We start from the raw sequence: 144,179 nt of genomic DNA, 5'->3' as shown, positions 1-144,179 counted from the left end.
TCACGGGAAAGAAGCTGGAGAAGCCCCCCACACACTTCACAGCACTCTCTGTCCTAGAATACAGGCCAGTCAGGAAAACAATAGTCCTTGCAGGGATCCCTCGGAGTAGCAGAGAATCCCAGAGTGCTTCACAATTCACTGAATAAAACACCTTCTTGAGATCGACAAGCAAGCACCTCCTGTCGAAACTCACGTCGGCGCCCCACCAGTACGCGAAGCGCTAGGATACGGTCAGCTGTTGACTTACCAGGCATGAACCCAGGCTGTTCAGGTCTTTGCAGCTTCAGCAGCTGGCTGCGAATTCGCATCAGCAGTAGATGAACAAGTACTTTGCCTGGCACACTGAGCAGTGTAATACCACAGTAGTTGTTGCAGTCCTGGCGATCCCCTTTTCCTTTCCAGATAGGGACGACCAACCCCCTCTTCCAGTCAGGAGGAATAGTACCGGACCGCATGCAACCCGTGGATCATGGCCTCACCTCCAGCTTTGAGCAGCTCCGCGCTGATGTTACAGGCGTGGGGTAAAATGCCGGTGGCCTTTCCAGAGAGGCAGGGCTTTCGTCAACGAATGGATCAGCATCCATCATTTACAACCCAGCAACTGGAAACTGCTACTGGAGGGTCCATGTACAGCTGCTCAGAGTACTCAGTCCAACGAGCTCTCTGCCCATTCATGTCTGACACGAGAAAACCATCAGTTGTTCGCATAGCGCTCACCTGAACAGGGATGGGTATTCGTATTCGGTATTCGTATCTGAATACATTCGAATACCATATTTAGGTGTATTCGTATTCGTATTCGAATAGATATTGATAGAAATCAAAGTATTGTCATTTCGCATTCGAATACAAGGAAAGAGTATTCGTATTCAGCAAATAATCTGACGAATACTTCAATTATTATCAGAGACAACAGCCGTTGTTCCTTACAACTCAACCTCCTGGGTGGGCGTGTAATGGTTGTGTACAGTACAGGTTCGCTTTTTGAGCTCATACTACTGTTACATAAAATTAGAACAGTGCTAAACACAGTAGCGTCAAGAAGGTATTTTCCAATGAAAAGTATTTATGAATGTATTCATGAATACTTTCAAAAATATTCGTATTGTATTCGAATTAAAACCAATTCAGTGTATTCGAACTCGTATTCGTATTCGCTTTCGTATTCGAATACTCAATTTTCTTATTCACTCCATGCCTGCACCTGAGAGGGAGACTCGGGCAGAGCTTCTTCAGGGCTCGATAAGCAGTCGGAGGTCATTCATTTAGATGCCCTCTCCTCCTCAGTGGAGCTCTAGTCCTGCGACAGAGCCCTGTGGTCCGATTTCCAGTAAGTCTGTCAGCGCGAATTTCCTCAATATTCTCTAGCGTGTCCGCCGAGGCAAATCTACTCCTTGATCTCGGGCGCTCACCAATGCACTTCCTGACAGCTCGAAGAGTCTCACGTTTGAAGGACTCCCACCGTTCTACAGGGTCTTCAAGGGTGATGAGCACATTGAACCGATTAAGACTGCCACTGCGTACGCCTAAGCACATCTATTATTCGACTTACCAAAAGTTCTTTCATCCATTGTAAATATCAAAAACTTTGCTTTTCTAATTTTTCCAGAGACTTCTTTTAAGCCAAAATATCTCCTCCAATTTCACTTTTTCATCTTTCCTCCTCTCCTTAACCCTGGCAGCACCGCCGTCTCAGCTATCTCTAAGGCTGAACTCTTCTCTCAAACTTTCTGTAAAAATTCCACTCTGGATGATTCTGGGCATATTCCTCCTACCATCCCTCCTCTGACTCCTTGTACTGTTATTAAGATTCTTAAGAATGATGTTTTCTATGCCTTCTCTGGCCTCAACTCTCAAACGGCTTATGGACCTAATGGAGTGCATCCTATTGTCTTAAAACTGTGCTTCCGTACTGACACCCTACCTGGTCAAACTCTTTCGCTTCTGCCCATCAACATCTACCTTTCCTTCCTGCTGAAAGTACGCCTTCATACGGCCTGTGCCTAAGAAGGGTGATCGTTCCTATCCTCAAACTACCGCCTATAACAGCTTCCTCTCTTTCTAAAGCTTTTGAATCAATCCTTAACGGAGATTCAAAGCACCTTCCACTTCTGATCTTCTATCTGATCGCCAGTATGGGTTCCGCAAGGCCTTCTGGCGATCTTCTTGTTCTCTTAACTGACTCTTGGTCATCCTCTCTTAGCCGTTTGGTAAAACTTTCTCAGTTGCGCTGAACATATCGAAAGCCTTCGATAGTCTGGCACAACTCTTTGCTTTCTAAACTGCCCTCATACGGATTATATCATTCTCTCTGTTCCTTTATCTCCAGTTTCCTGTCCGGCCGTTCTGTCTCAGCTGTGGTAGACAGTCACTGTTCTTTCCCTAAACATATCAACTGTGGTGTCCCACAGGGTCTTCCTATTATTCATCAATGATCTTCTTTCCATAACAAACTGACATATTCACTCGTAGGCTGACGACTCCACTCTGCGTTATTCAACTTCTTTCAACAGAGGACCCTCTCAACAGGAATTGCATGATTCCAGACTTGAGGCTGCAGAGCAACAACCTCTGACAGCTATCATTTCCGATTGGGTGAAGAACCTTTCATCCTTCAATTCCTCAAAAACTCAATGTCTCCAAATATGAACTCGACACAGTCTTCCAAACACCTATCCCCTATTCTTCGACAAAACTCAGCTGTCACCTTCTTTTACACTAAACATCCTCAGTCTCTCCTTAACTCAAAATATTAACTGGAAACTTCACATCTCTTCTCTTACTAAATCAACTTCCCCGAGGCTGGGCGCTCTGTTTCGTCTCCGCCAATTCTTCTCACCCGCACAGTTGCTATCCATATTCAGGCATCTCACGTGTTGTTGTTGTTGTTGAGAGGGGACTCCACACATGCACAGCTCTCTTGGACAGAGAAGAGTCTAAGGCTCTTCGTCTCATCATCTCCCCTCCTCTTACTGATAGTCTTCTACCTCTTAATCCACCGCCATGTTGCCTCTCTTTCTATCTTCTATCGACATTTTCACGCTGTCTGCTCTTCTGAACTTGCTAACTGCATGCCTCCCCCCTCCGAGGCCACACTGCACGACTTTCTACTCAAGCTCATCCCTTTACTATCCAAATCCTTACACTTTGAGTTAACCAGCACCTTCACTCTTTCATCCTCCACGCAGGTAAACTCTGGAACAATCTTCCTTCATCTGTATTTCCTCCTGCCTGACTTGAACTCTTTCAAGAGGAGGGTATCAGGACACCTCACCTCCTGAAATTGATTTCTCTTTCAGCCAGTCCTCTGAACGCTTTTATAGGAGCAGTGGTAGCTGTAATTTTTCATTACTGTTTCCTTTTTTTTCAAGTTGTCCCTATGCTGTAAAAAAAAAAAAAAAGCCTGGTCCTTCATCCTCTCGAGATGGAACACAGTATTATTGCATCTCGAGATTCTTCTAGACCTGACATGTAACAGCAGGCGTTCCAACAACAGCTATGCTCGTTGCAAGTACTCAGCACTCAGGTTAGCCCTGCAGTTCTGGTATCCTCCAACGAGTACTTACGAGATGTGGTCAATCTTCTTAGCCACCCTCCAGCATAGCTATACAAGTTCAGGGTGCATCTCTGGTCTCTGGTACAAGGAACCCACAATTCTCAACCTGCTGGATCTTGCAAAATTTAAGAGTAGAGAGCTGTTGATGTTCTTAGTACCAGAACCTTGGGGACCAACAAATGTCATGTAGCCAACCCTGTCCAATTGCCAGTAGTAACATTGAAGTTACCCTAATACAATGAGTGTGTCCCAGGGAGGGGACTGGTGTAATAGGAGTCTGGTACAGCGAACATCTCCTTCTCTTCCGTTTCCGCATCTCGGTAGCAGCGTACACTGCAACAAGAGACACAGAAGCCCAGTGTGTGCTTCTGCCTCACTCGCATTATACGCTCGTCAACTGGAGTAACCCCAACCACAAATGGAGGCAGTTGGCTGGAGATGGCCATAGCTACCCCTGGAGATGGAACCATTGCTCATGCCGGACCAGTAAAGGTGTACCACCTTCTACTGATCTCGCTACTGCCAGGCCTCCTCGTCTCAGAGAATGTACTATGTCCTCTCAGCCTTCTGAGCTCATTTGATAGGCTAAAGGCTTACAGGAGGCTAAAGAAAAAGCAAAACACGCCAGAAAACATTTGACTTAATCATGAAGCCAGGTGACGAGTGAAGAATAGTAAGTCTGGCAAAGCGTAGGTTCGAAGAAAATATTGGTTGCAAATTGTAACACTAAGCCAAAGACTTTCTTCGGTTATATAAAAGAACAAAATAGGCGATTAAGTGGATTGAACCCTTAATTGACAACAATAGTAAATTTGTAACTGAAAGCCAACCCATTTGCGAACTTTTGAACAATTATTTTTCCTCGATATTTAATGCAGTCTTACCTCTACTACCACCAAAACCAGCGGTGAATATAAGATTAGCGATAATCCCACTCAGACCTTGCCTGACTTTGTAATAACACAATGAAGTCTTTAATACCCTCAATCTCTTAAAACTTAAAAGGTCCAGGACCGGACAATGTCTATCCTATACTACTTAAGGAAACAAAAACGAAATACTCTCTATGCTCACAACCGTATTCAATATGTACTTGTGACAAGGAATCGTCCCTTCGGATTGGAAAATGGCTAATATAAAACCGATTTTTAAGAAAGAAGACAAAAAAGTACTGCGTAATTACAGGTACATTAGTCTAACTTCAGTAGTAGGTAAGATACTTGAGAGAATAATTAGATACAAAATTGTGAGTTACCTTGAAAGACAGTCATTGATTAAGGATTCACAACATGGCTTATAATAAGAGATCCTGCTTGTCGAACCTATTGACCTTTTATAACATCTTCACAATTTATGACGTAACCAAATCACTGGACATAGTCTATCTCGATTTTCAGAAAGCGTTTGATAAAATTCCACTACATAAATTGCTTTATAGAATCAAGCAACTAGGTACTAACGATAAAGTACACCAATGGATCGCAAAATTGTTGAGAAACACACAGCAAAGAGTGGTGATCGATGGATTTAAGTGGGAGCCTGCCGCTAGTGGTGTCCCTCAGGGCTCGATTCTTGGCCCAGTGCCGGTTATAATTTACATCAATGGTGTTGACGTTAGACTCAATATTTTCATTAGAAAATTTGGTCCTCACTGACGAAGACACAAACTTTCCAATATTGCATAAAATTTCAGCTTGGTCTGATAGATGGGAGATGCCGCTTGTTACATATATAATTGCCAGGTTCTTCAAACTACTACAAAAAAAATGCGGGCGTGAATCGATCCGCCTGTCGTATGGCTCCTTAGTCAGGGAGGGTGCTGGCTTGCGATTGCGAGTCTATCGCGTGATCAGACCACGGATTGCGAACACACACACACACACACACACACACACTTACCGTAAACATACTGGATAGCCACAATCTCCACAATAGCGAGAATAATGACCGATACACTGGATGAGAAGAAGAAGAAGAGCTCGAACATGTAGACGCCTCCCTGCAGGCACATAGTGAGGCCGCTGACGAAGAGGAGCAGGCACACAAGTCCCACCACCAATGGCTTCCGTGTCCTCAAGGATTCGAATTGATCAAATATCGCCGTGGTCACCGTCTCCACCATCGTAAACTGTGGGGTATCAAAATGTGGTCACCGTCGTTTGTATTCTTACCTATTTTTTGTTTGTTTAATCCATTATCATTTCTTTCAATGAAAACAATGGTACATTACAATTATATCCTTAATTTTATGAATCATGAGACATGACTCGACTCAATTAAGAGAAGCACTGATCAGTTGTTCAGATTAGTAGAATCTTCGTGCGGTGGCTGAGTGACCAGTGAGCGTGAGGGTGCGGCGTCCAGGAAGATACGGATGCATATTCCCGAATCTCTTATGGTTCGGCATCATAAGAAATTAGGACCAATTAGCGCGCGCGGTGAGCGCGGGGGTGCTGAGTGGGTCTTGTCAGGCCAGAATTGATGGATAACTACGCCATTATGCGCGTGACTTTTATTTTACTATTATACTTACTATTTTTAAAATTTACTACTATACTGATTATTTTTTAGATGCAGAATTGGAAATGGAGAGAGGATCTCTCTCTCTCTCTCTCTCTCTCTCTCTCTCTCTCTCTCTCTCTCTCTCTCTCTCTCTCTCTCTCTCTCTCTCTCTCTCTCTCTCTCTCTCTCTCTCTCTCTCTCTCTTCTCCTTTTTCCCTTGTCTTCTAAGCAGAAGGACATAATGGTCTCACTGAGCTCAGCGCAGTTATATTATATCATATAATATATATATATATATATATATATATATATATATATATATATATATATATATATATATATATATATATATATATATAACCGGACTCTAGAGGAAGCCGTCCAAGCGAATCAAGAACGAGTTCCGGGGGGCAGCATGGGCCAATGGAAGATGGCGCCACTATAAAACACTCGCCTGCGCCAGAACGGGCTGGACCGATCATCAGGCCCCACCTGGAAGAAGCCGTGGGCCGACCATCAGGCCCCACCAGGAAGATGCCTACCGGCGCAACAGGCAACGATGTAAAAAAAAAAAATAAATATAAATATCTCAATATATAAAAATATATATATATACATATATATATATATATATATATATATATATATATATATATATATATATATATATATATATATATATATATATATATATATATATATATATATATATATATATATATATATATATATATATATATATATATATATATATATATATATATATATATATATATATATATATATATATATATATATATATATATATATATATATATATATATATATATATATATATATATATATATATATATATATTTACGTGTTTCCTATAGCGTCGATAGGCTTTCTCCAGGGGCCTGGCGGTCGGCCGAAGCCCGTCATGGCGCAGTCAATTGTTTATAGTGGCGCCATCAATTTTTGGCTCATGCTGCTCTCCGGAACTCATTCTTGATTCACTTAGACGGTTCTTCTAGAGTCCGGGTTGGTGGGTGGTCTTCTGGACAGCATGTGGGTAGTCTTAGGCCACTCGGCGGTGACTGAAAATCCCAGGTGGTAGCGTGGGATTCAGATCCGCGTCGTCCAGCACGCGGTGAATGCAGAGCCGCACGCTAACCACTCAGCCACCGCCTACCCATGTCATATAATGTCATCCTTCACCGTTGTGGCTGCAGTAAAAATCCCGTCCTCTTCAAAATCGAACACTTCCCTATATCTTGCCATGGTGGAGTGCAGAAGGGTGACCATCCCCTCTAGACTCTACTCTCTCATGTCACGCACCCTCCCTTTCCTCTCCCCATTCGTTTGACATAATGTCCTCCTTTCCTCTCCACATTCCACTTTTAACAATAATAATGTATTATTTATTTATTAGTTCCTAATATGTAGAAGACAAGGTAAAAGGAATGGGAAGAAGGAGGAAGAAGAGGAAATAATATATATTTTATGCTAAAAGCTTTTTATTAAAAATAATGATTATTATTTTATTAAGATGTTCCTAATATATGTAGAATACAAAGGAAAAGGAAGAGAGAGAGAGAGAGAGAGAGAGAGAGAGAGAGAGAGAGAGAGAGAGAGAGAGAGAGAGTGAGAGAGAGAGAGAGAGAGAGAGAGAGAGAGAGAGAGAGAGACTCTCCATTTCCAATTCTGCATCTTAAAAACAGTGAGTATAGTATTAAATCTTAAAAATAGTAGGCATAATAGTAAAATAAATGTCACGCGCACATTGTCATAGTTACCATCAATTCTGGCCTGACAAGAACCCCTCAGCACCCCGCGCTCACTGCCGCTGATTGGTCCTAATTTCTCCCGATGCCGAACAAGAGACTTCGGAATATGCGACGATTTGCGTCCCCGCTACAAGCTGACAAATTTCAGTCATCGCCGAGTGGCCTAAGACTACCCACATGATGCCCTGAAGACTATCTATAAACTCGGACTTTAGATTTTCGCTAATAGAGATCAAAGACTAGCTCGGAGGACAGAATGAACCAAGCAACATAGCGCCACTATAAACATTTGCCTTCGCTATAACAGGCTGGGGCTGCAGGCCCCACCAAGTCTACCAGCCCCATAGGAGAAACGTTATATATATATATATATATATATATATATATATATATATATATATATATATATATATATATATATATATATATATATATATATATATATATATATATATATATATATATATATATATATATATATATATATATATATATATATATATATATATATATATATATATATATTTTTTTTTTTACTACGGAGGTAGTTCAAGGGCGTAATGAAAATATATAAAAAAGGCCTACTTACTGCTCAGAACAGAGGTTAAAGGTGTTCAAAACAAGAGGTCAATTTCGGGAGGAGGTGTCTGATACCCTCCTCTTGAAAGAGTTCAAGTCATAGGCAGGAGGAAATACAGATGAAGGAAGATTGTTCCAGAGTTTACCAGCGTGAGGGATGAAAGAGTGAAGATGCTGGTTAACTCTTACATAGAGTTTGAACAGTATAGGGATGAGAATGAGAAGTCTTGTGCAGCGGTCCATGGGAGGAGGGAGGATGCAGTTAGCAAGTTCAGAAGAACAGTCAGCATGAAAATATCGATAGAAGATAGAAAGAAAGGCAACATGATGGCGGAATTTGAGAGGTGAAGACTATCAGTATAGGAGGAGGCTGATGAGACGAAGAGCCTTTGATTCCCACTCTGTCAAGAGAGCTGTGTGAGTGGACCCCTCCCCCACACACATGAGATGCATACTCTATACGAGGGCGGACAAGGCTCCTGTAAATGGACAGCAACTGTGCGGGGAAGAAGAACTGGCGGAGACGGTACAGAACGCCCAGCCTCGAGGAAGCTGATTTAGTAAGAGATGAGATATGAAGTTTCCAGTTGAGATTTTGAGTTAAGGATAGACCGAGAATGTTTAGTGTTGAGGAAGATGATAGCTGGGTGTTGTCAAAGAATAGGGGATAGTTATTTGGAAGATTGTGTCGAGTGGATAGGTGGAGAAACTGTGTTTTTGAGGCGTTGAAGGACACCAGATTCCTCTTGCTCCAATCGGAAATAATAGTAAGGTCTGAGGCTAAGCGTTCTGCAGCCTCCAGCCTTGAGTCGTTAAGTTCCTGTAGGGTGGGTCTTCTATTAAAAGAAGTTGAGTAATGCAGAGTGGAATCATCGGCGTAGGAATGGATAGGACAGTTCGTTTTGGAAAGAAGATCATCAATGAACAACAGAAAGAGAGTGGGAGATAGGACAGAACCCTGTGGGACACCACTGTTAATAGGTTTAGGGGAAGAACAGTGACCGTCTACCACAGCAGAAATAGAACGGTCAGAAAGGAAACTGGAGATAAAGGTACAGAGAGAAGGATAGAAACCGTAGGAGGGTAGTTTGGAAAGCAAAGATTATATATATATATATATATATATATATATATATATATATATATATATATATATATATATATATATATATATATATATATATATATTTTTTACAACAGAGACAGCTCAAGGGCACAAAAAAACAATAATAAAAAATGAAAAAGCCCTTTGCTCGCTGCTCTAAAAAGAATCAAAAGAGGTGGCCGAAAGAGGTTAATTTCGGAGGAGAGGTGTCCTGATACCCTTCTCTTGAAAGAGTTGAAGTCGTAGGCAGGAGGAAATACAGATGAAGGAAGATTGTTCCAGAGTTACCAGCGTGAGGGATGAAAGAGTGAAGATGCTGGTTAACTCTTACATAAGGGTTTGGACAGTATAGGGATGAGCATGAGTAGAAAGTCGTGCAACGGGACCGCGGGAGGAGGCATGAAGTTAGCAAGTTCAGAAGAGCAGTCAGCGTGGAAATATCGATAGAAGATAGAAAGAGGCAACATCGCGACGGAATTTAAGTAGAAGACTATCAGTAGGAGGAGGAGAGCTGATGAGACGAAAAGCCTTAGACTCCACCTTGTCCAGAAGTGCTGTGTATGTGGAGCCCCCCAACACGTGAGATGCATACTCTATACGAGGGCGGACAAGGCCCCTGTATATGGATAGCATTTGAGAGTGGGAAAAGAACTGGCGGAGATGATACAGAACGCCCAACCTCGAGGAAGCAGATTTAGTAAGAGGGATGTGAAGTTTCCAGTTAAAAGTTTGAGTTAGGGATAGACCGAGGATGGTTAGTGTTGAAGATGGTGATAGCTGAGTGTTGTCGAAGAATAGGGGATAGGTGTTTGGAAAATTGTGTCGAGTTGATAGGTGGAGAAATTGAGTTTTTGAGGCATTGAAGGACACAAGGTTCCTTCTGCCCCAATCGGAAATGATAGCAAGGTCTGAGGTTAAGCGTTCTGCAGCCTCCAGTCTGGAGTCGTGTACTTCCTGTTGTGATGGTCTTCTATTGAAAGAAGTTGAATAATGCAGAGTGGAGTCGTCGGCGTATGAGTGGACAGAACAGTTTGTTATGGAAAGAAGATCATTGATGAATAACAGGAAGAGAGTGGGTGATAGGACAGAGCCCTGTGGAACACCACTGTTGATAGGTTTAGGGGAAGAACAGTGACCGTCTACCACCGCAGAGATAGAACGGCCGGAAAGGAAACTAGAGGTAAAGGAACAGAGAGAGGGATAGAATCCGAATGAGGGCAGTTTAAAAAGCAAAGACTTGTGCCAGACTCAATCGAAGGCTTTCAATCTGTCTAGCGCAACAGAGAAAGTTTCACCGAAACGGCTAAGAGAGGATGACCAAGAGTCAGTTAAGAGAGCAAGAAGATCGCCACACACAAAACCAAAGTTAGTCAAATCCTTCGTCAAAAAGATCGTGATTAATGTGTTAGTCATTTCATTCGACCCCTACATCCTTGTAGCTACTGGTTAAAAGCGTTTATAACACTTGCCTTACAAAGAAAATAACTCCTCGTTGAATGTTTGTAACATATTATGAAATAAATTGACTGAGGATGTGATAATATAGCGCATTAGGTTCGGAATGAGGCAATTTGAATCGACCGCCTCCAGCGGCGGCGCGTCGCCGGTAGGGTACGCCCAGAGTATATACAGTATATACTCTGGGTACGCCACCGTCGCAGCAGCAACGAGTTCAAAAGAAAACATGGCCGGAGGTAAACATAACGCCGCTTCCCCTGCCACTCTACACGGCCAAACGCCTCATCTCCCGTACTTGCCACGCCTCATGGGACGACACCACCTTCATGGGCCAGTACCGCACCAACTCCTTCCCACTGCCGTGGCCCCCGTGGGTGAGGAAAACGTTCCGCGTCCTAGACGTGGCCTTGAGGTTCCTCCGCCTGGGCCCTGGGCCACACACACCTCGGCGCTCACCTCCACCGCCTGTCCCCTGACCCTCACTGCCCCTGCTGGTGCAGGACCGTCGACACCATTGAGCACCTCCTGCTGCACTGCCCACGCCACCACTCCCAGCGAGTGCTGCTCCGACACCGACTCCGCGCCCTGGACGTGCCCACCTTTGACCTGCCCACGGTGCTGGCGGCGGCAGGCGTCCACCCCTCACGCCAGGAAGCTGTCATCCGCCTCACCTGCGCCTTCCTCAGGAAGACGGGGCAGCTGACGTGCATGTGAAGCCCTCACAGGACAACACCAAGGCTCATGTGAACAGTGAGCGACTAGATCGCCGCGGCCCAAAACAACGAGACGTGGGTTCACTGCTGGTAAGTTTTGTTGTTCCTCTAGTGATTTATGTTAGATAGTTATGGGTGAAGTTTGTGGGCAGAAACAGTACATGCAGTAGCAGATTGAGTGAGTTTTAGGTGTGGTGTCTTGCCTCTTTGCCACCCTTGCTAAAACTGGACAATTTTTTTTAACATTTTCAGTGTATGGACAGTGATTTCCAGTGATCAAACACAATATCAGTACCAGAAATGCCCATCGTATTGACCATCACCCAGGTGCTCATCCTTGTTTGCTCAAGGAGTCATTCAAGAATCACATTCCCCGTGGATTCATCACTTTATCCCCAAAGGATGGTTCATTTCGACCTGTGGTGGACTTTGGGAAAGTAAATGAAATCACTATCCCTGATCATTTTCCCCCTCCCATTCTTACTATAGTGACCATCTTCAGTTAATGAGGTATTATTCCAGAGTTGCCAGCCAGCGACTATTGGGTCACAGGGCCCTGAAGCTTGAGCTACTCGGTAATTCTTTAAAGTCCGCCTCCCTCTGCCATTCCAGCCCGCCCTACCCCCACGACAAGCCTAGGAACCTGTGGAGAATTGGGGTTGTGAAGGCAGATCAAATTAACTGAAAATGGGCCTCCAAAACTATCATAAAATATTTCCTAGGATAGGGAAAATTCCCCTGATTAAAAGTTTAAGGAGTTCCATTAATATATTGTCTTGTAATCTATTCTAACCTAACCTAGCAAAGGGAGGTCAAGTTTTGGTTAGGTAAAGACAGGTTGGAGTTGTTTAAATATACTTGACGTACAGTGTAAGCTGTCAGATATACGCAGTTCAGTACACTTTTAGGGTAGAAAATTTACCTATTTTAGGGATTTGGGGTGGTAAATTTGGGGTCCCATATTTCAGTCAATCTCCTTTCCCCCGGGTTGTTTTTGGGGTGGGGGCACTGGAGTAGCGGAGTTCTTGTAAAGAATTACCAAGTATTTTTTCAATCATCATAAATTATCTGTATTTCTTTGGGACTTTCAACAATTACACTTCAATATAATAAGTGATACTAATATTAGTAATAATGTAGCTGATCATTGTCATTGTTTTATTTATTGGTAAATGAGAGAAAATATAAATGCTATTAGGTAACATTTCCTCATCCATAATCGTTCTTGCATGAAAGCCCTGTGAAATCAAGCCAAAGTGGGCTTCTTAAAAAAAATATATTTACATTACATTGTTTGCTGAGTTCCTGCCATGCATATATCAGCCCCACCCCTCCAAGACTAGGAAGGCCAGGTGTTTGTGTCTCGGTGAGGTTACCGGCTTCCGCTCCCAGCATATTATACTTCACCCTCAAATGATTGCAGGTTGTTGTGCGAGATGAACCGAGACCTTGGGTGGTCGACTGCCACTACCAGTAGCATGAACAGGTATAAGGTGATGCCGCTACCAGGAGTGTAGGCAGTTCAAAGGTGATGGCTTTAGAGCCAGGAGTTGTGGGTGGAGGAAAACACTATTGGATGGATGCCAATATCGCACACAGACAATAAACAAAGGAGGCTCGCTTTCTGCCGAGATGCCTGGCCCCCAAATGTTCTGATAAATTTCTTGAAGGCAACAAAGATTCATCAAAGCAGGTACTCAGCATGTAATGTAAACAATATTTTTAAAGCTCATTTCTGCTTGGATTTCACAGGTCTTTCATGCAAGAACGATTTGGGATGCACTGAAATGCTTAATTGTTTCATTCTGCATATTCACATCAAATGATAGCTATGCTATATAAAACTAGTTAGATAAAATTGAATATTTCTTTACAGTAGGGCTGCACTGTTGTAAACCAAGTCGTGACCTCCAACCAGCTCCCTAAGCTAATCTCACTGCTAACCCCTCCCTTACAGGTGTTATATGCACAGGCTTCAGCGAATTATTTCAAATACAGGTTAAGGTCAATCTTTATCATCATTTCATCGACGCATGCTCCAAGGAGCTCCTACCAGGGAATAGCCATGGCAGAAGAGTTTCCATCTTTTTCTATCAGACACTCCCTCCTTGTCTGCACAAAGTTTCTCAGGATCTTTCCCCCTTCTCCCTAACATGCGCCATCCTCTCTCTCTCCATTTCATTGGAGGTCGTCCTCTAACATTCCCTCCCTCATCTCACTCATACACCATCCTGGTCATCTCACTCTCCTCCATTTGCTCCATGTGACCAAACTATTTTAAATGTCACTTCCTTCTTCCACCACTCAACACCTCTTCCTTCACCCCTGTGACACATTCCAAAACGTTCATACACCTTCCATTACTTATTCCATCCATTCTACTCACCACATGCACTCCTCAAATAACTCATTTCCACTGCCTGCACTCTAGACCTCTGACTTTCATTCCAGGCCCATGTTTCACTTGCATATGTGAGGTTGGTACTATTATTTTATTTCTCACATCCTCTTTACCTCCATGCTCACACTTCTGCCATTCATGATACGTCCCAAAGACCCTACCACCTTCTTCCTTGCAATGCCCTTTCTCTTGTCTCTCCTCCGTATCACCATGCTTGCACATAACTGATCAAGATACTTAAACTCATTGACCTGCTCCATTTCTTCACCATTCAAAATTATTTAGCATTTTTTTCATATTCAGTTCCCACTCTATGGGCATACAAAATCTACAACCTCACTCCTACTTTGCTCACAAACCATCACTTTACTTTTGTTGACATTTACTTTCAGCTTTCTCCTTTACATACCCTATCAAAACACTGACCAAATTTTGTAAGTCACTTTCATTTTCTGCTATGAGCACTATGTCATAAGCAAATAAGATTGAATTCAGCACCCACTTCCTTCCCTCAGCGTACATTTTAACTCCAACTCCCCAACTTTGAACTATGCCCTTCATTTCTCTCATAACACCATCCATATAAATATTGAATAACCATGGTGACATGACACCCTTATCTTAAGCCCACTTTTATATCAAAATGTTCACTTGTTTCTCCACTAATTTTGACACATGCATTCTCATAAAAACACTTTGTTGCACTAAGCAGTTTTCCTTCACACCATAAATCTTTAAAACATCCCACAATGCAATCCAATCGACTCGTCGTAGCTTTTCCTAATCCATGAAGGCAGCGTATGGTTTCTTTCTTTTGCTATTATTTTTTTCTACTATCATCCTGAAGGAAAATATGTGATCCACACATCCTTCCTTCCTGAAACCTCCTTGTTCTTCACAGATTTTCTTTTCTGTAGCCTTTTCACCCTCTATACCTTTCCGGGTATACTTAGGAGACTTATACCTCTATAGCTCCCACACTCCCCTCTCCTGCCCTTCCTCTTGTAAACTGGGACAATGATGGATTTTGTTCAGTCTGCTGGCAACCCCCTCCCATGCCACTTCAGAACTTGACCATCCATTCAGTAACTACCTCTCCTTCACACTTCAACATTTCTGCTGTGATTCCATCAATTCCTGCTGCCTGTCCCTATTTAATCTATTTATTGCGTGATTTACTGCTTCATATGTTATACTTCTTTATATACTCCTACCTCTACTCAAAACTGCTGCTGTTACAGCTGCTGGATGTCCATCCTCAAAATTCGTTAAGTTTTTTAAAATATTCTCTCCATCTCTCCTTCACAGCTTCCCCGTCTTTTAACGTCATTCCATTCTCATCCATAACTTCATTTATTTTACTTGGGGAGATATTTTCTGCATTTCTTTCGTTTTTTACTTCTTTCCAATATGATTTTGTGCCTTATATATTTTTCACTTAGTCTTTTTCCAAAGTCTTCAGCTACTCTCTTCTTACTTTCTTTTATTGCTTGTCTTAATTTCATCTTGCATTCTTTATATTTCTTTTTCCTTTCCTTTTACTTGCTCAGCCATAATTCTTTCTTGAGTTTTCTTAAAAGTCCTCTTTCTCTTTTACTTTCCTCCTTATTTCTTCTGTCTACCATGAATTTCCTTTTTTCCATCCTCACCACTTTCATCCCTAACACTTATTTTGTTGTAATTAACACAGCTTCTTTAAATGTTCCAAAACTTTTTGAATATCTACTATCTTTTACACTTCCATTTTCCTTAAGGCTTTTGCCATTTCATTTTTATACTGATCTTTTTTTTTTCCTGTAACTTTTCTATCTTCAATATTTCATTTTTTACTTAACGTTTCTTTTCAATCACCCACTTTTCCTTTACAATTTTAATCAAAACCTAATTCCGTCAAAATAGGTGATAGGTGATACGTTGGTGGAAAAAATAGTTTCATGGTCTTTGAAGAGATTGATAAAGATGACGGAAGCAGGGATTGCTTTATTCTCATGTCTTTCTCATACTTGCAGGCTGAATTTTGGTAGATGAAACAAGGTAATTGATTTTTCAAGACAGGACATTATGAGGAAAACAGAACTGTTAGTGCACCATAAGAAATATGTAAGACTATGTCAATAACTAATAAGAAGCATTTTTTTTTTCCATTTGCAGAAAGGGGTCTGATCACCTGCAAAGCAATGTAACACCACTTGAGGTTCCAGTTTCACATATATTGCTCATGCACTAACCCTAATGCAAGTAAGATTACAGAGTTACATATGCCCATGAGAATGAATCAATTTTCCATTTCTGACTTTATTATGTACCGTACTTTCTATTCTTCACACACACACACACACACACACACCAGTCAGTTACCAGCAAAAAAAAAATATCAGTTGTATCTAAGTATCTTATGTATGTACATATTCACTTTTATTTATATTGTAAATTTCAACTCTGTATATTTGATGGAAGATTAGCATTGTGGGGTTGAAACTAATTACATGTGTGTATAACTTTTTCTTTTCTAGAAAGGAAAGGAAATATCTGTACTTGTTTTCCTAGTATTCATGAAGCCTTACTTAATTGATATTGTATGAATTTGATATGGATATGGATGCACAGTTTACTACTTGAAATCTCTCTCTCTCTCTCTCTCTCTCTCTCTCTCTCTCTCTCTCTCTCTCTCTCTCTCTCTCTCTCTCTCTCTCTCTCTCTCTCTCTCTCTCTCTCTCTCTCTCTCTCTCTCTCTCTCTCTCTTTCTCTCTCTCTCTCTCTCTCTCTCTCTCTCTCTCTCTCTCTCTCTCTCTCTCTCTCTCTCTCTCTCTCTCTCTCTCTCTCTCTCTCTCTCTCTCTCTCTCTCTCTCTCTCTCTCTCTCTCTCTCTCTCTCTCTCTCTCTCTCTCTCTCTCTCTCTCTCTCTCTCTCTCTCTCTCTCTCTCTCTCTCTCTCTCTCTCTCTCTCTCTCTCTCTCTCTCTCTCTCTCTCTCTCTCTCTCTCTCTCTCTCTCTCTCAATAATGTATGAAGTGCCATTCATGTAGCATAATATAATACATAATTTTTACTTTTTATTTAAAATTAAGTTCTTTATTTGTTTATTCCTCCATGGTATTACAACTGATACATGAGGTTTCACTATTAATGTTCTAGGCACATTTTGTTGACCTGTTAAGTTAATATATGCTATAGAAATGCACATTTTCTTCCATGTGTTGCTTTAAAGCAGCGGTTCCCAAAGCGTGGTGCGCGCACCCCTGGGGGTGCGTGAGCTGATCCCTAGGGGTGTGTAAGGAAAAAAAATAATGTAATGGCGGATTTTAAGTCATTGAAATTTCAAACATATCATTAACTGCCATCGTTATAAAACTAAAATATGCTGTACGCTTCAGCGGAGGTGCCTGCTCTTTGTTTGAAACTTACCCAGAATCTGAGCACATTCATCCACCCCCCAGGTACATTTTCGTTCAATTTTGATAGCCATCGCTCAGAGCCACATACTTTGCGAGCACAAAATTTGTATAAAAATTGAGAACCGCTGCTTTAAAGGATCAATAGTGAGATATGAATATGATACCATTTCCAAATGAGGGTAAATGACTATTTATGCACTGATTATTGTCCGCAATTGCTTTAAGTGCTGTGATATAATGAATGTCAGTGGATGGATTAAGTATTCTTTACAGTGTGTTTCATTGATTGTAGCATTTAATATATGTTCCTCACTTTACTCTAAGAATTTTTCAGTTTTTTTGAGCATATGAATGGGAAGAAAGCTTTATTTACATATCTTACAAAGGTGCGTATTTTCTTCCTCACTTTTAGTGATTGATACTCAGAAGTGTATGTTTTAGTTAATGACTTCTAGAAACAGGTTATTTTTTGTACTGTTTTTCTTTTTTCTCAGGCGAGGATGAAGTGCTAGTAAACAGAGTTTTTTTTTACATCTCGGCTTTATCTAGCGTTACAGTTTTGATGGAGGGGGGTTTACAAGTATTATTTCAAGTACACACAAATTAGGTTATTTTTTGTGCTGTTTTTCTTTTTTTCTCAGGCTAGGATGAAGTGCTAGTAAACAGAGTTTTTTTTACATCTCAGCTTTATCTAGCGTTACAGTTTTGATGGAGGGGGGTTTACAAGTATTATTTCAAGTACACACAAATTATTGAATTAACATTTTGAACATATTTTGCTTAGAATTATTTTACACTAAAAAGTAACTTTTCCTCCACCTTTGAAATTAAAGGGATAGTTTTTTGCTTGTTTGTTCCTTTTCATATTACATGTGATGCCACCAGATTTATATTGTTAAATGTTTAAATGAGAAACATTAACTTCATGCTATAGGTAATGAAATGTCAGTGTTATATTTTTTTTCCAATTTTGTAATGCAATGATATGAATATATTATTTAATTTTGTACATTAATATATTGAGTTTCTCACCCCTTTCTTTTCTTGACCTTAGACAACACTAATTAGTTGCTAGTATCAAAGTTACTAATGACTAGTCATCTGCATAAGAATGACTAAGTGATTAGTCATTTATCTGACTAACACCTCTGGTCCAGTTTACTAATGCGGTTAGTAAAAGCAGTGACCAGTACGAAGCGGTTAGTCATTGTACTTTGACTAAGGCCATACTCAGCTTTAGAAGTCAGTTAGTCATAACTTGACTAACCATGTTACTCATCGTGACTAATCTTGCCACTCCGTTTGGACCCCACGGACTTGACTAAGGAAGTTAGTCAGCATGACTAACTTTGGTTTTGTGTGCAGTAGAACGCCCCTTACGGAACCCATACTGGCGATCAGATAGAAGGTTAGAAGTGGAAAGGTGCTTTTGAATCTTCCGGTTAAGGATTGATTCAAAAGCTTTAGATAGACAGGAAAGTAAAGCTATAGGGCGGTAGTTTGAGGAGTTGGAACGGTCACCCTTCTTAGGCACTGGCTGTACAAAGGCATACTTCCAGCAGGAAGGAAAGGTAAATGTTGATAGGCAGAGACGAAAGAGTTTGACCAGGCAGTTAGTCAACACGGAAGCACAGTTTTTAAGGACAATAGGAGGCACTCCATCAGGTCCATAAGCCTTCTGAGAGTTGAGGCCAGAGAGGGCATAGAAAACATCATTTGGAAGAATCTTAATAACACGCATAAAGGAGTCAGAGGGGGGATGAGTAGGAGGAATATGCCCAGAATCGTCCAGGGTGGAGTTCTTACAGAAAGTTTGAACGAAGAGTTCAGCCTTAGAGACAGATGAGACGGCAGTGTTGCCGTCAGGGTTAAGGAGAGGAGGGAAAGAGGAAGAAGTGAAAATGGAGGAGATATTTTTGGCAAGATGCCAGAAGTCACGGGAAGAATTATAAGAAGCAAGGTGTTGACATTTTCTATAGATAAAAGAAGTTTTGGTAAGTCGGAGAATAGATTTGGCACGATTCCGGGCTAAAATGTAAAGTTCAAAGTTAGCGGGAGTTCGAAGGCTCTGGAACCTTTTGTGACCTGCCTCTCAATCTTTAATAGCACGAGAACAAGCATGATTAAACCAAGGCTTTTTAGCATGAGGATTAGAGAAAGAACGTGGAATGTATGCCTCCATTTCAGAGACAATCACTTCTGAGATGCGCTGGGCAGACACAGAGGGGTCTCTCTCCTGGAAGCAGTAATCATTCCACGGGAAATCGGAAAAGTACATCCTCAGGTCGTCCCACCGAACTGAAGCAAAATGCCAGAAGCATCGCCTCTTCGGTGGGTCCAGAGGATGTACAGGAGCGATAGGACAGGAAACAGAAATAAGGTTATGATCGGAGGAGCCCAACGGAAAGAACAGTTTGACAGAGTAAGCAGAAGGATTAGAAGTAAGGAAGAGGTCTAAAATGTTGGGCCTGCCTCCAAGACGGTCGGGAATACGTGTAGGGTGCTAAACCAACTGCTCTAGGTCGTTGAGGAGGGTAAAGTTGTAGGGCTTGTTCACCAGGCTGGTCAGTGAAAGAGGATGAAAGCCAAAGCTGGTGGTGAACATTGAAATCTCCCAAGATGGAGATTTCAGCGAAGGGAGAGTGAGTCAAGATGTGCTCCACTTTAGAATTCAAATAGTCAAAGAATTTTACATAGTTAGTAGAGTTAGGTGAGAGATAAACAGCACAGATGTATTTAGTAATAGAATGACAATGAAGTCTTAACCAGATGGTGGAAAATTCAGAAGAGTCAATGTCGTGGGGACGAGCAAGTGATGTCGTTGCGCACGTAGGCGCAACATCCGTCTTTGAATAGAAATTTAGGATAGAGATAGTAGGAGGGGACAGAGTAGAGGTTGCTGTCAGTAGCCTCAGAAACCTGTGTTTCGGTGAAGAAGAGAAGATGAGGTTTAGAGGAGGAGAGATGGTGTTCCACAGAATGAAAATTAGAACGAAGACCACGAATGTTGCAGAAATTGATAAGGAGGAGGTTCGAGGAGTTATCAGGACACCTCTCAAGTCGGCAGCCAGAAGGGGAGTCCTCCCTGGGGGAATTTATGGTCCACCCCCCAGGCGGGGACTCCGAGGCAGTGTTGTTTTTCGCCATTTTGAATTTTGAGTTTTGGGAAAAGGTGTGTGTGTTGTGTGAATGTAGTGTGGTGTAGAAAGAAAGAGGAATTGTCTTTAGAGAGCATGCTGAACTGCTCTCTGGTGTTGATGAGACAAAAAAAAAATATATATATATATGCATCTCACAAAAGGTACCATAGCCTTCGCACTCCTGCTAACCATGATCTTTATATTGCTGCCCGGAATCGTGCCAAATCTATTCTTCTACTTACCAAAACCTCTTTCATCAATACGAAATGTCAAAACCTTGCTTTTTTAAATTCTTCCAGAGACTTCTGGCACCCAGCCAAAAATATTTCCTCCAATATCACTTCTTCATCTTTCCCTCCTCTCCTTAACCATGACGGCAGCACCGCCGTCTCATCTCTCTCTAAAAATTCCACTCTGGACGATTCTGGGCATATTCCTCCTACTCATCCCCCCTCTGACTCCTTTATGCCTGTTATTAAGATTCTTAAGAATGATGTTTTCTATGCCTTCTCTGGCCTCAACTCTCAGAAGGCTTATGGACCAGATGGAGTGCCTCCTATTGTCCTTAAAAACTGTGCCTCTGTGCTGAGACCTTGCCTGGTTAAACTCTTTCGCCTCTGCCTGTCAACATCTACCTTCCCTTCCTGCTGGAAGTACGCCTTCTTACAGCCTGTGCCTAAGAAAGGTGACCGTTCCATTCCCTCAAACTACCGCCCTATAGCTTTACTTTCCTGTCTATCTAAAGCTTTTGAATCAATCCTTAACCGGAAGATTCAAAAGCACGTTTCCACTTCTGACCTTCTATCTGATCGCCAGTATGGGTTCCGCAAGGGGCGTTCTACTGGCGATCTTCTTGCTCTCTTAACTGACTCTTTGTCATCCTCTCTTAGCCGTTTCTGTAAAACTTTCTCAGTTTCGCTAGACATATTGAAAGCCTTCGATAGAGTCTGGCACAACTCTTTGCTTTCTAAATGCCCTCATACGGATTCTATCCCTCTCTCTGTTCCTTTATCTCTAGTTTCCTTTCCGGCCGTTCTATCTCTGCTGTGGTTGACGGTCACTGTTCTTCCCCTAAACCTATCAACAGTGGTGTTCCACAGGGCTCTGTCCCACTCTCTTCCTGTTATTCATGAATGATCTTTTTTACATAACAAACTGTCCTATCCAGTCATACGCTGAGGACTCCACTCTGCATTATTCAACTTCTTTCAACAGAAAACCCTCGCAAATTACATGACTCCAGACTGGAGGCTGCAGAACGCTTAACCCCAGACCTTGCTATCATTTGATTGGGATAGAAGGAACCTTGTGTCCTTCAATGCCTCAAAAACCTAATTTCTCCCTCTATCAACTCGACACAATCTTCCAAACGCTTATCCCCTATTCTTCAACAGCACTCGGCTGTCACCGTCTTCAACACTAAACATCCTCGGTTTATCCTTAACTCAAAATTTAAACTGGAAACTTCATCTCCTCTCTTACTAAAACAGCTTCCTCGAGGCTGGGCGTTCTTTATCGTCTCCGCCAGTTCTTCTTCGCCGCACAGTTGCTATCCATATACATATATGCCTTGTCCGCCCTCGTATGGAGTATGGATCTCACGTATGGGGGGCTTCACTCACACAGCTCTGTTGGACAGAGTGGAGTTTAACAGCCGTATTATCAGTCAGTCTCTTCCCCCTTCTTGCGAGGAGAGCAGGTTTCGTGGACCAAGCAGTATTATCAGTGATGAGGAGTGTCTTTGATGCAGCGCGCGAAGCGGCGAGCGGGAAGGAAACGCACTAATTCTCTCTCTTCGCGAAGAACAGCTGAATGGCAGCTCTTCGCCAATATTTTTGGATATTTAATGATTTATTACAACATTTTTCCTTGTTGCTCTATTATTAATTGGATATAAGAACAATGTGAATTTTCGGGTCCTTATATAAAGAGTCATACATTGCGAGAAACAATATTTTTCTGTTAATTCAAGTATTCACGGTTCCTATAATATTGTAAGCCAACATTGGAACCCTTCGCCCACATAGGGTAGCCAAGTCTCATGAGTGGGCGCTTACTAAATTCATGAAAATTCATAGCCTAACTGAGCGATTTATTACCAAATTTCCTGTGTGTGTGTGTGTGTGTGTGTGTGTGTGTGTGTGTGTGTGTGTGTGTGTTTACCTATTTGTATTTACTTATTTATAGTCTACCGGGCCCGAGCTAAGTTCTAATGGTCCGGTCTCCATATCTACATTCATCCAGACTTCACTGTTCTTATAATAATATAAGTCAACATTGGAACCTTGGAGGAATAAAAATCAATAATGCTTACTCCAAGATGGGAAACCGCCGCCCGCGTAGAGTTGCAAAGTCTCATGAGTGGGCGCTTACCAAATCCATGAATATTCATAGCCAAACTGAGTGATTTATTACCAAATTTCCTATGTGTATCTGTGTGTGTGTGTGTGTGTGTGTGTGTGTGTGTGTGTGTGTGTGTGTGTAGGCTGTCTGTATCGACCAACACCCTGCAGGTTGTAGTTAATCAAATAAAGCATCCAAGGAGATATCGCCAGTGCTGTCCACCTTACGTATTTGGTCACCCATGTCCACAGGGAAATTATCCAGCATATTATTTTGAGATTTCCAACAAGATTATGTAATGAAAAATGCCAGTTAGCAACTCTGGGCTCGGGCTGCCTTGTAAACAGATGTCGCCATGGGTACCAACTAACGCATCAATATAAAATTTTCTGCTGTATATAGTGTATGTCACTCTATCAAGCACTGTTTACATAAATATTAGCCACACAATATTTTCCAATATAGAAAGGTACCTAAAATCCATTAATGTTTCAGTTTTCAACGTTTGTTTGATTTGCAGTAGTACCAACACTACACAAAAAGATAGCTTACGAGGGAGAAGAGAAGTGAGCGTTTGATAATACCCCTAACGGGAACACACTCTCTAAGCGACGCTTCGACGAAGAGGGAAGAGATTGACTGATAATCCTGCCGTAAGGCTCTTCGACTCATCAGCTCTCCTCCTCTTACTGAGTCTTCTACCTCTTAAATTCCACCGCCATGTTGCCTCTCTTTCTATCTTCTATCGATATTTTCACGCTGACTGCTCTTCTGAACTTGCTAACTGCTTCCCGCGGCCTCGCCGCGCACGACTTTCTACTCAAGCTCATCCCTTTACTGTCCAAATCCCTTACGCACGAGTTAACCAGCATTTTCACTCTTTCATCCCTCACGCTGGTTAACTCTGGAACAATCTTCCTTCATCTGTATTTCCTCCTGCCTACGACTTGAACTCTTTCAAGAGGAGGGTATCAGGACACCTGTCCTCCCGAAATTGACCTCTTTTCCGCTGCCATTCCTCTTGACTCTTTTGTAGGAGTAGTGAGTAGCGGGCTTTTTTTTCATTATTGTTTCCTTTTTTTTTTTTTTTGCCCTTGAACTGCTTCCTTTACTGAAGAAAAACATTATAAATATATATATATATATATATATATATATATATATATATATATATATATATATATATATATATATATATATATATATCTGAAAAGTTAGAATGATTGAATCACTGATTCTGATGACTGAAATTGAGTGACTGAGTCCGATTCACTGTAAAAAAAACAAAAACATTTCTGTGAGGATGCCGCGCTGCAAATGTCTTCGATAGTTTTCAAAGTACCGCAAAAAAGTACCACAAAATTTTCTAGTGCAGTCCGCGGTAGTGCGGTATTTTCAGAAATTTTGCGGTAGTACGGTACTTTTTTTGTGATGCGGTACTACCGCACTTAGCACCGCACTTGCCCACCTCTGTGTGTGTGTGTGTGTGTGTATATATATATATATATATATATATATATATATATATATATATATATATATATATATATACACACACACACACACACACACACACACACACACACACACACACACAGGCTTCAAGGTAACAGGAGTGTCAGGATATATATATATATATATATATATATATATATATATATATATATATATATATATATATATATATATATATATATATATATATATATATATATATATATATATATATATATATATATATATATATATATATATATATATATTTTTTTTTTTTTCGTCAGGAAATCGGTGTCAAGTTCCCTGAAACCGTTCCTGACACTCCTGTTGCCTTGAAGCCTGAACCAGGACCCTTCCAAGAGACTAACTCGGACGAGATCAGCTTTGAAGAAGCTGATTACATCCTTGCCGAGTTCCTGGTTCAATAAGGTGGACAAGAATAATACTGATGAGGTGGACAGGAATAATAGTCACCCAAGCATCGGAGCCCCAACCGCTCTACAGGAGCATTCAGTACAGCATGATATGGTTCCTCTATCGTAATTCTCACCAAAGAAAAAAAACTACCTTAACTTCGTTCTGTAATATTATTGAACCACCTTCCTTCCGTAATTTCATACTTGATATCGTACCTCACGGAGTCCCTTGGATGGGGTGAGCAGAGCCACACCTTCCTAACATAGCTCAGTGACCAAGCCTCTGAAGTCAGTTTACAAGTCAAGACAGGGTGTATTGATTTCTGTTGCTACCCTACTGACCTCCTCTCAGGTCTGGCCAGGGAGCTGAGACATGTCCACACCCAGACACAAGCAGCTATGGCATGGTACGAAAAGGTAAGAAAAAGATACGAAAGAATCTTTCTTATCTTTGAATCATACCGTAATACGAAAAAAATACCGCATCGAAATAGCATAGCCCTGATCCTATCGTAGCTACCTTTGCCGTCTATTTACTTCTTCACTGTAATCCCAAATGGGGTAGGCCGCTCTTATATGTTGTCGCCAGTAGTTTATATTTTCTGCATCCTCTTCCTCCAGGCCCTACTGCCTCAGGTCTCTCAATAACATATATCCACCCGATCCTCTGTCCTCCCCTCGTTCTTCTCCCCTCCACCTGACTCTTCCATGTCATCTTCACAGTCAACCTCCTCCATCCTGATCACTGGACCATACTACCTCAAGCGTACCTCTCTTGCTATCTTTACAATTGACACAACTCCTGCCTCCATTCTCATGTTCCCACTCCTTCTCTCTTTCAGCTATCGCAGAATTCTTATCCTTGTACTCTCCAGGTGTTTCTCCTCCTTCCTGCTCATTGCCCAGGCTTCTGCCCCCTACAGTAGCAATGGTCTTAACATAGCTGCGTGAATCCTTACTCGTAACTTTAGTGGCATCCTTTTGTCGTAAATCACACTGCTGATTTCTCTCCATTTTGCCCATCCTGCTCTTATCCGACTTCTCACTTCCACTTCCTCCCGTACAGTCCACCATCGCTCTAACCTACACCCGTACATCTATATACACACATATACCTGGTTTATCTGTCTTTCGTGTCTATCCTCTATTGCAATTTGCTCTCCTCCTCTCTTACTGCTAACCATCGTTTCTGTCTTCCTCGCATTTAATCTGAGGCCTCCCTTCTCCAAGCACTCCTGCCATATATTCTTCGTGGTAGGTTTTTCTCTGAGTATGCCATTACCTCCAGGTCATCTGCATACGTAGTAACTCCCTGTGTTACCGTATATTGTGTTCACCACTGTTTTTGACCCTCTACATCAATTAGTCTCTTAGGCACTCCTTTCCGTCTTAGACAACAGAACACCACCTCCTTTGGTACTCTGTCCTATACCTTCCCAAGATCAACAAATCCGTCGTACACTTTCTGATTTCCCTCCAAGGCCTTCTCTAGCAGTTGCTTCACAATGAAGATGGCATCTTAGTGGGCCAGCCAAAGTTTTTTATTTATTTTTGTATTTTTGAGGGCATTACTTGTTAATACAAGGCATCCATGCCAGATCAATCAGTCATAGAGTGAAGAAAAAGGTGTGGGTGGATGCCACCCTGAACTTGGACTTGCAAGGTCACTTTGAAGGTCAAACAGCAAAAATCATCAAAAATAGGTAGTTTTTCATTCAATAAAATCAAAGCATGCTTGGTAATTTTAGGCTTTAGGGTTTATGTTGTTTGAAGTGCAATGCACCCAAGCCATGTAATTATTCTACACACAAATTATCACACTTAAATATATACATATAAAAAAGACTTAAAAATTGCGTTTGTCACAAACACGGTACTCTTTTCGTTTCAGTAATTTCAATCAATACAAACATGTTATGCCTTTATGGACTGAATAAACTATATAAGTTCAGATAAACCATTTGCTGTTGCTGAGTTACAACAGGCTGCTGCATCACAGCCACAGGCAGGAGTGCACTTGAGACCTTTCCTGAAGCAGGAGCTTCGAGTCGTCCCACATTTAGATTTGCATGCACAGGTCACAAGCTGAAGACAAATATCAGGGATAGGAGGAAGTGTTGTCCACACAGGAACCAGGAAACTTTTTCCCTTTATCCAAACTGATGTGCCCAGTGGAGATGATATCTGGATGTGTTCCTGATCTGCTTGCAGCCAAATCTTTGCTTGGTAGTTGGCACGTAAAATGTGCAGTTTCAGTGCATCCCTAGTTGGAGGCAACATCTCAAGGTCCTTCTTGGCCTTCTTAAAGAGCTGGAGCCTGGCTTAGTTAACATTTGATAATGTAGAAGAACCACAGAGAAGGCACACAAACTGCTCAATTGGTGCAAGTTTTCCATCACGGCCAATTTCACTAGCCAGGAGTGGTTGACAATGGAAAATTGCCCAACATGTCTTCTTTCCATGGCCACTGAAAGCAGAGTTTGTGTCACATCCTGTTAGAGCATGAAAACCGAGCAGGTTTTCCCTAATAGGTCGTGGGAGTCTCAGATACTGTGTGTATTGGATGCATTTCCTCTTCCTTGCTGTTCTAGAGATCACCCATTCTTCAGCTGCCTTGCCTGGCATAAAGTGTAAGAGAAGCAACATCACATTTGTATCATTGGACTTGATAAGCAGCCTTTCATAGCATTCACTGACTGCCTCACATGAATGGAGAATCAGTCTGTATCAACTTATTCATGATTTCCTTGAAGTCGGACAGTTTGCCTTCTTGTTGATCTGGCTTCAGTAGCATTAGAGAATTCACCTCCAGTCACAAGCTCAAAGTTATACCTGGAAGATTCACACCTTTCTGCATGACTGCCTCAGACAGAAACCTGGCAGGGTCTGCCTTGTTCTCTTCCAAGGCAATGAAACTACTCTAGACCTGAGGAAGTGGAACATCTGGGGCATCAATGGTCTTGCGAATCGGTTTCCTCTTACCCACTCGCTTTGATCAAGTAGCAGTCTTGATTGATTCCTCTCCAATATAACGGTCAAACACTACATCAACTCTCGTTATGTGTTCTTCAAATTGTTGTGTCACATTGCCTATAAAGACCTCAGCATAGTCACCAAATGTTTGGCACCCATGAGGCTTTCCAAGTGTCTTGATAAGTGCGTGTCCATCAATCACCACACAAGTCTTTATGTCAGCAACTGGAACCTCTGTGGGTACACTTATTCCAGACATCAGGATACTGACAAGGTCTGCCTTTGGTGTTGAGTTCATCTGACCTCCAGGCTTGGCCAAGGACAGGGGAACAGGGGACAGCTCATGCTTAAGAATAGATTGCATTTCCAATGATCGACCTGCAGTGACAGCATTCAGTAACCGCTGCAACAGCTTTCTGTCAGCCTTGATAGATTTCTGCACACACTGCTGAGTGGAAATAGCTACTTTGTACATATTTGCAAAAGTTTTTGAGTGGTGCCTTTTGAGAGCAGCATGGAACTGTACAGTCTAGGGTGGATCGATTTTACACTTTTTTCGAGTTCCCTATTCTAGTAGTGACAAAACCTTGCGCATGGGTGAGAAAATAGCCTCTGCAAAATCTTAGCTTAACTGGTAATCATCTAAAGTATGATTTCCATCGCTATGCCGGGGGCAGAAGATGATTACCAATTAAGCTAAGATTTTGCAAAGGCTATTTTCTCACCCATGCGCAAGTTTTTGTCACTATTAGAATAGGGAAATCGAAAAAAGTGTAAAATCGATCCACCCTACCAGTGTACACTTCCATCAGTGAGCCGTTGTTTAAAATTAGCAATGAGATGCTGCTTGCCTCGATCCTCAGCTGTGAGATCAGTGACCACATCAAATGGTGCAATGTCTTTGGTTGCTAATGATACAAGAAGTACACTTCTCTCCTCTGATTTATCTTCTCCACCTTCTTCATTCAGTGTGCTGTGTAGTCTGAAAACATTGAATCTTTCCAGTTGCTTTGCAAGCTTTTTCACATCATCAACATCACGCTTTGTGTGTGATGCAAGATTACCAGAACGGGTCAAAGGGGTCTCTTCCTCGTCATCTTCCAAACTAAAAAGATATCTGGTGTCCTGTGACATGCGTGATCGTTTTGTCCATGTGATACAGAACTTGCCTCTGGCTTGGTTGTACATTATACATTACAGTTATACATTAAAAATACGTACATTTTTGGTTTAATTGTGGATTTTAACACTTTAAATTACTAAATCTTCACTTGTAATAGATAAAACAATGTCATTTTATAAGCTTCTTAAATCAAAGAGGGCCGTATTACAAAAAATCAGGCAATTTTTTTTTTAACCACAGTGACCTTGATGACTTTCAAAATGACCTTTATATTCAAATTTTGAGATGGCATCCACCCACATCATTTTTCTCTCCCCACACTGGAAAGATTCCATAGATGCCTGCTATTAACATGCGATACCCTAAAAAAAAAAATCTAGGGGAGTTTTCCACGTTCGGCTGGTCCACTATCTATCGTTCCTCTGCCTTTAAAAAATCCAAACTGGGTACTTCTCATCTGTGCAATCTGCCTAAATCTCTCATTCACAATCCGTTTCATCACATCCAGTAGGTGTTCCGTCATCTTCAGGCCTCTATAATTTCCTCACGCAAATATATCTCCTTTGTTCTTGGGCACAGTGCAAATCATCCTTCAATCATCCCGTATCTGTATATCTTTCAAAGCTGGAGTCGACATCAGCCCTAAAAAGTGAATCCGCCGAACTGTAATTTTTAGGGCTGCAAGGTTGTGGACACCTGCTAGGTGTCAGGTGTTGTCAGGTCAAGCTCCCTAATGGGCTCGGCCAGGCTGTCAGGTGTTGTCAGGTCAGATATTTATGAAATAGATCTAGCGCATCAATAAATGTACAGTACTAAAAAACACCACCATCATAATGAATGAGACGGGGTCTGGAGTTAACAACTAAGGTACTGTAGTGGACGTGAGCTCTCACCCGGGTATCCCTCATCTTGCGGCCCTAAAAATTACAGTTCGGCGGCTTCACCTCAATGAATGGGATTAGCGGGCCGTGGCGACTCCACAAAGTCCTAGACTTCCATCGCTAGCTCAACAGATGTTGGAGATAATTATTTTAATGAAATGTAAATGCAAATTGAGATGACACTGAAAGTGATAATGTTATGCAACTGCAACATGGAAACTTTTTTTTTTTTTGTTAACTGTCGCAGCATTGAAAGTGCCTTTAAAATAAATCGCCACATTAAAAATGGAACTGCACTCTACTATAACTCTACTATAACAGTAGACATTTTGTGCTTATTGAACTTATTCATCGACTGAGGTGAAAGTCAGGTGCTGTTGGTGACTTGTCCTGCTTGGCCTGCCGATTTAGGGCGCGGTCGCTAATCCTTTGGAGGGGCAAGTGTTGTCATTTCAGTAGTGAAGCTAGTTTATCAGGGCCATAATTTCGGGGGGGCTAGGGAGGCTATAGAGGTAGCCCCCCAATGTATTATATATCGGCCTCAAAATGCCCCTAAAAGTGCTTATTAAAAAAATCTCAAAACAGCGTATACTCGCTTCGCTTGGCTACCCTAACTCCCCCCACCTCATGAACCTATGATGCCCTCTAGCCCCCACCAGATATCTGCCAAAATTACGGGCCTGTTAATTCTATTATTATTCCAGAAATGACATTTGCAACATACGTTTACTGTTAATGTCAAGGAAATGAGTGACCATATGCTGATACTGTGTATGCAGCTTATATAAACATATAAATTGTTTGCTCAAAATACATGATAATTTATTGAACACCAAGAGGTCACATGCCAATTCTCTCTCTCTCTCTCTCTCTCTCTCTCTCTCTCTCTCTCTCTCTCTCTCTCTCTCTCTCTCTCTCTCTCTCTCTCTCTCTCTCTCTCTCTCTCTCTCTCTCTCTCTCTCTCTCTTTAACAAACCGTGACGGTGCACTAGTGACTGACAGCCAAAACATTGCAAACCTCTTACACATTACTTTTCCTCGGTGTTTAATACTAACAGTTTTCCCACCACTACCACCAACACCAGTACTAATGTAAATCCCGAGCATGCATTGCCTAACTTTGAAATAACAACCGATGAAGTCCTTAAAGCCCTACAATCACTTAAAACAAATAAAAGTCCCGGACCTGACAAAGTATATCCTATACTGAAACAAAGAGCGAAATACTCTCCTCCCTCACAACCGTATTCAATATGTCCTTGCGACAAGGAATCGTCCCTTCGGATAGGAAAAAGGCTAACGTGACACCGATTTTCAAGAAAGGAGACAAAAAAATACCAGGTAGTTACAGGCCCATTAGTCTAACTTCAGTTGTAGGTAAGCTACTTGAGAGCATAATTAGAGACAAAATTGTGAGTTACCTTGAACGCCACTCATTAATTGGGGACTCACAACATGGCTTTCGGAACAAAAGATCCTGCCTATCAAACCTATTGACCTTTTATAACGACCTCTTTTCAATTTATGACGTAACCAAATCATTGGACATAGTCTATCTTGATTTCCAGAAAGCATTTGATAAAGTCCCGCATCATAAATTACTTTACAAATTAAAGCAAATAGGTATTGACGGTCAAGTAAACCAATGGATCACGAATTGGTTGAGCAACAGACAACAAAGAGTGGTGATTGACGGATTTAACTCAGAGTGGGCGCCGGTCACTAGTGGCGTCCCTCAGGGCTCGGTTCTTGGCCCAGTGCTCTTCATTATTTACATCAACGATGTGGATGTTAGACTCAATAATCGCATTAGTAAATTTGCAGACGACACAAAGATTAGCAACTCGATTCTCACTGACAAAGACGGGCAAGGCCTCCAAGAGGATTTGCACAAAATTTCAGCTTGGTTGGATAGATGGGAGATGCCCTTTAACGGACGCCAGGTCCTTCAAGTTGGAACAAGAAATAAGAAGTTCGATTACGAAATTCGCGGCGGTAAACTCAAAAGCGTTCAATGCGTTAAGGACTTGGGGGTCAAAATCGCGTCAAACCTCAAATTCTCACAGCAATGCATCGATGCAGCAAATAAAGCGAACAGAATGTTGGGCTTCATTAAAATAAACTTTTTATTCAAGAATAAAGATGTAATACTTCCACTCTACAATAGTTTAGTCAGACCCCACTTGCAATATGCGGTACAGCTTTGGTCTCCCCACCATGCAAAGGACATTGCTAAATTATAAGGTGTTCAGCGTCGGGCAACAAAAATGATCCCTTCCTTGCGCAACAAATCCTACGAAGAAAGGCTATCCACCCTTAACATGTTCTCTCTAGAGAAACGTCGCCTCCGAGGAAAACTGATCGAATGTTTTGAAATACTTAATGGTTTCACGAATGTAGACGGATCAACATAGTTTATGATCGATGACACTTTGCGTACGAGGAACAGTGGCATAAAACTCAAATGTAGGCAAGTAAATTCAGACTGCACCAAATTTTTCTTCACCAACGTTGTAGTGCGAGAATGGAATAAGCTCACACCTTCAGGGGTCCAGTGTAACACGATTGACTCCTTTAAAACAAGCTCGACCGTCACTTCCTTCAACTTAATATTAACTAGAGCTGAAATGCAACGTTTTGAAGCCATCTGATTAATGTAGAATCACTTAGGTTTAAGGACAGACCACCTAGACTGGACCTTGGGGTCTGTGTGGTCTGATTTTCTATGTAAATCTCTCTCTCTATACATATCTACCTATCTATGCATCTATCTATCCATCCATTTCTTTCAAAGTTCTTCATTCCCTGGGAGCCGATGAAATCGTGTATTACGGTTTCCTCTCACATTAAGTGATCGGCATTCGCGAACATTAGAAGAAGTCGGCATATTCACAGAAAACACACTTAAGCGAAGTTTCCCATTGAGTGAGTGAAGAGCTCAGGTCACGAGACCAGTGGACGTGTGACTGTGACTGATCTCTTTTTCCAAGCCCAGACCCTCAGTTCCTCTTACTCGTGGCGTCATGCGCAGATGGAGACACATTTAGGTACCCCACCCACCCTGGTGGAAGTACATTTCATTCTTTTTACCTTGCTACCAACATCCCCCTCCGCTGCATCAAGTGTATTCTCCATATCTGTCTTTTTCCGTCCATGCCATAGTATAACGTAATTTTGTGCCATTCTGTACCGTATCCATGCTCTGACCCATGCGCATTTCAAGGTCACCAGCACGGTAAGAAGTTATATTTGAAATCTATTGTACAGTAATATGCTGTTTTATTATTCAAATGTTAAGCCGTTTGCCGCTATTTCCTCTAAAAGTATGAGAAAGGGGGAATAAATGGAAGAGGTACGCTAAGTTGGGGAGGTCTTAGGTACCAAATAGAATAAATCTCATTAATTATATTGTTTGGCTATAGCGATTTTTATATCATCGGGGTTTTGCGGTTATATATATATATATATATATATATATATATATATATATATATATATATATATATATATATATATATATATATATATATATATATATATATATATATATATATATATATATATATATATATATATATATATATATATATATATATATATATATATATATATATATATATATATATATATATATATATATATATATATATATATATATATATATATATATATATATATATATATATATATATATATATATATATATATATATATATATATATATATATATATATATATATATATATATATATATATATATATATATATATATATATATATATATATATATATATATATATATATATATATATATATATATATATATATATATATATATATATATATATATATATATATATATATATATATATATATATATATATATATATATATATATATATATATATATATATATATATATATATATATATATATATATATATATATATATATATATATATATATATATATATATATATATATATATATATATATATATATATATATATATATATATATATATATATATATATATATATATATATATATATATATATATATATATATATATATATATATATATATATATATATATATATATATATATATATATATATATATATATATATATATATATATATATATATATATATATATATATATATATATATATATATATATATATATATATATATATATATATATATATATATATATATATATATATATATATATATATATATATATATATATATATATATATATATATATATATATATATATATATATATATATATATATATATGTATATATATAGATATATATATATATATATATATATATATATATATAAATATATATATATATATATATATTTATATATATATATATATATATATATAGATATCATCCGATCATTAAATATATATATATATACTATTATTTTTTAAATAATAATTACAAGAAACACCTATTTTAGGCGTTCTTTAAGTAATAATTTCAAATAAGTAATAACTTAATTATTTGCTTATAAATATCTTTATTTTTCCTTTCTTTTGGTATATAGGACATGGTAAAGAGAAAATAACTTCTTATTTTAGGCATTTATTTAAGTCTTCTCTTTTTATTCAATTTCTGAAAGTATGAAAAATGAATTATTTTCGCTATTTTAAATTTTGTTTGAAGTTGATTTAGATTTTTGACAAACATTTTTCAACTTTTTAATACTTTTTGATCGATATCTAGGAAATATTTTTTACTATTCTATAAAAAACGAGCGAAAGTGATCATTAATCTCCTATCCTTCCTAATTAAATAGCGTTCTGAATAAAAGATATTGGTCCATAAATAAATAGCAATAAGGTTTTGATTTTAAGTGAGCCGGTATTGTGTTATCTGCCATCCACGTATCCCATCCTAATCTGCGCATGCGCGGAACCCGATCTTTACAAACACAATGTTGATATCGTAGTTTGTCCAGGCAAGATGGAGATAAGACAGCATGGCAGCTTTTATGGAAAAATGGCCAAATTCAAGAATGACGTGGACCCCATAATTCAGATAGCCTATCATTAAATGGAGAGAATCTGAGAAACATGACCATCAATCAGAAGAGAGTGTAGGTTATCTCATTTATCAAATATACCGACATAAAAGGGGTGTAGGTTATATCATTTATCACATTTACCGACATACAAGGGGTGTAAGTTATCTCATTTATCACATTTACCGACATACAAGGGGTGTAGGTTATCTCATTTATCACATTTACTGACATACAAGGGGTGTAGGTTATCTCATTCATCACATATACCGACATACAAGGGGTGTAGGTTATCTCATTTATAACATATACCGACATACAAGGGGTGTAGGTTATCTCATTTATATTTGACATGCAAGGACTGTAGGTTATCTCATTTATCACATATACCGACATACAAGGGGTGTAGGTTATCTCATTTATCACATATACTGACATACAATGGGTGCAGGTTATGTTATTTATCACATTTACCGACATACAAGGGGTGTAGGTTATCTCATTTATATTTGACATACAAGGACTGTAGGTTATCTCATTTATCACATATACTGACATACAAGGGGTGTAGGTTATCTCATTTATCACATATACTGACATACAAGGGGTGTAGGTTATCTCATTTATCACATATACTGACATACAAGGGGTGTAGGTTATCTCATTTATCACATATACTGACATACAAGGGGTGTAGGTTATCTCATTTATCACATTTACCGACATACAAGGGGCTTAGGTTAAATCATTTTTCACATTTATTGACATACAAGGGTTGGCGGTGGCTGAGTGATTAGCGTGCGGGGCCAGCATTCATCACGCCATGGACAATGTCGATTAGAATCCCCAAGCTACAACCTGGGATTTTTTAGTCACCGCCGAGTGGCTTAAGACTACCCACAGGCTGTCCAGAAGATCACCTATCATCCCGGATTCTAGAAGAAACAGCACAAACGAATAAAACATGAGTTCCAGGGGGCAGCATGAGCCAAGCATAACAAGCGCCACTATAAAAATTGCCTGCGCCATGACGGGCTTGGGCCGACCACCAGGCCCCTGAAGAAAGCCTACCGGCGCTATAGGCTGAGATGTAAACAATAAAAAGTTACCTCATTTATCACATTTACCGACATACAAGGGGTGTAGGGTACCTCATTTATCACATTTACCGATATACAAGGGGTGTAGGGTACCTCATTTATCACATTTACCGACATTCAGTGGGTGTAGGGTATCTCATTAATCACATTTACCAAGATACAAGGGGTGCAGGTTATCTCATTGATCACATTTACCGACTTATAAGGGGTGTAGGTTATCTCATTTATCACATTTACCGACATATAAAGGGTGTAGGTTACCTTCTTGATCACATTTACCGACATACAAGGGGTTCAGGTTGTCTCATTTATCACATTTACCGACGTACAAGGGGTGTAGGTTATCTCATTTCTCAAATTTACCGACATACAAGGGGTGTAGGTTATCTCATTTGTCACATTTACCGACATACAAGGGGCTCAGGTTATCTCATTTATCACATTTACCGACATACAAGGGGTGTAGGTTATCTCATTTATCAGATATACCGACATAGAAGGGGTGCAGGTTATCTCATTTATCACATTTACCAACATACAAGGGGTGTAGGTTATCTCATTTGTCACATTTCCCGGCATACAAGGGGCTCAGGTTATCTCATTTATCATATTTACCGACATACAAGGGGTGCAGGTTATCTCATTTCTCACATTTACTGACATACAAAGGGTGCAGGTTATCTCATTTATCACATTTACCGACATACAAGGGGTGCAGGTTATCTCATTTATCACATTTACCGACATACAAGGGGTGCAGGTTATCTCATTTATCACATTTACCGACGTACAAGGGGTGTAGGTTATCTCATTTCTCACATTTACTGACATACAAGGGGTGCAGGTTATCTCATTTATCACATTTACCGACATACAAGGGGTGCAGGTTATCTCATTTATCACATTTACCGACGTACAAGGGGTGTAGGTTATCTCATTTCTCACATTTACTGACATACAAGGGGTGCAAGTTATCTGATTTATCACATATACCGACATACAAGGGGTGCAAGTTTTCTGATTTATCACATATACCGACATACAAGGGGTGCAGGTTATCTCATTTATCACATTTACCGACGTACAAGGGGAGCAGGTTTTCTCATTTATCACATTTACCGACAGACCTCATTTAGCTCGTTTACTAAAATACAAAGGGTGCAGGAAGAAACTTTCATATTTCAAGCAATTTTCAAATTCAAAACATACGTAAACATTTACTTTTAAAAAGATAAAAAAACAAACTCATGTGTGACATATCGCGATAGGCAGTCGACAAAGACACGGTACCGTGTCACAATTCATCCACCCTTTGTTTGTAAACAAATCCCGCGCATGTGCAGATTAGATGGGAATGTCTTAGGATACGTGGATTTTTTTTTTTTTTTTTTTTTTTTTACATTGCGGCCTATTGCGCCGGTAGGCTTCTTCCCGGTGGATCCTGATGGTCGGTCCAAGGCTTCTTTCCGGTGGGTCCTGATGGTCGGCCCAGCCCGTTCTGGCGCAGGCGAGTGTTTATAGTGGCGCCATCTTGCATTAGCTCATGCTGCCCTCCCAGAGCTCATCTTTGATCCTAGAATCTAGAGTCCGGGTTGATAGGTGGTCTTCTGGACAGCATGTGGGTAGTTTTAAGCCACTCGACGGCGGCTGAAAAATCCCAACTTGGTGGCACCGGGCGGGGATTGAACTCGCGTCCTCCTGAACACGGGGCCGTTACTATGACGACTCAGCCACCGCCTCCCCAAATGATGGCAGATGACACTACACAGCGTAGGACACGTAGCAATTGGTTTAAGTTGGATAAGTTCAGGTTCAACAAAGACATAGGCAAGAAGTCATGTGGTGAGCGCCAACATGATAGATACATTCAAAACGAGGTTAGATAAGTTCTTGGATGGGAGGGGTATGGGGCGTTAGTTTGGTGCCGTGGTCTAGGCGGCATGTTGCGCTGTCTCGCGAGACCTCCTTCCTCCTCCTCCTCCTCTTGTTGCGGGGGGAGCCCGACGGGTGGGTAGGGGGGTCGAGGGAAGGCAAAGCTCTCCCCCCGGTTAAAAAAGTGGGGGGGGTCGAGGCGGGGCGAAGCCTCCCCTTTTAGCTTAGGTCTTGTTGGTTTCCCAAAAATAAACTGACGCTGCCGCCATTAGAGGGTGGTAACACTGCAGCAGAAAATGCATAACTGACAACTGGGGCAGGTCACTCGGTTACTGGAGTGAGCGGAAGCCCACTACTGCAGCCCACACGTCCCGCCAAGCAAATAAAGCAACTTTGCGCATCCTCGTCTCGTTCACGATACTTTACCAGGATTACATAAATTAACGATCAATAATTATCGCTTAATTTTATAAATAAAGACGCTTATTGAAGTAGCTATTTAGAAACATGTATAAAAATAATTGTAACAAGTCCGCAGTCACTTGTTGCCAGGACAACGTTGACCACTTTCTTTTCTGTGATCGGTGATCGGAAGTTAGTTTGTGAAGTTCCGATATCCAGTCCGATTACCTTTTACAAAGATGATCCAATCTTTGCATTCCGATCTCCAATTGCTGTTCCGATCAGATCGGAAGATCGGACGATAGGACTGATGATCGGAAGTGCCCAGCTCTGATATATATATATATATATATATATATATATATATATATATATATATATATATATATATATATATATATATATCTTTACGCGTTTGCCTATAGCGCCGGTAGGCTTTCTTCAGGGGCCTGCTGGTCGGCCCAAGCCCGTAGCGCAGGCAATTTTTATAGTGGCGCCATTAATTCTTGGCTCATGCTGCCCCCCGGAACTCATTCTTGATTCACTTGGACAGTTTCTTCTAGAGTCCGGGTTGATGGGTGGTCTTTAGGACAGCATGTGGGTAGTCTTAGGCCATTTGGCGGTGACTGAAAAATCCCAGGTGGTAGCGGGCGGATTCGAACCGACGTCGTCCATGGCGCGGTGAATGCAGGACCCGCACGCTAACCACTCAGCCACCGCCTACCCTATATATCTATCTATCTATCTATATCTATATCTATCTATCTATCTATCTATCTATCTATCTATCTATCTATCTATCTATCTATCTATCTATCTATCTATCTATCTATATCTATATATATATATATATATATATATATATATATATATATATATATATATATATATATATATATATATATATATATATATATATATATATATATATATATATATATATATATATATATATATATATATATATATATATATATATATATATATATATGTAATGATCGGCATTGAATACATCATAATTTTGGCCTCTCACCTGGGAATCAAGACCAAGGGTGATGAGCATGGTGAAGAAGAGAAGAGACCAGAGAGGCGCCACAGGCATTCGCGTCACGGCGGCAGGGTACACAACGAAGGCCAGTCCTGAGCCCGACGATACCACGTCCGCAACACCAACGCCGAGCTCGTTAGCGAGGAAGCCCAGGATGCTGAAGATGACGAAGCCCGCGAACACCGACGTTGAACAGTTGGCAATAGCGATGATGATGGCGTCTCTGGAAGTAGTGAAGAGAGTACTGGCGATATATGTTGCAGCTGAAGACTTAGTATAAATAAACTGCAACACTAGCAGCAGCAGCAATAACGTCATCATCATCATCATCAGCAGTTGCAACATAACACCAAGTTACCCCCTTAAGACAGGGATCATTTTTCGTAGTAATGAAAATACCCCCATCAACTGATTTCCCAATGCCTCCAAGAGGCGGATGATGTTTCAGGTACCCACACGCAGAGTCCTTCTAAGGTTTACCGCAGACATGGTTCAGTACGGGTGCCCAACATCACACAAGATCAGGATTCAGTACGTTTCTTAGACAGTATGGGATAATGTAATTATTGTGTATCATAAAGAATAATTGCATTCCAAAAAATAACAAAAATTTTCTGTATTATTTTTTGTGTGGAAAACGTTGAATAACAACATAATCGTAACATGCAAATACATTCATATTTTATACGACAACTGTAGCTAGGCGCTAGAAGCCGGCAGCAAAATAACACCACATATGTAGCCTACATGCACCAATGGTTGAAGTCCTGATTTGCACAACATTCTTAATTTTGGGTGTGGGTTTTCTTCCGGAGTCATTCTAAGCAAGGAATACATAGGAATACATAGGAAGAACAGACACCAGAAGACCTATCGGTCTATGGCGAGGGTGTCTGTTTACCGCTACTACTAGTAATCTACGTGTGGTAGAACAAGACAGAAAAGATGAAGGCTCCTCCCCACCCACCTCTCCCTCCGGCAACGTGCCGGCAGGAAATAGTTAGAAGAGAACACCATGTACCTTCAAGGAAGAAAGGGACCTGGAAATTTTACAGTAAAGAGAGAAATAAGAGGAAATTACTACCCTTAACTTACACTACTGGTAACCTAAGCTGTGGGGGATAATGACTTCATTACATAAGAACATAAAAACACAGAAACACAAGGAGACTGGAAGAGGACGAGTGGCCTACACAGGGCAGCCTCAGGATCCCCCCTAATACTCACGATGGGTGAGGTGTAGTTTCAGGGGCACAGGTGGAGGCTTGATCCTCGTTTTACCGGCGGTACTAGGCACGGCACCAGTAACCTGTCACCTTACTGCACCCACACCTCACTCCACCTGTCATGCGGACATTAACTGTTGCTTTACTCTATTGTTAACTTACGCTACTTGCAATCTAGGTTGTGGGGGAGAATAATATGGATTTAGGTTGACGTCTTGCTGCAATCTGTCTGAAAACATTCGAAGAAGGGTCAGTATAATCTTATATCCCTGAAGTACTTATCCAATGAAGACTTGAAGCTATTGATACTCTGTGCGCTAACTACTGACGGTGGGAGTCTATTCCAGTGATCGACGACTCTATTATTGAAAAAACTTTTGCGCACCAATGTGTTACATCGGTTTCCCTTTAACTTCATACCGTTGCTGCGTGTTATTGTGTTGGTGTCTCTCTGAAATAGACTATCTGGTTTAATGTTGTCGAATCCATTAAGGATTTTGAACACTTATATTAAGTCCCCTCTTATCCTTCGCTTTTTTAGGGAAAACATATCTAAACGCTTTAAACGCTCGTCATATGGCAAGTTTCGGAGCGCTGGAATTTGTTTGGTTGCTCGTCGCTGTATCCTTTCTAGCAAAACTTGATCTTTGATATAGTTCGGTGACGAGAACTGAACGGCGTATTCTAGGTGTGGTCTTACAAATGCTAAATATAATCTCTTCATAAGTTCGGGTGATTTATAATCAAAGTTTCTTGATATTAATCCTAACATCATATTGGCTTTTTTACTCGCTGCAGAACATTGATCACTCATTTTAAGAGTGTTACTGATAATGACACCAAGATCTTTTTCTTGTTTTACTTCGCTGAGCTCATGTCCTTGAATATGATATTTAAAGTTAGGATTTTTTTCACCTATGTGCATTATTTTACATTTATCTACGTTAAAACTCATTTGCCATTTTTCGCTCCAGTCGGCAAGTCTTATTAGTCTGATTGAATATTCTCGCAACTTTGACTGTTCATTACCGTACCTCTAATTTGGTGTCGTCGGCGAAGTTGGCTACTTTTGATAGGATATCAGTTTCTAAGTCGTTCACGTAAATTATGAATAATGTTGGCCCCAGGACCGAACCTTGGGGCACGCCACTGGTTACGGGTTGCCAATCCGATGCTTTACCAATAAGAACTACACGTTGTTCTCTGTTGTTGTTTGGGTAAGGCCATTGCTTGAAATGTTTGAAGCAAACACGTGAAAGTTTTGTTCCTTTTCATCCCACCTCTTTTACATTCGTTTCTTATTTTAGTTTCTTTCATGAAGAAGGTTTGCAGTTGAGAAGAGCACATGTATGCAGGCATGTTCTTCGCATCAGCATATCATATATATATATATATATATATATATATATATATATATATATATATATATATATATATATATATATATATATATATATATATATATATATATATATATATATAATTTAGTGATATATCGGATATCCGCCTCTGCCTCCGCCGAGCCTCCGCAGTGAAAATAATATCCGCATTACAATCCGCATCCGCGTTTTCAGACAACAGAAGCTCCGCATCATTACCCGTCTCCGCGTTTTCAAATAATAAAAGCTCCGCATAACCATCCGCCTCCGCGTTAAAGAACCGCGGAGGTTGAGGAGCTCTGCACATCCAATCTCTCTCTCTCTCTCTCTCTCTCTCTCTCTCTCTCTCTCTCTCTCTCTCTCTCTCTCTCTCTCTTGTAACGGTAGCTTCTCAGCTCACTTTTTTACAGGGTGTTCTGCTGTCTGTCGACTGTGTCTCTCCAGGCAGCATCTCGAGACAAGACTGCAGGAGCAGGAAGAGAAGATGGAGGCGCCAGAATAAAATAATAGAGCTTTCTCTCACCAGGCACCATCTCGAGACAAGACTGCAGGAGCAAGAAGAGAAGATTGAAGCAGGTCAGCATAAAATAATAGAGCTTTCTCGCACTTTTGCCTCCTTGCAGGAATTCATCCAGGCTAACGTTGCTGTGGTGCCAAACCCTTCCCCAACCGCCCCCTTGCCCTCAGCGGTACCGTCGACACCAGCGGACAACACCACGCAGCGGGAGGATGCTAGTGGCAACGCCCATGATGGCTTTGTAGCAGTCACCGCTCAAATTCCGTGTTCCTTCCCCTCAGTGACAAGAAAATGGGGTGCTGCAAAGAGAGACTAAGATTCTCAGTGTTTTCATGTAATGTCCATCGTCACTGTGTCTGCCAGTCTGTCTTGTCGCGTCTTCATCGTTAACTTTCCTTGTATTCGTTTACCTTTGACTGTCCGTCCACGTTCTCTTGTTGTCCACCGTTACACATTGTTCCACACATACACCAACACTTAAATGTTAACCTACACAAACAACATTCACACAAACGCATACACAAACAAACACCTATCCTATGTGTTGTCCTTGTCGTGATGAGCTGTGTAAGTTTTGTCTAATAAAGTAACCCTGGCGGATATGATTTTCTCTATCCGTGAACCGATTAGCACTTAGAACACTCGCTCCCACCAACAATTGGTGACCCCGGAGTGTTGCTATGGTTCAAGGTGGCTTATAGCCGGTGCCGTTTAAGGGCACTCTCTCCTAGAGTGGAGGACCTGGGCAGGTAACTTGTCCATTCGTCCGCCCTCTCCTGGGGCAAAATCCTCACCTCCATTCGGGGTTCGTGGGGCTGAGCACTCAGGTCAGGAAACATTACGCCATAGGCGTAGTTGCCACCTTCAGGGTTTTCCCCCGCCCTCCCCTAGGCGCCTTCTGCGCCTTCCCCAGGCACCCTCTGTGCCTTCCCCAGGCACCCTCTGTGCGCCTCTTCCAGGCACCCTCTGTGCGCCTCTTCCAGGCTCCGTCTGTGCGCCTCTTCCAGGCTCCCTCTGTGCGCCTCTTCTAGGCTCCCTGTGTGCGCCTCCTCCAGGCATCTTCAGCGCCCTTCAGGCATCTTTTGTGCCCCATGGTGCTTCTCCCGGCGCTCACCCACCCACCCCACCCCTCCTCCTCCCTGTTTTTCTGCTGGTCCGGCGACTGAGACACGCACACCGTGTGACACACTACACAGACTCAGTGAACACTCAAACACAGTGCGACACATTACTGAGACACACAGTGCCACACAGACTCAGTGTACACGCCACACAGACTCAGTGTACATGCCACACACAGACTCAGTGTACACGCCACACACACTCAGTGTATACGCCGCCACACACCACACAGACTCAGAGACACGCAAACACAGTGTGACACCCCACTGGGATTACTAGCTGCCCCCTGGATTAACCACCGCCTCCTGGATCTACCACCGCCCTCTTGTATTACCTTACTCTCCTGTGGATCCTCATATATAGTGCAGTGTGTCCAGCAACAGTTCAGTGCAGCACGTCCCCAGCAACAGTTAGTGTCACAGTGCTACCCACTAAGCGTACAGTGTTGTGTTACAGTGCCTTTTTGAACAATGGTTCACTCCCCGAGCCACAGAGGCCCCTGGCACGTGCCAGCGCCTACAGTACACGCAGTTCGTTTTACTCTCACGGACTGCCGCGGCTCCTGGCACATGCTAGCGCCCCTAACTTTTCAACTCGCTGTGGCCCCCGGCTCGCTGGCATCTAGCGCCTTCCCACGCAGTCGTTCGACGCACTCACGACTGCCGCGGCTCCTGGCATATGCTTGCGCCCCTCAATTCTCAACCGGCTGTGGTCCCTGGCACGCTGGCATCTAGCGCCTTATCACGACGCCCTCACGGACTCCCGAGGCCCCTGACACGCTGGCAGCTGGCGCCTTTAATACACGCAGTTCCCTCGATGCACTCTATGACTGCCGTGGCCCCCGGCGCGTTTACGCCAGTGCCTATTGCCCATCTCCACGCCGCTCGACTTCACCATACCTGACGACATGCAACTCTTCCTCTACTACGGCGGTGTCCTTCAGAGCACCACTCTTCTGCTCAGGACCCGTCTACGTGGTTTGCGATTCGGGAGTGCGGATTCAAGCCTTCCAGGATCTATTAAACAGCCAACCACTCAACTCACCGCAGCCCACCTTACGCAGCCCACCTTACGCAGCCCACCTCATGCAGCCCACCTCATGCAGCCCACCTCACGCTGCTCAACCCCTCGCTGCTCAACCCCTCGCTTCTCAACTCATCGCTGCTCAACACTTCAGCTCGACTCACCGTAGCTGTTGTCACTGCATTACTCACTCCAGCTCGACTCACCGTAGCTGTTGTCACTGCACTGCTCACTCCAGCTCGACTCACCGTAGCTGTTGTCACTGCATTACTCACTCCAGCTCGACTCACCGTAGCTGTTGTCACCGCATTACTCGCTCCAGCTCGACTCACCGTAGCTGTTGTCACCGCATTACTCACTCCAGCTCGACTCACCGTAGCTGTTGTCACTGCATTACTCACTCCAGCTCGACTCACCGTAGCTGTTGTCACCGCATTACTCGCTCCAGCTCGACTCACCGTAGCTGTTGTCACCGCATTACTCGCTCCAGCTCGACTCACCGTAGCTGTTGTCACCGCATTACTCCAGCTCGACTCACCGTAGCTGTTGTCACTGCATTACTCACTCCAGCTCGACTCACCGTAGCTGTTGTCACTGCATTACTCACTCCAGCTCGACTCACCGTAGCTGTTGTCACTGCATTACTCACTCCAGCTCGACTCACCGTAGCTGTTGTCACTGCATTACTCACTCCAGCTCGACTCACCGTAGCTGTTGTCACCGCATTACTCACTCCAGCTCGACTCACCGTAGCTGTTGTCACCGCACTACTCGCCCCAGCTCGACTCACCGTAGCTGAACTACTCAACGCAACTCTACTCAGCGCAACTTACCGCGCACCTCAACGCAACTACTCAGCGCAACTTACCGCGCATCTCGACACAACTCTACACAACGCTACTCATCGCAACGCATCACCGTCTGCCACAGCGCCCCAGCACCAGGGAAGATTTCGTTCCTCCTTCCTCGTCACTGGGGGGGAGTAATCTGTAGCAGTCACCGCTCAAATTCCGTGTTCCTTCCCCTCAGTGACAAGAAAATGGGGTGCTGCAAAGAGACTAAGATTCTCAGTGTTTTCATGTAATGTCCATCGTCACTGTGTCTGCCAGTCTGTCTTGTCGCGTCTTCATCGTTAACTTTCCTTGTATTCGTTTACCTTTGACTGTCCGTCCACGTTCTCTTGTTGTCCACCGTTACACATTGTTCCACACATACACCAACACTTAAATGTTAACCTACACAAACAACATTCACACAAACGCATACACAAACAAACACCTATCCTATGTGTTGTCCTTGTCGTGATGAGCTGTGTAAGTTTTGTCTAATAAAGTAACCCTGGCGGATATGATTTTCTCTATCCGTGAACCGATTAGCACTTAGAACACTCGCTCCCACCAACAGCTTCACCGTCGTGAATGGAGGAGCCAAACCAGCCAGACAAGCGATTTATCCTGTTCATTGCTTCAACAGGTTTGCCATTCTGGAGGAGGAGGACGAGCAGGAGAGCACCTTCCTGGTGAGTGACTCCATGATTCGCCAGCAGGTCGTTGAGTTCTGCGGCAGAGTTCCTCGCCGAAGACGGAACTATTGCTATCCTGGTGCTGGGATCGACGATATAACTGCTGCTCTTGAAGAGATCTCCCCCCAGGCTACTAATGATTCACTGTTTGTTATTCACACAGGTACGAACGACGTCACCACGACCCGGTCTGAGGAACTCCTGGACAAGTACCGTAGGCTCATCCAGCAGTATAAGTCTAAATCCCCTAACATTTTGATTTCAGGAGTTCTACCACGGACTTGGGCGGAGAGCGACTTTTTCAGTAAGGCCTTCAGCCTAAACAACCGCTTACAGACTCTTTGTAAGGAGCTTGACGTGGAGTTCTTCAACGCCTGGGACAATTTCTATGGACAAAGTGAGCTCTTCCACAGGGACGGATTGCACCTGTCTCCCATCGGGGCAGCCAGATTCGGAAGGCTCCTCAACGACGCAGTACGTGACATCCGATCAAAAAACGAGTCTCAGCCACGTCCCTCCACCCCGCCCCGCATCGCAACAAACCCGTAACCGTGATCCCGCAAGTACCACCACCTCTATTACCAAGCCTCTAGATAACTTTAAAATCCTTAGTTTCAATGCGCGTAGCCTAAGAAACAAATTTGATGAACTGAGATGTCTTGCTCTAACAGAAAATTTTGACATAATTGCTATAACCGAAACATTTATCGACACCACAAATATTGATTTAAGTTCCGAATACAACATAGATGGCTACAGACTCTTCAACAAAGATCGTGTAAACCGTAGAAGCGGTGGCGTCGCCCTTTTTGTCAAAAGCTATTTGCAACCCACTGACAAAACACAAAGAAACAGTAACGTTGAACATTTGTGCGTGCGAGTAAACATTGCAAAAGTCAATTTAAATATATCTGTCACCTACAGACCTCCCGGGCAATCACTCGATGACGACCTTGAAATGTACAGCGTCTTAAGGCAGTCACTTAATAACAACGACTCACTGATATTAGGAGACTTTAACCTCCCCCATATCGACTGGGCGACACTGTCAGGTAAAGAAGGCGAGTCACATAGAATGATCGAATTTCTAGAAGAAAATTATCTAGGCCAAATGGTTTCTGAGCCAACTCGACAAAATAATATACTCGACCTTGTTATAACGACCCAAGATAACCTAGTCAGCAATGTCGCGGTAGGAGAACACCTCGGTTCTTGCGATCATAAATTAGTGCACGTCGACATTAGAGCTCAATCATCAGTGACTGAAAATAAAGTAAAGGCGCCCAATTTCAAAAGAGCTAACTTTGTAGAAATCCGACAAAAACTAACAGAAATACAACTATCAGATGACGGCAACGTAGAGGAGGCCTGGCTAAGCTTTAAAAATCACTTACTCACTCAGCAGAACACATTCGTCCCCTTGTGCGAGAAGCGAATTAACACAAATAAAAGCCCACCGTGGTTAATAGCGAAATTAAACAATCAGTCAATGAGAGAAAATTGTTTTACAGGTTAAAGAAAGAACAAAGCACGCCCGAAAATATTAGACTTTATAATGATGCCAGGCGACGAGTAAAAAGACTAGTATGTCAGGCAAAGCGTAGATATGAAGAAAATATTGCAGCCAACTGTAAAAATAATCCGAAATCTTTCTTCAATTACATAAACAACAGAAAGGCGATCAAAAGTGGTACTGGACCTTTAACAAACAGCGACGGTGCACTAGTGACTGACAGCCAACACATTGCAAACCTCTTAAACAATTACTTTTCCTCGGTGTTTAATACAAACAGTCTTCCTCACACTACCACCAACACCAGTACTATTGTAAATCTCGAGCATGCATTGCCTAATTTTGAAATAACAACCGATGAAGTCCTTAAAGCTCTCCATTCACTTAAAACAAATGAAAGTCCCGGACCCGACAAAGTATATCCTATACTGCTTGAAGAAACAAAGAGCGAAATACTCTTCTCCCTCACTACCGGTTTGCGACAAGGCATCGTCCCTTCGGATTGGAAAAAGGCTAACGTGACACCGATTTTTAAGAAAGGAGAAAAAAATATCAGGTAACTACCGACCCATTAGTCTAACTTCAATTGTAGGTAAGCTACTCGAGAGCAGAATTAGAGACAAAATAGTGAGTTACCTCGAAAGCCACTCATTAATTGGGGATTCACAACATGGCTTTCGTAACAAAAGATTCTGCCTGTCAAACCTACTGACCTTTTATAACGATCTCTTCTCAGTTTATGACGTAACCAAATCATTGGACGTAGTCTATCCTGATTTCCAGAAAGCGTTTGATAAAGTCCCACATCATAAATTACTTTATAAATTAAAGCAAATAGGTATTGACGGTCAAGTAAACCAATGGATCGCGAATTGGTTGAGCAACAGACAACAAAGAGTTGTGATTGACGGATTTAACTCATGGGCGCCGGTCACTAGTGGCGTCCCTCAGGGCTCGGTTCTTGGCCCAGTGCTCTTCAGTATTTACATCAACGATGTGGATGCTGGACTCAATAAACGCATTATTAAATTTGCAGGCGACACAAAGATTGGTAACTCGGTTCTCACTGACGAAGACAGGCAAAGCCTCCAAGAGGATTTGCACAAAATTTCAGCTTGGTCGGATAAATGGGAGATGCCCTTTAACGTGGACAAGTGCCAGGTCCTTCAAGTTGGAACAAAAAATATGAGGTTCGATTACGAAATGCGCGGCGTTAAACTCACAAGCGTTCAATGCGTTAAGGACCTGGGGGTCAAAATCGCGTCAAACCTCAAGTTCTCACATCAATGCATCGATGCAGCAAATAAAGCGAACAGAATGTTGGGCTTCATTAAAATAAACTTTTTTATTCAAGAATAAAGATGTAATACTTTCGCTCTACAATAGTTTAGTCAGACCCCACTTGGAATATGCGGTACAGTTTTGGTCTCTCCACCATGCAAAGGACATTGCTAAACTAGAAGGTGTTCAGCGTCGAGCAACAAAATGATCCTTGCGCAACAAATCCTACGAAAAAAGGCTTTTCACCCTTAACATGTTCTTTCTTGAGAAACGTCGCCTCCGAGGAAAACTGATCGAATGTTTTAAAATACTTAATGGTTTCACGAATGTAGACAGAACAAAATTGTTTATGATCGATGACACTTTGCGAACGAGGAACAATGGCATAAAACTCAAATGTAGACAAGTAAATTCAGACTGCACCAAATTTTTCTTCACCAACGTTGTAGTGCGAGAATGGAATAAGCTCCCACCATCAGTGGCCCAGTTTAACACGATTGACTCCTTTAAAAACAAGCTCCTTGAACTTAATATTAACTAGAGTAGACAAGCAACGTTTTGGAGCCATCTGATTAACGTAAAATCACTTAGGTTTAAGGACAGACCACCTAGTCTGGACCATGGGGTCTGTGTGGTCTGATTTTCTATGTAATTCTATCTATTTAATTCTCTCTCTCTCTCTCTCTCTCTCTCTCTCTCTCTCTCTCTCTCTCTCTCTCTCTCTCTCTCTCTCTCTCTCTCTCTCTTTCTCTCTCTCTTTCTCTCTCCTTTTCCTCTTCCATGCCTCCACTCCCATCCACTTTCCTTCCTCTCTTGGTTCCTCCATGCTTCCTCCCTTAACAGCCCCTTCTTTCTCTTCCTTTTTGTATTCTTCCTTCTCTTCCTCCCTCTTATCTCCTTCCAGTCCACCATTAATACTCAAAGTGGTGGCGGTGGTGGGTGGTGAAGGTTCACTATACGGACTTTTTCCACAAGAGGGATGCTGTGAAAGCGGATTAAAACCGTTCACTCTTCAGGCGCCGCAACCAACACCCCCACCACCATTCTCCCATTCCTCTCACCACCATCACACTTCACCCCACCATTCCCAGAATTACATCCCCACGACCACCATTTTCTTCACCCCCACCATCACCCCGCCTCTCACCACCTTCACCACCGAGATTGATGCATTATGAGTTTTAATGATTCTTTAAACGACTCGCCTCAGACTCGGCGCGCCTTGAAAGAAAATAACAAAAAATCCATGAGCGATTTAAATGTGAAGATAGTGATTTTTTTGTTATCTTATTTTTACTTCAATTCAGTGTGTATATAAAAGCTAAAAATATATAATGACGGACACTATAAATTTTCGGTTTGTTGCTTCAGTTACCTCGGTGCAAACTTCCATTTATACAACTACTGAACCTGTTGTGTACCAAGGAGTAGAGACAAGAAGGACTCATATATATATATATATATATATATATATATATATATATATATATATATATATATATATATATATATATATATATATATATATATATATATATTGGGAGAGAGTGAGAGAGAGAGAGAGAGAGAGAGAGAGAGAGAGAGAGAGAGAGAGAGCAATAGATAGATATTATACAGCTGAGGTAATGAGTCAGCAATTCATCTCTGTGTCTCAGGAGGACGCGAGTTCAATCCTCGCCCGGTGCCACCAAGCTGGGATTTTCAGCCGCCTGCCGAGTGGCTTAAAAACTACCTTGACATGCTGTCCAGAAGACCACCTATCAACCCGGACTCTAGATTCTAGGCTCAAAGATGAGCTCTGGGAGGAGTTGCAGTATGAGCCAATCGCAAGATGGCGCCACTTATAAACACCCGCTCAGCCTGGTAGAACGGGCTGGGCTGACCATCAGACCTCACTGAAAGAAACTCTTGACCGACCATCAGGATCCACTGGTATTACACAAGATACACACACATACACAAAAATATATATATATATATATATATATATATATATATATATATATATATATATATATATATATATATATATATATATATATATATATATATATATATATATATATATATATATATATATATATATATATATATATATATATATATATATATATATATATATATATATATATATATATAAGTATGCTCATACAGCCTGTGGCTAAGAAGGGTGACTGCCCAATCCTCAAACTACTGTCCTATAGCTTTACTTTCTTGTTCATCTAAAGGTTTTGAATCAATCTCAACCGGAATATTCAAAAGCACCTTTCCACTTCTGACCTTCTATCTGATCGCCAGTATTGTTCCGCAAGGCGTTCTACTGGTGATCTCCTAGCCTTCTTAACTGACTCTTTGTCGTCCTCTCTAGCCGTTTCGGTGAAACTTTTGCTATTGCGCTGACATATCAAAAGCTTTTGATAGGTCTGGCACAAATCTTTGCTTTCAAACTACCTCCTACGGTTTCTATCCTCTCTCTGTACCTTTATCTCCAGTTTCCTTTCTGACCGTTCTATTTCTGCCGTGGTAGACGGTCACTGTTCTTCCCTAAATCTATTAACAGTGGTGTCCCACAGGGTTCTGTCCTATCTCCTACTCTTTTTATGTTGTTCATTGATGATCTTTCCAAAACGAACTGTCCTATCCATTTCTACGCCGATGATTCCACTCTGCATTACTCATCTTCTTTTAATAGAAGACCCACCCATCAGAACTTAACGACTCAAGGCTGGAGGCTGCAGAACGCTTAGCCTCAGACCTTACTATTATTTGATTGAGGCAAGAAGAACCTGGTGTCCTTCAACGCCTCAAAACACAGTTTCTCCACCCATCCACTGACACAATCTTCCAAACAACTACCCCTATTCTTTGACAACACCCAGCTATCACCTTCCTCAACACTAAACATCCTCGGTCTATTCTTAACTCAAAATCTCAACTGGAAACTTCATATCTCATCTCTACTAAATCAGCTTCCTCGAGGCTGGGCGTTCTGTACCGTTACACCAGTTCTTCTCCCCTGCACAGTTGCTGTCCATATACAGGGGCCTTGGCCGCCCTCGTATGGAGTATGCATCTCATGTGTGGGGGCTCCACCACACAGCTCTTCTGGACAGAGTGGAGGCTAAGGCTCTTCGTCTCATCAGCTCTCCTCCTCATACTGATAGTCTTCTACCTCTTAAATTCCGCCGCAATGTTGCTCTCTTCTATCTTCTATCGATATTTCCACGCTGACTGCTCTTCTGAACTTGCTAACTGCATGCCTCCCCTCCTCGGCCCTGCTGCACACGACTTTCTAATCATGCTCATCCCTATAGTGTCCAAACCCTTTATGCAAGAGTTAACCAGCATCTTCACTCTTTCATCCCTCACGCTGGTAAACTCTGGAACAATCTTCCTTCATCTGTATTTCCTCCTGCCAACGACTTGAACTCTTTCAAGAGGAGGGTATCAGGACACCTCTCTTCCTGTATTTGATCTTCCTTTCGGCCACCTCTTTGTTTTTTTTTAGAGCAGCGAGAAGCGGGCTTTTTTTTTTATTATTGTTTTATTTTTTGTTGCCCTTGGGCTGCCCTTTGTTGTAAAAAAAAATAAATAAATAAATAAATAAATAAATAAATATATATATATATATATATATATATATATATATATATATATATATATATATATATATATATATATATATATATATATATATATATATATATATATATATATATATATATAAGAGCTGGGCACTTCCGATCATCAGTCCGATCGTCCGATCTTCCGATCTGATCGGGACAGCACTTGGCGATCGGAATGCAAGTATTGGATCATCTTTGTAAAAGGTAATTGGACTATGGAGATCGGAACTTCACAAACTAACTTTCGATCACCGATCACAGAAAAGAAAGTGGTCAACGTTGTCATGGCAACAAGTGACTGCGGACTTCTTACAAATATTTTTATATACGTTGCTAAATAGTTATTTCAATAAGCGTCTTTATTTATAAAAATTAAGCGATAATTATTGATCGTTAATTTATTTAATCCTGGTGAGGTATCTTGAACGAGACGCGCAGGCGCAAAGTCCCTTTATTTGCTTGGCGGGACTTGTTACACGACGCCATAACAGTGTGGTGTGTGCTGCAGTAGCGGGCTTCCGCTCACTCCAGTAACCAAGTGGCCTATCCCATTGTCAGTTATATATTTTCTGCTGCAGTGTTACCACCCTCTAATGGCGGGCGCGTCAGTTCCTTTTCGAAAAACCAACAAGACCTAAGCTAAAAGGGGGAGCTTCGCCCCGCTTCGATCCCCCCCACCTTTTTAACCGGGGGGAGGGCTTTGCCTTCCCTCGACACCCCCCCACCCACCCTTTGGGCTCCCGGCCCCCGCAACAAGAGGAGGAGGAGGATGGAGGTCTCGAGAGACAGCGTAACATGCCGCCCAGACCACGGCACCAAACTAACGCCTCATACCCCTCCCATCCAAGAACTTATCTAACCTCTTCTTGAATGTATCTATCGTGTTGGCGCTCACCACATGACTTCTACGTCTGTTCCACTCTTCCACCACTGTTGGTAAACCAATTCTTGCCTATGTCTTAGTTGAACGTGAACTTATCCAACTTAAACCCATTGCTACGTGTCGTACCCGGTGTGGTGTCATCTGCCATCCACGTATCCTAAGACATCCCATCCAATCTACGCATGCGCGGGATTTGTTTATAAACAAAGGGTGGATGAATTGCGACACGGTACCGTGTCTTTGTCGATGGCCTATCGCGATATGTTCCATTTGAGTTTTTATTTTTTTATCTTTTTAAAAGTAAATGTTGACGTATGTTTTGAATTTGAAAATTGCTTGAAATATGAAAGTTTCTTCCTGCACCCTTTGTATTTCAATAAATGAGGTAAATGAGGTATGTCGGTAAATGTGATAAATGAGATAACCTGCTCCCCTTGTATGTCGGTAAATGTGATAAATGCGATAACCTACACCCCTTGTATGTCGGTAAATGTGATAAATGAGATAACCTGCACCCCTTGTATGTCGGTAAATGTGATAAATGAGATAACCTACACCCCATGTATGTCGGTAAATGTGATAAATGAGATAACCTACACCCCTTGTATCTCGGTAAATGTGATTAATGAGATACCCTACACCCCTTGTATCTCGGTAAATGTGATTAATGAGATACCCTACACCCCTTGTATCTCGGTAAATGTGATTAATGAGATACCCTACGCCCATTGAATGTCGGTAAATGTGATAAATGAGGTACCCTACATCCCTTGTATGTCGGTAAATGTGAAAAATGAGGTAACTCTTTTTTTGTTTACATCTCAGCCTATAACGTCGGTAAGCTTTCTTCAGGGGCCTGGTGGTCGGCCCAAGCACGTCATGGCGCAGGCAATTTTTATAGTAGCGCTAATTATGCTTGGCTCATGCTGCCCCCTGGAACTCATTTTTGAATCGCTTGTATGGTTTCTTCTAGACTCCGGGATGATAGGTGGTCTTCTGGACAGCCTGTGAGTAGTCTTAAGCCACTCGGCGGTGACTAAAAAATACCAGGTGGTAGCGTGGGGATTCGAATCGACATTGTCCATGGCGTGATGAATGCTGGCCCCGCACGCTAATCACTCAGCCACCGCCTATCCTTGTATGTCAGTAAATGTGAAAAATGAGATACCCTAAACCCCTTGTATGTCGGTAAATGTGATAAATGAGGTAACCTGAAGCCTCGTATGTCAGTAAATGTGATAAATGAGGTAACCTGCACCCCTTGTTTGTCAGTAAATGTGATAAATGAGATAGCTTGCACCCCTTGTTTGTCAGTAAATGTGATAAATGAGATAACCTGCACCCCTTGTTTGTCAGTAAATGTGATAAATGAGATAGACTGCACCCCTTGTTTGTCAGTAAATGTGATAAATGAGATAACTTACACCCCTTGTATGTCGGTATATGTGATAAATGAAATAACCTACACCCTTGTATGTCAGTAAATGTGATAATTGAGATAACCTACACCCCTTGTATGTCAGTAAATGTGATAAATGAGATAACCTACACCCCTTGTATGTCGGTAAATGTGATAAATGAGATAACCTACACCCCTTGTATGTCGGTAAATGTGATAAATGAGATAACCTACACCCTTGTATGTCAGTAAATGTGATAAATGAGATAACCTACACCCCTTGTATGTCAGTAAATGTGATAAATGAGATAACCTACACCCCTTGTATGTCAGTAAATGTGATAAATGAGATAACCTACACCCCTTGTATGTCGGTAAATGTGATAAATGAGATAACCTACACTCTCTTCTGATTGATGGTCATGTTTCTCAGATTCTCTCCATTTAATGGTAGGCTATCTGAATTATGGGGTCCATGTCATTTTTGAATTTGGCCATTTTCCCATAAAAGCTGCCATGCTGTCTTGCCGCCATCTTGCCTGGACAAACTACGGTATCAACACTGTGTTTGTAAACGTCAGGTTCAACGCATGCACAGATCAGGATGGGATGTCTTAGGATACGTGGATGGCAGATGACACAACACTGGCTCACTTATAATCAAAACCTTATTGCTTATGTTCTTCTTGTAACTAATTTATTTATGGACCAATATCTTTTATTCAAAAAGCTATTTCACCAGGAAGGATAGGAGATTAATTATCACTATCGCTCGTTTATTATAGAAAAGTAAAAAATATTTCCTAGATATCGATGATAAAATATTAAAAAGTTGAAAAATGTTTGTCAAAAATCTAAATCAACTTCAGACAAAAGTTAAAATAGCGAACATAATTCCTTTTTTTCAAACTTTCAGAAATTAAATCAAAAGAGGAGACTTAAATAAATGCCTAAAATAAGAAGTTAAGATAACATTTTTTCTTTACTATGTCCTGTATACCAAAAGAAAGAGGAAAAATAAAGATTTAAATAAGCAAATAATTAAGTTATTACTTATTTGAAATTATTACTTAAAGAACGCCTAAAATAGGTGTTTCATGTAATTATTGTTTTAAAAGAATAATAGTAATTATTATAAGTTTTAATGATCGAATGATCAGAATGGTGATCGGAACAGCAGTACTTAAAAAATGATCGGATGATCGGATATATATATATATATATATATATATATATATATATATATATATATATATATATATATATATATATATATATATATATATATATATATATATATATATATATATATATATATATATATATATATATATATATATATATATATATATATATATATATATATATATATATATATATATATATATATATATATATATATATATATATATATATATATATATATATATATATATATATATATATATATATATATATATATATATATATATATATATATATATATATATATATATATATATATATTTTTACAACTAAGGAGACAGTTCAAGGGCGTAAATAAAAATTTAAAAAAGCCCGCTACTCACTGCTCCTGAATAGAGGTCAAAGGAGTGGCCAAAAAGAGAGGGCAATTTCGGGAGGAGAGGTGTCCAGATACCCTCCTCTTGAAAGAGTTCAAGTCGTAAGCAGGAGGAAATACAGATGAAGGAAGATTGTTCCAGAGTTTATCAGCGTGAGGGATGCAAGAGTGAAGATGCTGGTTGACTCTTGCATAAGGGGTTTGGACAGTATAGGGATGAGCATGAGTAGAAAGTCGTGTGCACCGAAGCCGCGGGAGGGGGGGAGGCATGCAGTTATCAAGTTCAGAAGAGCAGTCAGCATGAAAATATCGATAGAAGATAGAAAGAGAGGCAACATGGCGGCGGAATTTGAGAGGTTGAAGACTATCAGTATGAGGAGGAGAGCTGATGAGATGAAGAGCCTTTGACTCCACTCTGTCCAGGAGAGCTTTGTGAGTGGACCCCCCCTACACATGAGATGCATACTCCTTACGAGGGCGGACAAGGCTCCTGTAAATGGTTAGCAACTGTGTGGGGGAGAAGAACTGGCGGAGACGGTACAGGACGCCCAGCTTAGAGGAAGCTGATTTAGTAAGAGATGAGATATGAAGTTTCCAGTTGAGATTTTGAGTTAATGATAGACCGAGGATGTTTAGTGTTGAAGAAGGTGATAGCTGGGTGTTGTCAAAAAATAGGGGATAGTTGTTTGGAAGATTGTGTCGAGTGGATAGGTGGAGAAACTGTGTTTTTGAGGCGTTGAAGGATACCAGGTTCCTCTTGCCTCAGTCGGAAATAATAGTAAGGTCTGAGGCTAAGGTTTCTGTTGCCTCCAGACTTGAATCGTTAAGTTCCTGTTGAGTGGGTCTTCTATTAAAAGAAGTTGAGTAATGCAGGGTGGGGTCATTGGCGTAAGAATGGAAAGGACAGTTCGTTTTGGAAAGAATATCATCAATGAACAACAGAAAGAGAGTGGGAGATAGGACAGAACCCTGTGGGACACCACTGTTGATAGGTTTAGGGGAAGAACGGTGACCGTCCACCACAGCAGAAATAGAACGGTCAGAAAGGAAACTGGAGATAAAGGTACAGAGAGAAGGATAGAAACCGTAGGAGGGTAGTTTGGAAAGCAAAGATTTGTGCCAGACTCTATCAAAAGCTTTTGATATGTCCAGTGCAATAGCAAAGGTTTCACCGAAACGGCTAAGAGAGGATGACCAAGAGTCAGTTAGGAAGGCAAGGAGATCACCAGTAGAACGCCCCTTGCGGAACCCATACTGGCGATCAGATAGAAGGTTAGAAATGGAAAGGTGCTTTTGAATCTTCCGGTTAAGGATTGATTCAAAAGCTTTAGATAGACAGGAAAATAAAGCTAAAGGGAGGTAGTTTGAGGGATTGGAACGGTCACCCTTCTTAGGCACAGGCTGTACAAAGGCATATTTCCAGCAGGAAGGAAAGATAGATGTTGATATGCAGAGACGAAAGAGTTTGACCAGGCAGGGTGTCAGCACAGAAGCACAGTTTTTAAGGACAATAGGAGGCACTCCATCAGGGTCATAAGCCTTCTGAGAGCTGAGGCCAGAGAGGGCATAGAAAACATCATTTAGAATAATCTTAATAACAGGCATAAAGGAGTCAGAGGAGGGATGAGTAGGAGGAATATGCCCAGAATCGTCCAGGGTGGCGTTCTTACAAAACGTTTGAGCTAAGAGTTCAGCCTTAGAGACAGATGAGACGGCAGTGCTGCAGTCAGGGTTAAGGAGAGAAGGGAAAGAGGAAGAAGTGAAATTGGAGGAGATATTTTTGGCTAGATGCCAGAAGTCACGGGAAGAATTAGAAGAAGCAAGGTGTTGACATTTTCTATTAATAAAAGAAGTTTTGGTAAGTCGGAGAATAGAATTGGCACGATTCAAGGCTGAAATGTAAAGGTCAAAGTTAGTGGGAGTTCGAAGGCTCTGGAACCTTTTGTGAGCTGCCTCTCTATCTTTAATAGCACGAGAACAAGCGTGATTAAACCAAGGCTTTTTAGCATGAGGAGTAGAGAAAGTACGTGGATTGTATGCCTCCATTCCAGAGACAATCACCTCTGTGATGCGCTGAGCACACACAGAGGGGTCTCTCTCCTGGAAGCAGTAATTATTCCACGGGAAATCGGAAAAGTACATCCTAAGGTTGTCCCACCGAGCTGAAACAAAATGCCAGAAGCATCGCCTCTTCGGCGGGTCCAGAAGATGTACAGAAGCGATAGGACAGGATACAGAAATAAGGTTATGATCGGAGGAGCCCAACGGAGAGAACAGTTTGACAGAGTAAGCAGAAGGATTAGAGGTAAGGAAGAGGTCTAGAATGTTGGGCCTGTCTCCAAGACGGTCGGGAATACGAGTAGGGTGCTGAAACAACTGCTCTAGGTCGTTGAGGAGAGCAAAGTTGTAGTCTTGTTCACCAGGCTCGTCAGTGAAGGAGGATGAAAGCCAAAGCTGGTGGTGAACATTGAAATCTCCCAAGATAGAGATTTCAGCAAAGGGAGAGTGAGTAAAGATGAGCTCCGAAACAAAAAAGCCCGCTACTCGCTGCTCCCAAAAAAGAATTAAAAGAGGTGGCCGAAAGAAAGGTCAACTTCGGAAGGAGAGGTGTCCTGATACCCTCCTCTTGAAAGAGTTCAAGTCGTAGGCAGGAGGAAATACAGATGAAGGAAGATTGTTCCAGAGTTTACCAGCGTGAGGGATGAAATAGTGAAGATGCTGGTTAACTCTTGCATAAGGGGTTTGGACAGTGTAGGGATGAGCATGAGTAGAAAGGCGTGTGCAGCTGGGCCGCGGGAGGGGGAGAGGCATGCAGTTAGCAAGTTCAAAAGAGCAGTCAGCAAGAAAATAGCGATAGAAGATAGAAAGAGAGGCAACATCGCGACGGAATTTTAGAGGTAGAAGACTATCAGTAGGAGGAGGAGAGCTGATGAGACGAAGAGCCTTAGATTCCACTCTGTCCAGAAGAGCTGTGTGAGTGAAGCCCCGTATGGAGTATGCATCTCACGTGTGGGGGATGCATACTCCATACGAGGGCGGACAGTGCCCCTGTATATGGATAGCAACAGTGCGGAGGAGAAGAACTGGTGGAGACGATACAGAACGCCCAACCTCGAGGAAGCTGATTTAGCGAGAGAGGAGATATGAAGTTTCCAGTTGAGATTCTGAGTTAAGGATAGACCGAGGATATTTAGTGTTGAAGAAGGTGACAGCTGATTGTTGTCGAAGAATAGGGGATAGGTGTTTGGAAGATTGTGTCGAGTTGATAGGTGGAGAATTTGAGTTTTTGAGGCATTGAAGGACACAAGGTTCCTTCTGCCCCAATCGGAAATGATAGCAAGGTCTCAGGTTAAGCGTTCTGCAGCTTCCAGTCTGGAGCCGTGTACTTCCTGTTGGGATGGCCTTCTATTGAAAGAAGTTGAATAATGCAGAGTGGAGTCGTCGGCGTATGAGTGGACAGGACAATTTATTATGGAAAGAAGATCATTGATGAATAACAGGAAGAGAAATTTTTATTTTTTATTTGTTTTTTTCCTATCAAACAAAGAAAAAAGAAATTTTTTTTTTTTTTTTCATTTTTCAAAACGTGATTTTTGATTATTTATCGTCCAAATTTCCTTATTAAACCAAACCTGACAGAATATCTCTACACTGTAAATAAGTATATTAGTTGGGGGAGGCGGTGGCTGAATGGAGCCCTGTGGAACACCACTGTTGATAGGTTTATGGGAAGAACAGTAACCGTCTACCACCGCAGAGATAGAACGGCCGGAAAGGAAACTGGAGATAAAGGAACAGAGAGAGGGATAGAATCCGAAAGAGGGCAATTTAGAAAGCAAAGACTTGTGCCAGATTCTATCGAAGGCTTTCGATATGTCTAGCGCAACTGAGAAAATTTCACCGAAACGGCTAAGAGAGGATGATCATATATATATATATATATATATATATATATATATATATATATATATATATATATATATATATATATATATATATATATATATATATATATATATATATATATATTAATGAGAGCATACAACGGGGCCGGCGTTGGCTTGCCAAACCAAACCCGGGGGTCCCACCGGGCTATTCTCAATGCAGGCACCTTTTTCCTCCGAAGTACTTCTTGGCAGACTCTAACGACTTGCTCAAGCTACGAAATCTATGGTCGTGCCCTTGGTCTCCTCCACTCAAATTGTCTCTTAGTCTACAGAAAGAACCCGATCAGCAGGGTCGGCTTCTGGGTAGCGTGTCTCATGCCCATATAGTCGTAGCTTGCGTCCACGGACTCTGCTGGTAAGCCTAATATTTGTCGAATAAATCTCAGGGAGTAGTCGGCGGTTTGACACAAAATCTTTACAGCGATATGACATGATTCCGCGTAAATCGTTACTTCCATAGTCATCAATCTGTCTTTCCACGTCCCCATCTACTTTCCATGACTCATAGCCATAGAGTAAGGCAGGTAGCAGAATTGATATGAAGAACCGGATCATTATCCTTCTACACATGTATCGACAATGCTTCCTCAAACTATATTTAGCATTAGTTAGACCTCATCTTGACTATGCGGTTCAGTTCTGGTCACCCTACTATAGAATGGATATCAAAATGTGCAGAAGGAGATGGCAGAGGAGGATGATCAGATGGGATCTAGGGGTTGGTAACTCGAGAAAGGGGAAAGACTCAAACAGTTAAACTTGGCGAAAGGCGAAAGGCGAAGATCAGGAGATATGAATGGGGCTTATAGTTTGGGAAGGAGGCGGATGATAAGGTTTTTTAAGGTGTTGTTAAGAGGAGGTTGGTACACAAGTAGTAACGGGTTTAATAGGATAATTCAACAGGACACAGGGCAAAAAGTTGGTTAATAACAGGGTGGGGTGGTGTGAATAGTGAAAGGGCTTGTTGGTGGTGTAGTGACCCACAATTTGTCACATCAAAAATAGACTAGATAAATTCATGGACACAGCGTATTAGGTGGGGTTAGATACTTACAGAACTTAGGGTCAAGGCTTTACTCTCGTACAGACCCGGCCTCTCTTACAACTCCTGCGTTCTTATGTTCTTATGTTATGTTCTTATATACTAATGCTGAGTAAGTCCATAACACCGTGGGCTAAGCCAATCCACATTAAGACTTCCTGGCGAGACCCACCGTTGTTCTTAACTACGTTACCAAGGTATGTGAAAGTATCCGAGATCTCAATGCCCTCACCACACACATAAACAGACTGTACTGTTTCTTCTAGCAAGCCTCCAAACACCCGAACCTTGGTCTTGGGCCCAGAAGATTTCAAGATGACTGTCTGCCAGAAATTGAAATTCGTTAATTATTCATCGATTTTCATGAATTCCTAGTATATATATATATATATATTATATATATATATATATATATATATATATATATATATATATATATATATATATATATATATATATATATATATATAATTATTATTTTTATTTTTTTACGTCGTAGTCTATTGCGCCGGCAGGCGCTTCTTTCGGTGGATCCTGATGGTCGGTCCAAGGCTTCTTCCCGGTGGGGCCTGATGGTCGGCCCAGCCCGTTCTGGCGCAGGTGAGTGTTTATAGTGGCGCCATCTTGCATTGGCTCATGCTGTCCTCCCGGAGCTCATCTTTAATCCTAGAATCTAGAGTCCGGGTTGATAATTGATCTTCTGGACAACATGTGGGTAGTTTTAAGCCACTCGGCGGCGGCTGAAAAATCCCAACTTGATGGCACCGGGCGGGATTGAACTCGCGTCGTCCTGAACGCGGCGCCGTCACGATATCCATTCAGCCACCGCCTCCCCCAACTAATATACTATTTGTACCAGTAAAGAGATATTCCTTGTCAGGTTTAATAAGAATTGGACGATAAATAATTGCAAAAATCACGTTTTTATGTTTCTTGAAAAAAAATGCGAAATTTCTTTGTTATGTGGGACACAACTTTGATAAAACAAATAAAAATTAAATCTTGTACAATTCTCAAAAATCGCGAAAGGCAGATTTGTTAATTTCCTTTATAGATTAGTGGGGGGTTTTATACTCTCGTCTAGTATATATTGCTAATTTATGAAGATATATTGCCTTGATCGTAAAATCTTCGTAACGCAAAAAATCGCCCATTTATCCCTTTTTGAAATGCAAAAAATCCCACCAGAATCGATTAAATAGTTACACAGAAATATCAAAAAGAAAAACAAGAAGGCGGAACAGAGACAGTGGAAAGAAAGCGCAAACGACTACTTCCCATTCCTCTCCAGCGAGTTTTTTGCTTCTATATAGAGCCGCCCCAGCACACATATTTGACAAGGCTTTCGTAGGAGTTTCGAGCATTTCCAAGGGTAATTTATTGACCCTAGTGGTAGTTTGACCCTTCTTCTGTGGCATGAACCTACAAAAACACTCATTAGAACCAGACTGATCTCCTTTTTGGCCTTTGGAAATAGTTGATGTGCGAGTCGGAACTGTCTAAGAATACCAACCTATATCTCTCATGAAAACATTGTGGAGCAATAAATGGTATTCACAAGGCATTTTAGAGAATTTAGCTTGTACATACCTACAGTGAGGTGATCTCCTGGCAGCAGCTTCACCTCACGGAATAAGCGGCGGGACTGCTGGTAGTCGGCAGCGTAGTTGTCGTCGACAGCGATTGGCGGTAGCTCTTCGTCCCCACGGAAGTGCCGAAGCCTTATAGCCCTTACTGAACAAGAGAGAGAATAGCCCTTACTGAACAAGAGAGAGAATAGTCCTTACTGAACAAGAGAGAGAATAGCCCTTATTGAACAAGAGAGAGAATAGCCCTTACCGAACAAGAGAGAGAATAGTCCTTACTGAACAAGAGAGAGAATAGCCCTTACTGAACAAGAGAGAGAATAGCCCTTACTGAACAAGAGAGAGAATAGCCCTTACTGAACAAGAGAGAGAATAGCCCTTACTGAACAAGAGAGAGAATAGCCCTTACTGAACAAGAGAGAGAATAGCCCTTACTGAACAAGAGAGAATAGACCTTACTGAACAAGAGAGAGAATAGCCCTTACTGAACAAGAGAGAGAATAGCCCTTACTGAACAAGAGAGAGAATAGCCCTTACTGAACAAGAGAGAATAGCCCTTACTGAACAAGAGAGAGAATAGCCCTTACTGAACTAGAGAGAGAATAGCCCTTACTGAACAAGAGAGAGAATAGCCCTTACTGAACAAGAGAGAGAATAGCCCTTACTGAACAAGAGAGAGAATAGTCCTTACTGAACAAGAGAGAGAATAGTCCTTACTGAACAAGAGAGAGAATAGCCCTTACTGAACAAGAGAGAGAATAGCCCTTACTGAACAAGAGAGAGAATAGCCCTTACTGAACAAGAGAGAGAATAGCCCTTACTGAACAAGAGAGAGAATAGCCCTTACTGAACAAGAGAGAGAGAGAGAGAGAGAGAGAGAGAGAGAGAGAGAGAGAGAGAGAGAGAGAGAGAGAGAGAGAGAGAGAGAGAGAGAGAGAGAGAGAGAGAGAGACGGACAGACAGTCAGACGGACAGACATAGAGACAGTGTTATATTATAATAATGAAAATAATAAAGATGAGGATATTTAAAATAATAATTATATAATACAACAACTAATACTAATACTAATACTAATACTAATACTAATAAAAGTAATAATAATAATAATAATAATAATAATAATAATAATAATAATAATAATAATAATAATAATAATAATGATAATAATAATAATAATAATAATAATAATAATAATAATAATAATAATAATAATAATAATAATAATAATAATAATAATCGTTATAATAGTAATTATTAATATTATTACTCTTATTAACATTATCAGTATTTTTATTATTATTTTTATTATCATTATTATTATTATTATTATTATTATTAGTAGTAGTAGTAGTAGTAGTAGTAGTAGTAGTAGCAGTAGTAGTAGTAGTAGTAGTAGTAGTAGTAGTAGTAGTAGTAGTATCATTATTATTTTTATTGTAAAATTTATTATTTTATTGTTAAATATATTATTATTATTGTTATTATTATTATTATTATTATTATTATCATTATTATTATTATTATTATTATTATTATTATTATTATTATTATTATTATTATTATTATTATTATCAATATTATTATAACACAAATGATAACAATAATAATAATCATAATAATAAGTATAACGGTTCCACGGCGCTCTAGGGACAAAAAGGAACAAAGAAACTCAAGTGTTCGGAAACCAAAACCCTGTTATCAAAGACTGAATTGGTCTTCATACCAAACTCATTCACGGGTTGAATTCTTTAACCTCAAGCGAGCGTTAGGCGTAGCTGCTGGTGATGCTAAACGCTCGCTGCGAGCTCCAGCCGCATTCAATTCTCCCGCGTGTATGAGAGTGTTCCAACAATATTTCTCACAACACAGGATTGCTAATTGAGTGGCTTCTCCACTAAATTTAGTGGAAAAATCATATCAGCCCACCGCGGAAAATCTACGGACGAGTAACTGGTGGATATTCTTGTCCAATATTGCGGCATTTTTGCATAGCTCCACCTATCACCTGACTGATTCTTTGACCAAATAGTTGTAGATATTGCAGTTGGCAATACTACCTTACCAGAACCTCAAGGAGAGATGTCCACAGTTCCCTCAAAATGGTTGATCATCGCGCACGCACTGACGTAAGTGTTCACATTCAACACTCCCTGAACGTGCTTGTTAGTTTGCAGGAGAGGCATACATAACCGACTCCTATAGATCTGGGCTTCTTTCCAATGGTGTTTTTGGTTTTTAGATGTGATGAATAGTTTTTGAGATACAGAGGTTAAAAGAGACCCCCCCATTGGGCTGCCCGACTGCGCATGAGGGGATAGTCGCGTCTCGCACCACGCGCAAAGAAAGGTTTAACTAAGTGTGGCAACGTAAGACCTCAAGAGTCAACAGCTTGTTTTTACTGGCGAACAATACCATGCATTTCATCTGACAGTAGAATAACTAAATTCATTCATCAAAGCTGTGTAATACATAATTACGAAGGCAACGATCGGACCAGTTTCCGTAAACCTCAACCACCCACAGAAACGTACATCTAGCTTGGAATGCGCATGTGTCAATATATCCGGAAGACGAGGTCCAATTTTAGTACCCTTTTCGGAAAGCAAGGACTATCACAGCAAGTGTTTTTGTTCATATTCCCTACGGGTCACACAATAACATTCAGACCTGCGAGCTTTTTTCCTTTTTCAGTGTTCATCACAGTCACTGCACTCTCCATTCGTTCCTTATCTTCATTGTTTCGAATGACTGAATGGCTCTTTTTTTTCCCAGCTCGTCCGATCCTGTTGTCTGTCACATGCACCGTTGCCAGATTGTCGTACTCAGACCATAGTATTTACCGGTTTCTGACGCCTAATTGTTGCCAAGAAACATCAGGAATTAACTATTTTAACGATAATTTTAAGTGAATCTCCTTATTGGGGTCCACGAGACAGTTTTTGGGTCGGAAGTCGGTAAATATAAGAGGCTGAGTAAGACAATCAGGCAACTTTGGTCACATATCCCTTTCCTACCTGCATCTGTGCCTAGCTCTTTTTACCAATGCGAAATGGTGGTTCTTCGCAATTCCACAGCCTTTCATTTCGGCATTCAGTGCAGTTCCATGGAGCTCTTTTACTGAGTCCACGGGTATGCTCGAGTGTATCATAAACATGTATACCCTTGGCAATTCCTTTTCTTTACTTATCGAACGTCTGTCACCGTATCCTGCCCGAGTAAACAGTCATCTAATATCGTAGTGCAAGGAGCATATGATATTCACTAGTCGTGTCTTGTTACGTCAGATGGCATCCTTCCATCATGGCATCACATACTATTACGTAAAATTTCCACTTTCTACCTTGAAAGACTCCTCGCTACCTATAATTGGTCTGAACTACGTCAACATTAAACAGATACTTGAACTCCAACGTGAGATTAATCAAGCATACTAAGTCAATCATTCTTAGCAAGGTTCCATCCCGTGCTGTTTATTTTTATCTTCGTGGATTTACTCTTGTATTTTTCATATTTGCCGCCGGATTTATCTTTTATTGCTGCCTCATTCGGCGCCGTTATCGAGAATTCCGTGTAGCAGTCTTAAACATCTGGATCAGCCCCTGCCGGTGACTAGAGTACGACAAAAACATATTACTTTAATTTATGCACAATGTAGGCGTTTACACCTTGCTAAGTCCATATTATTATTATAATCATGCTTTTGCAACATCTATTTTGTATAATGTTGCGGTGAGGAAGAGAAAGTGAGGTTTAGAGGAGGAGAAATGGTGTTCCACAGAATTGAGATTAGTATAAAGACCGCGTATGTTGCAGAAGCTTTTGAAGAGAAAGTTCGTAGAGTTATGAAGACACCTCATTGTTCGGGGGTCAGAAATGGAGTCCAATCTGGGGGCATTTATGGTCACCCCCCCAGATGGGAATTTCGAGGCAGTATGTACATACCTTCGCCATTGTGTATTTTGATAAATTTTGCAGAAGCTATGTGCTTGAGAGTAAGAGAAATTTTCCTTAGAGAGTATGCTGAACTACTCACTGGTTTTAATGAGACAATATAAAAACGGGAAGTGAGAATACGGGAGGGTCTTTGATAGTCTTGCAGCACCCCCTCGCCTTACGTATATATATCACCGGGATTAGTTTACGCCTGATTCGGCAGCTGTATAACTGACTACTCCCTACAGCTTATGCTGATCTCAAAAAGGCTTTTGACTCAGTACATCAAGAGGCATTCTAGGATATTCTGCAGATCCGTGGGATTACTACAGGGATTATTGACCTGACCTTTACCCTTAGACTAAGAGTGCTATGAATTATGGGAACATTGTTTCCGGCTTGTTCCCTGTTAATTTAGGAGTGTGGGAGGCATGAGTCCTTACTACGTAACTTATCAAGACTTGCATGGACTTGGTACTGGGCAAAGCTAGCTGTTGATCAAAGTCGTTGTGGAGTATATGTTCATTCTGTTGGCGATATCAATGTCAATGACCTTGGTTTTGCTAAGGATGCTGTACTTCTTGTATAATCGCTGGAGGTCCTGGTGTTGGCTCTCGCAATATTTCATGAGGAGGCGTAGCCTCAGGGACTGAAGGATTCGTGGGCCAAAACTAAGGTCCAGTCGCTAGGAGGCTTGCTTGATGACACAGTTCAGTCTGTTCATGCATGTGATGAGGATGTCCAAGTCACCAAAAGTTTCACATACCTTGGTAGTTTAGTGCATAACGATTGTGGGTCTTACCAGGAAGTCACTCGACGGATTGACATTACCCACGATGTAATGGAATCGTTCAACAAGAATATATGGCGGTATCGTAATTTATGCAGGCGAACAAAGATTCAAATCTTTGAGTCACTTGAGCTCCCTCTCTTACTGTATGGCTGTATGCCTTTCTAAGGCTTTTGAATCCTTAACTGGAATTTTTTCAAGCATCTATCCACTCCTCACCCTCTATCTGATCGCCAGAATGGATTCCGTACGGGACGTTCTACTGGTGATCTTTTGGCCTTCCTAACTGACTCTTGGTCATTCTCTCTTAGCCGTCTCGGTGAAACTTTTGCTATTGCCTTAAATATCTCAAATGCTTTTAAAAGAGTCTGCCATAAATCTTTGCCTTCTAAACTACCTTCCCACGAATTCTAACCCTCCCTCTCTCTCTCTCTCTGCACGTTAATCTTCTGTTTCCTTTCTGGCCGATCTATCTCTGCTGTGGTTGACGGTTATTGTTCTTCCCATAAACCTATCAACAGTGGTGTCCCGCAGGACTCTGTTCTGTCTCCCATTCTCTTGCTGTTGTTCATTAAGTATCTTCTTTGGAAAACAAACTGATATATATATATGACTCTAGGCTGGACGCTATAGAACGCTTAACCTCAGACATTGCTAACGTTTCTGAACGGGGCAAGAGGTTCTTGGTGTCCTTAAAAGCCTCAAAAACTCGATTTCTCCACCTATCAACTCCACTTAATCTTTCAAACACTTATCCTCTATTTTTCGTGAACACTCGTCTGTCACCTTCTTCTACAATAAACATTCTCGGCCCGTCCTTAACTCAAAATATCAACAGGAAACTTCATTGTCGCCACTCTTGCACTATCAGGTTCACCGAGGTTATGCGTTAGGAGCAGTGATTAGCGGCCTTTTTTCCTCTTCATATTTTTCCCCCTTTCCTTTGCTATAAAATAAACATCGTGTCCACCAGTTCTTTTCCCCCTCGCAGATGCTGTCCATATACAAGGGCCTTATCCGGCCTTTTATGGTGTATGCATTTCATGTGTGGGGCATCTCGACACATACAGCTTTGCTACACAGAATGAAGTCAAAGGCTCTTCGTATCATCAACTTCCCTACTCTTACTAGCAGTCTTCTGCCTCTTAAATCCTGCTGCAGAGGGGCATATCTTTCTATTTTCTATCGATATTTTCATGCTTACTGCTCTTCTGAACTTTTTCTTTACAGCACAGAGAGCAACTCAAAGGCAACAAAAAGAAAATGTAGAAAAAAAGCCAGCCAACTGTTGCTCCCACAAAGCGACATGTATAGAGTGGCCAAAAGAAAAGTCAATTTCAGATGGAAAGGTGCCTTGATACACTCTTCTTGAAAGAGGCCAAGTCATAGGCAGGGGGAAATACAAACGAAGGAAGGCTGTTCCTTAGTTTACCAGTGAAGAGGATGAAAGAATGGAGATGCTGGTTAACTCTTGCGTATAGGGTTAGGACAGTATAGGGATGAGCCTGAGTAAAATGTCGTGTGTTGCGGGGCCGCGGGAGGGGGGGAGGCATGCAGTTAGCAAGTTCAAAAGAGCAGTCAGCATGAAAATACCAAACAAGATAGAAAGAGATGCAACATGGCGGCGGAATTTAAGAGGTAGAAGACTGTCAGTAAGAGGAGGAGAGCTGATGAGACGAAGAGCCTTAGACTCCACTCTTTCCAAGAGAGCTGTGTGAGTAGAACCCCCCACACGTGAGATGCATACTCCATACGAGGGCGGATAAGGCCCTTATATATGGAAAGCATCTGTGCGGGGGAGAAGAACACTGGCGGAAACGATACAGAATGCCCAACCTCGAGGAAGCTGATTTAGTAAGAGAGATGTGAAGTTTCCAGATGAGGTTTTGAGCTAAGGATAGACCGATGATGTTTAGTGTTGAAGAAGGTGACAGCTGAGTGTTGTCGAAGAATAGGGGATAGGTATTTGGAAGATTGTGTCAACTTGATAGGTGGGGAAATAGAGTTTTTGAAACATTAAAGGACACAAAGTTCCTTTTACCTCAATCAGAAATGATAGAAAGGTCTAAGTTTAAGCGTTCTGAAGCCTCCAGTCTGGAGTCTTGCAATTCATGTTGAGTGGGTCTTCTGTTGAAAGAAGTCAGATTATGCAGAGTGGAGTCGTCAGCGTATGAGTGGATAGGACAGTCTGTTATGGAAAGAAGATCATTCATGAATAACAGGAAGAGAGTGGGTGATAAGACAGAGCCCTGTGGGACAACACTGTTGATAGGTCTAGGGGAAGAATAGTGACCGTCTAGCACAGCAGAGATAGAACAGCCAGAAAGGAAACTGGAGATAAAGGAACAGAGAGAAGGATAGAATCCGTACGAGGGCAGTTTAAAAATCAGAGTTGTGCCAGACTCTGTTAAAAGCTTTCGATATGTCTAGCGCAACTGAGAAAGCTTCACCGAAACGGCTAAGAGAGGATGACCAAGAGTCAGTTAAGAGAGAAAGAAGATCGCCAGTAGAACGCCCTTTGCGGAACCCATACTGGCAATCAGATAGAAGATCAGAGGTGGAAAGGTGCTTTTGAATCTTTTGATTAAGGAGTTAAGGAGTGATTCAAAAGCTTTAGATATACAGGAAAGTAGATTTATAGGGCGGTAGTTTGAGGGATTGGAACGGTCACCCTTCTTAGGCACAGGCTGTACGAAGACTTACCTCATGCAGGAAGGAAAGGTAGATGTTGATAGGCAGAGGCAAAAGAGTTTGACCAGGCAGGATATCAGCACGGAGGCACAAATTTTAAGAACAACAGGAGCCACACCATCAGGCTCATAAGCCTTCTGAGAGTTGAAGCTAGAGAGGGCATAGAAAACATCATTCATAAGAATCTTAATAACAGGCATAAAGGAGACAGATGGGGGATGAGTAGGAGGAATATACCTAGAATCGTCCAGGGGGGAGTTTTTCCAAAAGTTTGAGAAGAGTTCAGCCTTAGAGATAGATGAGACGACGGTGCTGCCGTCAGGGTTAAAGAGTGGAGGGAAGGATGAAGAAGTGAAACTGGAGGAGATGCTTTTGGCTAGGTGCCAGAAGTCTCTGGGAGAATTAGAAAGAGCAAGGTTTTGACATTTACTATGGATGAAAGAGCTTTGGGTAAGTCGAAGAATAGATTTGGCACGATTCCGGACAGAAATGTAAAGATCATGGTTAGCAGGAGTGCAAAGGCTCTGGTACCGTTTGTGAGCTGCCTTTCTATCTTTGATAGTTGGAGAACAAACGTGATTAAACCAAGACTTTTTAGCATGAGGAGTAGAGAAAATACGTGGAATGTGTGCCTTCATTCTAGAGACAAGCATCTCTGTGATGCGCTGGGCACACACAAAGGTCTCTCTCTCCTGGAAGCAGTAATCATTCCATGGGGAATCGGAAAAGCACATCCTCAGGTTGTCCCACAGAGCGGATGCAAAATGCCAGAAGCATCGATTCTTCGGTGGGTCCAGAGGCTGTACAGGAGCGATATGACATGATACAAAAATAAGGTTGTGATCGGAGGAGCCCAACGGAGAGAACAGTTTGACAGAGTAAGCAGAAGGGTTAGAGGGAAGGAAGAGGTCTAGTATGTTGGGCCGGTCTCCAAGTAGGGTGCTGAATCAACTGCTCCAGATCATTGAGGATAGAAAAGTTGTAGGCTTCTTCACCAGGCTGGTCAGTGAAGGAGGATGAAAGCCAAAGCTTGTGGTGAGTATTCAAAGAATTTTACATAGTTAGTAGAGTTAGGTGAAAGATAAACAGCACAGACGTATTTAGTAATAGAATGACAATGAAGTCTTAGCCAAATGGTGAAAAATTCTGAAGAGTCAAGGTCGTGGGCACGAGAGCAAGTGATGTTGCATACCTAGACGCAACATCCAGCTTTGGATCGAAATTTAGGATAGAGATAGTAGGAGGAAACATATTAGAGGTTGCTGTCAGTAGTCCCTGAGACCTGTGTTTCGGTGAGGAAGAGAAGGTGCTAACTACATGCCCCCCCCCCCCCTCTCTCCCGCTACACGTACGACTTTCTACTCTTGCTCATCGTAATTACACCCAAAAACCTTATGCAAGAGTTAATCAGCAACTCCATTATTTTATCGACTGCTAAACTCTGGAACAGTTCAACTTCGTCTGTGTTTCCCCCTTGAACTACTTGAACTCTTTCAAGAGGAGAGTATCAAGACAACTCTCCACCAGCGTTACCTTATGGTTGTACTCAGAACATTGCATCCATCAGTTTCACGTCCCAAAACTATCGTAACCTCACCGATAACGATACCCAATCAAATTGAGCTTAAAACAGTAAAGTATCGATGTTTTCTTGATATACTTATTGGTAAAAAACATGAAAATACGATGTGCTGAGTACGATAATCTGGTAACGTTGCTCTCCATCCGAAACTGAACCCTCTTCTGGCCTTTTGTTCTGTTTTCTTTCGTCGGAGCTGCGCCTAAGGGGCTTTTTTTTCCCTTGAAATGCCTCCCCTGCTGTAAGAAAAGGTCCCCGTCGAAACTCACGTCGGCGTTTTACAAGGACGAGAAGTGCTAGAATCAGGTCCATTAATTGTTGACTTGCCGGGCGTGAACAGGGATTGCTCAGGCCTCTTAAAATTTTGCAGATGAGATAAAATCTGCATCACTAGCATATGAGCAAAACAACTTGCCAGGCACACTGAGCAGTGTAATTCCACGGCAGTTATTGCAGTCTAGTCGATCCCCTTTTCCTTTCCAGATAGGGGTATCCCATTCTCTCTTCCAGTCAAGAGGAATGGCTCCGGACTGCAATACGCCAGACAGCACCACATGCAGCCTATGGATAATGGCTTCATCCCCGGCTTCCAGCATCTCCACATTGATATTAACGGGGGGGAGTAATAATATATAATAATAATAATAATGATAATAATAATAATAATAATAATAATAATAATAATAATAATAATAATAATAATAATAAAATGAAATAATAATAATAATAATAATAATAATAATAATAATAATAATAATAATAATAATAATAATAATAATAATAATAATAATAATTATGATAATAATAAAATAACAATATTACTACTAAAACTGTTAATAGTACGGGGAAGAAAAAGATCGTGAACAAGAAGAACAAGAACAAGAACAAGAAGCAAATGAGGAAAAGCAAAAAAAAATCGTAACCAGCGAAACAGAATAGACAAAGTCTGTGTGTGTGTGTGTGTGTGTGTGTGTGTGTGTGTGTGTGTGTGTGTGTGTGTGTGTATAATCCACCCAAGGTCTGATCACGAGTTGGACTCGTAATCTTAAGCAAGTATCCTCCATACAGGAGCAAGGCTCATGCATCATAATAGTCGATCTCTGGGTACTGCCTGGACCTCCACACGCCACACGTCCCGTCCCCCTTGTTCAAGGAGGGGGCAGTAACCACTCCTTGTCAGCGGAAAAATCTCGACCTGAGCGGGACTTGATCCAGCCAGTACGCGAAGCCTGGCAGCGAAAAGCTTATAACTGTTGAGCTACGGAGCGGTGTGTGTGTGTGTGTGTGTGTGTGTGTGTGTGTGTGTGTGTGTGTGTTTGTGTATACCCTTACCCAGGTAGTGGCCGTGCAGAAACACAGTAAAAATGTTGACTCCCTCAGGTGGCAGGGCAGCTTCGGTACAGGCGGCGGCGCAGTGACCAGCCACCAACCAATCGGAAGTCCGTGGGGGAACGGTGAGGGAGAAGAGCAGTGCGTGACCCAAGCCCATGTTGCTGGCGTCCTGTGGCCTGCACAGGAAAAGACACACACACACACACACATGAACACACATTAATGGGACTTTAATTATTGAGTTGGCTTACCAAGTGCAAAGCTATTCACATTTTTTTCCATTCTAAAACGCGAACGTAAAGATAAAGTTGGAGGCTTACTTCAAGGGCAAGAACGGCTCAAGGATAATAAACAAAACAAAAAAACAAAAAAAAACCTCATATATAAGAAAAGACTGAGTGGCCAGAAAAAAAAGTCAATTTCGGAAGAAGAGTTATGTTGATATACTCTCCTATTGAAAAATTTCAGGTCGCAGGCCGGAGTAAATACTTACTTAGGAAGGCTGTTCCCGAGTTTACCAACGGAAGGGATAATAGAATGAGGATACTGGTTAATTCTTGCATAAGCGATTGTACATAATATGGATGAGCAAAAGTAGCAAGTCGTGTGTATAGCGGGAGGGGGGAGACATGCAGTTAGCAAGTTCGGAGGAGCAGTTAGCACGGAAATATCGATAGAAGATAGAAAGAGATACAACTTCGTGTCGGAATTTATCAAATGAAAGTCTGCTAGCAAGAAAGGAGGAGTTGATGAGATAAACAGCATCTGAATCCACTTTGTCTAGCAGAGATGCATACTCCTTACGAGGACGGACAAGGCCCCTCTGTATGGACAGCATCTGAGAGGGAACCACTGACATATAATTGCAACTTATGCCTATTCCCCTAATATCGCTGTCCAACCATTTCAGTAGAAACCTTTGAATGAATGTCCATTTGGGTTCTCTGACCGCGTTCCTTCGTACTATCGTTCACCCTATACCCGTAAACCACTTAATTTTTAAACCCTGTTGAATCCTTATTCATCCAGTTAAACCTTATACAGAAATCCACCGGTTCTCCACCTACCTATGCTCGTCTCCAATCCAACCCCTTCCTATCTTTAGAGAATCTCGTATTACCCGTTTGAGTCTTTCTGATATCGCAAGTATGCAAACATACACGATTCTCTCTTCCTGTATGGCAAGTTTGGTCTAACCTGATAGATAAGAAGTTCATCCAAGACCAGGTGATTCTAACTAATATAGATCTATTTTATATAGGTTATAGCTCCTGGAATACTTTGTGAAGATCAATTGTCCACCACAAAGCTTTTGAGGAACCCTCCCTTGTTGCTTTACGCTCGATGAAAGCTTTATAAGATTGTTGTTCGCATAGTCAGATGAATGCATTGAGCCTCTGCTACCTGCAGCACTTGTGAAGACTTCTATTCCACTCTCACTGCCAGACCTACTTATGAGACACATTTTTAAGCAATAGTTGGTGTCATAATTCACCACCATATCAATTGGAGACTTCACTTCCGATCCAGTATCATCTTGATCCGACTCTACTTATAATCTGTTGAGTTTATCAATAGTTAATTGTCCTCATGTCACAAACCATTTCATAAAATTTGGTATCATCTTATAACTTACTGAAACATCACTGAGAAATACCGTGTCTAAGATTTTGAGAAACAACCCTACTATTGCTTCTAAGAAATTTGTGGGCCCCCACCTTCACCATTGATTTGCACAGATTTCCGTGAGCTAAAACTTTACCTTACCCCTTATTGTGAAGCATACCCTACTGACGTGACTAAAAACTTTACTTGTTGAACGTTGGTGGATCATCCACAAACATTTTATCTAAAATCTCATCAAACGCTTTTACGCACTTCAAGAGCATATGATACCTTGGACTATGCCGCCAATATTGCACGAACTTTTATTGTAGAATATCAAGAGCCTGTTGAGTACAGTGCGCTTTTATGGACTGTGCTATGTTCCCTATTATGTTATGTACTTCTAAATGCTCCTGTATAAGCCATTTCTGGGACAGCCTTAAGCAATCGACCCTGACCCTTTTTCAAAAAATAATGGTTTCGGCACATATCCATATTTTTAAAACATAGTTAGTATGTATCGACATCTTAAAGATGTCGGATACTGGGTCTGATTTTAACGATAGTAACCTTTATATTACATCAAATAACCCCGAATACCCTAATAACTTTTCTGTTTCATCCTATCTTGTTCTTCTTGAACTACTTGCCTCCTATTATCTTTGTCCTCTCTTTATCCCCCCCCCGCCTCAATTACACCTGAACTTTCCGTATAATGTTCGATCTTTATAGTGAATACTGAAAGGAAGTAGTCGAATACCTCATTTTCGTGATTTTTCCAATTTGCCTACTTTTCCCCTGTTTCTATTTGATTTCAGCTTTTCCTTTTTTTCACATCTTCTTCCTTCCTCTGTTGAAATTCGCCATCCCATTTGAAGCTTTATTTGCTCTTTTGCTTCATGGATCTCATAGTTCTTTTGCTATTAATTGTTTTTCTTGACCAATTCGGATTAGAGATGGTGTTTCCCCTCTTCATTTTTTTCCCACCATTTCTTTCTTCTCCTATCTCTCTCTTTTTACCACGTTCAGTCCATTTAGTTCAGATTTTTCCTTTCTAGGATCAGTGTTCGCTGTTCTTTGCCTCTTCTATTCTACCTAATCAAATACTAAATTTATTACTATGATTTCTACCTGGTTCCTGGTTTCAATCAGTTCACCTGGCCTCATAAATCCATAAATTATCCCACCTTACCCCTCTATCCGAGTTTGTCTTTAAAAGCCTCTTTGCTCCTTCTTAAATCTAGCACTAACACTGTTTTGTCGCGGTTACCGCTCAGTCTACCTAAAACGAACCGTGTTCCTGGTGATCACTACTTTCTAACTCTCCGCAACTCACACTCAATGCACAAGTTCCCCATTATTATTGGTTAAGTCTAGCTCAATTATCTATCTCCTCTGGCTCAGTGTAAAGTACTAGTAGTAAGTACTACTAAAAAGAACTGGCGAAGACGATTTAGAACGCCTAATATCAAGGAAGCTGATTAACCGAGACAGGATAAATGAAGTTTGCTGTTAAGATTTGAAGTTGAGGGCAGACCGAGAACATTAATTTTATAATAGAAAGATATAGGTGAAGAGATGGGTGTTGAAAGATTGTGTTGAATTGAGAGGTTTTTAAATTGAATTTTTAAAGGACCGAAGGGCACAGAGTTCCTCCAGCTTCATTCAGAAATGATAACAAGATAACAAGATGCCAATGTCAAGCGTTCTGAGTAGTTCTGAGAGTAGTGAAAGAAAATCGGAAGTGGCAGAAATGAAAATACTGAGATGGATGAGTGGAGTGACAAGAAAGGATAGGATTAATAATGAAGTCATAAGAGGTACAATTAAGGTAACAAGTGTGGGTAAGAAGGTGCAGGAAGTGAGACTGAGGTGGTCATAAGGAGAGAGGAAGGGAGTTGTGAAAGGCAGATAATGGACATGGAAGTGGGTGGCAGAAGGAAGAGAGGAAGACCCAGGACGAGATGGAAGGACTGTATTGTGGCGGACGACAGGGAGAAGAACTTGGACCTTGAAGTGCCGGACAGGGCTAGATGGAAGAGACTCATCAAAAACAGCGACCCCGTATAGAAACGGGATAATAATGCTGAGGAAGAAGAAGAAGAATGTCAAGCGTTCTGAAGCGTCCAGCTTAGCGTCTTATAATCCCTGTAGGGAGGGTATTCTGTTCAAAGGTGCTGAGTAATGCAGAGTAATTCATCAGCGTAGAAGTAGCTAGGACACTTTGTTTGGAAAGAACATTAATGACCAACAGAAAGAGAGTGGTAGATAGAACAGAGCCCTGCGGGACACCAGTGTCCATAGGTTTAGGGAAAGGACTGAGTAGCTCGCTTTTCCCTCAGCTTATATAAGATATCAGATTCTAGATTTTTATTATTTGATTTGGGCGGAGGGAATTCATATTATCTTCGAGATTTGTTTCAAAGCTAGATAGAGTATGATGAGGTGCGGCCACACTGCACGCGGTTTGCTGGGAGGGCAGAGGGTAGCAGGACGCCTAGCGGGTCAGAGGCAAGAACAAACACATGTTATCTAATAGGAATGGCCACTCATATTAGATAACATGTGTTTGTTCTGCCTCTGACCTGAACTCCCGCGTGCAGTGTGGCCGCACCCTGAGTGAACGAGGCTTTCAATAGTACAAAAGTCATCGTCAATGTTGTTGGTAATAAAGACCAAACTCGTATAGGTGACTTTGTATATGTTGTTAATTTGTACTACACAATTTTATTATGGCAAAGTTTTTTATTTTTTTTATTACAAGAATAAGCCCTTCTCTCTCTCTCTCTCTCTCTCTCTCTCTAAAAGGGAATTATTCAGTGTTTAAAATGTGTTGGTATTCGGTTAGTAAGCTACCCGCGCTAAAAATTAATTATCCGTCACCATTTGTCTCCTGGTTATGTATGCATTTGGATAATGTCCTCTGCTTATGTGTTTTTTTTTCACTTAAATGCAAACATATCCTCATACACCAATCATCGATTACTGTTTTTCACTCATTACTTGGGTTCAACATATTCTCGAACTTTGCGCTTACTTTTGCTTGTTTAACAATTTTCTTAAGGGAATGTTTGATTTTGCTGTTAAACCAAGGCTGAATCTAACAATTTGATATTGCTTTTCCCGGAGTTGGATGAAGGTTTTATGTAGCGAATCAATCATACTTGCCACATTTCGTGATTTTGATTGATTTTGATTGATAAAATACTGATGACGTCCGTTTGTTTGTCTTTGAGGCAGGGCAACAGCAAGAGGGACACAGTGACTTTGTATATGTTGTTAATTTGCACTACACAATTTTGTTATGGCAAAGTTTTTATTTTTTATTACAAGAATAAGCCCTTCTCTCTCTCTCTCTCTCTCTCTCTCTCTCTCTCTCTCTCTCTCTCTCTCTCTCTCTCTCTCTCTCTCTCCAGTGGAACGCCAGCACTCGTCGAGCGAGCAACTCTCCCGGCCTCTGGGCCACCTATAGACTGTTGAGTTGCTCGCTCGGCTTTGCTACGGGCTGCCATGTGCACCCGTTTCCCCGCCCGGCACGCCAGCCGGCGGGTTCTACCTGCCACCACAGCGACGGGCCGTCAATACGACAATGGGCCGTTTCCCCTTCTGAGGGGATAAATCTTCCACCACCATCTCTCTCTCTCTCTCTCTCTCTCTCTCTCTCTCTCTCTCTCTCTCTCCACTCATCCGCCAACACACCTGAGCTGGTTTGTGTGGTGGATGTCCATGGCCCATTCCACCGTTACGTTCCTCTCCAGTCGCCTATTGTCGTAGTGACTCTGGAACATGAGGTACGTGGCGCCCCCGTGTTCGTCCCCAAGTGGGTAGCCCACCGTCATAGGCAAGAGTTCTCCCTGAAATTTGACGACGGAAGGGTTAAGGATTGTGTAAATGAGAGTGGAAATGAGAGAATGGATATTATTATTATTATTATTATTATTATTATTATTATTATTATTATTATTATTATTATTATTATTATTATTATTATAAATGACCATGCCAAGAGCTACATAGAATAAATTTGCAATTATAGCACCAGGAGGTGTCAGTGCAGGTCGAGACAGAGCTAGAAAAATAAAAGAGGAAAGAAAGTACTTAACGCTACTGCAAGAGGAAACATTAACAAGGTTTTAAAATTTGTCAATTATGGATGAAGAAACAATCTCCGAAGGAGGCCTGCACACAGAGGGAAAGAAATATCTACAAAATTGTGATGTGGAGCATCGGCCAATTTAAAACGCCATTGAGGTCAAGGATGAACTCCTACTGACTCTGATTGATTGACAAAGGTTTGGCAAGAACTTATGAAGAGAATGAGAAGAATAATTTACTATTTTATAAAACATTGCAAGAGTACCAACAATACGATGGCCAATATTCAAACTCAAATCATATACAAGGAACTCAATTAATGGGATTAAATTCACGATCAATCAGTTTCGAATGCGAGTCAGCAGCAGAGATCCAGACAACAGAGGAGTATTCGAAAAGGGGCAGAATAAAAGAGAAGAAACATTTCCGAAGATGTTATCATCCTTATAAATTGTCTTAGATGTGTGGAGAATACCCAGTTCTGATGTAAGTAAGCGGGACATATTTCTCATTTGTAATTCAAAAGTAGGTTTAGAGTCCAGTATAACTCCCAGAAGCTTGATATGAGCTACAGAGTCAATGTGGACTCCATTAACAAATAAATTGGGATGGTGAGGGAAAGGAGTTGTAGAACGGCTCACAATTAATTTCTTGGTTTTGCTAGGATTCAGTTTCATGCCCCATTGAGAGCACCAAGACTTAATGTTATTCAAATCATAAGTTAGACCATCAGCAACAAGATATGTGTGAGTTTTTTATCATCACTTTTTTTTTAAGAGCAGCGGGGATCATGTTTCTTAATGGTCCCTCTAAGCGAGAAAAATGAGAAAAAATCACCCCTCACACAAACCGTTTCATTATATATATCAAAGCATTTGTGATGAGATTATGTATCATCTATTTTGGGGGGTTTATATCATGGCACAAATTTGGCCCGTCGCTGCTACACGGTAAAGCCACAAATTTGGCCCGTCGCTGCTACACGGTAAAGCCACAAATTTGGCCCGTCGCTGCTTCACGGTTTTAAATAGTATAAGAGACAGTTGAATGGCAAAAGGTAAAGGCAAAATAAAATAAAAAGCCCGCATGAAGATGCTCCCTTTACGACAGAGAAAGATGACGAGAAAGGAATGATCAATTTTGTTTTAGAGGTGTCTTATCTCGTGCAACTACCCAGACGGCTGGTAGAGAGATGCCCAATTCTTTCAAGGAGGAGGCCCAATAACGGGGCTGAGGGTGTCGGAAAGAGCCCAAATTTCCACTCCCATGGCACCGGGCAGGTCTCGAACTCGAATGCAAGGCGGAGACTACCACGGGACCACGGGAGCCCCCCTGAAAAATTATGAAACATAAGACGAAATGCAAATTAATATTCTTTTTCCAGTGAAAGGATGAAGAAATGAGAGTGTCTGTCAACCCGGTACAATCTTCCAAACATCTATCATCCTTTCTTCGATAACACTCAGCTGTCACCTTCATGTACACTAAACATCCTTAGTTTACTCATAATATGAACTGGAGACCTTATATCTCCATTCCTACCAAATTAGCTTCCTCGAGGTTAGGCATCGTCTCCACTAGTATACTTTCTCCTTCACAGATTGTATACTTACACAAGGACCTTGTTCGCCCTCGTAAAGAGTATGCATCTCATGTTGGGGGGGGGGAGGAGCTTTTCACACACAACCCTTTAGGACAGAGTCAACTCTCCTCTTAATGACAGTCTTCTTAGATTCTTAGATTCTTCTTAGATTCCGCCGAAGTGTTGCCTCTCATTTTATCTTCTATTGGTATTCTTTCTCTTGTTGTTGTTGTTGTTGTTGTTGTTGTTGTTGTTGTTGTTGTTGTTGTTGTTGTTGTTGTCGTTTTGGGGGCTTCGTGGTGCAGTGGTTAGCACACTCGGCTCACAACCGAGAGAGCCCGGGTTCGATTCCCCGGCAGAGTGGAAAAATTTGGGCGGCTTTTCCAATACCCTACGCCCCTGTCCACCCAGCAGTGGGGTACCAGGTATTAATCAGGGGTTGTGTCCCGTCTCCTGGAATCTGTTCCCTTCTCCTATAATTCCTTTCCCTTCTGTCTCTCTCCGGCATATGACCTCAGATGTTGCGCCGACTAAACGAAACTTTCCAACTTGTAATTTTTTGAGGCGGTGGCTAAGTGGTTAGCGTGCAGGCGTGGTGAGCCCGAAACACACTGAATTATCAGACCATCGCAGAGTGGCGGAAGATTACTCACATGCTGACAAATCTTCAAACAACCCCCCTCGTAGACTGACCTCACTCTGTAACGTAGCAAACACATCATTACGTCCACGGAGGCGAGAACCCGGCCCGTGTTATCCAGCGGGGACCTCTTTAATCAGCGTGGGGCGGCGTCCTCGCGTCTGGGAAGGTCCTCAGCGGGGAAATCACGCGGACAGACTCGTTAGTATGCGTTCCAAGGTCCAAAACAACCTCGTCCGCTGCCGCCATTACCTTTCCCGTTCCTACTATATTCCAATCTCTGTGGGTCCCCCTGATGATGATGATGATGATGATGGTGATGAATGTGATGGTGATGGTGTTTAGTTTCAGCGACATTGTTTAAGTGGAGAACCGGAGGGCAGGATGAGCCTAGCAAGAGTCATATATCATGGCAGCCACTATAAATATACTTCGCCTGCGCCACTAATCGGGTTGGGGCCATCCAAGAAGCCCCTCAGGAGAACCTACCGGCGCTACAGGCAGCACTTATCATAAAAAAGGATGACTACTTTTCTGAACTTGCAAACTGCATGCCTCCAACCCTCCCGCGGCCACGCTGCGCTCGACTTTCTGCTCTAGATCATCCCTATACTGCCCAAATCCTTAAGCTAGAATTAACCATCGTTTCCATTCTTTCATACGTTTCAGAAATGATAGCAAGGTCTGAGCTCAAGCGTTCTGTAGCGTCCAGTCACGAGTCATGCAATTCCTGTTGGAAGAATATTCTGTTAAAGGAAGTTGAGTATTGCAGGATAGAGTCATCGGTGTAGGAGTAGATAGAACAGTTTGCTTTGGTTTGACCAATGATGCAAAAAAGAGTGAGAGGTTTAAGAGAGCCATGGGAAACTCCACTGTTGATAGGTTTAGAAGTAGAACAGTGACCATATAACAATATTATACCATCGCAAAGATAGACCGGCCCGAGAGGAAATTAGAGATGAAAGAACAGAGAGAGAGAGGGATATAATCTGTAGAAATGTATTTTAGAAAGCAAAAGTCTCTACCAGATTCTGTCAATGGTTTTCGAGATGTTTAAGAGGAGTCACTTAGGATGGTAAGATCACCCGTCTATCCCTCCTTATGGAATCCATATTGGTGACCAGAGAGAAGGTCATAAGTTGATACATGCTAAAGATTTTTCCTGATAAAGATTGTTTCAAATGGTTTAGAAAAAAAAACACGTTTGAGGGATTAGAGCGGTCACCCTTCGTAGGTCCAGGCTTTTTGTTGGCGTACATCCAGCAGGAAGGAAAGGTAAAGGTTCAAAGGTAGAGACGAAAGAGTTTGCCCAGACAGGGTGTCAGCACATACATGCAGTTCTTAAGGATAACAGGAGGCACTTTATCGGGCCCATAATCCTTTTGAGGATTGAGGCCAGAGAGGACATGGAATACATCATTCTCAAGAATTATATTAAACGGCATAGTGGAGTCACAGAGGTAATAAGTATGATGAATATGCCCAGAATCGTCCATAGTATAATTTTCAGAGAAAGTCTGAGCTTTACAGACAGATGTGACAACAGAGCAACCATCAGAATTAAGGAGAAATAGGAAGGATGAAGAAGTAAGATTGTTAGAGATAATTTTGGCTTGATGACAGAAGGCTCTGGAAGAATTAAAGACTACAAGATTGTGGCATTGTCTACTGATAAAAGTTTTGGGTAAATCGAAGAATGAACTTGACACAGTAAAGTTTACTGACGGTAACCTCAAAAAACTTTATTTCGGAGATGAAGAGAAGGTGAGGTTTAGAGGAGGTGAGATAGTGTTTCACAATGAAAATTAGCAAAGGCCGCGAATGTTACAGAAGTTCATGTAGAAAGGTTTGGGGAACATTCTTAGGTCAGGATCAGCAAAAGTAAAGTCCGACAATTTTGAGGAAAAGAATGTAGAGGTAAAGAATGTAGGTGGTGTGGAAAGTAAGAGAATTTACCTCTCGAGAGCATGATGAACTACTTTCTCGTGTTAATTTGGCTGGAGTAGGTAGGAAGACACCTACCGAACGGGCGCAAGCCACTCCCGGTGAGGTATATATGGGAAGTGAGGAGGGTGCTGAAGCCCTCCAAAGACCCTTCCCATTACCTCACTAACCGTTTCCCTATTGTCTCATCAGCACCAGAGAGTAGTTCAGCATGCTCTCTAAAGACAGATCTTCTTCTATCCACACCACACTACATTCACACAACACACACCTTTTCCCAAAATTCAAAATTCAGAATAACGTTCAATAACCAAGCCTCGGAGTCGGAGACCACAAATTCCCCCAGGGAGGACTACTCTTCTGCCTGCCGACCTGAGAGGTGATAACTCCTCGAGCCTTTTTCTTCTCAATTTCTGCAACATTCCCGGTCTTCGTTCTAATTTTCATTCTGTGGAACACCATCTCTCCTCTAAATCTCACCTTCTCTTCCTCACCGAAACACAGGTTTCTGAGGCTACTGATAGCAATCTCTACTCTGTTCCTTCCTACTATCTCTATCCTAAATTTCAATCCAAAGCTGGATGTTGCGTCTACGTGCGCAACATCATTTGCTCTCGTGCCCACGATCTTGACTCTTCTGAATCTTCCACCATCTAGCTAAGACTTCATGATCATTCTCTTACTAAATACATCTGTGCTGTTTATCTCTCACCTAACTCTACTAACTATGTTTGAACTCTAAAGTGGAGCACATCTTGACCCACTCTCCTTTGCTGAAATCTCCATCTCGGGAGATTTCAATGTTCACCGCCAGCTTTGGATTCCATCCTCTTTCACTGACCAGCCTGGTGAACAAGCCTACAACGTTGCTCTCCTCAACGACCTAGAGCATTTGGTTCAGCACCCTACATGTAGGGTGCTGAACCAGCTGCACGTATTCCCGACCGTCTTGGAGACAGACCCAACATACTAGACCTCTTCCTTACCTCTAACCCTTCTACTTACTCTGTCAAACTGCTCTCTCGGTTGGGCTCCTACGATCACAACCTTATTTCTGTATCCTGTCCTATCGCTCCTGTACATCCTCTGGACCCACCGAAGAGGCGATGATTCTGGCATTTTGCTTCAGCTCGGTGGGACGACCTGAGGATGTACTTTTCCGATTTCCCGTGGAATGATTACTGCTTCCAGGAGAGCTCCTCTGTGTGTGCCCAGCGCATCACAGAGGTGATTTTCTCTGGAAGGAGGCATACATTCCACGTACTTTCTCTACTCCCCATGAAAAAAAGCCTTGGTTTAATCACACTTGTTTCGTGCTATCAAAGATAGAGAGCCAGCTCACAAAAGGTACAGAACCTTCGAACTCCCACTAACCATGATTTGTACATTTCCGCTCGGAATCGTGCCAAATATATATTCTCCGACTTACCAAAAACTCTTTCATCCATAGAAAATGTCAACACCTTGCTTTCTCTAATTCTTCCAGAGACTTCTGGCATCTAGCCGAAAATGTCTCCTCCAATTTCACTTCTTCCTCTTTCCCTCCTCCACTTAACCCTGACGGCAGCACTGCCGAAACAACTCCACTCTGGACGATTCTGGGCATGTTCCTCCTACTCAGCCCCCCTCTGTTTCTTTCATGCCTGTTATTAAGATTCTTAAGAATGATGTCTTCTATGCCCTCTCTGGCCTCAACTCTCAGAAGGCTTATGGACCTGATGGAGTGCCTCCTATTGTCCTTAAAAACTGTACTTCTGTGCTGGCACCCTGCCTGGCCAAACGCTTTCGTCTCTGCCTATCAACATCTACCTTTCCTTCCTGCTGGAAGTACGCCTACGTACAGCCTGTGCCTAAGAAGGATGACCGTTCCAATCCCTCAAACTACCGCCCTATAGCTTTACTTTCCTGTCTATATAAAGCTATTGAATCAATCCTTACCCGGAAGATTCAAAAGAATCTTTCCACCTCTAACCTTCTATCTGATCGCCAGTATGGGTTCCGCAAGGGGCGTTCTACTGGTGATCTTCTTGCTCTCTTAAGTGACTCTTGGTCATCCTCTCTTAGCCGTTTCGGTGAAACTTTCTCAGTTGAGCTAGACATATCGAAACCCTTCGATAGAGTCTGGCACAAGTCTATGCTTTCTAAAGTACCCTCTATCGGATTCTATCCCTCTCTATGTACCTTTATCTCCACTTTCCTCTAGCGCCGTTCTGTCTCTGTTGTGGTAGATGGTCACTGTTCTTTTCATAAACCTATCAACAGTGGTGTTCCACAAGGCTCTGTTCTATCACCCACTCTCTTCCTATTATTCATCAATGATCTTCTTTCTATAACAAACTGTCCTATCCACTCATACGTTGATGACTCCACTCTGCATTATTCAACTTCTTTCAACAGAAGACCCTCTCAACAGGAATTACATGACTCCAGGCTGGAGGCTGCAGAACGCTTAACCTCAGACCTTGCTATCACTTCCGATTGGGGTAGAAGGAACCTTGTGTCCTTCAATGCCTCAAAAACTCAATTTCTCCACCTCTTAACTCGACATAATCTTCCAAACACCTATCCCCTATTCTTCGACAACACCCAGCTCTCATCTTCTTCGACACATCCTCGGTCTATCCTTAACTCAAAATCTTAACTGGAAACCTCACATCTCCTCTCTTACTAAATAAGCTTCCTCGAGGTTGGGCGTTCTGTATCGTCTCCGCCATATATATATATATATATATATATAGAGAGAGAGAGAGAGAGAGAGAGAGAGAGAGAGAGAGAGAGAGAGAGAGAGAGAGAGAGAGAGAGAGAGAGAGAGAGAGAGAGAGAGAGAGAGAGAGAGAGAGAGAGAGAGAGAGAGAGAGAGAGAGAGAGAGAGAGAGAGAGAGAGAGAGAGAGAGAGAGAGAGAGAGAAGGGCTTATTCTATATATATATATATATATATATATATATATATATATATATATATATATATATATATATATATATATATATACAGAGAGAGAGAGAGAGAGAGAGAGAGAGAGAGAGAGAGAGAGAGAGAGAGAGAGAGAGAGAGCGTTGAATGTGTGTGTGTGTGTGTGTGTGTGTGTGTGTGTGTGTGTGTGTGTGTGTGTGTTTCTTCAACTAAACTCTATGACTTTCCTTTCGTGGTTCGGATGGCCCATTATAAGCGAATGCCACCATTGCTTTAAGGTGCATTTACTGCATTTTCTGCCTTATAATTCATACAGTGCTTACTGAATATTTTTTCTCCCTGCTCGCCGTCTCTCACTAATATGATTCAAAACCTGCATTAAACGTTGATCCCTTCGCTACATAGAATACATCTTCCTCTGCCTGGGTCACACAACCGCATTCCAGAATTTTACACCAAGAAATTGGCACCAATATGCAGGTACTCTATTGTCCGCACGAGTAACAAGCCCGTAAATCTCCAACAGCAGGAACAACTAAGTCTATATATACAAAGTCAAGTCACTCTGCTTCATAACTGCGACCGGTACGCGCAGGAGGCGGTTTTGGGGAGGAGCAGCGTGATGACGTCACTTGAAACTAAAAAAAAAATACCCGCCAGTTCAGGGGTGACTAAATTTGGGGCCGTATGTGCACTCTGGATGTGCATTCTCGCCTCCTTTCACAGCGCGTTCAAGCAAGCCACTGACGAAAAAATATGTCTTTTTATTGTGCTATTGCGTGACTGTAATTCGGATTCCAGCGCCTACAAACGGCGGGATGGGGTGTGAGGGAGGGCATGATGAAGGGATTGATTTAAATTATTCCGCCAGAGACACGCCAGTCCTCGTCGACAGATCGACTCGGTCGGCTAGATTTCGATCGCCGATAGAGTCGGTCTGTCGGCACCCTGCTACGGGCCGCCATTAGGCTAAGCCCGTGCCCCCCCCCCCCGCGCAGGGAGGGAGCATTTTTACCCTCTAAACGGGCCGTCTTCGGACAAGGGCCCGTTCCCCTAGTGATACTAGGGGTAAACCTTTAACAACAACATAGTCCGCCTTTCTTCGTTTTCTCTAAATCCATGTTTCTACATTCTCTAGTTTGGCTCCAAGCAGTTTCACGCATAAACCAAGCCTCTGCCGTGTCTCCTCCCACAAACCTGCGTATGACTTGACTTGGTGTATATAGACTTAGAGGAACAACAGCTTCCACCACCAGCGTCACCGCCACTACAATTAAGGAATCAAAAACATCATAAATACATACATTCTAATATCAAACACTTTAACACCTTCTTACCTCGCTCCCGATTGCCCAGTTGATGAGGAAGCGCTCGCACATGTAGAATTGGGGTGGCATGTTAGGGGTGTAACACTCGAATCCCGGATGGTTGACGTAGCGGTCCAAGTGGTGGCCTGGGTCGCTGCCATCCTGTGTGTGGCACTCGAAGGCGACGGAATGATGGAGATTCTGGCGCGCGTTTTCTCCATATACCATGTCGAACTAAGGGAGAGAATGAAGAGACAACAGTATAAAATGTAGGCTAGAGAGGAAAGAACAAGTGAAAGGCAGATAATGGACATGGAAGTGGGTGGCAGAAGGAAGAGAGTAAGACCCAGGACGAGATGGAAGGACTGTATTGTGGCGGACGCCAGGGAGAACTTGGACCTTGAAATGGCGGAGGACAGGGTTAGATGGAGGAGACTCATCAAAAACAGCGACCCCGTATAAAAACGGGATAATAATGCTGCGGAAGAAGAAGAAGAGGAAAGAACAAGAGGTTTGAAAGGGACTCAAAGATGCACAAGGTTATAAGGAGACTACAAGAGGTCAAATTGCCTATATATGGCAGTTCCCCAAATCCCTTTCCATCCATTGATACATTTAACCGCCAATCAAACAATATTTATATTTGCCTCTACTACATGGCTGCTCCGTTATTTTTTTCACTCATCCATGACCTTGTTCGTGAGCCATTTCCTGACTCTTTCCTTCCTGAACATGAATTTATGTAACTAAGAGCCGGTTTCAGTCACTTTGCTTGTTTTGATCGTTACCAATGGCGGCGATCGACGCTATAGTTTTCTACGTGAAACTGGCCTATGGGGTAGTCGTGGTTGGAGAGGAAACGAAAGGTGTTGAGAGTGTGTGCCAAGGTGCGGGGCTAGGCTAACCCCGCAGCCGCCACTACCCCATCGGCCAGTTTTACGTGGAAATACTATAGCCCCGATTGCCGCCATTGGTAACGATCAAAACAAACAAAATGACTGTGAAAGCGGCCCTTAAACCAGTTACTGCGTCTTCTTGCATCAGCTTTATGATAAAAGTAATGGTAAAGGTAAATTTTAAGACATATGCTTTAGCTGCGTTTGGCCTCGGTCCTCATATTCATTGCTTTGTCCTGTAATGGATAAGACCCCACATCTCGGGACACAGCTCAGGTTTGACATAAGGGTTGTATAATTCCGAATAGGCGTACCTAACAATCACCAAATGGGGGGTACAAACTTGGCGGAGGGACATTTTTGGCAGCCATAGCCGGTAACGGGCTAAAGAGTAGCCTATCCAGATATTTTGTTTTTATTGATTAATGATCCACGAGACAGCCTGGAGTTAAAACAAATTATGTGTTTATCTTTGTATTCATTCATACACACACTGGTAATATTTCTGTGGTGTCTGATTCACTTGTTTGAGTGAAATTCTATTGTGAATAACAGTCACAAATTCGTGTCACTAGTAAAAATGAAACTAGTAATGAAAGTTTTGCCACCATGAAATGTACACAAATAGATAATTATGAAAGCTCACGAAGTCACAATAAGTGAGATCACCTGCTTTTAGCAGTAAAAATATGCTATTTATGGTATCTGATACCCCCAAAATGGCGTACAGGCTGGCTTGGGCCTCGGAGCTACAGCCTCAACGGTGCCAGATTGTTGTACTCAGCTGATTATATTTCCTGACTTTCTACCCCTAAACTGTCTTCTGGGCTCCAATAACGAAACTAATTAATAGTTATCGTTAAAAGAGTTAGATCCTGATGTTTCTTGGCAATAGTCAGGCGTCAGAAACCGGTAAATACTGTGCTCTGAGTACGATGACCTGGCAACGGTGGCTATACGTATTTTCATATTATTGTTCTGTTGTTTATTCAATGTTCTGTTCAAGAAAAAGAATACCCATAATTTTAGTTAGTTTTTGGTTATAAGGATTCTTTACGAAATACAATTATAACATTACCTTCAACTAGTTAGGAAACGTCTAGTTAGGAAAAGTACTGAATCCTGGATCGGCTACGGTGATGTTAGGTGCGCCTGTTGATCTCAATATGCGGCAACCGCACCCCCTTTCGCCTCGGCCACCTCCTACAGTCTACCCACTCACTCAATAGAAGCAGTTCGCATCGCACATATAAACGATTACAAATAAGTTGGCCTTGATAAAACACAGACTATTCATTGAATTTTAAAACAACCTGTAGTAGAAAGACACCCCACGTGAATCTGATGAAACATACGAACATAATACAGGCCCCTGATTTATTTATTTATTTTTTTTTTTTGAGGGGGGTGGGTAGAGTGGCTGAGTAGTAGCGTGCTGGGTCCACATTCACCGCGTGATGGACGACGCGGGTTCGAATCCCCACGCCACCAACTCGGATTTTTCAGTCACCGCCGAGTGGCTTAAAACTACCTACATGCTGTCCTGAAGACCACCCATCAACCCGGACTCTAGAGGAAACCGTACAAGTGAATCAAGAATGAGTTCCGGGGGGCAGCATGAGCCAAGAGAAGATGGCGCCACTATAAACACTTGCCTGCGCCATGACGGGCTGGGGCGAATACCATCCAGGCCCCTCAAGAAAGCCTACCGGCGCTATAGGCGTACACGTAAAAAAAAAAATCATCGGTTCGAAGTGGGGGGAAGGGTGGCGAACAAAACGGGAATGCACAAGTGTGGGAAACTTTTTGAAAAATAAACTTTTTTTAGGGTTATTTTCAGGTCGACATAGAAAACATAAGGGGAGCTATAGTCCCCCTAGCCCCCCAAGACATTACAACACTGTACCCCGCGGAAGTTCAATCGAGAAGACGTTCGGAAGGGTTAGACGGCGACAGGTATGAGAGCGGCGAGGATATATTAGGGGCATTGTGTGTGTGGGGAGTTGATGTGTGTGGGGTTGGGTGATTAAAGGAGTGAGAGGGAGAGAGAGAGAGAGAAAGAGAGAGGAGAGAGAGAGAGAGAGAGAGAGAGAGAATTGCTCGTTTGTGAAGATAATGCCCTCTTCTCATTAATCTTCTGTTTGAGATGATTGATGAGGTCGAGGAACTGATGAGGATGTGGTTCGCGTGATGCATGCGCATGCGCGCTGTGTTGTTAGATGGGGAAGGAAAGAGGAATGAATGCTGTGGAGGTATTCCGATTGCAGCAGTTACACACAAACACACGAGGCCCACAGAAAGGCCCCAGAAGACCCGGGGCAGCCCTTGAGGGAGAGGTTGTCACCGAGCACCTTCGAGTCCGGAGTGCCTGCTGTTGGAAGGGCTGGGGGGGCCTACGACGGCGGCGGCAGGCGGCCAGGACCACACTGGCTACTGACTGGGCGCAGCCCTTATACTACTGTAGCGATACTCAATTTAATTGCACTGCAAATAAACTGCACTGCAGAGAAAAGTGTTTGTTGTGCTCCTACTGGCCTCTACAAATACTGTACTAAAACATTAGGCTATTTTCACTTTTTTTTTTTTTTACGTTCGGCTTGTTGCACCGGTAGGCTATCTCGATTGGCCCTGCTGATTCGGGGTACAGGCAATTGTTTATAGCGGCGAAGTCTTCTTTGGCTCATGCTGCCCCTGAAACTCATTTTTGCTCTACTGTACGTAGTTTCGCTAGAGTCCACGGTGATATTAGGCTTCAGGAGAGCATGCAATATGTTCCAAGCCACTCGGCGATGGTGGAAAATTGTCAGCTTGTAGCGACGACGGGGACTTCGACCTCGGGTCGTCCAAGCCACCACGTCCGCAGGCTGACCACTCAGCCACCGCCACCCCATGAGAGGTAGGGAGATATTTGTGTTGACACTAAATCTCATTTACTTACACCCTCGTGTTTGAGATAATAATTTGTTTCATAGACTGTACTGTGTCAGTGTGTGTGTGTGTGTGTGTGTGTGTGTGTGTGTGCATCCTCTCGAGTGTCGACATAACGTGTGGTTCTCTCTCTCTCTCTCTCTCTCTCTCTCTCTCTCTCTCTCTCTCTCTCTCTCTCTCTCTCTCTCTCTCCTCAGTCAATCATCAGGAAAATAACTGTTTGGGTGATTAATTATACGGAGAGAAGGAGACGAGGAGAGAGAGAGAGAGAGAGAGAGAGAGAGAGAGAGAGAGAGAGAGAGAGAGAGAGAGAGAGAGATTACGTCATTTCTATTTTTGAAAATTAAAACTTCAGTTGTAATTATTTATAATCGTAAACACACACACACACACACACACACACACACACACACTATTTACCTGCGCCACCGTGACCTGCTACTAAACATTGCGCCTCCCTCTCACCATGCTGTTCAACACAGCAACATACTGATACCTATCCGTGTAAGGACGAAAAGATATAGGAAGAGCCCCATCCCATTTCACACTTCCTATCGCAAAGACGGACTTAACACTAACGGCCTAATGTTAAACTCAAATAAAATAGTGCATATCCATTGGCACCAGACCTATCGGCAAACGGATACCTTTTTATATTAAAATTATCTATGATAACATTTCCATCATTCCCTTCACACACGTAAAGAACCTTAGGTCGGTATTATAAGACACGTTGGCTTCACACATCAGCTATTTCTAAAGGTTAAAGAGGGGGGCAGTCGGGTTCTTATGAGTGTTTCTTCAGGTTTAGGGTACAGAAGAAGGGTCAAACTACCACCTGGGTCATAAAACTACTCCTGGAAATGTCCACAACACCTACGAAAGCCTTGTCAAATATGTGTACTTGGGCGACGAAATGTTTAGTAATACGGCCTTATTATAGTGTCATGATAGACTGTTACATAAACATTGATGTGCACATCCACGAAATGTATAAGAAAGTCATGGGCAATTTACTGTTCCTAAATAGAGTCAAAGATAAATTTGCAAGTGAAACCATGCAGGAAAGGCATGGTAGAGTCCATCGCCCGCAGATGTGGACGTTAGACTCACCAATCTCATGCGTAAAGATTGGTAACTCGGTCCTCAATGACGAAGACACATAAAGTCAACAAGAAGATTTCCATAAAAATTCTGCTTCGTCTGCTCTTTTTCTTTATGCAAGGGAAACAGGTCTAAGCCACGAAACAAATAAGCAACAAAAAAAAAGTCCGCCAGGCGCTGCTCCAACAGAAGCAACTAGAACAAGAGGCCAATGGAGAGGTCAATTTCAGGAGATAAGGTGTCTTGACACTTTCCTCTAGAAAGAGGTCAAGAAGATATACAGACAAAAGAAGGTTGTTCCAAAGTTTACCAGCAGAAGGGAGAAAAGAATGAAAGTGCTGATCAACTCTTGCCTAAGGGATTTGGGCAGTATAGGGATGGGTAAGTGTATAGAAAGTCGGGTGCAGCAGGGACGAGGAAGGAGGCTGTCAGTAAGAGAAGAGGAGTTGATGTGACGAAGAGCCTTACTACAGCATCCGTGCGAGGCAAAAGAACTGGCGCAGACGATACAGAATGCCTTATCTTTAGGAAGCTGATTTAGTAAGAGAAGAGATATGAAGCTTCCAGTTTGAGATAAGGATAGACAGAGGATGTTTAGTGTGGGGGAAGGAGACAGGTGTCGAGTTGCTAGGTGGAGAAATTGAGTTTTTGAGGCGTTGAAGAACATCAGGTTCCTCCTACCCCAATCAAATCTGATAGCAAGGTCTGATGTTAAGCGTTCTGCAGTCTCCAATCTGGAGTCTTATAAATCCTGTTGGAAGGAGCTTCTGTTAAAAGAAGTTGAATAATGAAGAGTAGAGTCATCAGTGTACGAGCGGATAGGGCAATATGTTGTGGAAAGATCATTGATGAATAAAAGGAAGAGAGTGGGTCATTGGACAGAGCCCTACGGGACACCACTGTTGATAGGTTTAAGGGAAGAACAGTGACCGTCTACCACAGCCCGACGGGAAACTGAAGATAAAGGTACAGAGAGAGGAATAGAATCCGTAGGAGGAAAGTTTGGAAAGCAAAGATTTGAGCCAGACTCCATCGAAAACTGTCGATATGTCTAAGGGAACTATGAAAGTTTCACCGAAACGGCTAAGAGCCGATTAAGAAAGTAAGATCACCAGTTGAACGCCCCTTGCGGAACACATACTGGCGATCAGATAGAAGATCAGAAGTGGACATATGCTTATGAATCTTCTAGTTTAGTATTGCTTTAAAAGCTTTAGAAGGACAGGAAAGTAAAGTTAATGGACGGTAGTTTGAGGGATGCGAGCGGTCACCCTTTTTTTAAGGCACAGGCTCTATGTAGGCGTACTTCCACCAGGAAGAGAAGGTAGATGTTGACAGGCAGAGACGAAAGAGTTTGACCAGGCAGGGTGTCAGCTCGGAAGCAGAGTTTTCTTAAGGACAATAAGATGCACTCCATCAGGCCCATTAGCCTTCTGGGGATTGCGGCCAGAGAGGCCATAGAAAGCATAATTCTTAAGAATCTTAATAACAGCAAAGTGGAACCTAAGAGGGGATAAGTAGGAGGAATATGCCCAGAATCGTCCAGAGTGGAGTTTCTACAGAATGATTGAGAGGAGAGTTCAGTCTTAGAGACAAACGTGACGGCGGTGCTACCGTCAGGATTAAGGAGAGGAGGGAAAGATGAAGAAGTAAAATTGTGTGAGAAATCTTTGACTGAATACTAAAGGTCTCTGGAAGAATTAGAGACAGCAAGGTTGCGGCACTTTCTATTGATAAAAGAGTTTCTGATTAGTCGGAAAATAGATTTGGCACGATTCCGGGCACAAACGTAAAGATAATGATAGGCAGGAGTGTGAAGGCTCTGGTACCTTTTGTAAGCCGCTTCCCTAACTTTGAAATCATCAGAGCAAGCGTGACTGAAGCAAGGCATTTTAGCATGAGGTGTAGAGAAAGTACGTGGAATGTTTGCCTCCAATTCAGAGGCGGTGGCTGTAGGTCCCGCGTTCAGGAGGACACGAGTTCAGTCCCCGACCGGTGCCACCAAGCTGGGATTTTTCAGCCGCCGCCGAGTGGCTTAAAACTACCCACATGCTGTCCAGAAGACCACCTATCAACCCGGACTCTAGATTCTAGGATTAAAGATGAGCTCCGGGAGGGCAGCATGAGCCAATGCAAGATGGCACCACTATAAACACTCGCCTGCGCCAGAACGAGCTGGGCCGGCCATCAGGACCCACCGGGAAGAAGCCTTGGACCGACCATCAGGATCCACCGGGAAGAAGCCTACCGGTGCAATAGGCCAAGACGTAAAAATAAAAAAATAAAAAAATCACCTCTGTGATGCGCTGGGCACACACGGATGGGTTTCTCTCCTGGAAGCAGTAAACATTCCACGAGAAATCGAAAAAGTACACCCTCAGGTCGTCCCGCCGACCCGCAGCGAAATGCCAGTTGCATCGCCTCTTCAGTGGGTCCAGAAGCTGCACAGGAGGGATAGGACAGATTACAGAAATAAGGCTGTGATCTGAGGAGCCCAACGGAGAGAACAGTTTAACAGAGTAAACCGAAGGGTTAAACGTCTGGAAAAGGTCAAGAACGTTGGGCGTGTGTCCAAGGCGGTCGTGAATACGTTAAGGTGCTGAGCTACCTGCTCTAGATCATTGAATAGACAAAGTTGTAGGCTTGTTCATCAAGTTGGTCAGTGAATGAGGATGACAGCCAAAGCTGGTGGTGAACACTGAAATCTATCCCCCCCCCCCCCCCGACTACGAGGTATCTTGAAGTTTAGCCATATTGTATTTTGAATTTTGAGGTTGAAATTTCAGCGAGGGGAGAGTGGGTCAAGATGTGCTCAACTTCAAAGTTCAAAAAGTCAAAGAATTTGACATGCTTGGTAGACTTAGGTAAGAGACAAACAGCACAGATGTATTTAGTAATGGAATGACAATGAAGTTTTAGCCATATGACGGAAAATTCTGAAGAATCAAGGTCGTGGGCACCAGAGCAAGTGATGACGTTACGTACGTAGATGCAACTTCCGGCTTTGGATTGAGATTTAGGATATAGATAGGAGGAGTGAACAGAGTAGAGATTATTGTCAATAGCCTTTAAAACCTGTGTTTTGGTAAGTGAGACTACACCTCATAGAACGAAAGTCTAAGGGGGAGTCCCCTCTGGAGAAATTTGTCTAAATTCACTTGGACGGTTTCCTCTAGAGTCCGGAAACCACTCGGCGGTGACCGAAAAATCCGAGGCAGCCACCGCCCAGCATGCTTAGCTACTCTCTGGTCATCCGCCCGTTTCTATAGAAGTCTTCCTACCTATTCCCAGTAATGGGAGATGACCTTAATATAGTCAAGTGCCTGGCTCTTCAAGTTGGAACAAAAAACAAGAGGTTCAATTACGAAATGCGTGATTAAACTCGAAAGCGTTCGATGCGTCAAAGACCTGGGTGTCAAAATCGTGTCAAACCTCAAACTCTCACTGCAATACATTGACGTAATATTTACTAAAACAGAAATGAAAAAGTTTTGGAGGCAACTGATTAATGTATAATAACTTAGGTAGGCGGTGGCTAAGTTGATAGCGCGACGGTGCCGCGTCCCACCAAGAGAGCCTACCGGCGTCATGGGCGAAAACTTAAAGATAAGGAAAATGAAAAAAGGACAAACCAACTAGTGTGAACAAAAAGGTCTGTGTAGTCTGAATTTCTATGAAAATCTATGTAAATCTTTCTCTATCTCTCTCTCTCTCTCTATCTATCTATCTATCTATATATCTATCTATCTATCTATAATATATATATATATATATATATATATATATATATATATATATATATATATATATATATATATATCTGGGTAGGCGGTGGCGTAGGTGGTAGCGTACTGGGCCCGAATTCACCGCGTGATGGACGACGCGGGTTCGAATCCCCACGCTACCACTCGGATTTTTCAGTCACCGCCGAGTGGCTTAAAACTACCCACATGCTGTCCTGAAGACCACCCATCAACCCGGACTCTAGAGGAAGCCGTCCAAGCGAATCAAGAACGAGTTCCGAGAGGCAGCATGAGCCAATGCAAGATGGCGCCACTATAAACACTCGCCTACTCCAGAACGGGCTGGGCCGACCATCAGCCCCACCTGGAAGAAGCCTTGGGCCGACCATCAGGCCCCACTGGGAAGATGCCTACCGGCGCAATAGGCAGCAACGTTTCAAAAAATATATATATATATATATATATATATATATATATATATATATATATATATATATATATATATATATATATATATATATATATATCCCTCTCTCCCTCTCTGGCCCCCTCAACAGACAGAGATGGTTAATTAGTAATTGAAAGCCAGCACATTGCAGACTTTATGAACGATTGCTTTTCCGCAGTATTCAATATTTTCAGTCTTACCACCCTACCACCAACGTCAGCGATGGCAATAGTATTAACGAAGGAGTAGGAAATTTATTCGAGTCAATTATAGACAAACACATCCGTAACAATCTAGAAAACACAGCCTTAACATCAGTTGGAAACATAAACTCTTTAAATGACTTGCTAAATTTTACAAAACGGTATACGAAGCGGCAGATAAAGACGAAAATTATGTTTTATTATGATTTTAGCAAAACTCCTACAAATTGCCCCACCAAAGACTTCTGACAAATGCAGCGTTTAAAGTTTTTTTTTCTTTTTACAGCAAGGAAGGCACATCAGACAGAAAAAAAGTCCGGTAGGGCTTAGGTGTGAATAATCCCAAAGCAATCAATCAATCAATTAATGAGGGCACACGCCGGGGGGTGCGTCGCCTCACCCACCTTACGAAGGCCAAGCCCGGGGACACCTCCGGGCAAGTCCTTCTGTATTCCCCATTCCCATCCTAAGTACTTCCTGGCAGGATCTATCGACTTTCTCAAGTCACGAACTCTGTGAGCGTCCCCTTGACCTCTTCCATGTAGGATTATTTTTCACACAAACAACACGATGAGCCTCTAGAGTCGGCTTTGAGCAGAGTGCCTCATGCCCGTATAGCCGGAGTTTGCGTTGACGGACTATGCGGATAACATAAATCGAATTAATCGCACAAATCGTCACCAATTTGACATAGTCATTTCGAAAATATTCCACGATTCTGCGTAGACACTTATTAACTAAGGCATCAATCCGCTCTCCAAGTCTATTCAGTGTCCATGTCTCACTGGTCCGTGACCCTGGTATAGCCAATGGAAGCTCAACAGTGACTCTGGTCCACAACTCTGCCTAGTACCCAGTCCACAGAAGTGTTGAAAAGCGATGGGGAAAATACACAGCCCTGCCTTATTCTCGCGTTCACGGGAAAGAAGCTGGAAAACATACCTAGTTCTTATAGAAATCCCTCGGTGTCGCAGGAGATCCCAAAGTGTCTCGCGATGCACTGAATCAACCGCCTTCTTGAAATCGTCATAAGCTGCAACCATCCCTTATCGAAATTCACGTCGGTGCACCACAATTAGGCGAATCACTAGGACATGATCAGTTGTCGACTTACCAGGCGTGAACCCAGACTGCTCATGTCTGCAGCTTCAGCAGCTGGCTGCGAATCCGCATCAGCAAAAGGTGAGTGAACACCTTGCTTCTTCTTCTTCTTCTTCTTCAGATTTTCCCCCTAATAGGGGGACAGGGCCTTTGGCCGAAAGGCGGAGCGAGCGATGCAAGCTCGGTACGGGGTGGGGATGCCTCCGCCGCCGCCACAGACAGGAGTAGCAGCCGTCGAGCAGCGACGGAGGCTCTGGCGCCCCGGGCAGGCGCCCAGAAGCAGACCGTAGCAGGAGCCGGGCGAGCAACCAGGCAGTCTACTACCGGCGGAAGTGCCGGTCAAGTTGCTCGCCCGACGAGGGCTGACGTGCCACTGAAAAACACCTTGCCTGGCACACTCAGCAATGTAATACCACGGTAGTTGTTGCAGTCCTGACGGTCCCCTTTCCCTCTCCAGATAGGGGCGACCAATCCCCTCTCCCAGTCAGGAGGAATGGTACTGGATTGCCATGCGGCAGTCAAGACCGCGTGCAACCCACGGATCATGGCTTCACTTGCAGCTTTGAGCAGCTCTACACTGATGTTACAGATAGTAGGAGCCTTTCCACCCCTCAGCTTTGCCATAGTAAAGTGCCAAAGTAATTACACATGGAATAACATACGACTTCTTAACCACTCCATCTGCGAGAGGGATTTGGTGTGCGTGTGAACTAGGTTTCATTATGCTAGGCCCTCTCCTCTCTTATCCTGTCTCTCTGTTCTTCCTTTCTTTATTCTTCCTCTAGGTTAGGCTAGGTTAGGTTAGGTTTGGTTTGGACTAGACTAGGTTTCATTATGCTAGGCCCCCTCCTCTCTGCTCCTCTCTCTCTGTGTTCTTCCTTTCTTTATTCTTCCTCTAGGTTAGGTTAGGTTAGGTTTGGTTTGGTTTGAGCTCTATTTTTCGACCCACAAATCAATGCATTGCCACCAGAAACCGCGCTAATAGTCTTGGGCATTATTTCGAGAAGCGTGAGAAACCGAAGCTCAGAAGTTTCCCTTATAACCTGTGTTAGGCACCGGTTAGTCCTCACCTAGATTATGCTATTCAGTTTTGGTGCCCACGTTACAGGAAGGATATAGATTCCCTCGAAGCACGAGCAAAGAAAAACTAAAACAACTTAACTTGCATTCATTGGAAAGACGTAGACTGCGTGAGATTGTAATTGAGGTGTTTTAAAAAAAAGGGTAGTATTAACAAGGACAACTGAAATGAAGTGCCTAGATAGACTCACGGACCCAACAAAGTTTGATATTTTTTTTTCTTTTTTGGCCATCACGAGATTGTAGCTATAGGCCAACCGCTAACACGGAGTGGTTACTGGCCCCCTTGAGCAAGGGGAATGGGGTGTGTGATGTGTGAAGGCCCAAGCAATACCCATGCAGAGATCGACTATAATACGTAAGCATGGAGGTAAGATGGGAGGAGGGGCTGAAGAACGGAAAAAGTGAGGTGATTCTGATCGGCCGGCGGCCACACTGGTACTACCTACTAGTACTGGTACTGGTAGAAATTAGGTTACAGCAGCCGTTCTCTTGCCCTCACCTGAACTGATCATAAACCTAACCATACGCTAGATTTGACCCAACCCTGGGTGCTCTCTTCATTCATTCAGCATACAACGAGTCAATTGGATGGACGTGTCAACGTGTGTGAAGAAAAAAATAGAAGAAACATGCTCATCTGTTGCGCTGCATGTGGTTGCACCGCAAGACTGTTTTGAGGGGAATGTAACGCATGTGGGAGGATGCAATAATAATTCCACAGTTAGACAGTTTTCTGCTGTCTATAAAAAGTTACTGGTGCATAGTGATACGCTAGACGCTGCGAGTGATAACTCCCTCCACTGGAATCTTTGCCAATACTAATTGTGCCCAACCTGTGTAATGATCCAGTGACTCAGTATTATGTTAAGATTATAAGCACTTTTTGTGTGAAAAGCAGAGCTAAAGATGAAACAACTAAAGTACATGCAGAGGAAAATGTTTACGTGTAGTACAGTCGGCTATTCAACGCTTAATATAAATTTTTTTTTTAGGCTCTGTCGCTACATTTTGACAGCTTTTTTTTTTTTTCAAATTTAGTCAAAGAACAACTCTAAGTTTTATCAAACTATGATACATTTAAAAATATACTGCACTTATTAGGGTTTATACCCGGTGCTGAGGGCGGCGACGGAAGAGCACCCCACCCGCCGCACGCCCGCGGCGGGTTCCCTGCGACGGGCCGTCCACCGTGACAAAACCCCTCCCCCAGGGGTGAAGGGGTGGAGAAGAAAGAAGAAGAAGAACACACACACACACACACAGACACTATTTTCAAAGTTTAAAAAGAAAAAAAGAAAAGACGTGATGTTTTTACCTCGCCATCATCATCATCATCATGTATCAGAAGACATTCATTCATTTCATTGAATGAATGTATGTAATCTGGTATATTTCTAACTACATTATATATTAATATAATATAATATTATACAATTCGACTGTACATGCCCACTGCTTCACACCTATCAAAGTGCTCCAACAAAATTGTTGCCTACATTGCCAGCTTCGTCATTTATTTTTATTTTTTTTAACGTCGCGGCCTATTGCGCCGGTAGGCTTCTTCCCGGTGGATCCTGATGGTCGGCCCAAGGCTTCTTCCCGGTGGGACCTGATGGTCGGCCCAGCCCGTTCTGGCGCAGGCGAGTGTTTATAGTGGCGCCATATTGCATTGGCTCATGCTGCCCTTCCGGAGCTCATCTTTAATCCTAGAATCTAGAGTCCGGGTTGATAGGTGGTCTTCTGGACTTCATGCACAGTCTTGGAAGATCTTTGCATTGCGTGGCCTGTATTGACGCTTTAGCCTTATGAGACGTCACTGCCTCCTCAATCTACTCCCTTATCAGTCTTGAAATCAAAGGAAGAGGACTACATCCTACAGACGATGTAATAGATTTATCTGTAACAAGTTAAAAAAAAAAAATAGAGAAATTAAGGCCAACAAAAAATCTCCGCATTTTACAAGGGAGAGAGTGGACTTCCATTACATGGTAATTGCAGCCTTTCAGACTCATGTCAGTTAAACCATATTCTCTAATCTTAGCGACCATATGTATAACAAGGCCCAATGTAAATCATTTACACATATTGATAAGGCAGTTGCAGAAAAATATTTGCAGGTGAGATGTCACTATATTGGTAAACAGATCACTGCCATGTCGCAGGACAGAGTTTGAGCAAGGAGTCTCCTATATACACAAAAGTAATTCACTTTACTGATCAATAACATGTACTCTCTCTCTCTCTCTCTCTCTCTCTCTCTCTCTCTCTCTCTCTCTCTCTCTCTCTCTCTCCATGTACTTACAATCATTTAGAAAAAAAAAATTCTCACATTTACTTTACATTTTAATGGTTTTACTCACTTTTGCCTTAAATAAAACTAAAATAAAATAATACACTTGTGTAATTCCCATCCAGCCTCCATGGAAATACCACGCAGCGCAGTGTGACAAGCTTGCTTTTGCCAATACTGGGCGGGGCACCAGAGTCTGACTGGCAAACTTCAATCACTGGCGAACCTCATTCATTCACTGGTGAAGGGCGCTGCGAGCAGGGCCTCTCCTCCCATCCTTCCCCTATGATAAATGAGCCTTGTTCTACTTGCTGGCGATAACGAGGCCATGGTGGTGAATTACACACACACACACACACACACACACACACACACACACACACACACACACACACAATTTGTCTTGACCTCACGGGGTCAAGACGTGTCACATGGCACTCCCCATAGCAGCCATAGGACCAGCCTCTTAACCCTCTTCGTTCGCTCCCTATTCCCCCGCCTCTTCCCATTTATTCAAGAAATTCATTATTCAATAAAACATTTGTGAAATGCTGTGACATTATACAGACATACAGTGAGTGCAGTGTGTTAGTGGTGCTGCGAGGGTAGTAAGAGCTGTTCGTCAACAAACAACGCCTATAGTCTGTTCAGAGCATGAAGGCGGTTCAGGGTGTGGCAGATTCCGGAATCCCCATGAGTGCGGCGCTACCAGTTCGACCGCCAATTATCAGATTAGCACTCTCTCCCTACCTACCCACCCACAACCCACCTGTTTATCTCTCTTTCTCTCCCTCTCTTTCCCTCTCGACCCGGGGGAGGTACCTAGGGGGACATGCCGACCACCACCACCACAACGTGGCAACATGGGAAAAAAATCTCTGCCACATGTCATATAATTTATACAAATCGTTGTTATAATTCTAAACATCGACACTCATTGTGCTATGTAGCTTCCTTTACTATATACAGAAAATATAAATTATCACTTTCAAATAGCACATGGATGGGAAATTAGAGAGAGAGACGCATGTACGAAGGCTGATTTGGCAGCATGGCTAGAGGTAAACGACGATACCAGCTCCACCCTGAACCGCCTTCATGCTCTGAACAGACTATAGTCAACCACAGCGTGCCTGCCGACACGCTCAGGCTCCAGCAGCATCAGGGAAAGGTTAGTTCAAGTGACAGTGCAGTGTGGCAGCTTCGTTATTCAGGTTGGAGCAAGATGTTCAGCACCTTCACCAGGGCTGTGCACTTGTTCCCACAAGCAGCAGATACAACAACCAAGCGGCACAGGAGCTTACTAAGCTTAGCACCTGGGTAACCTGAGTTACCTCCCATATACTGTCCACTTGCATCCCACCAGCAGCTGTCACCTGAACCAGCGTCTGACCTGAGTGAGGATTAACACCTCACTTGACGTAATCGTTATCTAGAAGGAACCGCCCCTTCCCCCCTTCCGATACCACCACACTACACCTTCCCCATCACCAACCTCCCACCCCAAGTACCATCACCCCAACCTTCCCACAGACATGTCAGACCCTCGTTTCCCGTCCCCCATTTTTTTTGTGTGTGTACTTGTTATCGTTAGCAAATTTTAATTGAAATGTATTTCTAATATGTAAATTTTCAGTCTGACGGCTGCCATAACTAAATAAACCGTTTATTATATTACTATTATTATTGTTATTATTACCTCCGTCAACGAAGTTGGAAAGAGGTTAGGTTTTCGGTTCGGTCAATATTTTTATTTATTTGTTTGTTTGTTCGTGTACAGTCTCCTGTGCACAGTTTTGCGGATATCTCAACCATTTTTTTCAGGGAAGCTTCCTGTCCATCCAGAATAGAACCCATTATTTTTTTATGTCAAAGGTCAAAGGTCAAAGTCAAGGTCGCACAAAACGTCAGATTGGCCATAATTTCGGTTCTCGTCATCGTAGAGACTTCAGACTTAGTTCATATTTTAGCTCATGGAAAGACGCACCTTGACCTTGACCTTTGACCTTGACCTCGAAAAGTTCGCCCAAGGTCAAAGTTTAAAAAAATAGAATTTCATGAAATTTCGAAACAAATGCTTCCATATGATGCACCTTGCATGGCCCTTACCTTGATCTTTGACCTTGACCTCGAAAAGCTCGCCCAAGTTCAAAGTTTCCAATAAAATAGAATTTCATCAAATTTCGTAACAAAGGCTTCCATGTGATGCATAGGATCACAGTTGATGCCCATACTAATTTTCAGGACGATCTTTGGCGGAGGTGTGCACTTTCCGAGTGCTATGCGTCTAGTTATTATTATTATTATTATTATTATTATTATTATTATTATTATTATTGTCATTAGTAGTAGTAGTAGTAGTAGTAGTAGTAGTACACACACACACACACACACACACACACACACACACACACATACACACTAATGGTCATCCACTTTCGCACGTACCCCAATGTATTGGTGTTTCTCCTTCCACGACGGAATCTTCTCAATGTGGCACCAGTAAAAGGTATCCTGAGTGTGTGGAAGAGTAATGCGCTGCCGAACCGTCCACGTTTCCATTTCCTCCATCAGATGCTCTCTGTGGAACGGCGAAAGGACCATCGCGTACCTGTAAAAGGGTCATACTGAATATGGATGCTGAAATGATATCAATAAAGAAAGTGTCAGGAGATAGTGCGAACGGTATTGTATTAAAGTTATTGGTCAGTGTGTTGTTGAAAGACAGAAAGCTAAGTGGAGAAGAAAACTATATGGTACTGAAGAAATGGTGGTCAGAAGATATTATTGAAGAAATCATGTTAAACGAGGAGAAAACCAGCTGCTGAAGCTGCAGAGACCTGACAGTCCGGGTGCACGCATGGTACGTCGAGAGCTGATCGTATTCTAGCGCTTCGCGTAATGGTGGAGCGTCGACGTGTATTTCGACAGGGGATGTTTCCAGCCTATGTCGATTTCAAGAAGGCATTTGATTCAGTGCATTGTGAAGTACTCTGGGATCTCCTGCGACTCCGAAGGATTCCTACAAGACACAATGTTTTCCTGAATGGCCTGCATTCTGGGGCTGAGATTGCTGTGGAATGGGGGAGGGGGGTTGTCCAGCTTCTTCCATGTGAATGCTGGAGTGGGGCTGGAGTGCCCTATCGCTTTTCAACATTTGTATTTGTATTGCAGTAATCATTGCAGTGTCGCTGGAGGTTCTAGTGACGTTTCGAGACACTGCAAGAGGAGCGAAGCCTTTGGGATTTAAGGTCTCCTGGGCCAAGACCAAGGTACAGGTATCTGGAGACTTACTAAATGAAACAGTACAGTCTTTTCATGCGTGTGGGTCTCGCCTGGCATTTTTATGGTGGATTGGCTTGACCCACGGTGTTATCAACTCGCTTAGCATGAGTATATGGTGTCGCAGAAGGACCTGTGTAGAAGAAAAAAGATCTGGATCTTTAACCCGGTAGCTGCGGGGGTCATGTTTCTTAGGTTAGGTTAGGTTAGGTTAGGTTAGGTTAAAGGTCCCTCTAAGCAAAATAATGAGAAAGAATCATCACACAAGCAAATCATTTCATTATATATATCAACGCATATGTGATCAGTTTATGCATCATCTATTTTCGGGGGTTTATATCATGGCAGAAATTTGGCCCATCGCTGCTACACGGTAAAGCCACAAATTTGGCCCGTCGCTGCTACCGGGTTAAGTCGCTTGAACTTACTCTATGGTTCGGAACATGGACACTAAATAGGGAATTAGAGAGCGGATTGATGCCTATGGTAATAAGAGTCTACGCAGAATCATGGGATATCGCTGGGATGACTTTGCGTCAAACCGGCGACTACTCGGAGAGACTGATTCGAGTAATGTTACCTGCACAGTCGTTCAACGCCAACTCCAGCTAAACGAGTATGTGGCACGCTACCCAGAAACCGACCCTGCTCATCGGATCGTTTCTGTTAGAGACAATTCTGAGTGGAGCAGGCCAAATATACGCCCACGGCTTTTACGCCTTGAACAAGTCGATAAATCTTACCAGGAGGTACTTGGAATGAGAAAGGGACCACACCCAGGCTTGGCGTCGCATTGCGGGCAAGGCGATGCACCCCTTGGGCGTATAACTCTATTGACTTATTGATTGACTGATGTTACTGATTACGGGGAGGCGGTGGCTGAATGGATAGCATGACGGCGCCGCGTTCAGGACAACTCGAGTTCAATCCCCGCCCGAGTGGCTTAAAACTACCCACATGCTGTCCAGAAGACCACCTATCAACCCGGACTCTAGATTCTAGGATTAAAGATGAGCTCCGGGAGGGCAGCATGAGCCAATGCAAGATGGCGCCACTATAAACACTCGCCTGCACCAGAACGGGCTGGGCCGACCATCAGGCCCCACCGGAAAGAAGCCTTGGGCCGACCATCAGGATCCACCGGGAAGAAGCCTTGGGCCGACCATCAGGCCCCACCGGGAAGAAGCCTTGGGCCGACCATCAGACCCCACCGGGAAGAAGCCTTGGGCCGACCATCAGGATCCACCGGGAAGAAGCCTACCGGCACAATCGGCCACGACGTAAAAAAAAAAAAAAAAAAAAAAAAAAAAAACGTAGGGTCTCGTCTATCAAGAGGAGCAGTGCACCGTCCTCAACCTCTCTAAGCTGCTTCTCATATTTTCTCTCATTTTTCATACTCCTTAATGGGTGGCTGGGGTATTCGCTCTCTCAATTGATCCTGTGTCCTTGCCCACAATTAGCAATCACTCCATCCCTTTTTTTTTTTACATCTACACCTATAGCGCCGGTAGGCTTGCTTGAGGGGCTTGGATGGTGTTCGGCCCCAGTCCGTCATGGCGCAGGCAAGCGTTTATAGTGGCGCCATCTTCTCTTGGCTCATGCTGCCCCCAGGAACTCGTTCTTGATTCACTTTGTTTGTTTTTTTTTTTTTTACGTTGTTGCCTATTGCGCCGGTAGGCATCTTTCCGGTGGGGCCTGATGGTCCTCCCAAGGCTTCTTCCAGGTGGGGCCTGATGGTCGGCCCAGCCCGTTCTGGCGCAGGCGAATGTCTATAGTGGCGCCATCTTGCATTGGCTCATGCTGCCCCCCGGAACTCGTTCTTGATTCGCTTGGACGGCTTCCTCTAGAGTCCGGGTTGATGGGTGGTCTTCAGGACAGCATGTGGGTAGTTTTAAGCCACTCGGCGGTGACTGAAAAATCCGAGTGGTAGCGTGGAGATTCGAACTCGCGTCGTCCATCACGTGGTGAATGTGGGCCCAGCACACTACCACTCAGCCACCGCCTACCATTGATCTGGGTTGTATAGGGAAGGGCCTGCAACCCCTTCCCACAAAACACTACCTCAACCATAAACAAAGGAAATGTTGAGGTTCGGGTGTGTCACCTTTTCTGAGGCCATATCAATGACCGTCTTTTTTGCTCTTTAGTGTTCAGTATACATGTCATTAGTTTTTTTCCTTTAGAACGTTATTCATCTTGTAGAACTTTATCATTCGCGTTCCCAGTGTGGTTCAGCCGACCGAGGCGTCGAACGGCGTCAGGCGAACGAGCAGCGGGAGAGTAGCAGATGGTTCGCTGCGCCTCGGTAGTTGAACGGCTTCGAACGGCAAGATGCAAGCCGGCGGCAGGAGTGCCCCGGTCGTTCGCCCGCTAAGTTGGTAGTTGCATCACACAGGCCCCCATACAAGAATTTAATCCAGGTAGATTCCACAAACAACTACCAAGTGGAAAGAAAAAAGAACATAAGCCAATAAACTAAAAACAGGGGGGAAACTGACGAGGAAACAGGAGGAGTGACTTATGCAGGAAGTCTACTCAATAAATCGGCCCCCACATTATCCTTCCCGGCCATATGGACGACACGGTACCTGTAGGCCGGTAGACCCAAGGCCCATCTCAACACCCGGACGATGTCCTGCTGAATCGTTGAAGTACAGCCAGGCGGGGCGGAGAATACATCCCGGTCGTCCATAAGTGGTTCATCGATGGGAAGTTCTGTGGAGCTGGCATCAGGTGATGGCTCCTCCACTACGGGAACGGGGCTGACAAGAGGTCCTTCCGTAGCTGGCGGAGACAAGGGTCCAACGAGGTCGATGGCAACTTGTGGAAGAAGTTCTGTAACGACAGGTAAAGGTTGGAGGGAGACAGGACGTACACGACCTCTCCCCGACATCCGTTGGCACTTATCACAGGAACGACAGTAAGTACGGATGTCTGCTCCTATACCTGGCCAGAAGAAATGTTGAAAGATCTTCATCTCCATCTTATGACGAGAGAAATGTCTGGCCAAGGGACTCTGGTGGGCCGCAGAGAGGATGATTTGACGGGAAACCCATGGCACAACTAGACAGTGTTGGCCTACCTTGTTGAAAAGCGGGGAGGTGAGGCACTTCCTGTACAGAAGTCCGTTGCGATACAAGTACTGGAAGGAGGATCCGTTCCTTGCTTTGTCGACGTGTCCAGAAGAGGCTTTCTGCCGTATCGCTGCTAAGGAGGCACAGGAGGCTTGAAGCTGGGAGAAGTCTTGAGGGGTTACTGAAGGAGGTAAAGGTTCCGGAAGGACAAGCGGATGAAGCCTCTTCAACCTACCAGCACGAGTGGTAACGGCGTGTACCTGGATGGCTGCCGGGGACGTCGGAACACGAGGAGTAGAAATCCCTCGCGGCAACTTTGAAGGTGAGGATGTTCTGGAAGAATCAGATGGGGATTGAGAAGAGTCAGGGTCATGGGGATCCCTTACCCCAGGGACGTTTCCGATGAGGGCCCCAACAAACTTAATAGAAGCTCGTACCACCTCAGTCCAACCGGTGAAGTAGGGACAGCTTAAGTGGCACCTCACCACGGGAAACTTGTCCACTCGTCCTAGGTAGTCAGCAAGGGAGACCTTTGGACAACTCTCAACATCTACATCAGGTAGTAAGTCTTCAGAGACGATCACACAGGAACAGCCAGTATCCCTGATGATGTTGGAGCTCCAAGACCCGTTAACAGTGCCCGAAACAGAAAACTTCGGGACACTTTCGTCACAAAGGCAAAAGCCTACCTGATATGATGGTTTAGCAGGTTCGACATTTTTGAAGGCGCGGGGATTCTTCGGGCAGCGCGGACGTAGATGGCCTTCCTCCCCGCATTGGTGACACCTCAGGGTTGTTGTACTGGGCTGGGCAGAGGTCTTGGCGGAGGCTCCCGGAGAGGACTCTGAAGATTTCGTGGGCGAAGCAGCCTTAGAGTGGTCTCGGGAATTAGGAGATGAAGCTTTCGGGTAGGCGTTGCGGGCGGACGACCAGTCGTCGGCAAGTCTCACTGTATCGGGAAGATGTTTCGGCCGGCGCTCCTTGATGAAGATCCTCAAATCTGAGGTAAGATTAGTGAGAAACTGATCCAGGAGCATAAACTTCCGGAGCTCTTCATAAGTGCAGGGGACGTCAGAGGCTTCCAACCACGCCTGGAACAACCGAGTAAGGTGGATGGATAACTGCTGGTAGTTTTCCCCAACTCTAATCCTGGCGTGACGGAAGTCTTGACGATAGTTGTCCGCCGTTTACTAAACCCCGTGAGGAGAGCTTTCTTCAAAAGAGCGTAATTTTCGGTTATGTCAGCTGACAGGGAAGTAAACAGTTCAGTGGCCTTACCCGTGAGGAGACAACCCAACCTCGCAGCGTAGCTATCCTTGTCGATCCGTAGAAGTTCAGCCACCCTTTCAAAACAGACGAGGCAGTTGTTGATGTCCTCTCCCTCTTGGTAGGTGGGCAATTTCGGTCCTCTCACGTTCTCGCAGGAAGGAGAAGCCGTTTTCCCCTGGGCGACGACACGGGCGAGTTCTGTTTCTTTTTCCACTTGTATCTTGGCAAGTTGGAACTCTCTCTCTCGGCAGCCCGCTCTTCTTTCTCAGCTAGGAGACGCTTTTCTTCCCTCTCAGCTAGGAGACACTTTTCTTCCCTCTCAGCTAGGAGACGCTTTTCCTCTCTCTCAGCTAGGAGACGCTTTTCCTCTCTCTCAGCTAGGAGACGCTTTTCCTCTCTCTCAGCTAGGAGACGCTTTTCCTTTCTCTCGGCAGCTCGCTCGTCCCTCTCGATGGCTTGCTGCTGGACGACGTAGCGACCGAGATTCTCACCCTCCAGCCCCAAGGCTACAGCCTGAGCTTTAAAAACATCAAAACTCGACATGATTACTATGGACAACAAAGCAAAAAAAGTATAAACCCAACAGACAATGACACCAATAAGACCCAATAAAGAACAAGAAATGCAACAAGAAATCAGACAAAGAACAAAAACCCAACAAAAAAAACAGACAAAGAAAGTGTAACAGAAGCAAAACAAACGTGAAGAATCAAGACACAAAAGGAAACAAGAAAAATTAGCAAAAAAAACTGCAAAAAGGGTACTAAGGGGCGTAGAAGGCCACCCAATACTCAAACGAGTGATTGGGTGATAAGGTCAGCACAAGGGCTGAAAAAGTGCTATGGCAGCACCAACAAATCCCACCGTGGGCATACAGCAGCCCAAAAAAAAACGGTAAAGCATTAAACACTCACTTCCGGGCCGCAGACAGCAAGTGGCGCGCAAAGCCGACTTAACAAGCCAACCCTTCCGATTAACAGTTGACCCAATCCTGGCGAGGTCGCCACATGTCAAGGTTCCAGTGTTGAGTGCTGTAATCAGAAGGGATAACAAACAACAAGATAAATGGTTAGACACCAGTTTACTTTATATACAGTAGAAACCCCAAAACAGCCCCACAATCTGAAGTCTCCAACACGAAGGCTTCAGCACGCCGGACTCAGCAATGACCCGTTACACGGCTTCTTCCTCTTCTGGGCGTCTCCTCCTATGAGTGGCAATGACGAGGCAGCACAGCTTCGTCCTTTGAGTAGTGTAGACGTGGTAGACGAGGGAGGCCCAGGAGGAGAAGGGGCGTCAGATTCACAGCAGTAACGGGAGTTCAGGGCGTGGAGAGGAGAGAGGTAAGGCACCCAGAACGAGCCCACGGTATCTGAGTTAGCCCGAGTGAGAGCAGGGCTGGAGCCGTAGTAGAATCAAGTGTTCAGAGCGAGGCTCGGCCGCTGTCTGACAAGGAAGGCGCTGGTGCCCGCCAAGTCGCCTCCCACAGCGGGTTGAGAAGCCTCGGTGGTTCAGCCGACCGAGGCGTCGAACGGCGTCAGGCGAACGAGCAGCGGGAGTGTAGCGATGGTTCGCAGCGCTTCGGTAGTTGAACGGCTTCGAACGGCAAGATGCGAGCGGGCGGCAGGAGTGCCCCGGTCGTTCGCCCGCTAAGTTGGTAGTTACCCTCACAAGGTGCCTTGATAACTCATCGAACCTCTTTCTTATCAATTTCTGCAACATTCTCGGTCTTCGTTCTAATTTTCATTCTTTGGAACACCATCTCTCCTCCTCTAAACCTCACCTTCTTTTCCTCACCGAAACACAGGTTTCTGGGGCTACTGACAGCAATCTCTACTCTGTTCCCTCCTACTATCTCTATCCTAAATTTCAATCCAAAGCTGGATGTTGCGTGTAAGTGCGCAACGACATTACTTGCTCTCGTGCCCACGACCTTGACTATTCAGAATTTTCCACCATCTGGCTAAGACTTCATTGTCATTCTATTACTAAATACATCTGTGCTGTTTATCTCTCGCCTAACTCTAATAACTATATAAAATTCTTTGACTATTTGAACTCTAAAGTGGAGCACATCTTGACCCTCTCTCCCTTCGCTGAAATCTCCATCTTGGGAGATTTCAATGTTCACCACCAGCTTTGCCTTTCATCCTCTTTCACTGACCAGCCTGGTGAAGAAGCCTACAACTTTGCTCTCCTCAACGACCTAGAACAGTTGGTTCAGCACCCTACACGTGTTCCAGACCGTCTTGGAGACAGACCCAATATTCTAGATCTCTTCCTTACCTTTAATCCTTCTGATTACTCTGTCAAACTGTTCTCTCCGTTGGACTCCTCCGATCACAACCTTATTTCTGTATCCCGTCCTATCGCTCCTGTACATCCTCTGGACCCACCGAAGAGGCGATGCTTCTGGCATTTTGCTTCAGCTCGATGGGACGACCTGAGGATGTACTTTTCCGATTTCCCGTGAAATGATTGCTGCTTACAGGAGAGAAACCCCACTGTGTATGCCCAGCGCATCACAGAGGTGATTGTCTCTGGAATGGAGGCATACATTCCACGTTCTTTCTCTACTCCTCATGCTAAAAAGCCTTGGTTTAATCACGCTTGTTCTCGTGCTGTCAAAGATAGAGAGGCAGCTCACAAAAGGTACGAGCCTTCGAACTCCCTCTAACCATGATCTTTACATTTCCGCCCGGAATCGTGCCAAATCTATTCTTCGACTTACCAAAAACTCTTTTATCCATGTCAACACCTTGCTCTTTCTAATTCTTCCAGAGACATCTGGCACTTAACCAAAAATATCTCCTCCAATTTCACTTCTTCATTTTTCCCTCCTCCTCCTAATCCAGACGGCAGAACTGCCGTCTCATCTATCTCTAAGGCTGAACTCTTCACTCAAACTTTCTGTAACAACTCCACTCTGGACGATTCCGGGCATATTCCTCCTACTTACCTCCCCTCTGACTCTTTCATGCCTGTTATTAAGATTTTTAAGAATGATGCTTTCTATGCCCTCTCTGGCCTCAACTCTCAAAAGGCTTATGGACCTGATGGAGTGCCTCCTATTGTCCTTAAAAACTGTGCTTCCGTGCTGACACCCTGCCTGGTCAAACTCTTTCGCCTTTGCCTGTCAATATCTACCTTTCCTTCCTGCTGGAAGTACGCATTCGCATAGGTGAGCACGATAACAGAAAACCTTATTCTCGGTAACCAATAACTGATAATGGAAAACCTTATCAGTAATAACCGATATTCGTTAGCTGGAGACACAAATATAGGCGATAACCGATAACCGACACCCGATATAAATCCACAATTCCGATACTAGCTAGTGATAAGTCCGAAAACGATACTATATTGATATTTCAAATATATAAAAAAAATAGATGAATTCAAATTTTATTTATCTGTATTTTAGAAAACTTACAAAACCTGAAAACCACACGTTGCCACGTACATATGGACGGTAACACTAGAAACGCCTGAACCTTGTTGTGTTATTTGGCGTCCCCGCGGTCAAAAGCTGGCGCTATTGTTTACAAACACTGGTCTCTCGTGAAATGCGCATGCTCAGACCAGCAAGCGTAGACCTGTACAGTCTCACAAAGCTTTTTAACCGTAATTAAGAGTTGCTGGAAGGCTGAATCAGACATACAGTACCACTACCACCATCCTCTCTGTTTCCAGAACGACACCCTTGTTCGAGTTGTATTTATATGTACAGAGTGTCGTTCTAGAAACAGCGAGGATGGTGGTACTGTATGTCTGATTCAGCCTTCCAGCAACTCTTAATGTGTTAAAAAGCTTTGTGAGACTGTACAGGGCTACGCTTACTGGTCTGAACATGCGCAGTTCACGAGAGACCAGTGTTTGTAAACAAAACCGCCTGCTTTTGACGATGGGTCACCAAATAACACAACACAGGATGCCTTCAATACCATGGCATGCTCACAAACGAATATGGAGTTTTAAATTTGAGGCAGTGAATAATCCGTTTTGGTGCAAAGTTAAATGATTTTTCTCTTTGATATATTGATTTTTGTGTCTAACATAAAGAAATAACCTAGTGTTTTAATGTTGATGATCTAAGTATGAAATCTCTTCCCCGAAGATATTTCATACCCCGAAGTTTTTTCATACAACACGGGCGCCCGGGCCACGCATGCGCAGTAGGGATGAGACAACGTTTTTTTTTTCTGAGAGGCGGAAAAAAGTAGCGATTATCGCTAGTTTGGTCACAAAAGTAACGAAGATACCAATATATATTTAAATAAGTAGCGGACGGCCGATAACCCGATTTTGTTATCAGCGATAAAGTATCGCGATAACTTATCGCGATAACGCCCAGCTATGCGCCTTCGAACAGCCTGTGCCTAAAGGGGCTCTCACACATTCCCGGTCCCGGTCGCGACCGTCCCCGATGGCTCCCGATAAGCCGGTCGCCGGTCGACCGGCTGTAAGATCGGGGATTGTCGGTGGCAGACCGCCGGTCTACCGCCGGTCGACCCTGAGGACCGTAGACGCAGCCGACCACCGCCGGTCAACTTTAAAATTTTCAAAGATATCGGCGATGCGCCCGGTCGACCGGCGGTGTCGAAAAATGTCGCCGGTCGACCGGCGGTCAGCCGCCGACACCCACGGCAGACCGGCGGTAGACCGGCGGTAGGCCGCGAGTGAACACCTGTGTCTGACCTGGGGATTAGCAAGGGAGGAAGGAGGAAAACGAGGAGGAACAGGGAGGAGCGAGGGATGAAGAGAGAGAGTGAGATGAGAGCAAGGAGGAAGAGGAATGGGTGAAAGAGAGAAATATATATATATATATATATATATATATATATATATATATATATATATATATATATATATATATATATATATATATATATATATATATATATATATATATATATAGAGAGAGAGAGAGAGAGAGAGAGAGAGAGAGAATGGAAGGAGGAACAGGTGGGAGGAGTGAGGAAGAGAGGGAGTGACGAAGAGAGGGAGGGATGGAGGAGTGAGGAAGGAAGGAGAGGATGGAAAGAGATGAAAAAGGAGGAAGAGATATGTGAAGAGAGGAGAGAGAGAGAGAGAGAGAGAGAGAGAGAGAGAGAGAGAGAGAGAGAGAGAGAGAGAGAGAGAGAGAGAGAGAGTTTTATGCACACGAATGAATTTAGGTATGAAGCTGTTTATGAGGTAATTACAAATATATGAAAATGAAAAGAAAGTGTTTGCTCGTCAATGTGCCGCAGGTCTGCCGCCGGTAGGCCGGCGGTCTACCGCCGACTGACCTGCTGCAGTCGCCGGTCGGAGAAATCGAAAATCGTATATGGTCGCCGGTTTACCGCAGGCAGACCGGCGGCTTATTATCGCCTAGTTTGTCGGCGGTCAGGCCCCGATCGGCTTATCGGGAGTCATCGGGGACGATCGGGACCGGGACCGGGAATGTGTGAGAGCCCCTTAAGAAGGGTGACCGTTCCAATCCCTCAAACTACCGCCCTATAGCTTTACGTTCCTGTCTGTCTAAAGCTTTTGAATCAATCCTTAACCGGAAGATTCAAAAGCACCTTTCCACTTCTAACCTTCTATCTGATCGCCAGTATGGGTTCTGCAAGGGGCGTTCTACTGGTTCTACTTCTTCTTGCTTTCTTAACTGATTCTTGGTCATCCTCTCTTAGCCGATTCGGTGAAACTTTCTCAGTTGCGCTAGACATATCGAAAGCCTTCGATAAAGTCTGCCACAAGTCTTTGCTTTTTAAACTGCCCTCTTTCGGATTCTATCCTTCTCTCTGTTCCTTTACCTCCAGTTTCCTTTCCAGCCGTTCTATCTCTGCTGTGGTAGACGGTCACTGTTCTTCCCCTAAACCTATCAACAGTGGTGTTCCACAGGGCTCTGTTCTATCCCCCACTCTCTTCCTGTTATTCATCAATGATCTTCTTTCCATAACAAACTGTCCTATCCACTCATACGCTGATGACTCCACTCTGCATTATTCAACTTCTTTCAACAGAAGACCCTCTCAACAGGAATTACATGACTCCAGGCTGGAGGTTGCAGAACGCTTAACCCCAGACCTTACTATCATTTCCGATTAGGGTAAAAGGAACCTTGTGTCCTTCAATGCCTCAAAAACCCAATTTCTCCACCTATCAACTCGACACAATCTTCCAAACAACTATCCCCTATTCTTCGACAACACTCAGCTGTCACCATCTTCAACACTAAACATCTTCGGTCTATCCTTAATTCAAAATCAAGTAAATTAATAGCCGAAATGGAGAAAGAAAACTCCACATTCAGATTTATAGACGGCTACCGTCCACCAACCACTTGGCAGAGTGCCGGCAAACTAATTTATCCCTCTGAACGTGGAGTTTTCTTTCTCCATTTCGGCTATTAATTTATAAAAATGCCATAATACGTCCTGTGCAGCAGCCAGGTTCAAGCCCATAAGCATCGCTGCAGCCTTTTCTTCTTCTTGCTCATTCTCCTACGGGCCTCCTCTACCTTCACTGCGTCCATCAGGAGCTTTATATTTTTATTTTGCAAATCGCAAGCATAACAACAACTTTTGAGAATGGTTACGTTTCACTGTCACAAAATTAGGAGCCACCAAAGCACGCACACACCCCTGCTGCTTCTCTCTGGGGTTGATTGACACAATGGAAAGTCGCGGCCCATTATTGCCTCTATCTATATCCAAGGACCTATGAAGTGTGATGTACAGGTTTCCACTGCCAAAATATCCTATTAAAATTCTGGGTTGAATTCGGCGACTGTTGGCAAGGCTGCCGCCAAGGCAGTCGTGAAGACCGCAAGGAAGCCCGTAATGAACACCACTTAGTGCCAGGGATCGAACTGAGTGCCGACAAGATGGCAGCATATCCCACGACTAATTAATTAGTCTTGGGATATGCTCCCATCTTGTCGGCACTCAGTATCCCACCAACATCCCGACAAAGTGTTAGTCAATATTTCTGAGCCGGCAGTTGTCAGGAACGTTCTTCATTATACGAGGACTGTAGTCATGACAGCCCCTTATTATTTTTAAGTAGTCGGCACCGACAGTCCTCGTGACTATCTCAGGACAAGCCAAGACTATCGGCAACAGTCTTGACGAGTGTCCTCGAGTCCCAGAGGTGGGCGCGGTATTGAAAAATCAGTAGTGCGGTTGCGGTAGTGCGGTACTTATTCCGGAGTAGTGCGGTTGCGGTAGTGCGGTCCCATTTTTTTCTTTCCCAGTGCGGTACGCGGTTTGCGGTAGCAGTAGTCAAAATGCAAAATATACTTCAGTGCCTATCCTGGCTATCCAAACAAAGGAAACATGCTTAAAATAGTACAATTGCCTTAATTTACAATAGATTTTAACAAAATAAAAGCAATAATAAATCAAACAGCTACAAATGCACTTTTGGAATCAATTTATTTAATATTTATCATATTTTATATATAATAGAAAATTATTCTCCAGTTTTCTCAGGCCTCAGCACTCCTCCTCCTCGTCCTCCTTCTTGACCCCTTCCTGCCAGTCTATGGCATACTCCTTGTAACCGAGGAGCTTCATGTTTCCACGCAGGAACACAAGCTGCTCAAAGTTTTTGTTGGTCAGAGTGGACCTCTGAGCTATTCGCGTTTGGTATTGAGGATATGTTATCAACTTATCAGACATGTCTGAAGATGATTTAGTAACTAATAAAAACTATGTAAAACCGAGTGAGAGTAGGCCGGCCGATTTTTCTTTTGTTTTATGAGCTTAAAAAATCCTAAGCAATTGTAAGATAATGGAAAAACATGCAAAAAGTGGTTTAACAAAGTATTTTTTTTAAACCCACCTTATGTAACATAAAAGGTGGGTTTAAAAAAAAATGACGGTAGGCGTACTCTCACTCGGTTTTACCAATTTTTAAAAAAAAAAAACCTTATATATTATATAAGGTGGGTTTAAAAAAATCACTTTTCTAAACCACTTTTTTTGCATGTTTTTACATTATCTTACAATTGCTTTGGATTTTTAAAGCTCATAAAAATTAAAAATCGGCCGGCACCACGGACGGGTCCGGGGTTGAGATGGCCGGCACCGCGCGGGTTAAAGAAGACTCGCAGTGTAGTAGTTTAGTCTGTCTATTTAGTATTTAATTTTGAACAATAACTGAAAAGTCAGAATGACTGAATCACTGATTCTGATGACTGATACCGATTGACTGATTGAGTCCGATTCACTGCAAAAAAAAAAAAAAAAAAAATCTGTGAGCATGCCGCGCTGCAAATGTCGTCTTCAATAGTTTTCAAAGTACCGCATAAAAGTACAGCAGGATTTTTTAGTTCGATCCGCGGTAGTGCGGTATTTTCAGAAATTTTGCGGCAGTGCGGTACTTTTTTTGTGATACGGCACTACCGCACTACCGCACTAAGTACCGCACTTGCTCACCTCTGTTCCCGACCCACCTCAGACCTCAACCGGAAATGACCGTTGGTCCAGACCCTTACCAACTCTTGTCGCGGAAGTTTAACATAGAATACTTTTTTTCTCGCTCCCCCTCGCAGCCCCACGCTACCCTCCGGACGCTCGCTCAGCATCCAAGGATGATTTCTAGATCTCTATCAGGCCATGCCCGACCCTTGCACATCACCACGCAAGACCTCGTGTACCCTAGATTCGTGGTTGTCTGCACAGCGTAAAGGGGGCCAAAGTTTGTTATTTTCGGGGGAGTTTGCTCTTTCTTTAGCCTACAAAATAAGTTTCTGTCGATCTGAAAATGCTTGACTTTGATCTCAAAACACTTTGAAGTTATTGATATTTGTCTGTCCATAAACCTAAGTGAAATTATATTCACCAAATGGCATCAGGACTTTGCATTTTTACTTTTGTAAATATTAAGTTTAAGGTAGCGTCGGTCATGTTTGTTTTAAAGAAGTCAGTCGTCTTGCATTGGACCTCTGAAGGTGGGAGCTCGTTCCATTTTCGCACAACGACGTTTGTGAAGACACATTTAGAACAGTCTGAGTTTACTTCTTTACATTTAAGTTTTGCCATTATTTCTCGTTTCCAATGTGTCATCGATTATAAACAATTTTGATTTGCCAACATATAGAGTCGAGAGACTTTCGTCGTAAGGCTTGTTGCGCAAGGAAGAGATCATTTTTATTGCTCGACGTTGAACACCTCCGAAATTGGTGATGTTCTTTGCATGGTGGGGACACTAAAACAGTACCGCATATAGCAAGTGAACTGAACTATTGTACAGTGAGAGTATTACATCTATATATATATATATATTTTTTTTATGGTCCAAGGCTTTCTTTCGGTGGACCCTGACCTGATGCCCAGCCCCAGCCCGTTGTCAGGCAGGCGTTTATTTTAGCGTGCTTTATCTTGCATTTGCTCATTGCTGCCTCCTCATGCTGCCCTCCCATCCTAGAAGAGTCCGGGTTGATAGGATAGTGGGTGCATGGATGTGGGTGGGTAGTTTGCCACTCGGCGGCGGCGGAAAAAAAATCCTTGCCCAGGGCACCGGGCGGGGATTGAACTCGCGTCCTCCTGAACACGGGGCCGTTACTCTGACGACTCAGCCTTAAATAGTTTATCTTAATGAAACCCAGCATTCTGTTCGCTTTATTTGCTGGGTCGATGCATTGCTGTGAGAATTTCAGGTTTGACGTGATTTTGACACCCAGGTCCTTGATATGTTGAACGCTTTTGAGTTTAACGAATTTTTTAATCGAACCTTTTATTTATTCTTCCAACTTGAAGAACCTAGCACTTATCTATATTACAGGGCAACTCCAATCTATCTAACCAAGCTGAAATTTTATGTAAACCTTCTTGGAAGCTCTGTCCATCTTCGTCAGTGAGGACCGAGTTACCAATCTTTGAGTCGTCAGCAAATTTACTAATGAGATTAAGTCGTCAACAAATTTACTAATGAGATTATTGAGTCCTACGTCAACATCGTTGATGTAGATAATGAACAGCATTGGGCCAAGAACTGAGCTCTGAGCACCGTTGCCAGATTATCGTACTCAAAGCATCGTATTTACCGGTTTCTGACCTATAATTATTGCCAAGAAACATCAATAATTAACCATTTTAATGATAACTGTAGATGAAGCCAGTCATCGGGGTGGAGGAGACAGTTTTGGGGTTGGAAGTCGGCAAACATAAGAGGCTGAGTACGATAGTCTGGCAGCGTTGGCTCTGAGGGACACCAGTAGTGACAGGCGCCCACCCTGAGTTAAATCCGTTGATCACCACTCTTTGTTATCTGTTTGCTCAACCATCTTGCGATCCACTGGTGTACTTGAACGTCAGTACCTAGTTGCTTTAATTTGCAAAGTAATTTATGGTGTGGAACTTTATCAAACGCTTTCTGGAAATCGAGATAGACTACATCCAATGATTTGGTTGCGCCAGAAGAGATTGGAGAGCATTAAAGGACCCAAATGCAAACCACACCCATGGTGGTGACGGTAGTTCAAAAGCAAGCATCTAAAATAATTTTACAATAATCAGAAGAAACGTTGCACTTCTACTCTAGTTGATAATAAGTTGAAGGAAGTGACGGTCGAGCTTTTTTTTGAAGGAGTCAATCGTGTCGTGTTACACTGGACCACTGATGGCTTATTTTTATTCGCATCACAACAACGTTGAAGAAAAAAAAAATTTGGCAGTCTGAATTTACTTGTCTACATCTGAGTTTTACGCCATTGTATTCCTTTAAGTATTTTTAAAACAATCGATCAATTTTTCCTCAGAGGCGACGTTTCAAGAAGAACATACATGGGTAGAAGGCAGAAAGCCTTTCAGATTTTTTTTGCGCAAGGAGGATAATTTTCGTTGCCCGACGCTGACATGGTGGGGACCAAAAAACCATATATATTCCAAATTCTTGGTCTACTGTTGTGTAGAGCTGATATTACATCTTTCTCTAAATAAAAAAAAGTTTTTTATTTAATGAAACATTCTGTTCGCTTTATTTGCTGCATCGATGCATTGCTGTGAGAATTATTGAACGCTTTGTTTAACATTTCGTAATCAAACTTCTTATTTTATTCCTCGTTCCAACTTGAAGGACCTGGCACTTGTGTACGTTAAAGGGCACATCATCTATCCCAAGCTGAAAATTTTTTTTTGTGCTCTTGGAGGCTTTGCCTGTCTTCGTCGTCAGGTGAACCGAGTTACCAATCTTTGTGTCGTCTGCAAATTTACTAAGTAAAAGAGCAACTGGCCAAGAACTGGAGCCTGAGGGACGCCCACTAGTGACCGGCGCCCACTCTGAGTTAAATCCGTAATTTGTTAATTTATGGATGCGGACTTTATCAAACCTTTTCTAAATCAAGAGAGATACGTCCAGTGATTTGGTTACGTCATAAAACAGTGAAGAGGTCGTTATAAAGGTTAATAGATTAATCTGAAGGACAAAGGACATATCGAGGACGGTTGTGAGGGTGAGAGAGAGGATTTTTTTTGCACACTTTTTTTTTCAGGGATTATACTGGATATTATCAGTCCAGGACTTTTTTTTATTTTTTTTAAGTGATTTGAGTTTATGACTCTTATCGGTTTTATTTCAAAGTTAGACAATGCATGCTCGGAGAGAGAGAGAGAGAGAGAGAGAGAGAGAGAGAGAGAGAGAGAGAGAGAGAGAGAGAGAGAGAGAGAGAGAGAGAATTACATAGGATTGCATAAATAACCAGACCACACAGGCCCTAAGGCCCAAACTAGATGGTCTGTCCTAAACCTAAGTGACAGTTGTTATGCGGCCACCATGACGTTGAAACTGACCTAGTGAACATTTAGATGGAGGAGATAGCGGTCAAGATTATTCTTAAACGATGCAATCAAGTTACACTGCACCACTGGTGGTGGTAATCTGTTCCAATCTCGAACAACAGCATTAATGAAGAAGACTTTTGTGCAATCTGAATGAACTTGTCTACATTTGAGTTTAGCGCCATTATTTCTCGTTCGCGTCGAATCATCCATCACAAACAGCTTGGTCGGATCCACGTTGGTAAAACCGTTAAGTATTTTAAAGCACTCTCAGAGAGAGAGAGAGAGAGAGAGAGAGAGAGAGAGAGAGAGAGAGAGAGAGAGAGAGAGAGAAGAGGATGGAGGAAGGCTATGATAAAGCACCTGCTGCCTCGACGTGGGCCGTGGTAGGCAGGGTGGGCGCCGCTGGGGTCCTCGTCCCCCCACGCGTACAGCAGATGGACTGTCTCGTTCTTGTGAGGGAAGCAGATATATTATAGAACATGGTTGTAGAAATGCGTGAAAAGACTTTACTTTGAATCAGGGCCATACTACGGATGATCATGTAACAATAATATTAAGATTACACTAGAAGTAACTTTAAAATCTGACTGTGGGGGGAAGCAAATGAAATTTACACTGGTATATTGAGGAAATTTGAGCCTGATGGTAAGGGAGTCTTTATTTTGAAACATTAGCACACAGATTTTACCACAAAGTTTCTGGGAAAGAGAAAAATCTAACAATTAAATATGACTGTTAGAAGGAGTAAAAAACTTGGCATTGGAGCCAGACCATACTAAAGAGAGCTTTAGAACCTAATTTCAAGAAAGACTACAACGAAACCTGATGTACGTAGTAGTGTACAAACCTCTCCAAATGATTCTGGTGGTTCTGTCTCCTTTCCTTTAAAAAATGAACGAGGTTGACTACTGAGGACGTTCTGTGAAGGGAGCCTAACTATTAAAAACTGATTATTGGAAGGATGAAACCTTACCTACCTACAGAGGACGAGATAGATTGCCTGTTAGTCGAGTTGAACCCAGCTGAACCTTTCGAACCCAAATATAACAGGTTGTTACATGTATTCTGAGAAGGATAAGAGTTTGACTATAGGACTTGATAATAGGTAAAGGTGAAGGGCTTTTGTTGGAACCTCAATATAGGTACAGTATATACTTCAAACATTCTGGGAAAGAAAGAATGTAACAATGAATCCTTATTGATGGGAGAAGCATTACCCACTAGTTGCAAAATTACGCGCCTGTAGACAAGCATCACTGCTATCCTGACGCACAGAAATCAACAAAAGGGCAAAATTACATACTACAAGCAATAAAAGGTTATCCCTGTCAATATGAAATTCGTGCTAAAAAAATCGAAAACTATGCAAAAGGATTTCGAAAAAAACATGTATGATCCAGATTTCTCCTATTTCTCTTAATAATGTAGTTTACTGTTGTCCCGGCACATGTTGCAAAAACAACAATTGTAGCCTCTCTGTGAATATGAACCTCTACAATAGCTAGTAAAAACTCTACATCTGTGAATCTTCCCGAGGCTCTCACGCCGACCTGATCCCTTTCTCATTTCTATGGATTTACAGCGCCACTGCGGTCCCAGAACACATAAAATGCATGTCCCGTTAATATAAACCCCTGCAGGCTTAATAAACAACCTTAGCTCATAATAACACCTAGGTCGGTATTATAAGACACTTTGGCTTCTCACGTCAACTATTTATAAGGGTCAAAAAGGGGGTCAGACGGGTTCTAATGAGTGTTTCTTTAGGTTCTACTGAGGAAGGGTCAAACTACCACCAGGCTCATAAAACTACTCCCGGAAATGACTAAACCTCCTACGAAAGCCTTGTCAAATATGTGTTCTTGGGCGACGAAATGTTTAGTAATACGGCTCCTATTGTTTGGGTCATATATATGCTTGATTTTTTATTCCTAGCGTATAGGTTAAGAAGTTCAAACACTAAGCAAGTTCTTATTGACTGCGATAGTCCTTCTGATGCTTGTACAATATATATATATATATATATATATATATATATATATATATATATATATATATATATATATATATATATATATATATATATATATATATATATATATATATATATATATATATATATATATATATATATATATATATATATATTTATTTATTTATTTATTTATTTATTTATTTTTTTGTTACTTCTTGTGTGTCAGGATAGCTGTGATGATGACAAAAAAAATTGCATTTTGGGGGATTTGCTCCAACACCGACCAGAACTCTTCTTTTCTCCCCTTCATTAGCTGTCACTTTCATTTCATCTTCCCTATCCAACTTTCATTCCTCATTCATTCTCCACCTTTTAGTTTCCTTCCCACTTCATTTTCTACCTCTACTTCCTACCCCATCCCCTTATTCACCACACACTTCCGTAGCCAGTTCATCATCCACCTTCCACATCCATTCTAACCTAATCTTTAACTTATACTTCCTCTATCGCTCCATCCTATATAGCTCCATCATCATATCCATTCAATCCCTTACTTCCTACGTGTTTTCCACTATCATTTTCTACCTATACTTTATTTGTATTTGATTATTATCGACCTCCCCATCCCTTCCAATACAATTTTCTACCTCGTAGTAGCATTCCTACTTCACTATCCACCTCCCGTGCCTTATCCATCTCCGCTTCGTTTCCCACTTCATGTAAGGCACTAATGTATATAATATCATGTACATATGAATGTAGGAATGTAAGTGTCGAATCACAAGCTCTGTATCGCGCCACCGGATGTTTAGTGAAAGGTAGGCTTGGGAGAGAGTGGCGCCACATCTGTAACGGTAAATAGTCCCTTGTGATTGTTTTGGGTGGGTGAGGGCAGTGAAATAAGGCTTGTAATACGTTGAAATAGGAAAAATATATGTCGGGCGGGCGGTGGGACAGGTGAATTTAAATGGCCGCCGTGAGGTCGTTCAGAAGTATCATCTTTTTTTTACTGATCTCCGTTGCTGTAGTGGACACCGGCTGATTCAAGTCATCACCGGCGAGAGCCACGACTAGCGGTGGTGAAGGCAGATCAAGACGGGCGAGGCGAACAGCAAGACGTGTGACTCGCAGGGTGTCGGCTTTTAAATGCGACTCCTCACACTCACTGTATATACGTGTGAGACTGTATAATGTAGTTAAAACTCAACGCACATTTTTATAACCAGAGAGAGAGAGAGAGAGAGAGAGAGAGAGAGAGAAGTGAAGTCAATCCGCTCGGCCATATCAACATCACTTCCAATTCACCACTTATGGTCAGGCCTTTTATTACTTCACTAACTTCAATCAACTCTGAGGTGCAAGCAAATGTGACTCCATCCCAGACAGCGAGGTAACAGTATGAACCTGAACCCCATTAGCAACAATACACGTGTTACACTGAACAGACATATAAACTAGCTACCAAAAAGGCTAACATTCATTCTCCACCTCATTCCTTTAATTTTCCATCCCTCGCCTCATTCCCGAGTTCTTTCTTCACCTCCACTTTCTTTAGCTCTTCATCCAATTTCAGTTTAACCCGTTCGCTGCGATTGGTACGGATTTCGTCTTCACTGTAAGCCTAGTTACATATAGTCCCAGGTCTTTCTCTGCCTCTGTGGTGGATAGTGGAGTGTTTCCCGTGTGGCATTGGTGTGCTGGATATCCCCTCCCAAGGTGCAGGACTTTACATTTTTCTTCATTGAATTGTAGCAGCCACTTTTTGTTCCATACCTGTAGCTTGTTGAGGTCTTCTGGTAGGAAATCCGCAGTCAAGGGTTGAACTTCCTCTCACCACTTACCGTCAGAATATAGTCTTCGGAGTCGCATGTGTTCACCTTTCGCATCACGACTACCACCGTGTGTGTGTCGTTCTCGTGAGCATGGAGGACCTGCCAGTCGTTTCTCTCGTCCTCAAGTGGCAGTTGATCGCCTACACCGTGGCGATCCTGAAGGTACAGCCGCCCGTCCAGCACCCAAGCTGTCAGCATGTCCGCGCGTCCCATACCTCCGTTGCTTGAGAACCCAAAACCCAGCCATCCTCGCGTGCGGGCGTGTATCTCCCACACGACTTCCTGTAAACGATATGGAGTTAACAACAACACCTACCGAACGGGCGCAAGCCACTCCCGGTGAGGTATATATGGGAAGTGATGAGGGTGCTGAAGCCCTCCAAAGACCCTTCCCATTACATAAAAACATATAAATCCTCTCGCACCCAGACCTACTTGAGATTGTCATTTAAGCAATAGTTATGTGAGGGTTGTTAGTCAGATCTTTTACCATTGATTTGCACTCTTTATTTACCGACATCTTAAAGATGGTCGTTCGATCCTCCTGTGTGAATACTGAAAGGAAGTAGTCGTTCAACAATGTGCTCATATTTTCGTAATTTTCTACTAGCATACATCTGAAACTTTAACCCAATCTCGTGTTTTAGTCTTTTTTTCTACTATTACTCTAACTAAATTATTGTAAGACATTTTAAATTATCCCAGTTTACCCCTTCAAGATGTCTTCGATCACTATTTCCTAACTCTCCGCCCACCTCCAACTCAAATTATCTTGTATAACTTCAAGAAAGTCCTCGGCTTCCAGGTCACCCACTAGATCTTCCCAGTCTATATTCCTATAATTAAAGTCCCTGGCCTGTATATAACTCCTAGAGTTAGTTTTAAACTGATTCTGAATCCATGTTAGTTTTGACTGAGTTGTTAACTAAACATTTAAGTGAGTCTATAATTATCACCCTTGTGTGTGCACCCTCCTGTGTGTGTGTGTGTGTGTGTGTGTGTGTGGTGTGTGTGTGTGTGTGTGTGTGTGTGTGTGTGTGTGTGTGTGTGTGTGTGTGTGGAAAGATTTTAGCATAAAAAATTCTGTCTTTGTGAAACATCTGATAACCCGTTATTTCAAATTCTGATCTAAAATTTCTATTAGCAGTGTCTATCCATGTCTCAGTGATCGCTATTATGTCAAAATTTTCTGAACAAGCTTCACCCCTTAGTAAGTCTATCTTGTTTCTGAGGCTCCTGCTGTTAGTATAGAAGATTCCTCTAGAATTACTTCTAAGCTGCCTGGTTATATTATGAGCTAGATGTCGTCACGGGCGTAGAGGGCGTCGTTGCCAAAGAGTCGACGAACAGCCACCCATTGCACAGCCATCCATCGCCAACGCCCTTCCATGGCAGGACGCCACACACTACTGGCGACCCACCAGCGTCACGTATCCTGCCTAACAATTCTCTAAAACGCCTGAGAAGGTCCTCGCTTGGCACACGAGAAACGTCGTTTCCGCCACAGCTGAGAAAGACAATGGGGTTCGATCCCTCGCTTGCCATACACGCCTCAATCCTGTCTGATAGCAAAAATACCTGTCAACATAACGAACCTGACTATCACAAACAACAAGAACCCGACGGTCGGAAGGGGGCCAGGAGGACCTGCCGTTTCCCTATTGTCTCATCAACACCAGAAAGTAGTTCAGCATGCTCTCTAAAGACAGATCCTCTCTCTTTCTACACCACACTACATTCATACAACACACACATCTTTTACCAAAATTCAAAATGGCGAACCATAACCATGCCTTGGAGACCCCACCTGGGGGGGGACCACAAATTCCCCCAGGGAGGACTCCCCTTCTGGCTGCCGACTTGAGAGGTGTCTTGATAACTCCTCGAACCTCTTTCTTATCAATTTCTGCAACATTCGCGGTCTTCGTTCTAATTTTCATTCTGTGGAACACCATCTCTCCTCCTCTAAACCTCACCTTCTCTTCCTCACCGAAACACAGGTTTCTGAGGCTACTGACAGCAATCTCTACTCTGTTCCTTCCTACTATCTCTATCCTAAATTTCAATCCAAAGCTGGATGTTGCGTCTACGTGCGCAACGACATCACTTGTTCTCGTGCCCACGACCTTGACTCTTCAGAATTTTCCACAATCTGGCTAAGACTTCTATTACTAAATACATCTGTGCTGTTTATCTCTCACCTAACTCTACTAACTATGTAAAATTCTTTGACTATTTGAACTCTAAAGTGGAGCACATCTTGACCCACTCTCCCTTCGCTGAAATCTCCATTTTGGGAGATTTCAATGTTCACCACCAGCTTTGGCTTTCATCCTCTTTCACTGACCAGCCTGGTGAACAAGCCTACAACTTTGCTCTCCTCAACGATCTAGAGCAGTTGGTTCAGCACCCTACACCGTCTACAGGTATTCCCGACCGTCTTGGAGACAGGCCCAACATACTAGACCTCTTCCTTACCTCGAACCCTTCTACTTACTCTGTCAAACTGTTCTCTCCGTTGGGCTCCTCCGACCACAACCTTATTTCTGTATTCTGTCCTATCACTCCTGTACATCCTCTGGACCAACCGAAGAGGCGATGCTTCTGGCATTTTGCTTCAGCTCGGTGGAACGATCTGAGGATGTACTTTTCCGATTTCCCGTGGAATAATTACTGCTTCCAGGAGAGAGACTCCTCTGTGTGTGCCCAGCGCATCACAGAGGTGACTGTCTCTGGAATGGAGGCATACATTCCACGTACTCTCTCTACTCCCCATGCTAAAAAGCCTTGGTTTAATCACGCTTGTTCTCGTGCAATCACAGATAGAGCGGCACCTCACAAAAGGTACCAGAACCTTCGAACTCCCGCTAACCATAATCTTTACATTTCCGCCTGGAATCGTGCCAAATCTATTTTTCGACTTACCAAAAACTCCTTTATCCATAGCAAATGTCAACACCTTGCTTTCTCTAGTTCTTCCAGAGACTTCTGGCACCTAGCCAAAAATATCTCCTCCCATTTCACTTCTTCCTCTTTCCCTCCTCTTCTTAACACTGACGGCAGCACTGCCGTCTCATCTATCTCTAAGGCTGAACTTTTCACTCAAACTTTCTGTAACAACTCCACCCTGGACGATTCTGGGCATATTCCTCCTACTCATCCCCCCTCTGACTTCTTCATGCCTGTTATTAAGATTCTTTAGAATGATGTTTTCTATACCCTCTCTGGCCTCAATCCTCAGAAGGCTTATGGACCTGATGGAGTGCCTCCTATTGTCCTTAAAAACTGTGCTTCCGTGCTGACACCCTGCCTGGTCAAACTCTTTCATATCTGCCTATCAACATCTACCTTTCCTTCCTGCTGGAAGTACGCCTTCGTACAGCCTGTGCCTAAGAAGGGTGACCGTTCCAATCCCTCAAACTACCGCCCTATAGCTTTACTTTCCTGTCTATCTACAGCTTTTGAATCATTTTTTAAATGGAAGATCCACTTCAGACCTTCTATCTGATCGCCAGTATGGGTTCCGCAAGGGGCGATCTTCTTGCTCTCTTAACTGATTCTTGGTTATCCTCTCTTAGCCGTTTCGGTGAAACTTTCTCAGTTGCGCTAGACATGTCGAAAGCCTTCGACAGAGTCCGGCACAAGTCTTTGCCTTCTAAACTGCCCCCTTCTGGATTCTATCCCTCTCTCTGTTCCTTTATCTCCAGTTTCCTTTCCAGCCGTTCTGTCTCTGCTGTGGTAGACGGTCACTGTTCTTCCCCTAAACCTATCAACAGTGGTGTTCCACAAGGCTCTGTTCTATCACCCACTCTCTTCCTGTTATTCATCAATGATCTTCTTTCCATAACAAACTGTCCTATCCACTCATACGCTGATGACTCCACTCTGCATTATTCAACTTCTTTCAACAGAAGACCCTCTCAACAGGAATTACATGACTCCAGGCTGGAGGCTGCAGAACGCTTAACCTCAGACCTTACTATCATTTCCGATTAGGGTAAAAGAAACCTTGTGTCCTTCAATGCCTCAAAAACCCAATTTCTCCACCTATCAACTCAACACAATCTTCCAAACACCTATCCCCTATTCTTCGACAACACTCAGCTGTCACCATCTTCAACACTAAACATCCTCGGTCTATCCTTAACTCAAAATCTTAACTGGAAACTTCACATCTCCTCTCTCACTAAATCAGCTTCCTCGAGGTTGGGTGTTCTGTATCGTCTCTGCCAGTTCTTCTCCCCCTCACAGTTGCTATCCATATACAAGGGCCTTCTCCGCCCTCGTATGGAGTATGCATCTCACGTGTGGGGGGGCTCCACTCACACAGCTCTCCTGGACAGAATGCTCTTCGTCTCATCAGCTCTCCTCCTCTTACTGATAGTCTTAAACCTCTTAATTTCCGCCGCCATGTTGCCTCTCTTTCTTCTATCGCTATTTTCACGCTGACTGCTCTTCCGAACTTCCTAACTGTATGCCTCCCCCCCTCCCGCGGCCACGCTGCACACGACACTCTACTAAAGCTCATCCCTTTACTGTCCAAATCCCTTACGCACGAGTTAACCAACATCTTCACTCTTTCATTCCTCACGCTGGTAAACTCTGGAACAATCTTCCTTCAGTTGTATTTCCTCCTGCCTACGACTTGAACTCTTTCAAGAAGAGGGTATCAGGACACCTCTCCTCCCGAAATTGACCCCTCTTTCGGCCACCTCTTTGGATTCTTTCTAGGAGCAGCGAGTAGCGGGCTTTTTTTATTATTGTTTCCTTTTTTTGTGCCCTTGAGCTGTCTCCTTTGTTGTAAAGAAAAAAAAGGAAATAATTTGCTGACTGAGCCTGCATATATAATTTATTTACTCGTGTAAAAGTTGAATCTCATAAAATAGATAAGTTCAGGCTCAACGTTTACATGAACACTACCATAGTGTTTCGTTTCTCAATCGAACACGTCAATGCCTGGGAGGTTCAACTTTTACATGGACACTCACAGCTGCTGAAGGATCCTCTCTCGAAACTTTACCTCTCCACCAGTAAGCTAAGCGCTAGGATACGGTCAGTTGTCGACTTACCAGGCGTGAGCTCAGACTGCTCAGGCCTCTGCAGTTTCAGCAGCTGGCTGCGAATCCGCATGAGCAATAGATAGACAGGCACCTTGCCTGGCACATCGAACAGCATAATACCAAAGAAGTTGTTGAAATTCTGGTGGCCCCTTTTCCTTTTCCAGATAGGGACAACCAGCCTCCTCGGATAACATGCTTGTCAAGAGAAATGGTATCAAATTGCCTATTGCAGTCAAGACCACATTGAACCCTCGGATTATGCCCTCACCTCCAGTTTTGACTAGCTCCGCACTGGTGTTACCAGTTGACTTTTCACCCTTCAACCATGCGACAGACTCTCTGATCTTGTCAAGAGGGTGTGTGCTGTCGTACATAGGTGGATCAGCATCCGCCACCTGCAACCCAGAAACTGAAAAATGCCCATTCGGAGAGTCCGTCATGTACAAATGCTCAAGGTACTCAGCCCAATGAGCCCTCTGTCCATCCATGTCTGACACGAGGCAATCATCTGCTGTTCAGTTGGCACTCACTTGAGAGGGAGGCCCGAAGCGGAGCTTCTTCAGAGAGTCGGTCGGGGCTTATTTGCATCGAGATGGCCCTCGACACAGTTAGAGAGACTCCTGTCATACCTCTCCTTGTCTCTCCTAAGGAGAGCTCTGATTCTACGCAACACGAGTTTCAGCAAGCCTGGCGGCGTGACATCATAGTATTCTCTTTCATGTGATAAAGCTCATGTTTAATCTCACATATGCAACTGAAGATAAAGAGCCATCTCACAAAAGGTACCTGAGCGTTCCTATTCTTAAAAATCACACCCTTGATATTTCTGCCCGGAGCCATCAAAATCTATTATTCAACCAACCAAAATCTTTTTCATCAATGGAAAATGTCAAAATCTTTCTAGTTCTACTTTTTCAGAGACTTTTGGCACCTAGCAAAAATCAGTTCCACCAACTTTAAATTATTTATTTCCACCTATCCTTATTCGTGATGGCAGTTAGGCTTTCGTATTTATCTCTAAAGGTGAACTGTTCGTTCCAATGTTCTTCTGAAAATTCAACTCTCGATAATTCAGGGCATTGTTCTCATACTCATCCTTCCGCTGACCTTACTGTCTTTGATACTTAAAATCTAGATCTAAAAATCAAAATAATCATACTCTCAATGCAGTTTCAAGCCTAATTTCTCAGAAGATCTGTGGTTCTGATGGAGTCCGTAATACTGTTCACCGACGCTGACGCCCTGCCTGATTACAAACTTTTCTCTTTAAATCAATCAGTCAATAGGGAAACCTATTTGAGCACATCTCCATGCAGGCCCCATTTCTATCGTAAGTACTTCACGGCAGGATCTATCGACTCTCTACAGTCACAAACTCTGTGGGCGGGGTGGCCGATAGGTAGTAGTAGCGTACTGGACGCCGCGTGCTGCGTGACGACGGGTTCGAATCCCCTACCACCACCATTTTTTTTCACCGCCCGCAGTCACCGAACTACCTAACCACATGCTGTCCTGAAGACCATCACCAACACGGACCGGAGAGGGAGCAAGCCAAAAGAAATCAGAAACGAGTTCCGGGCATGAGCCAATGCAAGATGGCGCACTATAAACACCTCGCCTGCGCCAGAACGGGCTGCTGGGCGATCATCACCTCCCACCTGGGGACCATCCATCAGGCCACTGGAAGATGCACTTGGCAATAGGGGCAAACGTAAAAAAAAATAATAATAATAAATAAATAAATAAATCCCCTAAGCCTCCTCTCCTCTCTACTTTCGTCTCTGCTCTTCAGTATTTATCTTTCCTTCCTGCTGTAAGTACTTTTACAAATAATCTGTGCCTAAGGGTGACCTTATTAACACTTTAAAACAAGGTCATATAGCTTTACTTCCTCACCTCTCTAACGCTTCTGAAACGATCATTAACAAGAAATTTTCAAGCACCTCTCAACTTTAACCTTTTCAATAAAATCAAGGTGGGCATTCTCTTTGAAAGGTTATTCACCCTACACATATACTAGACCGCCTTGGGGACACCCAAAACTTTAGAACTCTATCGAATCTAACTTTTTACTTTGTTTCCATAACTGATTCACTCAGATGGGCTCCTTTAACCAAAAGCCTATTTCAGTGATCCGTCCTGTCGTTCATGTTAAGCCTATGGAACCACCAAGAAAGAGTTGCTTCTGGCTTCAACTCGACTGAGAGACCTGTAGATGTACTTTTTAGTTTTTACATGGAATGATCTCTACTTCTAAGTTAGAGGTACCGCTGTATGTGTCCAGCGCTTTACGGAGGTGATCGTTTCTAGGATAGAGGCACACATTCTACGTACATTATACTCTTTATGCTAAAAATCGCGTTTTCACTAATCCTTGTTCAGCTTCTATCAAAAACAAAATGGCACCTTATAAAAGATTCTTAAAACTTCCATCTAGCAAAAAAACATTCCTTATATTTCTGCCATAGATCGTCACAAATCTATTCTTTGATGTACCAAAAACTCTTTCATCATTAGAAACTGTCCAAATCTCCTGGGAACTTCTGGCAACTAATCAATGATATTTCCAACAACTTCCCTTTTTTTTTCGTATTTTCCTCCTCTTCTTAATGATGATGGCTCTATAGCCGCCAAACCTGTCTCTTAAAGCTGAACTCTTTGCTCAAATTTACTCTAAAACTTTCCCTTTAAACAATTCAAGGCATATTCTTCCTACTCACTCCTCCGCCGACTTCACTTTGACTGATTGATATCAAAAGTCCTCTTAAGCCCCGTTCACACTGTGCCGACTCTGGGCCACAACTACCAACGACTCCAGGGTGCACGAGGTCTTGGGTGTTGATGTGAAAGGGTCGGGCATGTCTTGAAAGAAGTCTAGAAACGGTCGCCGAATGCTGAGCGGACGTCGGGAGGGGAGTGTGGGGTCGTGAGGGTTAGCGCGAAAAAGTATTCCATGCTAAACTTTCACGACAAGAGTCGGCAAGGGTCTGGACCAACCGTCATTTCCGGTTGAGGTCTGAGGGAGGTCGGGGACAGTCGTCAAGACTGTCGTCAACAGTCTTGGCTTGTCTTAAGACAGTCGTGACGACTGTTGGGGCCATTTTTAATTTATTTACCGTTTCCTGTCGGCACAGTCGTCGGTGCCGACTACTTAAGAATAATGAGGGACTGTCGTGACGACAGTCTTCGCCTAATGAAGGACGTTCGTGACGACTGTCGGCTCAGAAATATTGGCTAACACTGCCGCCATCAGGAAATTTATATTTTCATTTTGCAATCACAAGCACAACAACTTCTGGGCATGGTTACGTTTCGCTGGCACACATTTGAGAGCCGGACAGCACGCACGCACTCTTGCTGCCTCTCTCTTGTGTCGAATGATACAACTATAGGGTTGCCATGTGGAATCCAGCATCTCACTCTCACATACGGAATGGATCCATATTTAAAGGAACGGGTGGCAACCCTAAAATTTCTCGAGCATGCAATGAGTGATAGCCGCTGCACGCTGCTGGTGGAGGCAAGAGGGAGAGGGGAGGGACGTTACGTCGCGTATTATACACGTATTTTATGACGAACCTTGACAAATTTTACGGACTGGTTTTGTGATTAACTTAGAAGTGCGCTCACTACAATTTTAAGATACTGAATTTTATCTGCTTGACCATTCAGATAATAAAATACGGAACAATTGGCGTTCCGTATTGGTTCAAAACGGAACGCTACATTTCATTTCCGAATACAGAGCGATTCCGTATTTTAAGGAACGGGTGGCAACCCTAGAAGTAGACACAGCGGAGTCTGGGCCCATCACACCCTATATACCCCAGGACCCATGAAGACTGCTATTGTCTACGGCCAAAATATCCTTTTAAGATTTTGGGTAGAATTCGGCGACAGTTGGCAAGGCAGCCGCCAAGACAGTGCGGAGACCGTCGGGAAGACTGTCAGCCAACTCCTTGGCAACTGTCGGCCAACCAGTTGACAGGCAATCTGCAAGACTGTCGTCAAGACCGTCTGCGACTGTCGGCCAATCGGTCGGCAGATTCATGGTTGTCGTAGACATGGAGCCATTTAAAAAAATGACCGTTGAGACTCGTCTTGAGACTAGTTGGCAGCATGTCGCCGACATGCTGCCAACTGTGCTGTCGGCAGAGTAGGAACGAGGCTTTAGTGTTTTCTATTCCCTCTCTGGCCTTAACTTTCAGATGGCTTATGAACACGGTGGAGTTTCTTTTCTTGTCCCTAAATTTTGTGCTGCAGCGCTAACACCTTGCTGACACGCTACTCTTTCGTCTCTGCATTTCAGCACCTATCATTTTAACGTACTGGAATTGCATTTACATTCAGCCTGAACTTAATGAGGGCAACCTCTTCCCCTACAGAGAATCACCCTATAGCCTTGCTTTATCAACTTGCTAAAGGTTTAATACTTACCTTAAGGGGAGGTTGTAAATGGTCGGCCTGGGGGGGGGGCTTATAAAATTCTTTGAATTTTTCTCTTTCTTGTGGTATATGAATGAATCTGATGAAAAACTAATACAGTGGTATGCAACATGCAATGCAACGTGCTGCAATGAGTTTCCGCGCGGCGCTACGGGCTACAATCCATGTTTACACCTTCTTTTTTTTTTAAGATTTTTTCCTTGGTCTGTCATGAAACTCTTAGGTTCTCTCTCACCACTGGCTATAAAAATGGGAAATTTTAGCATTCTCTATTATATTTTCATATTTATCAGTGAAAAATCGATATAACCATATCTTTTTTCATAAATCCAACAAAATACTTTAGTATGTATAAGCCTCAAATGTCTTTTCTCATTATATTTTATTGATTTTACACAGTCGAACACTGGTTTTTACTTTGAAATAAAGCGAAATATGGTAAAACTCGAGTACATGGACTTGTGACCCCGTAAAAAGACGTAATCTTGGGTAAGCAAAGCAGTCTGTTTACACAATCAATGACAGTAAGTAAGGGAAACTATGTCTGCTTTTTTTTTCATATCCAGATGTATATATCCTGTGAATTTCAACTCCCTAGGTGGAAAAGGTAAAATTCAAAAAATATTTCAACTTCGCTTGATATCTCAAAACCATGATTTTGCACTTTAAAAAATATCTCCTCCTTTGCACTTCTTGTTATACACATAATTATATCATATACTGCAGCTTATGAAAGTATGTGTAAGGAATAGGGATTGCTATCGAAACTATTGTTTGAAGTTGATTTTGATTTTTGAAAAATATTTGTCAAAATTATTTTTATTATTTCATCGAACTTTACAAAAATATTTTTTACTATTGTATAAAACCAAACAATAGCAAACGTTACTTTCCCATCCTTCCTGATTAAAATGCTTTTTGAATGAAAGAAATCGGCGTATAAATAAGAGAGGAGTTACAATTAGAATATAAGGTATTTAACATGGGATTTGAGATTTACAACCACCCTCTAAGAGAAAACTTCTTAAATATCTCTCAACTTCCAGTTTCCCTTTTTAAATCTAGTACGTCTCTTCTTCGTCCTTCGATAAAAAGTCTTTTTAGAGGGGAGTATCAAAACACTCAATAATTGAATCTGATTTTCCTTTCGAATTTTTATATCTTCGCAAGAGCAGCGTGGTATGTATTTTTTTTTCTTGTGTCGTCTGGAAGTGCTTTCTTTATAATAAAATAACTATTTACTCTGATTCATATATGAAGTCCGTTTGGGTAGGGCCCGAGCGAGCCTCCCCGCCTCCGTTGTTTTCTTTACCCGCCTTCCTTCTCTCTCTCTCTCTCTCTCTCTCTCTCTCTCTCACGCAGGCGGTGTCTGAGTGGTAAGTGGGTTCGAGTCCTGTCCATCGCCACAGTTGGAATTTTCCAGACACCGCCGAGTGGCCTAAGATTACCCACATGCACCTATACCGGACTCTAGATCCTCTGTAAAGAGAGACAAAGATGAGCGCCGGGTGGCAGTATGAGTCAAGCAAGACGGTGCCCCTATAAACACTTGCCTGCGCCACAATGGGCTGGGGCCGAACATCAGACCCCATCAAGAAAGCCTGCCGGCTCCATAGGCCGAAACGAATTAAAAAAAATGATACTAATGACATCTGCAGGGCCCGCTCGGAGATGTTGAATAAGTACCGTAGGCTTATCCAGCAGTTCAAGACTAATTCACCAAACATTATAATTTCAGAATTTCTTCCAAGGATGTCTGAAGCGGTCAGCGAGTTTTACAACAAGGCCTTTAGTCACTGTAATACCTGTTCTTAGGGCCGCTTTCACAGTCATTTTGTTTGTTTTGATCGTTACCAATGGCGGCGATCGCCGCTATAGTATTTCCACGTAAAACTGGCCGATGGGGCAGTGGCGGCTGCGGGGTCAGCCTAGCCCCGCACCTTGCCTCACACTCTCAACACCTCTCGCTTCCTCTGCAGCCACCACTACCCCATGGGCCAGTTTCACGTGGAAAACTATAGCGTCGATCGCCGCCATTTGTAACGATAAAAGCAAACAAAGTGACTGTGAAAGTGGCCCTTATTAGTCAGTAATCCCTTGGCTGTGTCGTGGTGTAGCAGTTATTTGATTTTCTAAAGCAACCCAAATGTGCAGTGCATGTCATAGAAAGATTGGAGATTAATGGTGATGATGAAAAGGTGATGAAACAAAGAGAAAAGACGGTAAAACTTTAAAAGGTGGACGAGGCTCTTGCGGCGAGATATTGGGAAATTGAGATAGCCATACTGTAGTCAGTTCCATTCCGTCTGTCCGCTCGTGAACGTCGATGTGGCACCTGTGCATTGTTAGTTCGTGATTGCGTGAAGATCAACTTTATATTTTCAATGATATATTCGATTGTTTGTGTAAACAAAAAAAACAAAAAATCAAGCCCTCTTATATGAACCGCAAACATGCCGATTTGAGTCTGTAATCTACCATACAAGCACATGAAAGAACAACTTATCAAACAGTCACTGTTGTGCGCACTACCTGCTAAAAGTAGTGGCACCAGGGGCGTTCCTAGACATTTTGGGGCCCGGGGGGCTCATTCCCATTTGGGGCCCCTCTTATGGGGTGAGAGGCGAGCACAATGAGCCAAAGCAGCTGCGGGGTTTAGTGGGGTGCTGTTAGCCCCACCCCCCACCAGGAAATTTTTTAGAATATGAGCAATTGTAGAATCATTTTAAAGGCACTTGTAAATGCAAATTTCAGACATTTTATTTATTAAAACTAGGTGCACACTGAATAATTGAAGATCCACTTAATCCAGTTAAGCATAATGATAAATGGTAAAAATGAGGATAACAGTAATGTACTCTGATGGCGATATGATGTGGAGGGAGTTAAATGAATCAATATTGCTGGAAGGGACTCCATTATGTAAAGGGAGATAGATCAGGGTGAAGGGAGTTAGAACAGAGTGAATCATGACTGGAGGGAGAACAAAGTTTGGGGCGGTAGAACAGAGTGGAAATAAGTTAAACAGTGAAGGGAAGGTAGAACAGAGTGAGGGGAAGGTAGAAGAGAATGAAGGTAAGGCCCTTGACCATTTTGGGGCCACTGAATTTAGCTTGTCCTCCTGCCATAGCAGCAATGGTTAAATTTCGCATTTTGGGGCCCCCCTCACTTTGGGGCCCGGGGGGCGATTTCAAACAGCCCCCCCTCGCCCCCCCCCTCAGGAACGCCACTGAGTGGCACTACCGCTACAGCTACTTTATTCTAAATGTAGTGCACTACCGCTACTACTGCCGCTACCGCTACTTGTGAACAATAAGTACTGAAGAAACATAATTCTCTTTTATACATATAATTGTTACGTTCCACGTCCTTGATAGAGTACTGAGTAAGTCACTTTACACTTCCTGTACGTGAGGCTAGAAGATTCACTCACCTCCCCCTGCTGTGCTGGTTGACTCACCCAGTTTTTACCAGTTTCCAAGGCTTCGTGAGCCGTGATCAGGAATATCCACGAGTGACTTATCACTAACTGATACCTTAGAAGGTGTGTCCATGGCAGAGAAAGGCAGGAGTACACTTTCTTGACATTTATTGCGCCAAGCAGGAGGATACTGTACGTCTGACTCTCGTTTTTCCAAACACTGTCCCATGCCTCAAGGCGGGCGACTGAGACCTTGAGTGACAAGAGTGACGGGCCGCGGCCAAGGAGACTATAGAACAGGAGAGGGGGCCTCTATGGGAGACCGTGGGCGAGTGTTGGTGTATATCGGTTGCAACAGATGGCGCAGGAGCAGCTTTGTTTACATCCAGGCGCCTCCCCCCATCCAGACAACCACCCAGCCCCCAGAACAAATCAGCAGTGTTGCTACATGGGATCAAGCAGCAAATGTTGCTAATTTTTTTTCTTCAGTCTGGTTATTTCCCATTTTAAATAAAAAAATAAAGGTAGATAAATATTAAAATGAACAGTAGGAACTATATATATATATATATATATATATATATATATATATATATATATATATATATATATATATATATATATATATATATATATATATATATATATATATATATATATATATTTACTAGGTAGATATAGCCTGACTGCATGTCATGAGTAATGCTATTATTGTTATATTATTATACCGCAATTATATTACTTTCTCTGCATGTGTGGGAGGCTACCAGTGGTTAGATGTGTTTTATGTGTTTAACCTTTCTGTAAACATACTGAAATGAACCAAGGTTGTAGCCCTACTGCCGTTCTTTAAAAACAATGTGATCATGTTTTTCTTCCAAACTCATTGTTTTAGCACGCACGCTGACTTCCATCAGTACTGATTTACATTGAATCATTGGTTTGTAGGGGGAAAGAGTGGGTGAATATAATTGTCTTGGTCTGACTTATACTGTTTATTATACCGCTATTTGCAGCAATATCTTTCTCTGCTCCGAGTGCAACGCTGCCTCGTTCAAAATTCATAACACCGCCGCGGCCGCCACGTTTACCAGCCGGAGCCTCAAATCATGTCCCTTTGTGGTGATAAAGAGGACACAGCCTGGTGTGAAGCTACATTTATTACGGAAGGATGCCAGCCGGGGTAAGTGATATATATGAATAATGATAATGTGGAAATTCTAATCATTTTCACGCTGACAGCTGTTCTGAACTTGCTAACTGCATGCCTCCCCTCCTCCCGCGGCAAGAGGCCGAATGGCCTACACACGACAGCTCCAGATTCCTCCCCATTACCACCTGTCAGCCTCGTCCATGTAGCTATCCAGTTTACTCTTAAAACAAGCTATCGTCCCTGCACTCACTATGTGATTGCTGAGTCTATTCCATTCCCCCACCACCCTATTACTAAACCAATGCCTGCCCATTTCCCTCCTAAATCTATACTTTTCTAATTTAAGTCAATTACTGCATGTTTTATCTTGCCAAACATCTTATGCAAAAGTTGACCAGCATCTCCACTCTTTCATCCCTTACACTGATAAAATCTGGAACAACCTTCTAACGTCTGCATTTCCTCCTGCCTATAATTTGACCTTCAAGAAGAGTGTATCAAGACTCTACTGTTGTCTGTTTGGGAGTGGTGAGTAGTGGGGCTTTTTTTCTAGTACGCTTTGTTGCCCTTGAGCTGTCTCCTTTGTTTAAAGAAAATGATAATTAAATAAATAGAAGTTGGCCGCCAATGCTTCCAACACATTTTGGTGCCATATCTACAAGTGGCTGGTGACTGTAAGTATCTCAGCAACCTGCATGCATCTATGCCATTCCTATCACGGTGCATGGAGGAAGCTTCACATAACACTCAGACAGAGACAGTTTAATTATGGTTACATATCAGACTGAGTTTATTGCTCAGTCTATTAGGTGCAGTGCTGTTAATATTGTTAGTGGTAGTATTAGTACAATTAATGTATTTATTTTCATTAATTTATCAATATTTATTTATTATATTCTTAGTGTTTGAAAATTCCAATACTAGTATTAAGATAAACAAAAATATCAGAAATATATTTATACTCGTTAATTATTATTGCTTTTCTTATTATTATTTCCTTCAATGTCCTGGCACTTTGACATCTAGTGCTTTTCTGTCTAGCAGCCAAAATTGTGGTCTTTCTGAATGTGTATGTCCTAAGTCTTCATTGGTGTAACGTGCTATATAACATAAAAATCTGCATCTCTCTCCCTTCTCACCCAGTTGTCCCCGTACATCCTTTCAGTATCCAAAGAATTTCAATTTACATCTTGTAATCACTCAACTAATGCAGTGCAATCCTCATCTCTATTTTACCGTGTGGACATACTCTTTCCTTCCATGTTCCACTATCGTATGTTATTCCACATCTAACACAACCACATCCCAACAGATCCGAACACGTCCGATATCATCCAAGAGAATGTGGCAGCTGAAGGAGAGAGTCCAAGAAAGAGGACAAGGGTGAAGACATTTATCCACTCCCTGAGCTACATGGCAGCATCCAATCCTCTTGGTGAGCTGCAGGAATGTGCTTCCCATTGCAGTGCACCAGCTCCATGTACTGATTTTGGTATGAATACTTCATCTAGTGTTTGTTGATTGTTGTGTTATTAATCTAATTATGACTTCACAAAATAGACTGTGCAAGTCACTTAACACATACCCTGTTCAACATCACTTTTAAGTTGTAGAATTCCTTCATATGGATGCTGATTTATGTATCCTGAAATGATTGGATATTGATTGTCTTAACGTTTTTTTTGTCCATGATCACTGAACCATGTTACGGTTTGTCTTTGGGTGCAGATCCAGGAAATGAGTTTTGGGGAGGACGTCAGACTTTTTGCGGGTGGAAGGAGCATTAGCATTACCGATTAGCCATTCTCGGCAGTCCTGGTCTTGAAAAACTGGTGGAGTGACCTAAATCAATGGGTATAACGGCCTGGACTTTGTGCCAAAGCATTGTTTTAGCCGCAGCGCGCTTTTGAGCTAGTTTTCCTGTATCACTCAGGACCATTGGGGGGCCCGGGCCCCCTGGGCGCCCCCTTGGATCCATCAATGTAGCTATGTCTTATAATATATCTATCCTTTACAGTCTGATGGTGCATCCCTCTAGGTTGTCAAGTTTTAGTAGCTACTTATGAGAAGTATTCCTTAAAATGATCATTGATTACCAGATGCTTTGCACTAAAAAAAGTGTCGTGTAACCTGCCGCAAATAATAATCAGCTGTAGTCAACCCTTGCTTTAAAGAACCAATATGGAGGAAGGGAGTGATGTTATATCCAAAAATCTTTTACATCTGAAGTGTCCAACCTTTTTGTGTATAATAAACTTTGTTTGTTACATGAACTTAAAAGTTCACAATTTCCATACATGATTCTTTTTTCCTTGTATTTGATGATTAATCCTGACATATATTTCCATTATCAGTAGGTAATATATAGTAACAATACAACAATACACATTATAACAATGTATATATTATAGCCCAATGAGTGCACGAGATCATTTACCTCATCAGTGACGCCAAGTCCGGGAGTCCTTCCCTAAATTCTTTGCCCGAATTTGCGACACCAAGTATAATAACTAGTTTTAGTGACCATTTGCATCCATTTTTCACTTTGATTAAAAAATTCCCTCTCAACAGGGTGTGAACTTGATGGGGCTGGAGGAAACTCGACTCGGCCATCAAGCTCACCACAATATAGTAAGGAACCTCTTGTTCTCAGCGACACTTTATCCTCTTTAGTTACTATTCCATGTTGCTTTAATCACAACTAATGTGTTGGAAACATTACAGCTTAATAACATACCTCACATCTCTGCATATAAATTGAGTTCAATATTTAACTGATACACCAGTAGGCTTCATATCTTAAAAAAAAGGGTATGTAAAAAGGTTGACATTTTGAATGATATATTTAAACTCTTTATTATGTTTCTATGGGTGTAGTACCGTTACGATTAGTCGAGTGATCACCATATGGGTCTTATGTTTTTGAAACCATAGGTTCAAATTTTGCCATAGGCTGGCAGTTGATAGTAACAGTAGTGTCCACAGATACCTACCTGTTTCTTGTTTATCCTGTTCCACTTTAAACCATGACTGGCCAATCTTTGAAGAGGTAGCATAACCTTGAAGTGCCACTAACAAACCTTTGTCCATTCTTCTGATGTGATCTTTTTTTTTTTTCCCACCTGCCTATAGCGCCGGTAGGTTTTCTTCAGGGGCCTGGCGGTCGGCCCAGGCCCGTCATGATGCAGGCAATTTTTTTTTTTATATAGTGGCGCCATTTAGTATTGGCTCATGCTGTTACCCGGAACTCATTCTTGATTCACTTGGATGGTTTAGCAGGGCTTAGGTATGATTAACATTGCAGAAACAGGGAATTTTTAGATTTTTAGTGTGGCAACACATTGACAAATGTTTTAGTATGGACTGAACATTAAAGATATATATGGTAAATGGGTGCTTGTAGATCTTGACATTATATCTGTCAAGAGTCTCCAGTTGTATCCTCTCTCCATCTCTTCTGAAAATATTACTCTTGTCAGGCAATCTAAGTGAAGCCTTCCATCGAATCTGGCGTGCAGACATAATGTCAATGCTTAGATTCACTGTCCTTATAGCACTGAAAATAATGCAATTACATGCACGTATTTTATTATTTAGAATTGTGATTAATTGTCATTAAATATTTTTTCATGTATTTTCAGACATGAAAAGTGAAAATTGCTGCACACAACAGTCTGTCGTCTGCACCGGGAGGCAAGGAATCTCAAAGCCCAGGCTGTTACAACTCCTGGGCAGTTTTTGCCCAGAGCCAGCAATTTTTTAGATCCAATAGGGATGGATTTTTTCTGAGGTCAGGTTCAACATGCTGCAAGATGCCAGGATCTAAGCCTAGTAGAAGATATGGGTTACAAGAGAGGAGGTTTGCTCTGGCCTTATACTATCAAAGTCCAAATGCTAATAGATTTCTAAGCACAGTATTTCACTTGCCTTCAGTTTCAACACTTCACTCATGACTCAGGGGTGTTTCAGTACATGTTGGCTGGAGCAAACAGACTCTGACAGCCCTGCAGCAAAGAGCACAGGCTTTGTCAAAAGAAGAGAAACTTCGTGGGATTTGCCATTATTTAGTATTACTCTTGTTACGCCAAGAATTTTTTTCCATATACTTTGCCAAATATTGCAAGTAATGCACCATTGTTGGGCTTGCCTGTTATAAATCAGATCTTGTTCAATTAATAAGCTTTGGGTGTCTGCCACTTTCCAGTTGTAATGCAAGGAATCATTTATCTTCCCTGCCAGATATCACATGTAATGCACCATTGTTGGTTTTGCCTGTTATAAATCAGATCTTGTTCAGTTAATAAGCTTTAGGTGTCTGCCACTTTCCAATTGTAATGCAAGGAATCCCCTGCCAAATATTGCACGTAATGCACCATTGTTGGTTTTGCCTGTTATAAATCAGATCTTGTTCAGCTCACAAGCTTTGAATATCTGCCATTGTTTATTTCAGGTGTAATGCTTGGAAGCATTTGTTCTCTTCCCTACCCAACAGTATGCAATGCTTTATTGTGGATTTTGCCTGTTATATTTAATCTTGTTCAGGTAACAAGCTTTTGGTGTCTGCCTTACCTAATATGTCCTGCAGTGACACTTGGCTTGGTTTCATGATGTGAAATACAGCATGTAATTTCATCACACTAAGTGTCTATCATCACGTGTCTGGCATCATTAATGTGGCTTCCAGGAGTAATCTTGTTTGTATTACAGCATGCAATGTTTTTTTCTGCTTTATATGATATACATAATCACATAGGTATGATTTTTTTTTTTGACAAAATGTAATGGCAGTTGATATTCTTGACTAATGCCTCATAAACCTTTTGAAAAATAATGTTTTTTTGAGGGGGGTGGGGTGGACAGAGAGTGGTTTGTTTGGTTGGCCAGTTCAAGGAGTTTCATATCAAATGATTTTATTACATCCAACTTTAATGTGTGTTAAAAACATATATTTTATTACATCCAACTTTAATGTGTGCTTCCTGCAATAAATGCTACATGTTTATTGATGTAGCCTATGAAATATATATCACTCTCTGTCCTGTAATTTGGTGTGTCACATACTGCAGCATAACTTTCCTGATATTTTATTTCACTATGAGTTGCCTTATTTTGTCTCATTTGCTTTTATCATATGTGCTTCCGCTGCATAGTTGTGCCTGCTGAGCTTAATATATTCATAACCCTGACACCAAAGTCAGAGCTTGTGAGATCATACCGTGTCCTACATCCCATTTTCACCTTCAGGCTCGGGTGTCTCCCAGGACCACCAAGTTATTGCATTCCATTTAAGACAACTCATGTGTTACCTTCTTGATGTCCTCCGTCATGTATTTCAAAATGTTTTATGATGCTTTGCTCTTATATTGATGTGCCTTGCAACATTTTTATACAGTTTTTATTGTACATAACGCACCATTTTTGGTTTTGCCTGTTATAAATCGGGTCATGTTCAGTTAACAAGCTTTAAGTGTCTCCCATTTTTTATTTCAGTTGTAATGCTCAGAAGCTTTTGTTCTCTGCCCTGTCAAACAGTTTGCAATGCTTGCCATTATCTGGCACTTGTACAGTTAGTATGATATTTTTACTCAGCTAAGAGCATGTTGCAAAAGGCAAAGGTACGATTGGGGTCATACACTGTAGCAGCGCGTGGCCTCGGTGCTCATCTCCGTAACATTGGCCCTTGAGCCTGTGGTGTTAGGGAACCCATTACCCTGGGACACAGGACCAGTGTGACATCCGGGTT

General features: G+C 42.6%; 1 protein-coding gene across 1 annotated transcript; it reads right to left on the bottom strand.

Annotated features, from left to right (window-relative positions):
* Nucleotides 1-58,252: 58,252 nt before the first annotated feature.
* Nucleotides 58,253-124,734, bottom strand: LOC126990855 (DBH-like monooxygenase protein 1). The gene is made up of 8 exons (XM_050849507.1): nt 124,366-124,734; nt 120,910-120,998; nt 103,599-103,761; nt 87,385-87,588; nt 78,574-78,728; nt 73,270-73,445; nt 62,950-63,089; nt 58,253-58,258 (listed from the first exon to the last, which is right to left on the bottom strand). Exons 1-8 carry the CDS (start codon nt 124,567-124,569, stop codon nt 58,253-58,255), a joined length of 1,137 nt encoding a protein of 378 aa, XP_050705464.1. The 5' UTR covers nt 124,570-124,734.
* Between the last annotated feature and the right edge of the window lie 19,445 nt (nt 124,735-144,179).

The sequence above is a fragment of the Eriocheir sinensis genome, unplaced genomic scaffold (assembly GCF_024679095.1).
Source record: "Eriocheir sinensis breed Jianghai 21 unplaced genomic scaffold, ASM2467909v1 Scaffold215, whole genome shotgun sequence".
NCBI classification, from domain to species: Eukaryota; Metazoa; Arthropoda; class Malacostraca; order Decapoda; family Varunidae; genus Eriocheir; species Eriocheir sinensis.
The sequence above is the reverse complement of the archived record's forward strand: the minus strand, read 5'-3'. Positions and strand labels throughout refer to the sequence as shown.

Excerpts from the sequence above, each read along its gene's own strand:
- LOC126990855 (XM_050849507.1), bottom strand. The coding sequence starts at position 124,569 with ATGGGACGCGCGGACATGCTGACAGCTTGGGTGCTGGACGGGCGGCTG. Across the intron at positions 120,999-124,365 it reads CCGAAGACTATATTCTGACG|AACGAGACAGTCCATCTGCT; the intron begins GTAAGTGGTGAG and ends TTCCCTCACAAG. Across the intron at positions 73,446-78,573 it reads CACCACACAAACCAGCTCAG|GCCACAGGACGCCAGCAACA; the intron begins GTGTGTTGGCGG and ends TTTCCTGTGCAG.